We start from the raw sequence: 144,179 nt of genomic DNA on the forward strand, positions 1-144,179 counted from the left end.
AAATGTAACAGCTGCATCCTGCGAGCTGAATTGCGTTGGCTGTGCGCTGCACGGGACACACTCAGCTGAGCGTCTTATTCTGCGACCTAAACTATGTTGGTTGTGCGCTGTGCGTGACACACTCAGCTGAGCGTCGCATCGTTCGGCCTGCCGATTAGCTGTGCATTGCTTGCCTGTGCTGCAGTACTGGGCAGAAAAATGTGCGCTACGTATGATGCTTCGCAGAGAGATTAATTTTGTAGCCTGTACTAGGCAGGGGGTGGTGTGCGTTGTGCGCAAACACCGTAAAGAGAATATTGGCTCTGTGGCATTGTCTGTGTTTTTTGGTCCGTAGGATTTTGTGGGACACTGCGGTATTGCTGTCCACACATCGCTGATTGCACGTTGACGCATAGATCAATTGAATAAAAGAGACGCTAATAAGAGATGAATGCTTATTTAGTAAAAGGGTGAACGTAAAACTTGTTAAAGAGTTAATCAAAGAGGGCCTTCACGGCCCATAGGCAACATAGGATGCATGAAAGAATAGGCAAATTTACGTAAAAAGCTCCTAATTAACCCAAACCATTATTATTATGGTGACGAATGACGATGAAGGTAATGAAGATAAAGGCAATGAGCTAGTAGTAGCGAGACCTTCAGACGAATCAACGAATACGAGAATAGCCAAAGACAAGAGAGGCCGCATTAGAATCATCCTCGTGTTAAATGGTTAAATCAACTAATTTTGTGTATTAAAATGAAACACCGTGACACGCACAACTTTTCGATTTAAAAAAAATCATCGAAATCGACCACCCATTCAAAAGTTCTGGGGTAACATATATAAAAAATACAATCAAACTGAGAACCTCCTCCTTTTTAACTGACTTCGAAAAAAGGAGGAGGTTCTCAATTCGACTGTATTTTTTTTTTTTTTTTATGTATGTTACATCAGAACTTTTGACTGGGTGGGGCGATTTCGACAAATTTTCTTTTAATCGAAAGGTGGTGTGTGCCAATTGGTCCCATTTAAATTTATTTGAGATCTAAGAACTCCTTTTCGAGCTATATCTAATAATGCGTTTTTACTTGACGCTTTTTTCGTCGACCTACGTTGTATTATACCACATAACTTTCTACTGGATGTACCGATTTTGATAATTCTTTTTTTGTTGGAAAGGAGATATCCCAAGTTTAGTACCATGATAAGGAAACCAGGATCTGATGATGGGATCCCAGAAAAATTGATGGAAATTCTTGAAAATCCGCAATAACTTTTTACTGGGTGTACCGATTTTGATAATTCTTTTTTTGTTGGAAAGAAGATATCTCTAGTTTAGTACCATGATAAGGAAACCAGGATCTGATGATAGAATCCCAGAGAAATCAAGGGAACTTCTTGAAAATCCGCAATAACTTTTTACTGGGTGTACCGATTTTAATGCTGTGCTGTGTGGCTACGGCACTAAAGAATTTAGCCACCCCCTCTCTTCCCGTGGGTGTCGTAAGAGGCGACTAAGGGATAACAAGGTTCCACAACCACCTTGGGACTTAAGATCCGACCGATGGCGGGATAACCATCCAACTGCTGGCTTTGAAATACACAGGCCGAAGACGGGCAGCAGCGTCTTTGGTGCGACAAAGCCAGTACTGCGGTCACCAACCCGCCTGCCCAGCGTGGTGACTATGGGCAAAACACATGAGTTCACGTTATTTTTGACGTAAACTTGTGGAGGCCTATGTCCAGCAGTGGACTGTATAGGCTGTAATGATGATGATGACCGATTTTAATAATTTTTAATTTAATCGAAAGCTGATGTTTGTCATGTGGTCACATATAAATTTTATTGAGATCTGATAACTACTTTTTGAGTAATCTTTGATAACGCGCAGTTACTTGACTATTTTGTCGTCGATCTACGTTGTATTACTCGTCGATGTAATTGAAGTCGGTTTTTTTTTTTCGTTTGCGAGCAAACACAATTATTTTGAATTCAGTCAAAAAGTGTTGCCGATCTTACCGTCGCTGTCGACGCGGCGCTTCTCCAGAAGCTGTGGCTACCTTATTTAACACTTCTTTAAAGCAATATTATTCGGATCTGCTATATGATTGAGACACGTGTCCAGCCGGCCGGCCATTCCAGATTTGGAAAAAGATAATTTCTGCTGTATCCTATCTCATATATTTAAGTAAAACATTACAGTTGTTTAGCTATTTTTTTAATTGTTGCACTTTCCCAGATGATATGGCTAACTATAGATATGTATGTTTATATCGAGACTAATCATCGCCATGACGTTACTTGTTCAAAAGCTTTACTATAATATGACATAAAATCATAGAACCTTCAACCCTATAAAAGACTAAATTTGTCAAACGATTAGTTAACGTTTGCTTAAGTGCATAAAATGTACGCCAAGGCCAAATAACAGCCAAATTTACCTAAACAACAAAGCTGTATTATCTATGACGGCCATCCTTTTATTACAATAACTATATTGTGCATATTTCTTTTATTTTTCATAGTTTATATAGCTTTCATTTTCATAGCTTATTTTTTTCTTTTGTGCCAAGATCAAGAAGAATTAGATATTTAATATTTATAGATCTGTCATAAATATCTTTTATCTACTCCCATGCTTTATATCCTTTGTAAAAGATTCTGAAACAGCTTATTGCCAACAATAAAATACTCAATGTCCTAATAATCATAATAATATCATCCAAACGGATGGTATTATATAATGTTGTACTGAATTTCATAATAATAATATAACCCTCCTTTTGTTTACTTTTTTCGAAATCTTTGTTTTTTATACAGATTTTTTTTTTTTGAAATTCACACTGATACCACCTACCGAACAGTAAGAACGCTGTCTGTTGAGTAAACCCTTTGCGTAGAAGGGATCGGAATCCTTTCGCATGATATTAGGTTACTAGGATTGGCTGCCATAATGTTAGCAGTTTCTGTAAGTATTACTATGCTCTGTGGTTAGCAGTAGGCTAATTGTTTTAGAATTTTTTATAGAGGATTCATATTATGGGTGTAAATAGTCTTGTATGCAACTGTTGATTTAGGTATTAAAAGTATATACCTATGTATTTTATATCACTAATTTTTTCACCCTTGCACTAATGTGTCCCACGGTAATATCATTTCTCACCACCACGGGGAGACTGGAAAGATCTCTTATAGAGATAAGTTCGCCCTTGCCAACAAACTTTGTAAAAATGATTTGTAATTATGTTTTTTTTTTGAATGCAATAAAGAATATATAAAACACTCATGTGATACTATTATCAAACAAACATTCGTGTTTTAATACCCCTTATTATACAACAGTTGCATAAATACTTATATTTATTGAACTATTTATTAGCATGGGATGGGTTTTGTTCCATATTTGCTTATGGTGACGTTTTGTGACCATATTTGCTTTATCTATACAAATAAATAAAATTGGAGTGTCTGTTTGTAATATTAAAATAACCGCTTTTTACTAAATGGATATGGATGTATATACGGTACATAATCAAAATAACATTTTTTACAATTTTTGTCTGTCTGTCTGTTTGTTCCGGCTAATCTCCGAAACGGCTGGACCGATTTTTACGGGACTTTCACTGGCATATAGCTGATGTAGTAAAGAGTCACTTAGGCTACTTTTATTTTAGAAATTTATTTATTTTACTAGCGGACCCGGCAGACGTTGTCCTACCCGGAAAACAGCTACCAAATTTGATAGCTTACATACCGATAGCAACGCCACCTACCGGGTCCAATTGAGATAAAAACTACCATATCTTCCAAGTTAGACCAAATTACAGATGCTTACAAAACTTGATAAAAATTGTTTCAGTAGTTTCGGAGTTACATACTGATAGCAGCGCCACCTATTGAGTCCAATTGAGATAAAAAATAACCCTATCTCCCAAGTTGGATCAAATTATAGATGCGTACAAAATTTGATAAAAATTGGTTCAGTAGTTTCGGAGTTACATACATTTAAAATTTTCATTGTTAACGCCCACCCCCGAAATCCTTATTGGGGATGAGTTATCCTAAAATCCGCTCATTGATCATTTCTATTTCACATATATAAGAGATTCGTACCAAATTTGGAGTCGATAGGAGCTATAGTTTAAAAACAGAAATTTTACATTGTTAACGAACCCGCTAGAATAATAGCTAGTTATTACCATTTTTACTGTATGTAAATTAAATTAAAACTACGATTAAGATCAATTTAATCATTAATAACTTACGTAAAATGCGCCCTAATATATTATTTAACATGAATTTTATTGAATAGCAATAAAGTTCAAATTGACTCTACATTTTAGTTAGAAACGTTTGTATGGGAAAAAGAAAAGGGCCGTTTTTAGGGTTTTCCCAGGAAATTATTCAAATTTATCTCACCTTTTAAACCTTCCCTAGACCTGCATGAACATTTTAATACCAAGATAAGATAAATCAGTTCAGCCGTTATCAAGTTTTAGCGAGACTAACGAACAGCAATTGATTTATATATATAATAGATATATATAGATAGATAACTCTTAGAATTGAACATTAACTTTTTTATTAAATTCCACGCTGACAAAGTCGCGGGTACAGCTAGTAATAAAAACATAAGGTACTCAAATAGATAGACAGTTACTGTTATCATTATGATGACTGACTTAAATGCATAACATTGTATCTAATAAAAGTAGATATCATAAAATAAAAAACAAAGTAAATTGTATTGTACTCTTTATTGTACAAAACATATTTACCCAAGACTTAAAAGCTATGCACTAGGTATTATGTCTATTTTTATAATAAAAAATAATATTTATCGTTATCTATTCATTACTTGCGACTCGTCCTCATAACAAATCATCTTACACTTGTATGAAACATTTTCCTTTAAAGGTTTTTCTAGGACACTTGATACCACCATGTTCATATTATTTGAAGCCGATTGCGATGGATCTAAAATTGCAGGTGATTTTAGATTATTAATGCCACTATCTGTAAACTTTTTATTCGTTTTGGTATTAGGAGATTTTATTTTAATTGCATATCCCACTGAAGAATCTTCACTTATATCATCAACTGATTGTATTATTGTTTCTTCCAAACCAGAAGAAGGTAATCGTTTCGAAGTGTCCATTTTTCTATCTGGTATCGCTATGCGTGATGAAAATCTATCACTCGCTAATGGTTGCAGTTCGAAAGGTTTTAATTTTGACATGAGCTCTAACCTCTTTTGTAGTGGACTTTTTGATGGTATCGTAGTTTTAGGCAAATTGGACCGCAGAGTAGGCGGAAGCGACTTATTTATTAATTTTGAATTTGATCTTGACTTCATTATGTCTGGACGCTCTGATGTTGTAATAAAAGAGAAACCTAATTTACTTTCTTTTACTGGCTTACGCAAATACTCTTGCTTGAGTGGAGTCTTCGTTTCAAATCCACTCTTAAATTTCGTAGTTTCTCCAGCATTTCTTAAATTTCCACCTAATGTATGTGAAGTTCTCAATATACCACTTTTATTACCTAAAACTGTAGTTGTTTGCGGTATTTTTGACTTTAATCCATTGTTTTGTAAACTTTTAAGTAAAATGTTATTTTTTACGTGTGAATTTGGTTTTGAAATAAATTTTAGCTTGCTATTATTGTTTGATTTATTTTTTGTCTGAAAAATAGGACTTTCAGTAGAGGGCAAAATAGATGCATCTTGTATTCTTTGCGACATCAGGGAAAGTCTATTCATCACATCTGAATTGAATTCTTGTAATTTTTTATTTAGATTATTTGATTGTGAAGTTCGAAAAATATTCGTTTTTGTGGGAATCATTTCCAATATATTATTTTGATTTCTTATATGCGAATTATGAAAATCATCAAAAGTATCTTGTATGTTTTTTAAAGCTTCATCAGTTCGTGATTTCAGATTTTCAGAAATCGATGTCATGTGGGGATTTTGTAAATTCAATCCAGGAGTGTAATCTTTTAGAGAGTTTCTTAATTGAGAAAATTTTGGCTTTTCTAAATAATTATGTAGGCCTTTATTTGCAGACCTATTTCCTGGAATATTTTTTAATGTTTGTTGCAAGGCGCTTTCTTGTCTATTTATGAACGAAGGCACAGTTTTCATTTGTAGAAAATCTGGAGTAGCTACTTTAGCTTTGTAAGAATTTAAATTATTTATTTTATTAGGTATCGATAAATCATTTTCAGTTAGTTTGTTTGAAATGCTTTTGAACGTATCAATATTTCTTGATTCACTAAACGGTTGCTCATTGTGCCTTACTCCGTTTCTACTCATGTCTCTGTTATCACTAAAAACACCGGATAACGAAGATTTAAAATCATCCAGTAACATCCTAACATTTGGTTTTTGGTTTTCAGATTCGAAATTTGGTTGAATAATAACATTTTTATTTGAGTATGGAATACTATTAACGATGGGCCTGCTAGCTTCAGCTATCATTTCATTACTCTGATCATTTGGCAAGCTTATTTCTGTTTGATCCAAAATTTTTGACGCACCACTTTGACAAGAATTTGTTATTGGTAAGGAATCGATTATCGTCGTATCATCGTTTTTTTCTTCATTAATAGGTATATCATCCACCAAATCAATTATTTCATCATAATTTCCAATTGAATCCGATAAAACAGCTGTAGACTCTGTTGATTGAAATGAAGATGTAGTAGACATCACAATATTATTTAACTCTGATGGTGACGTGTTAAAATCTGTCTCACTTATTGTGTTTGTTAAGTCTTTGGAGTCAAGTCCTTGCATTTCTACTTCATTGTCAGATATACTTAAATTAAGTAAACGATCAGACATTTCCTGTAAGTCTTGCGTATTAATATTATCGTCCACCTCAATATCGCCAACCTTTATAATATTTGTAGGTACACTCGTCGTTGTTTCTGTATTTTTGTAAGAATCACTGTTAATGAAATCAAGCCCCAAAGGATTGTGAATATTAGATTTTAGTTTTTCATGAAGGTTTTCATTAACTTTCTTAATATCTTCGAACTTTTTGAAAATATCATTTTTGATGTTTGACAATGCATTTTTTGAATATGTTTTGTAAAGATCGTTATTAGTAATAAGTTTGTTTTTTGTTGTTGTTAAAGAATTTTCATAATTTAATAATTGGTTTTCCCTTACATTAGGCTCATTACCGCTGGTTTCGTCATTATTTTCTTGTTCTATATTAGTTTTTTGGAGGCCACCATTGCTTGCACTAGTTTCTAAGTCCTCGACGTTACACACGTTTTCCTCATTACTTTCATTTTTAACATTATCCGCTTCTATACTCGACGTAACCATTTCATCATCATTCTTTGCTGTTGTTACCTCGAAATTTTTTATTGCAGTTTCGTTAAGGAGATTTGGTTTTTGAATATTGTTAGTTATGTCTTTATTGTCAATTGTACTAATGTCATCACTAATTTCGCAGTCTTTGCTTAAATTGTTTTCTCTGTCAGTAATTTTATCGAGGGGATCTTTAACCATATTAATTTCTGAGGGGCTTGATACTGTGTCTACGTTGTCGAAGTTATAGTTATCTTTTGTCTCAGTGAAATCCGTGTTAGTTATTAAATCGTTGTTGGTTTTTAAATCCATGTTCACACGTGGTGATGGTTTAGTTAGGTCTACTAGGCCGTATTCTGTTTCAAAAGATTTATCATTTCTATAACTTTCCCTTAAATGAGTATCAGATTTTTGTTGCTCTTTTAATAAAATTGATGACTTTGCATTGTTTACTGCATTTTTTTCATTATTTTTTATGTAATAATCTCGATTATGAGTAGGTGAAAAGGTAAAATCATTTTCTTTATTTTTGTCTGTTTCTTCAAGAGTAGATGTTGATGGAGAGATTTTTTTTTGTTTAGATGCATTTATTAAATCAAAAATGGATGCTAATTTAAAATTAGGAATTTGCATAGCACGATTGTTATTGTTATTATTGTAATGAGGTCCGCTTAAATTATTTGAACTGTCAAAATCTGTATTAGATTCCTTGAAACTATTTTTAACTTTTGGAAAAAGTTTCAATTTTAAAAGATCAGATTTTGTTTTATAATCCTCTAACAAATTACTTTTTAAAGGCAGGGTCGCATGTTCTTGTACATTACTCGCGCTATTTGCCATATCAGAATATCTTTTACTATCTTTCGCAGTAGTCAAAGGAGAGTACTTTCTTAACGGTTTATTTGATAGCTTAAGTTTTTCGTAGTTGAAACTGTTAGAACTCTTTTTGTTAGGGTCAACACAGCGTGTTTCCTGTACATGTGATGATTCCGGAATTGTATCGTATGTGTCTTCTTCCTTTGGTTGTAATATAATGTTAACAATGTTCCTTGGAGTATTTACTGTACTTTCTTGGCCTAACAGATTTAGGTCCATATCTTTACGTGCGTTTCTGGTAGCGTCTCTGACTAATGCCTCTTGATATTCTTGATCAGTGACCTCGCGTAAAGTTTGTAAAACAGATGAAGCAAGTCCTACTTCTGGGTTAAGTAATGGCTTAGGTTTTTTTTCTTTGACTGACCTGAAACAACAAACATAATATTTATGTATAGTATTAATAAAGTAATTCCAAAAAAGACCTCATAAAAGTGCTTTTTAAAAAAAAGGTTGTAAATGTGTTTTAGTTTTTTAGTAATAGACCTTAGTTTAAAATAAAATTCTATTTAGAATAAAAACCAGCCCCTCCCAGCGTGGAGACTTTGGGCGAAACACATGAGCTTACTCCACTTTTGGCGTGAACTTATGGAGGCCTGTATTAGGCTGAAGTTGTTGAGTAAATTTGGTCCAGTCATTCGGAAGTTATACGCGTACATACTTAGTTACATTTCGGCGATTCATTTTTATATATAAAGAAATTGGATAATAATAATTATTATTATACCTGATAAGTGGTTCAACAGCTCTCAAGGTCGGTGTAAAGATAGATGATGCGGATTCTGAATCCGGCGCTGCCCAACAAGGACAGTTCTCAGCAGTTTCTGGCGCTGCTTTTTCCATTGTACCACCGAACACATCATGATTAGGACTTCCTGAATCGAGACAAGGACAACACTCTTCAAAATTTAACTGTCTGGGACGTCTTGTGTTTTCGTTTAGCACTGGTTGTGACAATATCTGCAATATAACATTAATTATTTTTAACCGACTTCAAAAAAGGAGAAGGTTCCTTAATTCGACCGTATATATTTTTTTGTGTGTTCGCGTACTTTGTCATTTATAAACCGTTTTTGATAATTCTTTTTTTGTTGGAAAGGAGATATCCCGCGCTTGTTAATTTTTTTCGTCAACTTACGTTGTATTTTACTTTTCGATGTAATTGAAGTTGATTTTTTTCGTTTGCTAGCAAACACAATTATCGATTATTATTATACCTTATGGTAAGGGGTCGTCTACTAATCACTTAATTTCTTTAGCAACTTTTTAACATTTGTCGTAGTGCAGTTTAACATTATCACTCCTACCCCTCCATACCCAAAAATCACGTCTATATTTTTTTTACAAATTATATTTCATAATCAAATCTTTAAATATAGGTATAACCTGATTAAATTTTGGAAAATTAAACATCATGATACAAATTTTTAGAAACACATAAAGGTTGCTGGGTGTTTGTTGGTTCTTTTTCTGGTTTAAAAATCCAACGAAAAAAATATACATGATATCTCGTTACAGGTTGGGGTCACCCTTTTTGTGATATTTCTTAATTTTTTCCGAAGAATATGTTCGCCAGCTTAACATGAGAAGTACGCTCAAAGGTATCTGTACATTTTGGATTTCAAGTTATTTCGATCTCTTATTGAAGTTACTATGTCTGCAATTTCTGAACCAAAAAAGCAAAGACTAAAATATTTATGTTATTACTTAAATTATAACCTTTCCAACAAAAAATAACAGTAAAAATGAAATTTGACTACAACTTAATTATTAATATTAATACAATTAAGTATATTTTTAATTTTCTTATTTTTCAAGGAAAACCGGTTGATCGTAGGTTTCTACTGGCCAATCTCAAGACATACTGAACAGATTTAAAAAAAAAATCTCTAACACTAGAAACCAAATTATAATTGTTTTTAAATTGGCGATATACTATGACGTTTTTTATTTTCGTAATACTAGGTTTTTAGTCTGATATATTATTACAATGTACCACAAAATGTATTTTTAGTAGATTTTTAGTAGTTTCCCAAAATAGTAACCGAAAGAAGTTTTGAACGTTATTAATATCTATTAATATTTTTATTATTTGTACCTCGTAACGCGTTGTTGTTTTCACATAAAGTTCTAAAATCTTATAACATATATATTGCATTTTTTAATCAAATAAAAAATAAACAAAAAGTTAAGTTACAAAGTAATAAAAGTAAAAACTTACAATTCTCAACGGCGCGAGCCAAAGCAACATAAACAATTTCCACATTTCTAAAATTATTTTTCTTTCACATCGAAAAACATATCAAACTGAACTTCCTCCGTCGACGATCAGTCTATATAATTTAATTACAATTGAAGATAATCTATTGATAATCTTATGATAACGATTAACACACTGAGAGCACGCAGAATGAAAATTACAAGGCTTGAACGTGACCGCAAACGCTGAGACATCAGATTAATAAACGTTATCAAAATGACTTAGATTAAGTGTCGGTCACAGCACTGGTTGTTGCGCTGGCGGTTTCGGGTTCAATCCCCGCACATGACAAACATTTGTATGGGCCATACAGATGTTTGGTGTGGTCTGCGTGTTTGTGCAGTCCTTGTGGGTCTTCCCACCGTGCCTTGGAGAGCACGTTAAGCCGTCAGTCACGGTTGTTATCATGTATATCTGACAGCGATCGTTACTCATAGTAGGGAATATATCTCCCAACCCGCATTGGAGCAGCGTGGTGGATTAAGCTCTAATCCTTCTCCTACATGGTGAAATAAGTCGAAGCAGTGGGATATTACAGGCTGAAGTGTAAGTGTCTTTTGTTACATACACTGGACTGCATAGAAGAAGGGTTGATTAGCAAATTTTCAATATCTTCAAAATTACCTTTTTTTACTTAGGGAAAATCCATCATGGGTACCCTCCAGCGCGGGGGCGCCAGAGGGTTTTGTCAGACTCCTACTTACTAAAAAACCACCACGTGTGAGCAGTCGTCCGCCTGGGTGGGGCAAGATGGGCTCGCGCTAACATTCGCCACCTCGATCTTCAAAATTACCTGACCTAGCTTTATGAAATTAAGACTAAATTAATTAATATTAGTCTTTAAACTGTTGAATCCATTTAATAAATTTAATGAAAAACTACGCATTTTATTTATTTTACATTTAATTAAAAATTTAAATTTTTTTTTCATTTTTTTTAATTTTCATTTAAGCACATGAAAATATTCTTTAATTTAGTCTTTATTTCATAAATCCAGGTCAGGTACTTTTGAAGATCTTGAGCGAGGTGGCGAATGCTAGTGCGACCGGGTGACTGCTCACGCGTAGTGGTTTTTTGGTCAGTAAAAGTCTGACATAACCTCTCCGGAGCCCCCGCGCGGAGGGGTATCCATAAGGATTTTCCCCACGTAAAAAAGGTACTTTTGAAGATATTGAAGATTTTCTAACCGAGCCTTTTTCTTTGCGATGCAGTTTATTTTCAACTACATTTTACATTCAAATTTAGTCAATAATTGAGATGACTTAATAGATTGAACTGCGGAAAAAATCGCGGAATATAATTTAATTAAATATTGCTGAGATTACAAGTGCATATATTATATCATCATGTTCTAGTTTATTTCTGAAATTTTGATTAGCAGTCAGTTTGTTTCGTAATATACACACACGTTCTTTAACTAGATGTTATGATAAAAAAGCGATATAAGAAAAGCATTCTAAATTGGAATTATCTAGAATTCACATCTGTGTAATAAGTATTGCTGTATTGTATTCAAATATTTTTTTCCTAGAATTATTTTAATAATTTTGAATCACATTTTAATTATCGTCAACCGTTGTGAAGTTCTGTCTTAAATCTCCTGATATCCAGAGCTGGGCATTAACTCGTTAATCCGTTAACAGTTAATTAACGAAGTTAACACTTCGAGTAACGGATTAACTTTTAAGCTAACTTATAAAATGGTTAACGGACCCGTTAACAGTTAACCCAATGGAAGTACGCACCGCGCGCGGCGGGAAAAACAGGTTTCAACAAGTTTGGTCGAGCGCGCCATTTGAGAATGGAGCATTGGAGAATCTTTCGGTATTGCATCAATTTTCATCAATGCAAATTTAGTTAAATCAATCAATTGATTTAATTAAATTTGCATTCTGTATTTTATTGTTTTATAAAAATAATTAATAAATAAAAAATAAAATAAAGTTTATTTCTTTAACTAGAGCTTACAATAATATTTTACATACTAGGGAGAACTTCCATTAAGCAAATAAAAAAATTTGCTTTTATACTTCTTTCGTTATCGGTATTAAATAATCAGCAATTAATATAATGCTTTTTTAGTCATATGTTAACGATTAACGATTAACTTTAACTTGCGTTAAATCTTCTAAAATGTAGCGTTTTAACGTTTAACGAAACTAATTTTTGTATTAGCGGAATAGCGATTAACGAAGCTAACCATTTGATTAACGGTGCCCAGCTCTGCTGATATCGTATAGATATTGAGACCATATTGGTGTGACAAGTGGTAATCTATAAATCTATGTAAATTCATAAAAAGGTAATAAATAATTCAAGTAGATATGTACAATTTTTGTAAATACAGCTCTTTATCTGAGATTCAGTAGTTAGATACCGATTTTTTTAAATATGGTACCATCTCGACAGAACTTGAAAAAAAAAATATTTTATAAGCAAAAGCTTTCTTCCACTAGGATCTTATAAAGTAATTTTGATCTTGAAAAGTAACCTTTCTGACTTTACATATTGAATATAATTATCTATTGAATACTATGCAAAAAAAGTGCTTGTTTAGGGCAAGGTCTCAGATGGCCTCACAAGCAGGTTCAATTTTGTGGTAACCTACAACGTAGCTAGACGAAAAAATAGTCAAATAAATACGCGTTATCAAACATTACTCAAAAAGTAGTTATCAAATCAAATTTAAATGGGGCCAAAAGACAAGCATCAAAATCAGTACACCCAGTGAAAAGTTATAGATACGGTATAATACAACGTAGGTTGACGAATAAATGGGCAAGTAAATACGCATTATAAATCATTAGATATAGCTCGAAAAGTACTTGTCCTCAAACCTTTACTCATAGGTATATACTACTAGCCCGTTGGCGCAGTTTGTAGTGACCCTGCTTTCTGCTCCGAGGGTTGTGGGTTCGATTCCCACCCCGAGTCTGGGTGTAATATACATATTTATTTATATATTTATATATGTATTATTTATAAGTATGTTTATCGAAAAAAAAAAATGTAGCTATATACCAGTCGGCTGTAACGTATAACACAAGCATTAAGTTGCTTACTTTAGTAACAGACGACCGTGTGTGTATTGTGTAAATATATAAATATAAATATCTATATCCGTCAACCCGCATTGGAGCAGCGTAGTGGATTAAGCTCTGATCCTTCTCCTATATGGGGAAAGCCGAAAGAGATTAGATATTACAGGCTGAAGCTGGATACCTGTATTTACATGAATAGAAATCAACAGATAAATGCAAAACTATGATGTTTACAAAAATCTACTACTCTAAATCAAGAAAGTTCTTTCTTTTAGATGAAAGCTAAAACTTAAGACTTTTTTGAGAACTAGTCACTTATTATTTAATAACTACATTAAAAAAATAATAATTAACAAACTTGAATGAACCATAGAAGTTATTATAGATTAGCATTAGAGAACAACCGAAAGGTAACAATTCTAATAATGGCAACGTCAATACCAAATGTCATCTGCAAAATTTAAAAAAACTTCGTTTAAAAGTCGTTAAATGCTGTAAACGTTGCTGTAGTTTGCAATAAAAAAAATAAGGTAAAATTATCCAAACCTTGCGACATCTAGACTATGCATTAAAGTTCGATAGATGTTTTATTAAACAAAAAAAGATATCCGTGCGGCCACTGACCCGCAGTGTTCTTGTAGAATCGTCATTGTGAAGATTATCAAAATTCCGCCTTACAAGATGGATGATTTTCTTAAAATAGAAAAAATAGGAGAAGGCACTTATGGAGTAGTGTATAAAGGAAAGAATAAAATAACTGGACAGTTTGTTGCTATGAAGAAAATTAGGTTGGAATCTGAAGATGAAGGAATTCCATCGACTGCTATTCGGTTAGTACAGTTTTGTTTTTAGTATTGCATTATAAAACAAACACTATCCAAAAATAGCCAGTAACTACTATGTAATATATTCCAATGTGTAATATAATTACAGAATATAAAAACCACTCATTTATAACCTTAAAATGTTTTTGTTTGATCTCCAATTCATTTCATCCATTTCAGAGAAATTTCCTTACTGAAAGAATTGAACCACCCGAATATAGTTAAGCTGGAAGATGTACTTATGGAAGCATCGCGTCTTTATCTCATATTTGAGTTTCTATCAATGGATTTGAAAAAATATATGGATACTTTAGGATCGGGTAAAGTATGTACTAAGCATATGATTTATTTATTTTTTGTTGTTGTTATTGTACATGTTGTGTGTTTCATAATCATTTATAATATATTACTATATTTGATTTCTCTGTAACTTCTAGTTCATGGATCCAGCTGTTGTAAAAAGTTATCTGTATCAGATAAACAGTGCTATCCTATACTGCCATCAACGCCGGATACTGCACAGAGACTTGAAGCCGCAGAACCTTCTCATTGACAAAACTGGTATTATTAAGGTATACTTAATATAAGTATTATTGTAATATCTATAAACCAATTTATAACTAAATTATCTAGAAGAAAAATAATTTTATACATAGGAACTTTTATTCAATAGTTATAAATATTTTATGATGAGTTATTTATTATTATTAAGTTAGAAGACAATATAAAGAAATCTCTTTGTTAAAATATTTTATTAAATGTCTTAATAAGAATATTAGAAGAAACTAGTGCTAATCCATTGCTAAATTAAATATAACACATATTTAATATATATTAGCCCCCATAACATTGTTATACCACGGAATTTGTGTAAGTAATAAATTAATGTTAATCTTAAATTTCAGGTGGCAGATTTTGGTCTCGGACGGGCATTTGGAATCCCAGTGAGAGTATACACACATGAAGTGGTGACGCTCTGGTACAGAGCTCCTGAAGTCCTATTGGGCAGCCAACGGTATCTTACTCTTCATAAATAAATTAATATAATTATCTACACAATACACACACACAGTCGTCTGTTCCTAAAGTAAGCAACTTAATGCTTGTGTTATAGGTAACAGTCGACTGGTATAGCTACATATTTTTTTTTTAGAAATTTGTTAGAAATTATTAATTATAATTTTTTTATGATTTAGTTATTAAGGGAAACTAGTATATTTTTAATGATGACTTAATACAATAAGTTATTAAATTTTACAAGAGAGGTTTTTTTAATGACAGGTGTTCTCTAACAGCCATCCAAATTGTGTAGCTATAGACTTTTGATTGTTTTCAGATTATGATTATACAATTATTATTTTTGCTGTTTCAAGGTACTCATGCCCCATTGATATGTGGTCTGTGGGATGTATTTTCTCAGAAATGTCTTCGAGGAAACCCTTGTTTCAAGGAGACTCAGAAATTGACCAGCTCTTCCGCATATTTAGGTATGAAAGATATGTTTTTAAATATTATTTTTATTAATAACTGAAGATATCTAATTTACTCAATATTTTTTTTTAATTGTATGGTAATAGAAAAACTGATAATTTTTTTAATGAGATTAGTTTATATAATTTTATTTAGAACAGAAGTTTGTGTAAATTATGTATAGATTAAAAATTAAATATATTTCAATTTATTAACTTTAAAAAATGTGGCGATGATGAATGTAGAACCAAAATCTAGTCTGTCTCAACTTTTTTTCTCATTGGGAATGCATTTATAAGTTAGACTAGATCTTACAATTCTTTGTTTTTCACTAGGATGTTGAGAACACCTACTGAAGAAATTTGGCCTGGTGTTTCATCTTTACCGGACTACAAACCCACATTTCCAAATTGGACTACTTTCAATCTCCACAACCACGTAAGTGTAAAAAATAGACTATCATAAATACTTATAAACTAATTTTAAGTTCCGCAGCTAATTAGATAAATGTCTTTTACCTTATACACATGGTTGTGCATTCTATGATTGTGTTCTCATTATATTGTTATATCATCAACTTAGCTACACTTATGAATCAGCTAAACTTATGAAATTTAGCCAGTAATGTTTTATAATGCTTACACATAAATTAATAAGAATTGCTAATAAAATACTAGGGACTTCTTGAAGCAAAAATTTTTAAAACAAATTTTAGATTAGTTGTTTTGATTTTTTAAAGTAACACCTTATTAGATAAATTTGATTATGATAATTTGTATAGGAATTATTAGTTTTTATATGTAGAAATATAATAATTTACAAATATGTTTTTGACTAATAGTAATTTAATTTAGCAATTTAAATTCTTTTTTTCAATATAGTATAATAGTAAGTGGGTTTGTCATAAAATGAAACTTAATTAACGTTTTCTTTTGTTTAATTCTGAGCATAGTGATACAATTTTTTATTTTAAAGAGGGGTAGATGTAAATTTTTTAACTTATAAAATGGTAATAACAAAAATAATAGATTCAAAACATAAAAATGAATAATCATCCATTTTGGTGATAAAGATTAATTTTAGATTATAAAATACGATGATATAAATATAAATTATTATATGCCTAAAATTACATTGTTTTACAAGCGAATTATTATTATCTTTCAGGTACAAAATCTTGACGAAACTGGTATGGATCTCCTACAAAAGATGTTAGTGTATGATCCAGTGCGTCGTATCAGTGCGAAAGATGCCCGCAGGCACCGTTACTTCAGGGACGTGAAGCTTCCACCCGGTCTCGCCACTCATACTCCCTACATACGATACACTGATGGCTCAACAGACGCCAAAAATACTGTGCAGAGTGTTTAGTGAAGTGGGCTACTTTTGTCTAGACAATGCGATTATGTGCATACAAATATCAATGTAAATGTTTTACGAATCAGCAGCTGTGTATTAAAGGCACTGTCTGAAAATTTGTCGTAAGATCTTTTCTTACTCATCTGCAGTAACTAAGCAGTTCAGATGTATTATTAATGCAGCCGATACAGCGGTAACTCAACTCAGTTATGTAAGTAGAGCTGCTATAAATCATATAACAAATACTTATATGCTATTATGTATTGAGTTTGTTTTATTGGTTTTAGGTTGTAATGCTTTTATAATGACTAAAAAATATTTTAAAAAATTCTGAAAAAAGTGATAACACTGCAGGTCAAGGAGTTATCTTTAAAATATGTTAGTAATATTGGAAACGATACTCAAACATTTTGAAAAATAGTGCAATACTTTATCTACAATGTGCAAAATCTAACTATAAACTGTATTTAAATAAAAAAAATTAATACACTTCCCCAGTGTACTCGTAGATTGTTTTTGCACTATTTATAATGTTTGCCGCATGAGTTTCCATATCAAATATATTTTTGTAAAGACTGTTCATACTCTGTGTGGTTAAAATTATGATAAATAATACATATGATTGAAATGAATCATTGTAATTTTCGCCTTTTTATGACATTAACTGTTTAATTTAAACACTGCTGAGACTAAATTAGTATTATAATTTTCTATTTCTTTATTTCAATAACTGCTCAAAGATCATCACTTTTTGTTGCTCAGCATATTTTGCTAGGAATCATTACTTTATAAATTGTCTCTTTTTTATATTAAATTAAGGACATATGAGATAATGTTACTTCATCTCAATTAACACATTAACACATTTTTAGTACTACTTAAAAAAAAATCCTTTTTATTAATAGGTATTTGAGTTTATTATTAGTATGATAAACAGGCCGAGACAAAACTGGCAATCCTGGATAAGTGAGAGAGTGAGTATATTTTCTCTTTTAGATGCTTTTTTAGTAACAAAAACTTCTAGCTTACAGAGATTAAGATAGAACGTCTTTTTTCAATAGAGGTCTATAAGAATACTGCAAATAGCAATACTTATATATCAATGTCAAAATTGTACTTAAATTTCATTTTCATTTTGACATTTTAACTATGTGTTTGAAGTTTATAAATGGAACAGACATATTTAATTCTCTCGTAGATTTGGGTAAGATGAACTCTTACTACACATTGATTATTCGTTTGAACATTATTTGAACATTACATGTAATAATGAGACATAATGACTTTTATTTATATTGCACATTTAACTTTCGCTTAAAGAGATACTGGCAAGTGGCAATCTCAGTTATAGAAGTACAAAAGTCTGTCACTGTAGAGAGCTTAGGGAGGTACAATGAAATGGAAAATATTCTCACTGATGTAATTATCTCACCCAGTTCTCACTTACTCAGGTTTTGATTTTAGTATAAAATGATTAACTCAAAATTATTATATGATACTGCCATTTTGTTTTACTGAAATAAGAAGATCAAAATTATAAAGCTTAAAATTAAGGCTAGTTTACACTTTGATTAGTGCGAGTGCAGGTGTTTGGTACTTGGGAGTGCGAGTGCTTAGTGCCAGTTGTGTCCAATACTGTTTAGCTCCTGGGCTTAGTAAAATTCAATTGTTGGACGTCAAACAGCAAGTATGGTCTGGATTATATTTAGGGTGTCTACAATTATGAAGATATTCCCCCCTTCCGCCCTTGCGTGCGAAAGCGTTGGCTGCCATCCCTCCGCGCCTCCGGCTTAAAAAAACACTAGGGGTAGAGCAGACCAAGACCACGTGGACAGTGGGGTGCTCCGATTCGGTTTTGGGTATTTTTCGAATTTCTATACCTATATTCTAGCACGCAATGTTACTATCTTTATTAGAATATTGTGTCTGACGCGTTATTTTGTTTAAAAGTGTCTATTTGTCAGTCGTTAATGGTCAATTCGTATCGTATTTTGATCTTGCAGTAAAGATCGTTTTTACGTAAATTTGTTCGAAAATTACGCGTGATAGTCGCAGAACGGAGCATGAGTATACATCCCGCAGCACCGGAATTAAGGTAGAGTCAGAAATAACAAAAATTTAACCTCCCATAAATTAATCTACCTGTGATATACATCATAGCCCACGTTTCTATTCACTTGTCTACGCTGATTACTAATATTCGCACCAGTAGCAGTTCACACGTATTTGTACTAATCATTAGGCACATACACTAAACACTTGCACTTGTACTAATCAAAGTGTAAACTCGCCTTTAATTGTACTATAATGTAATGCCAACTCTGTAGGTTCCTGGACAAGATATACACAAGTTGAGAATTCTTAATCCAGTTACATTACATATATGTCATTAAATTATGGGTAATTTTCTTTTTTTCACATTTTTTCATTAATAAATATATACTGTGATATATAAAATTGACTTAGTATTGGACTAATTCGTTGACGTTGTAATTGACAGATAACCTCTATTTTAATTATGACTATACATATAACTGATGTGTCAATTGGAGACAAAATTGTAAACACTTGGAAAAGAAAACTAACAATGCACTTATGTACCCGTATCAGATATTTGATGTTGCAGATTTTTATTAGAAGCCTTTTAATTCTTTAGACGTAGTATGTTATAAAAATATTTGTTTTTATTATATTGTACTGACCAGATTAAATTTTCCAAGCTGCCAACTTTTTGTAATGAAAATTAAATAGAATGTGCAGTTTGAAAAATACTACTTACATATCATACATTGAAACGGAAATTGACACTAAAGAAGAAACGTTTGTGCCTTTTAAAATTAATTATTTCGAACTTATATATCCTGTATGTTTGATGCAAAATGTTTTGCTTTATGTAGGTGGATTTCTTTGTTTCATTGTACCAAAATATATAGAAATATGTAAACTACTGTTTAGGTATACTGAAATAAAAATTAAATATGATTTTAATATTATAGTAATTGAAGCATATTTCTACTACTTCATGTTATTTATATTGAACTCTGTTTATAGCGCATTGAGATCTTCACCTACATAATAAAATGTGTATATTTTAAAAAAAAAATGTTAAATTTAGGATATTTTTTGTGCCACTTGTTTTTAATGTATGATATTTAAAATTTTATTTACTGGCCTGTCCACATAAGATGCATGTTATAATTGTTAGATTAACTTGACTGAGCAAAATTTACCTAATTACTAAATTGCTAGTGAACAACTAAAAAGCAATAACGTGTTAATAATAAAGTTTTGTACGCAATAAATAGTATTAACTACGGAAAATATGCTAAAATTAGGTCCTGAAAGAATTACGAAAATACTTATACGGGACTAACCCCGGCTCGATTTATTTTTTTGGATTTCTGAGACGTATACGCCATGGCACGTGGGCGAATTGGCATCGCGGTATGTCCTTTATATGTATAATGTCGTCGGACGGACGTCCATTAATTACGTGAGCTCAGAATAGGGGCGGGGAGGGGGGTCAAACGATATCTCACCAAACCTCTCTTAAACCGAGGGGGGATAATCGAAAATCTCACCTTAACTTCAGAAACTAAAAAACTATAAAAAAATATATTTTTTGAGTGTTCATTTTGCCCACTACAATAAATCTCATAGCTATTAAAATAATTTAGTTTTTGCTTTGAATTTTATTTAATTTAAATAAATTTACTATAGTATACCTCAATAGTTTATTATTTTCCCGAATAATAAAAATAAATTTAGTTTATAATACTTTTAGCGTTAATCTCACGTAAGTGGTAGTCCAGGCAAATCTCATTATATCTCACCTAAGAGAGGGACGAGTATAAACTTATCGAAAAATAGCTCACGTAATTAATGGATGTCCCCTAAGAGTTGAAAGTGACCGTGAAAATTTAAGAACTTATATAATTAGGAAGATATTTTTAATTTTGTACAAAAAAACGTACCTTGTGTGTAAAATTAATTTTTTGATACAATTAAATATGACAGCCCTTATTATATTCTTTTCTTGTATTTGATAATGGCTGCGATTTGACTAAAATACAAAACCTTTAAAAGCTAATTTGTACGAATTCGACTCATTTTAACTGTTCATTCTAGGGTAATTGTAGTATTTTTACTTTTATATTCGATAGTGTGTATTGTAAGACGATTAGATTTATTTCAGGCCAAACGGCCTTAATTTATTTTAGCTTCATTTTTATTTAAAAAATGATAATCACACATTGATTGCGTGAGTATTGCACTCGATTTTAAGATTGGTATCATGAATTGCATTTAACTATAATTTAATTTGTTTACAAAACTACATTAAAAATTTTCTTAATACATTTGTAGTTTCTTTTATTTACAGGTTTTAAATAAAATTCTTTGTGGAAAAAAGTATTTATTGCTCTCGAATATTAACAAACAAAACAACATCTAACTTAGAAATAAAAGCACTTCACAGAAAATAATTTACACTTTGTAGTGATAATATAATTATATAAAAGGTGATGCGCTATTCCTTCTATTTTAAAAGGAAACGGCACATTATACTGGATCCCAACTATATAGTTTAAAAAGGATCTACCGACACCCTGCGCTTACATGGCGGCAGCTAATTTCTCGTAGCTAGTTCGTTGCAGAAACAATAAGTTGTCGAATGCCATACAAAACACGTCTATTCAGTGCTATGAGCTGCTGCAAAGTTAGTGTTGTATAGTACTTCCAAAGTGTAGTACTACCAACTTTAAATAAGTCTATCGAATAATATAAAATTGTTTGAGACGCAAGAATAAAAAAAAAAAACTAAAAATGTTAGAACCTTTAGAACAGCAAAGGTGACCTTTAATTGAAATATTTTTAATTTACTATTGTTTGATTTATTTTGTAACAAAATGACTACAGCCCGGTTCGTATACCTATATATATATATATATATATTTTTTTTTTTTGATAAAGAAATTGGCTTAATGAAAAAATGTAAAACGTTAATATTGTACAAAGACCAACCTTTAGAATTAACAAATCTAAAATGCTAAAATGTTGTAGTTTTTTAAACACTATATATCTAAATACCTAAGTTTTTCATTCATTTTTATGAGCTATAAACTAAATGAATAATATCGACTGCATACAAAATGTAAAAAAAAAACAAACTAATGATAATGGTTACTAAAATCAATATAAGATATTGTAGAAGTATATTTTATTATGTCCTATTATTGCTACAAGTTTATTGAGTAAATAATATTAACAGGCACTGTTTTCATTAACAGAATTATATCTAAAGTACACCAGAAACTAATATTTTCTTTTATCTATACAGACAAAATAGATTAGATACAATTAATTATGTACGATGTACAGGCACAAGTGGTAAGCATCGTTATTATTTTAAATATTTTAAAATCTTGTTTTGAAGGATTTATAAGTAAAATGCGTGAATTTTAAAGTGGAGAAATATAATGGCAGGTTATACACTCTGTCCCAATATTTTTTTTGACGTGACAATGTCTAATAACTCGATGAACGTTGGCTGCATGCACGAAAAAGGATGTTTCATTATAGCTTTACGCTACGGTCTTATTACACAGATCAGAACACAGCCCAATTTCAATGGTTAGAGATTATAATGTCTAACTTTTTGTTTGCTTCAATGCCGCTGTACGCTTACGTTACGTCACTACTATCGCTTAGTGCGGTAACGTGGTGCGATGGTGACCTTCATTTTAATTGGATATATTGAGTGACGTTTTATTGTAATTGGTTATATTTTAAAACCTAAATGCATGACGTGTGATAAAAAAGAGACAAAATGCTATTTTGCCCATAGATAAAACACTAATATATGGGTAGTCATGCCACTCATACCTCTGGGGGCTTTTAACCATTAGGCCAACATACCCCCACCAGTTTGCCGACCTGTGTAACAAGAATGTGTGTTACGCTCATTGTACGCTTGCGCCGTATCTATCTCTCTTCCACTCGATTGGCCTATGCGTCCGAGGAGATGTTTTTTAGGACGTTGTCACGTCAAATTATCATACGTAAACAAACTTTACAGACAAACAATTTTTTTTTTGAACTTTGTTTCCATTTCATGTTCATGAATTCGCTTAAAGTATAGATCATACCTAGTGATGTGATGATCTGGGTTGAGTGTGGTTATTAATATAGAATGTGGTCAGTAGCAGACGAGGGTAACGCTATCTGTGGTCAGCGCAGACGAGGGTAACGTTATCTGTGGTCGGCGCAGACGAGGGTGACGTTATCTGTGGTGAGTGCGGACGAGGGTGACGGTGTCTGTGGTCAGTGGTGGATGGTGTAGAGCGCGGGGTGCGCGTGCGGCGGCTGCAGGATGATGCGGTGCACGCCGCCGAGCTCCTGCGCCAGGCCGGACGCCAGGCCCGATACCACGGCGCCCGGCTGCAGCTGTGCATATAAGAATATACTTTGTTATTTTATTTTAAAACACAACTTTAAAACATAATATTTGTTAAAAGATAGCTTAGAAAAATCACAAATATTTGCAATATAATTATGCTAAATATGGTATTAGCGACAGAGGGACGGGTCGGGGTGGTGGCGTCGATCGAGCCTCGTTTTCGCGCCTTTTTTAACCGACTTCCAAAAAAGGAGGAGGTTCTCAATTCGACTGTATTTATTTTTTATGTATGTTACATCAGAACTTTTGATCGGGTTGACCGATTTCGACAAATTTTGTTTCAATTGAAAGGTGGTGTGTCAATTGGTCCCATTTAAATTTCTTTGAGATCTAACAACTACTTTTCGAGTTATATTTTTTTTCGTTTGCGAGCAAACACAATTATTGTTTAGCGATAACTGTTACAATTTTATTTTAAGTACAAAGTCTCTTGTGACAAGTGATATAAGTCGAATTATACTCTTTTTGTGACGTGATCGTGGGCATTATGAGAAAAATAATTGTGTTTGCATACAAACGAAAAAAAACCGACTTCAATTACATCGACAAGTAATACAACGTAGATCGACGAAAAATTAGTTCAGTAACTACGCGTTATCAAAGATTACTCAAAAAGTAGTTATCAGATCTCAATAAAATTTATATGTGACCACATGACAAACATCAGCTTTCGATAAAATTATTAAAATCGGTACACCCAGTTAAAAGTTATTGCGGATTTTCAAGAGTTTCCCTCGATTTCTCTGGGATCCCATCATCAGATCCTGGTTTCCGTATCATGGTACGAAACTAGGGAACCGACTTCCAAAAAAGGAGGAGGTTCTCAATTCGACTGTATTTTTTTTAATGTATGTTACATCAGAACTTTTGACCGGGTAGACCGATTTCGACAAATTTTGTTTTAATCGAAAGGCAGTGTGTGCCAATTGGTCCCATTTAAATTTATTTGAGATCTAACAACTACTTTTCGAGTTATATCTAATAATGCGTTTTTACTTAACGCTTTTTTCGTCGACCTACGTTGCATTATACCGCATAACTTTCTACTGGATGTACCGATTTTCATAATTCTTTTTTTGTTGGAAAGGAGATATCCCTAGTTTGGTACCGTGATAAGAAAACCAGGATCTGATGATGGGATCCCAGAGAAATCGAAGGGAAACTCTCGAAAATCCGTAATAACTTTTTACTGGGTGTACCGATTTTGATAATTTTTAATTTAATCGAAAGCTGATGTTTATTATGTGGTCACATATAAATTTTATCGAGATCTGATAAGTATTTTTTGAGTAATCTTTGATAACGCGTAGTTGCTTGACTATTTTTTCGTCGATCTACGTTGTATTACTTGTCGATGTAATTGAAGTCAGTTTTTTCTTTTCGTTTGCGAGCACACACAATTATTGCACTTAATAGTTCTGAAAAAAGGTACCTACAACTTAACATTTTTTTTCGTAAATAACCTTCAAAATAAAATATTTACCAAATAAAAAGTATTACATTTGATATTATACCTATCTTTAAAATATACCTACATAGATATATATAAGCCATCGTGGACTTTTTGGAGATGAATAAAAGAAAAAAATTTCACCACACATTTTAGTATATTAAATACCTCAGAGATTTCGGAATTACACATTTTCGAACGTACCGAGAAACTAGATTTACATTTGATATGCTCACGGTACGTAAGACTAATGACTCAAGTGCATTTATGGTCGTCCATATATTCAGAAAATGATACGTTTTTCTCACGATCTTCACGTTAAATACAAGAACCAGGCTAAATTGTTCGTATGCTGCAGGTACTTCTTACTTTTGCATTGATTTGTACATAAACGGTTACTGTGTTCGGGTTTTACGAGAAGCAGTCGAGTACGTTTTCTTACGTTGATTTTTCAGATTGTTTAAGACCATGGAAACTATTATTTTTGGCACAAATACAAACTCGCATACATAGATATGCGCAACGGAATAAATTATAGGGCAAAGTTGAACGAGGCGATCCCCTCATTAAGTAAGGAAAGCGAAACTTTTTCCGCTATTAGCAGTAAAAGTTTCGCTGCATTGAAATGGATCATCTTGCCAAGAATGAAACTAGCACACAGTGACAATATCGAACAAACGACACTAAGAGTAAATGTCTATTCCGTTAAATCATTTAATATGAGCAATGACCTTGAACACGAGCCTCACATCAGCCAGGTAGAATGTTCAAATTTCCTGCTCAAAATATGGAGCAGCCCGACTGGAGTAGTAACCTCGACCTTACAGAAGACCACAGCTAAATAATACTGTTTTCAAGCAGTATTGTTCCCCTATTGGTGAGTAAGGTGACCAGAGCTTTTGGGGGGATTGGGGATTGGGTCGGTAACGCGCTTATGATGCTTCTGGTGTTGCAGGCGTCTATAAGCTACGGTAATCGCTTACCGTCAGGTGAGCCGTACGCTTGTTTGTCGACCTAGTGATATAAAAAAAAAAAAAAAAATGTTCACAATACCTGCAGAATGTTGGGCAGCATGGTCTGGCAGGACGAGGTGGCGACGTGCAGCTGCTCCTGCTGCACTTGCTGCACGCCCACCGCCTGCCGCAGCGAGCGGTCGTTCAAACGTCCGTGTGGATCATAGTTATACCAACTGAGGTCGGGATAATGCCGAATATTCGGCACAAAATCTAGAGCAGCCCGACTGGGGAACTACCTCGACCGTAGATAGTATAGGAGATCGTCGCTAAATAATACTTTTTTCAAGAAGTGTTGTGTGGCTGTGATAAGTAAGGTGACCAGAGCTCCTGGAGGGCAATGGGCCCCGCCCATCGGACTAGGATCGGCAGACGCGTTTGCGATGATTCTGGTGTTGCAAGCGTCTATAGACTACGGCAATCGCTTTCCATCTGGTGAGTCGTACGCTTGTTTGCCGATCTAGTTGTATAAAAGATTAATGGACAAATCTTTAAGTTCCAGTTACACGATATTCAATCATCAAAGTCACTAAAAAACTAATACTTGCTATAACTGGAGAAAAATAATGGCAGCTTGATTTATTTTAAACAATAACTTTTTATTATATACAACAGAATACAGATTTATACTACTAAGAAGGACTAAGGAGTATAATCAAAAATTTTAACTACGGATTACAATTTTTCACCAAGAATTATATACTAAAACAAATATTTCGATTGAATATTATGAATATGGCCTTACATGTATTTGTATGGGCTGGTGTTGGGGATGTATTTGAATCGTCTGCACCTGTAGCTGCGGCTGCTGTTAACACATACAATTATTAAAAAATTAATACATATAAAAATAGTTATGTGCCCCTAGTATTTTTTTATGTAATTTGATCACAGTAGATATATGAAAGTTTAAACGTCTAACGTTTTTTTAACGTTTTGTTAGTTTAAGTTTTACGTGTATCCCTTGTATCCCTTGATGTATCCAACATTGTTTGTATTAGGCATGGTTGGATACAACAGGTTGGAGACTAGGAGAGAGCTGGCTCTGGTAACTTATATTTTAAAATTATTCCACGGTGTTGTCAATAATCCAGGTAATGCAGTGGATATGTTTGAGCGTACCCGATAGGTATCTACAACGGCCACGGCAGAACCGAGCTAGTGCGCAACGGCCCCCTTGCTCGTTCAGTCAGAACGCTGAACTTGGTGGCTGACACACTAGACCTTTTTTCTTGTTCGTGGAATGAATTCTCAAAAGTTACTTTGTATATAATATGTTATGAGAAATGAATTTAATGTTTTTATATTTATTAATGCTACATTGTTTTTTTTTAGTATTACTGTTTAACGCCGAGTTGCACGAAAATAAATTAAAATTTAAGTAGTGATTAAACGAATTTAATCGCAAGAATTGTATGACATTCTTGTGATTAAATTAGTTTAATCTCTACTTAAATTTTAATTTTGTTTCGTGCAACTCGGCGTAAGTCAGCTAATTCTTTTAATTGTAGTTGAACATTTTTTTTCTTTGGCTTTTTGTCTCCGTTACTATGTCTAATGAATTGGGTTGTGCCTGTAATATTAGATGTAAGAAAATAAATGAATAAGTAAATAAATAAATAAATAAAATAAAGGACAAAAATATCTGACCTATTTAATATAAAATATGTTTGTTTCATAATTATATACATATGGAAGTAGCATGTTACTGTACCGTGTTAATTTGTTGATGTGTTTGTTGTAATTGCAACGATTGGACTGACGATATAACTGGATATTGTTGCCCGGTCTAAAAAATAAAAAAAAATGTATTACTTATGACCTATACAGTAAATAGGTTAGTGTAGATCATTTAAACAACTGTCAGGCAACCGTTGGATGTTTGTCAAACAATCAAAACGAATAAAAACAATTTGACTAATAAGATTTATCTACACTTGTCCATATAAGCTGACATTGTGCATTTTTTTTTCAGGGCTAAATAATCATGTATTACCCCAGAAACGGCAATTCCTTGCTGTACGTGAGGTGTGTGTATCGGCAATGTCAGTTGTTGCACGCTTCCCACTTGCAGCACTTGTTGCTGTAGCTGCTGCACTTGCTGTTGCTGCGCCTGCTGATGCACTTGTTGTTGTAGCTGCTGCTGCTGTTGTTGTTGCTGCTGTTGTTGTTGTTGTTGTTGTTGTTGTTGTTGCTGTTGTTGTTGTTGCTGCTGCTGCTGTTGGAGCTCTTGCTGTTGCTGTCAAGTATAACAATCACACTTAATGTATTTACTGATAGAAATGATGTTTATTCCAATGTTACAGTGGATTTAGATACATTTCCCATTTTCTTGCTAATCTCTGCTCTTCTAAATGGAGTATTTGAATTTTGTTAGATAACGGATCAATCTGTAAACACGATCTGTAATGCGTTTAGGTATTTTTTACAAACATGAAATAACGATGCCATTAGAATAATGTAAATTTTACTTTAAACTCGAAAGGACTAAATTATCATCATAACGTACTATACATACATACATATTATACTATATGATTAATATAGACTATTCTTTATTAAAATAATTAAATGTTACCTTAAATGCATACATCTTTTCTGAGCTATCGGGACTAAGCACACACATCTGAACGTGATTCAACATGTGTTTCTTCAAACTGCGTAAGTACATATAACTTTTAACACACAGTCCGCATTTAAACCTCTTTTGCGTCCCATTCTCTTCTTGAATTTCTATTTGCGCTATTTGTCCTTCGATTTGCGTTTGTGTTTCTTCAGCCTCAATATTCTCTTCCTTGTCATTGCTTTTCAATTCGGGTTCTTTATCCGTTTGCGTTACTGTTTCAAAGTTCGTGTCGACATTGTCTGTTGTTGCTTCATTTTCTTTCTTATCTAGCTTGTGTGTTTTAATATGTTTTTTGTAGGAACTGCACTCTATGAAACCTGTGAAAATTTAGCTGATATAAATTTGTGATAAGCGGTACGATTTCGTATTGCAGGTACTACATTTCCAAACTTTATGGTAGTATTTAATCTCATATAACTTTGAAAAAAAAAATATAATAAATTATGTAGTTACTGTGGTCGCGATAGACTAGTTAAATGCGTCTCGTTGTTCACCCTCGATTTATAGCTCTCAATCGTGATTTTGTATGTGTTGCGTGTTCCCGCACACGCCGCACTTGTACTTTTTCTCAGGTGTGTGTGTGTGGGTCTTCCTGACAGGCCCGAGGGTCTGTCTGGGTACGGGCTTCGAGGTTGCCCTCTTTACCCGGGCTTTCTTTTTTCTCAGGGGTTCGTTTGTATGTGCGTCTGTGTTGTGTGCGGTCGCTCACCCTTGCCGCACACGTCGCACTGGTACTTCTTCTCGCCGGTGTGCAGGCGGCGGTGCACGGCCAGGTACGAGGCGGAGCTGAACCGCTGCGAGCACAGCGCGCAGCCGAACAGCTTCTCGCCCGTGTGCTTGCTGGAGTGCACGCGCAGCTCCGAGCGCGAGCTGCAGCCCTTGAAGCACACCGGGCACACGAACCTGCCGGCGACGGCGGCTGCTTAGTACTAGTGCGCGCTCATGGTCGAGGTCGATTCGACCATAATCCATTTTAATTATAACTTTGCACATTATTAAGGTTCTATTGTAAAAGACTATAACTTCTATAATAATAAACAAAAGTATATATATGCGTGTGTGTCAAATACATGGTGTGTAATATACTTTTAAATGGTTTAATGTATTTTTATGCATTATTTCAAGAAAATATTAGCATTTTGCATTCTATTTATACTCCAACGTCCGCGCAATTTACGTAAAAATGGGTACAAAGTTTTTCTTTCACGTATTAATATATAGATTAGTAAAAAATTCAGAGATCCATTTATTCTAAATGTAATTAATTAATGATACGTTGACCAGACAGGTTGACCGGTCTATGTTAATAAAATGGAATCTAAATAAGTAGTAGCTAACTTTTACCCAAACACTTCTCGTAGCCTCGAGAATGTCAAGACGGTGTTTGTCTCAAGTAAAACATACGAGCATGAGTCGGCTCACTTCTTGTTCCCGGTGTGCGTGAAGACGTGGTTGTTCCGCGCGGAGGAGGTGGTGAAGCGCGCCGGGCAGGACTTGCAGGCGTACGGCTTCTCGCCCGTGTGCGTGCGCCGGTGGTAGATCAGCGCCGACTGCTGCGCGAACTTGCGCTCGCAGAACTGGCACTCGAACGGACGCTCGCCTGCGGGACCGGAATTGAGGACGTTGGACGACGACGGGACTCCATGACGAGGTATCGTGTCCACAGCTTTATTACCAACTAGCGACCCGCGACCCGGGGGTGTCGTAAGAGGCGACTAAGGGATAACAAGGTTCCACAACCACCTTGGAACTTAAGAAGCCGACCGATGGCGCGATAACCATCCAACTGCTGGCTTTGAAATACACAGGCCGAAGACGGGCAGCAGCGTCTTCGGTGCGACAAAGCCAGTACTGCGGTCACCAACCCGCCTGCCCAGCGTGGTGACTATGGGCAAAACACATGAGTTCACGTTATTTTTGGCGTAAACTTGTGGAGGCCTATGTCCATCAGTGGACTGTATAGGCTGTAATGATGATGATGATAACCCGCCCCGGCTTCGCACGGGTGCAATAATACTAAATATACTACAGAATGTCTCTATTTATAGTGTGAAGCTAGCTTTATAGCATGGTTATTAACATGGTTATTAACATAATAACAACGTTCAAATATGCGTCATTAGATTACACATTGTTACAGAATGCGTTGAAGAAATAAAGGTTCACTGCTCGTTCCCCGTAGGTGATAGCGTGATAATTTGTAGCCTATATGTTGACCCGACTTCTTAATAATATTCGTGCCAAATTTGAAGTAAATCCATGCGGTACCTTTTGAGTTTATCCCGGACATACATACATACAAACAGACAAAAATTCTAAAAACTATATTTTTAGCGGTATCGATTGTAGATCACACCCCAAGTATTCTTTTAAAAAAATATTCAATGTACAGTTTTGACTTTCCTACCATTTTATTATATGTAATAGATATTTTAAGTCGAGTTCATAAGCAAGAAAAATTCTGTAGGTGTAGCAGATCACGATCCACGTGAAAAAAAAGTGCGTGCGTACAAAGTACACATGTCAGAAGTGAAACTTCTTTGGCAAACTAATTTTTAAGTCTCGTTTATATTTATACAAATATAAAGCTTTAGATTTCCGTTTTAGCGCCATCGACAAAAACGTTGCCGTTTCATCAAAACGTTGACGTTTCCTTCGTAAAAATTTTGACCTAATGCGCCTAGTGAAGTTTCACTTCAAAAAACATTCCTAGGCCATTTTTAAATTTGACTTTGTCTAAATAGACGAGCCGATTTCCCAGTCAGCATCCAAATCATAAAGATTTCAGTATGAAATCTTTTAAAATACCTCATTAGCTCAGTAGCTCATTTTTATGAGCCCAGAATTTAGTTCATAATGAACTCATAAACAGGAAATAAATTTTTTACATCTAAACGAATATCTTCTTATTAAAGAGCTCTTTTTGATTTGATCTGAAAGTCTACGTTAGGTGGCATTTAACTTCTTGAGGAGGTCTTAAAAACATCATTCAGATGTAGGGTCTGAAGTCCAAATCATAAATTTGAGCTGATACGGACTGACCTATAATGTCATTTTGCTATCTGGGTTGATAAGACTCATTCCGCGTTATCCCTTCCGTGAGCACGTAAACACGCCTCTAAAGTATAATGAATAACATTCTACTTCAAAAAGAATTCTTTCCAATAAGCAGGTTTTAAGTTGTATTCATTAGTTAGTAATTATTTTGCACTTTATACATTTTTTAGGGCTATTTAAGATAGTATTAACTTTACTAAGTAAAGAATAACGCGCATAGTTGACAATGCCTTTTAAATATCTAACTCATACAAAAAAAATCGATAAACGATAAAAACACAAGCGGCCGCCGCCTGGCCCGCGCCCTGACCTACGACAATAATTCACTAACTCGCATAAGTACCTACGCAAGTATTCTCCATCTCATCATAACGTTTAATTAAAAGACAAACTTTCGTTCTAATGTCATCATCTACCCATTACCCTATACCCTATACTCGTATATATATGGCTGGATACGGCTGCTATGTTTCTTATTTTTTGTACTATTTCTGTTTTGTTCTGTTTTTTGATGATCTTTCAACAACTTAAGAGCCATTTCACAATTTTACGCTCTGCAAGTTTAGGTAAATTTGGTCGCATCGCGCGAGTCGTACGAGCCGCGCGATCTTTGTGCTAGTAAGTATAGTGTGACAACCAAAAGACCATCTTGATCATTTTCTGATGTATAATAAAAATTATAACTATGGTATAAAATGTTTTTTACATAATTAATTTGTTAAAAATTTCAAGTATGTTATATAACAACAGTCAATAAATTTAAAATAAAAATAAAAAAACAATTTTATGAAACAAATTTTTTAAAATTGATTTAGTTTTTTCAGTTTACGAATGAATCTAATATTTACGATATGAATAAAATAGCGTTTTATGACATCGACACCGACAAACATATTAATTAACAAATAACAAGACAAACAGATTGAAATGCCTATTTGTATTGATAATGTGAGAAAAGAAAATTAAATGATACATTTGTTTACAGAAATTATCATTATATTAATTTACAGTCTTTTTTGTAATATGTTTATTTTATTTATATTTTATTATAAAAGTATCAAATGCGGTTTATCCGCTATAACAACAGGCGCTTGCCGCGTGTGAGCGAAAGAGACGGCTGCGCAGAATTTGGCGTGGACCTTACCTCTTAGAGCGCTAGCGCTCGACTGATTTACTGGGCTTGATGCGTGGTAATATATACTATCTTTTTATTATTTAATATAAAATGTATTAAAAATGATTACATCTTTTAGTTATTTTTTTTTTGTATTCCTTAATGATGTAAGTTTACTTTGATGAAGATAGTTCGTTAAAATTTCTTAGTTTTCTAAGAAAAATATCGCTTTTAAAATTGTACTTATTTGGAAAATATTCGTAACTTTAAATTTTTTTATCGTTTAATAGAGATACAAATGGAATAAAAATCTGCGACAGTGCGCAACAAAATTATATTCCACATATTATGATATTTTTTAAAAATGGTTTCAACATAGAGGCTATTGAAAAGTAGGACTTCAAAGTATACATTGCGACCGTTTACCCAGGGAGGAGGCTGATGAAAAGGTTAATAATTTTATACACATAATATAAATCAAAATTCTGATCCGACTATGGACTACAACAAAGGTTGCATTATTATATTTTAAGAATATAAATTACATTATTGCATCCAACACTGAGATTAACGACGTCAAAATATTACAATTTCGCGGATTGTTACCGATTTTTGTGAAATGGCTCTTAATATTATATTTTCTACTACATCAGTATGAACGATGTTGGTGGAATATTTTCACTTAAAAAAATGTGAAACATAACGTTTGAAATGACTCGATAAGTTTTGATATTTCTGCGTATAAAATAATGTTAAGGAGCGTACCTGTATGCACTCTCATATGTGCATTTAGTTTGGATACTTCATAGAAAGCCTTGTTGCACACGTTACAAACGTGATTCCTGATACCTCGGTGTTTCTTCATATGTTGACACAGGGTTGAGTGCCGTCGGAACGTTTTGTTGCATTCTGAACATTTTAGAGGTTTCTCGCCGGTGTGCAAGCGGAAATGAACCTACAAATATGTCTTTACAATGTGAACAGATGTCTGTAATAAATAGTAAGTAAAACTTTTAAGGAGTTATGTATTTTAATTAAATGTTTTCGGTAACTGATAGTGTTAAACTAAAATAGATACATAAAACACAAGTCCTAAGGAGAAAGATATAATACCTTTTTAATAAATGAGATTTGATATAACAAGCTGGTTTAAAAAAAATGTAATATATTATAATGAATTAGTGACAAAATTATTGTCAGTTTGGTTGACATTTCTAAAACTTATTCAGAATTTCGTTAATATGGGCTTTGATTATTACAATATTTTGGGCGTAAAACGTTCTTGTGATCAAAATGAAATTAAAAAGGCTTATCGACGACTGGCACTCAAATATAATCCTGAAAAATACGAAAACGATGAAAATGTGAAAAGAATATTTGCACTCATCGGAGAAGCCTACGAGGTTTTAGTAGACCATAAATACAGAGCGATCTACGACCAGTACGGCGAGGAAGGGCTCAAGAGAGGCGTCCCCGGCCCTAAAGAATACATCCAACCTTACGTTTACCATGGAGACCCTTTACAGACATATCAAGACTTTTTCGGAACAAAGAATCCCTATGCTGATATCTTAGACTACTACGAAAACCCACCACCGATGTTCGAGTCACCTCTTGGAAAGGGTTATAAAGAAAAAGACCAAACCATAGTGCGACCACTCTCTCTCACTCTAGAGGAAGTCTACAAGGGATGTTTGAAGAAAATGAAGATACAGCGCTTAGTGTTCACGGATGAAACGTGTTCAGAGTTGAAACTACGAGAGAAGGTCCTGTCTATACCTATAAAGCCAGGCATTTATCCTAACACGGAGATCATATTTAAGGAAGAAGGAGATCAAGGCCCAACGAGGATACCAGCGGATGTGATGTTCATAACTGAAGATCGACCGCACGAAAATTTCTTAAGATCTGGACTAAGCGATCTCCTTATTATAAGGACGGTTACATTACACGAAGCCTTATGCGGTGTGACACTCACGCTTACAACGTTAGACGATAGGACATTAAGAATTAAAATAACTGACGTTATAACGCCGGAGTACGAAAAGGTAATTGAAGATGAAGGGCTCCCTATACCCGCGTGCCCCAACAAAGCCAAAGGTAATCTTAAGATACGATTTCACATAAATTTCCCGATATATTTAACGACGCGTAGTAAAAGAGCTTTCGATGAAGCGTTTAAAGTTCTAAATAAGGAAGACGAGAAATTCGACAAGTTACCCTGTGGAACATTGGAAATGCCTACCGATTATGAATAGAGATTATTATTATAATGTTTATATATACAATAAATATGGTTCAAAATATTTCATATATTCGTTTTAACTCACTTTCAAATCAGTCGGATTATAAAAACTCTTGCAACATATAGCACAAATGTAAGGCCTCTCTCCTCTGTGTCGAGCCATGTGCGACCTCAGTGCGTATCCACTGAAGAAACGTTTTTCGCAGACGGTACACTGGTGTGTCTTCTGTTCGAAATGTGTTTGTCTGTGTCGGTATAACAAAGTTTTGGTCGGGAATGTGCGTTGACAAACGGAACACGTTGGCTGTTTGGGAGGACGTTGTTCGTGTGTTCGCATATGCATTTTTAACATCCCAGGACCCTAAAAAAAAATAGTGATGCTGTCGTAGTAAAGTTCCAACAGGCACGAATATTATTATTATATATTTCGGCAGTTGAACCTGCAAAATAAAAGTATCAACTAAAACTTATTTAGATATGGGTACCTTGAAAGTTCTTTCACATATCGGACATTTGGGAGGTTTCTTGCAATTTGCTTTGATCCAATTCGAGTGAGATCGCATGTGCATCTTCAACCATCTCGCATGCTTGAACTCTTTGTGGCATAAATTACAAACGTGGCGTCCCGGGGCCACTGACGACGTCGCTTGGAAGACTACCATTTGAAGGTAGTTTTCTTCGTCAGAGTTCAGTCCTTCATCTGTTTTCGGTTGGACCGTTTTTTCAGGCTCCAGCTAAATAAGTTTATATTATGCTTTTATTACTTAAGTATATTAACTCATTAACGAGCGTTATCTATACTTCTATACTAATATTATAATGGTAAAGTTTCTGACTTTGTTTGTTTGTTTGTAGGGGATAATCTTCGCAAATACTTATCCGATCATGAAAATTCTTTTACTTACAGAAAGCTACACTATTCAGAAGTGATACAGGCTATATTTTAATGTTATTGAACAAAAAAAAAAATCAATGAAAAATAATAGTATATGTAAATCAAGTCGAAGAAATGCGAGGGAGATGAAAACTTTACTATTTACATCACAAAAATAATAATCAAAGTCGGAAGGGTCGGTCAGTATAAAATACAGTGCAACCTCGATATATCGAAGGTAAAACCAATTAGAAGATATTCTTTTTCCTAATTTTTAGAAACTTATTTAGGTATTATGAATCTTAGTATTACCTAAGTATTCATATGTACCTTGTACGTTACGTAAACATCTACAAAATTTATCAGATTATAATCAGTAGCTAATATTTGCGTATTGTTAGAGTCCAGTCGGCAAATATGACTCATTTCAAAACTGTATTGCAATTGACTTTTTCATACTAGACAGAAGGTAAATATCGGTAGTAAATCAACATGTTGGGGAAAAAAGTTCTGGTACATGTATGAGAAGCAATGTGGTAAACTAAAATTTAACGCTTTTCTTTTAATTATCGGAATACAATTAGCAGTACAGCTTGCAGCGGTTAGTTGAAACGTTCGACTCAGTTACTTAATGACCATATTATTTAAAAATAAAAAATAATAAAATAATAACTAGGTTAATCTTAAGCAAAATTTAGTTTAAATGTTGCCTATAGATCAGAAATGTAGAAATTTATAGACTAACACTTACTTTATCAATATCGAATTCTTCTTTTTGTAAAATTTCTTGAGTAATATTTGCTTGGGTGTCTGTATTGTCTGCAAAGAATCCTTCGAGCATTTGATTTGCATTGGTACTGAGATTCGTCATTTCCATGAACTGTATATTTCTGTATACCGATTGCGCTTCCTTCTCTTTCTGTAAAAAATTAAACATATAAATATAACATACGTGGCTATAAACATCGGGTCATTAGCTTCCCACGTCAATAATAATATTAAGAAGTTTTTAGATAACTAGGGGGCAAACAAGTGTACCTACGGCCCGCCAAATACTCCAGCAACACCATACGCATCGCAATCCCGTTGCCAACACTACTGTCGACCTTGTGAGGTTGTGGGTATTTCCACAGTCGGGCTTCTGCAGATTTTGAACAGGCCTATATTTTTCCTGCCGTGTCCTACCTACCTTACCCTTACTTTGTTAATATTATTAATCAAATTAACAATCAATAATATTAAAAAGTACAACCGGTATAGGTATATTTTCAGGTGTAAATATAGAATTATATTATGAGAGGAAAGTAAAGACTTATGTCGATATTCCTCTGTGATCGAGAGATAAAATATCAAAGCAAGCTGCATATTAGTTACTTTTATGGGTGAAGATGATATCGTGCAAAAAATTAGAGAATTTTCCCACCTCAAGGTTTTCCTTTAAAGCCTCTTCCGCCAACGCCTTCGCTTGCTCGCGGAGTATGATATCATTTCTCTCCACGAGATCCTTAAAAGCGTGAGATCGGGATATCTGATGTACACACTGTAAGCACAGCTGTGATGGTAGTCCATCACCAACAGCGACCTAAAGATGGTATGTATAAAATTTAAATTGTTTTATTGAAAATTAATCAACAATTTTTTTATACATATTATATGTACGTAAGTAGGTAATTCAAATATCAAGAAGCTCAAGCTCATAAAAACTTCTAGAGAAGTCTTTTGCTTCTTAAGTGCTTTGCAAATGAAACATTTTAAGAGAAATTAAAGTCATTATAATACAAAACTAAGAAGCGGTACCACCTGTTACTGATAAAGTTAAATATAATAAGTATCTAATGAGTTTTATTAGCAAGAGATAAAACAGACCCTTAAGGCTTGTTATACCTTAACTAATAAACTATAACTTTTGAATTAACAAGTTGCGAATAGAAATTTCCGACGGATAAAGTGAAGCTTATTACAATGTACTCTGTGGTGTAGCTTCATGGTGAATAAAAAAATAATATTTTTAAACTATTGTCGGTTGGTACCGGTGAAACTGTAGTTTATTATTTGAGCTAAAAGAGGTAAGGATTTTGCTCATACTGATAACTTAATTTTTAGCGTCTTTCCTTCTTTCAAGACCGTGTCTTAATTTATCTTCATTACTACCTTATTATAATGGTGATTTGTGTAAAAACCCTAAATACGATAGTCTTTAAAATATTTTATCGATATACAATTTTATTAATTGAAAAAGAAAAAATATGTCCACTTATGTAAGAAAAGCAATAGTGACAAGATGTAAATTAGACAAATTTCATTTAAGCTAAGGTGATAAAAATGCGCAATAAAATCATAATAATTGTGTTTGCTCGCAAACGAAAAAAAAAATCGACTTCAATTACATCGACAAGTAATACAACGTAGTTAGACGAATAAATAGTCAAGTAAATACGCGTGTAATCGGATCTCAATGAAATTTAAATGTGAACCACATGATAAATATCAGTTTTCAATTAAATTAAAAAATCATCAAAATCCATTAAAAAGTTATGCGGTATAATACAACGTAGGTAGGTTAAGTATTAGATATAATTCGTAAATTAAAATGGAACCAAATGACACGCAACACCTTTCGATTAAACCTGAGAGAAAAATCTACTAGAGTAGATCGACTGGTTAAATGTTTCCTATAAAATAATATATTATAGGTACTACCATTCTGTTTATTTTTAAATAAGAAAAAATATGTTCATTATTTATCAACTCATTATTAATCATTCAAAATTTTTACTAAAATTTTATAGAAAATTAGGTTCTTTTACAGAAATTCAGCTTTTGAATCACGATTATTAGAAATTCGTTTGAATACATTTTCACACTTTTTATTACAGAAATATACTAAATAAAAAACTATATTTAAGATATGAATATGCAAGTAATTATATTACTACGTAACTATTTAATTCTTTTAATGTTAATCAAAACGTAATGGTGGTTAAAATCTATATTTATAACTTAAAGTAACTCCAAAAAGTACTTATAAAAATGTAAAGTAGTAGTATAGCGGTTTTGAGTTATACTATTAATGAATACTTTAATAGTTCAACCATCTCATTCACTCATTCCAATAACACGTTCAAAATCAGAAGAGGATAGCTAGCTATTACTCAATGAAAATTCCTAGAATATTCAAGCACGAAAATCTTAAATGATCTGTTATCACATGACTTCGAAACAAAGATGACTCGATGCGACAACCACTGTCATCGCAACTAGCTTACATATAAAATAATGAGTGCGAACGAGACAACAGCAATTTCCAAAAATAAATGTATCAATCTGTTATCTCACCTGCACTTTTGATATGCCCATTAACATTGTAGCTGTAAGTTGCTCAAATAATGGTCGCATGTCCTTTTTTATTTGCAAGCAAGCGCGACATATTTTCTCAAAATTATATTTTTGCGTTTTATTAATGGCCGCCATTTTGAATGGCAGCTATCGAGCTGTTTTTGTCCTTGTTCTACGAGTTACACTTTAAAAATATTTCTTGCGATACACATTTGTTTTTAATTAATACACTTACATATTTATATACAAATTTTCACTTATAAAAGTAAAACACTCGTGAAACGGTACAATTTGTAAATTCAATTTCAAGAATCGTAAACGCACGTACACAAGAAAGACAGACATAGCTTTATAGTTATGAAGTCATCGTTTTGCCAACTAGCTTACGAGGAGGGGGCGAGTGTCAATGTCGTATGCAGCGATTCTCCATGAGTAAGAGCAAGATAGATATAGTTACGCAACATTGTCATGGTAACAGAAGAAAATGTGAAAGTTATTTCTCTATATTTTGTAAACTACAACAGAATTTTGCACTACAGTTTATATATTGTTAGAAACTTTCCCATGACCCGGCTCAGTGACGTCGTGCAACGGAGCGCGGAGAGCGGGGCAATAACGCCGCGTGCGCCACGTCGCATCATGCGGTAGCATCGCTCTCTTTGCTTCGAGCTCGCGGCAGCGACGGACGTACTCTCTAGTGCTAATAAGACGCGTACTTGTACTTGTGTTGTTAAACATTTATTTAGTTGATGTAAATGAATAAATCTTGTAAGGTTACTCCGTGTCTTATTCGTTTCTTTAAAATAAAATTCTCTTTCACTTCTGATTTCTAAGATCAGAAGTGGGATAGATACACGCGCGTTTCGACCGTTCGCCATTGTTATAAATCAACAATAGTGATTGTGTAATATTTCTTTTCTTCTTTCATAAGAAAAAAATAACCTCATGTAACTTGTTATATGTGTGTCGAGTGTAGTATTTTGTTTAAAATCAACAATAGTAATTGCGTAATATTTTTTGTTTTATTTAAAAAAAAGCTTTGTGTTGTTCGTTACGTTATTTGTATCAAGTGTGGTATTCAGCTATTTAGTTAGAAATGTCTGATCGTGAGTCTGGGTGTACGGGTTGACACACTCCGTCTGAAGAACGATATAAAACGCAGAATTCTTGTAGACGTCGTGGTAATTCACGCAGTAGTAATAACGACCGTTTGGATAGACAAACTCGTTCCTGTCACAATCGTAGTAAATCTCCCTGTGAAAGTACGAGGGATAGGCGCCGCGATAGTTCGTATGGCCGTCGTGATAGTGTACGACGTGATGATCCTTTTAATCGAATACTCGAGTGGTTAAATGCACTAGAGAGTAGGCTGTCTACTACGGCGCCATTGACGTCAAGTCCGATACCGCATCCCAGCGCCGGGGCGTGCATCCCAACTTTCGCAGCAGGAAACAACGAGGTCTCTGTGGACGATGCGGAGTCGCACGCGACAGGTCAAGCGTCCGAGGCGCTTCGCGATGACAGCGCAGGGACAGCGGACAGGATTGTTGACGCGTTTTTCATTCAAGTAAGATCTAAGCATTACTATATATCGAACTTCGACCCCAGTGTTCATGATTCTGACCTGTGGTGCGCAGAACTAGATCGCGCTCGGAAATTAAATAACTGGGACTATCGAGAATGTCTGGGACACATAGGCGGTTGCTTACGTGGTGATGCTAAATGCTAATGCATGGCTGGATGGCTGGACTGCACGTATACGAATTTTAAAACTGAATTTCGGTTGTTGTGGCCATGTGAGGTGAATTAAAAACTGCTTCAGTGATCGGAGGCATTTCTGATCTTCAGATTAAAGCCGTGTCAACGAACGCTTGGTTACAGTTAAATAATATGGTCGAATTTCTGTCGGTATATGTAAAACCTAAGAGCGCGCCTTCAGCGAATAATCCCGTTCGTTCGTCAAGCGATAAGTAGTACGTTAAATTCACGTCAACGTGATGCTATTAGGTACGATTGATTGTCATGCTACAGACGTGAAAAAAATAAGTGTAACGCCGTAACGATTTCCGAATCGGTGGTAGCTTTACTTTTAAAAATAATAATCACTCTAAAATTTTAATTGGTAAAATGACGATTCGATAGTGCTTTTGAAGGCTATTTGAATAAAGTTTTTTTGATAGACAGTGGTTTGGTAACTAATCCGAGTTTCAATATCAATCATTAGGAATGCTTTTTTTTTAATCAACTGAGATAGTATTGAACGTAACATAAGTCAAGGTCAGGTGTGACCGAGCGAACAAAAGACGAAGCTTTTGTTGAGATTCCTCTTGAGTTAATACTTTCGTAATAAAAGTATTGCACTCATTTTGAAAAGAAAAATTAACTCAGACGCGCTATATCTTAATCTAATAAAACTGTAACTGATGCTTTTATTTAAAAATGTGAGTTCTCTGAATGGTTACTACCATACGAATTGTAGTAAACATCGACACTTGTTTTAGAGTCCAGAATTTTGAGAATAAGTTTTATGTTGTGCATCACATTGCAACACGTAATATCTGATATTGGACAAAAAAAAAAGTTAGCGATACTACCGGATAATATTAAACAGTTCTGCATACTGTTACCACTAACACGAGATGTGGTTTGGAGCTTAGCCTAAACATGACTACGTACGATTAGATGTCTGTTGCCTATTTTTAAATGTTACAGCTGTGACTACTAGCGACCAACTTCGCATGTAACATAGCGTGGCCAGAGGTGCGAAGAGTGTGTGCTGCCTGCCTGAGCTACGTTGAGTACTGCTGCGCGTGACATACTCAGCTGAGCATCGCACCGTACAGCCTGCTGATAAGCGGTGAATTGCTTGGCCTGTGCTGCATTGATGGGCCTGTGCTGCAGTGCTGGGCAGAGAAGAGTGAGCTGCGTGTGACGCTTCGCAGAGGGATTAATATTGTAGCCCCGACATTGTGGCTATAGTTTGCCCCGACATTGTGGCAATTGTTCGCCCCGACATTGTGGCGTTTGTAAGCCCCGACATTGTGGCTGTAGTTTGCCCCGACATTGTGGCAATTGTTCGCCCCGACATTGTGGCGTTTGTTAGCCCCGACATTGTGCCTGTAGTTTGCCCCAACATTGTGGCAATTGTTCGCCCCGACATTGTGGCGTTTGTTAGCCCCGACATTGTGGCTATAGTTTGTGAATACGAGTTGTAGCTACCTATTTTAATCTGATCACTTGAAATGCACACTTGTGATCATTTTTCAATGGGATGTTGTCAACGACAACAAAGTATGAAACAACAACCAAAAGATTTCTTTTGCTTTAGATGACGGTGATTTGACTGGGGTTAAAGGAAGATCAAGCCCGAGGAACTCCTGATGAAGAGGAGCAGAGCCAAGCCGAGGGGAGTTAAGCTGACGAGGACGTTCAGCTGTCAGGAGAGGCCGTGTTAGAAACTTTCCCATGACCCGGCTCAGTGACGTCGTGCAACGGAGCGCGGAGAGCGGGGCAATAACGCCGCGTGCGCCACGTCGCATCATGCGGTAGCATCGCTCTCTTTGCTTCGAGCTCGCGGCAGCGACGGACGTACTCTCTAGTGCTAATAAGACGCGTACTTGTACTTGTGTTGTTAAACATTTAGTTGATGTAAATGAATAAATCTTGTAAGGTTACTCCGTGTCTTATTCGTTTCTTTAAAATAAAATTCTCTTTCACTTCTGATTTCTAAGAATATATATATATATATATATATATATATATATATATATATATGTAGAATTTATTTATTAATTATTAGTGGAAGCTTAGTATTTGTTTTTATGTCAGAAGCCGTTAAACGACGAAAATATATTGTTAGAGTCAATTTAGGAACTTGTTAAAAAGAGACAAATATCTGTATTGATAAGGTGACAACTTTAAAAATATATGTATGCAATAGTCGTCTCCAATTTTAGACTATGCAAAATATGCTCATACTTTGTCTATCAAAAACATAATATTAGTTTCTAAATTATATAAAACAAAAGAAAAATATCAAGAATAAACCGACCCTACCCTGTTGATTCTACTTGCTTTGAACTCATCAGTCTGTCTCTTTTTGTTAATACTAGATCAGTGTGTGTAAACAGAGATGGCTGATAGTTTTTATTTTTTTAGATTATAAAGTTATTTTCAAAGGTACGATTTCTAATTGATTTAAAAATCATATCCAAAAATAAAAAATATTGCTACAACGGTTTAGGCAAAAGACATAATTATTATGTCAAGATATTTTCAATTTTCTCAATCTGGAATTCGGGATATTTTAAATATACTAATCTATTTCCTGTAGTCTGTATTTGGTCTGTATCATGTCTGTATTGTCAACGAAATGTCAAATTCAATTCAATAAAAATCAAAAACTAGGCTGTAAATCAAATATTGTATTCATGGGATCATGGGTTTTTTCAACCCCAATGACTAAATTAAAGTATGACGTTGTAGTTAAACAGTGGTATACAATTAAAAGAATGAAATATACTCTGTAATATTACAGTTTCTAGCCCGCCTAGTATCTTACAAAAAAGGAAGACAATATTGTACAATATGTAATTGTTTATAATAAATTTAATGGATAATGTTACTTTTTTTATTTAATTTTTTAAATCTCGGTTGTTTTTTTCAGATATTATAAGATGCCGGAGCATCTGGAATTGCAACACCTCGTAGATCTATCGGTCGGAAGTGGCGACGAATCCGTACCTAATCTACTTGAGAACAAGAGGCCACTAATCAAACGATGCCCTTACCTTGGTTTGATACTTGCAACGCTTTCGTCTTTATTCTTTTCACTATGCTCTGTTATTGTGAAGAGCTTGGTAAACATAGATCCCATGCAACTTGCAATGTTTCGATTTATTGGTGTTTTGCTACCGACAATACCTATCGTAATTTATACAGAACAACCGGTGTTTCCGCAAGGTAAACGTGTGTTATTAATTTTACGTTCAATTGTAGGCACTGTAGGTCTTATGTTAAGTTTTTATGCATTTAGGAATATGCCCTTGGCAGATGCATCTGTTATTGTATTTTCTGTGCCGGTTTTTGTGGCTCTTTTCGCTAGAGTTTTCTTAAAGGAACCCTGTGGTATATGGAACACGATTTCCATCATTTTAACTCTAATTGGTGTTATATTAATTACGCATCCACCATTTATATTTGGTAACACTCAGTTGGAAACAAATCAGAATTATAACAGCTTAAGAGGTGCTATTGCAGCATTTGTGTCGACGATTTTTGGGGCAAATGCCTATGTTTTGCTTAGAGTTTTAAAAGGCTTGCATTTTTCCGTAATTATGACCAATTTTGGTGCTATTGCTATAATGCAAACTCTGTTCTACTCTTTTGTATTTGGCGCTTTATGTATGCCAAATTGTGGGACAGAGAGGTTTCTAGTTGTATGCTTAGCTTTGTTTAGCTATTTGGGACAGATTTTGTTGACAATGTCCTTGCAAATGGAGCAAGCAGGACCTGTTGCCATAGCGCGCTCCGCAGATATAGTTTTTGCCTTCTTATGGCAGGTTATGTTTTTCAATGAAATACCAAGCAAGTTTTCTATATTTGGAGCTATATTAGTTCTAAGTTCAGTAATGCTTGTGGGTTTACGTAAATGGGCATTAGCCTTGCCAGCAGACTCACAGTTGAGAAGTAAATTAGGAGCACTGGCACAGTAATAAAAAGAGTCAGCAAAGATGAAAACGAGTAGAACAGATCATAATTTTGTAAGATCTCTGTAAAACTAAAATTACACATTTGTGTATCTTTATCCTGTTCCCTACTTGAACACAAACGTTTGGCTCTTGACAAAATTCTGTGATGTTTTCCATTTGTCCAATTGTGTGTTTGGCACCTATTGTGTATGGGAATGATATTTAAATATCTTGCCAGTATTTCACATCACATTTGTGTATATTTCGTGTTAACATCAATTTATATTGTCTTGTGCTTATACACATTACATACATTTCACTTCTTTTACTGAAGTACAGAACCAAGAAGTTTATAGGAAGGAATAACGTATCCCTAAGACTGTTATGTAAGTCTTGTGTTGTGTAAGTTTGTCTCTACATCTCTTGAGTTGTGCTCCTTATAAGCTTTAAATTTTAATTTATTATATAAATAAAATTTATCACATGTAATTTATTGACGGTGTTACTTGCATAACTAGGTATTTATATTCTTCTCAGTATAATAACAGAGTCTAGTCTAAAAGTATTACTAATAATAAGTAACAATTTTAAGCTATTTGTATATTCTAATAAGAATGACATTTTAAGGAATTAAAGCATCATTTTATCATATCATCTTGTATTTAGTTTTTTTTTTTTTTAATAAACTTTGTTTCTAATATTCTAAGTTTGTTGAAATATTCGTTTCTTGAAATTTGTGAGATTTCTAGTTATAAGCTATATAAGTAATTAATCTTAGTAATATTATTTAAAGTTGTTATTGCATGTGTCATAGACAATTGATATTTTATACTTTTAATGCAAACATAGTGAAAAGTTTTTTTTTTGCAATATTAAAATTTATACAAAGCACTATCCATTACATCTAACTGTACATTTTAAATAACCTGTACAAACTATAAACTATTATCAATCTTATTAACCTCTGGTGCAACAAGAGGGGTGTTATAAGTTTAACGTGTCTGTGTATCTGTCTGTGAGTCTCAAACGGATGAACTGATTTTCGTTTAGTTTTTTTTTTTGTGTCATACCTCGTCATGTATTTTACCCCGAGTGTTCTTAGCCATGTTTCATGAAAATCTATTCTGCCGTTTGAAGATGATCAGCTCTTATCTAGTTGATTAGGGTATTTGACTAACTTCCTTATGTCCGATCGATTTGAAATTTGGTACTGTCTTAGTTCAATTATATTGAAAGTATATGGTAAGGTAACCCTGACCTGGTCAGTTTCTTAATTTTTAGAGTTTATGTTTGTGTCTGGGAGGTTTTTAAATTTTTTTATTTTACTTTTATTTCAGAATATTCTAGTCAAAATACTTGTCAAATTATTATTTGTATGAATTCTTAAAAATATGAATCCTGTGATACTATGTTAATAATTTGAATGTCCATTTAATTGCTTCTTATCATAAAAGAAAATAATTTGAGATTATATTTGAAGTTACTATATTAAATAATTTTCTTTTTAACATATAGACAAGACTATTGTTGTGATAACTTTCGCAATAAAAATATTTATGTATTCAAGCTTATTTCAATAAAATTGACGCAAGTACACATCTTTTTATTTCTTACACTAATTATTCAGTAATCGTAAGTTTAGTTTCAAAAGGTATGCATACATTCAACCTCTAAGAGCTTAATCCACCACACTGCTCCACTGCGGGTTGTCAAAAGATATTATAAATCAAATATTTGACATGAGTCTGGATGAAACTATAAATCTTATGAACCGAATTAAAAAAAGAAGGTTACTCAATTCAACCGTATTATAATTATGTATAGTGTATATTATGTATGTTCGGGGATAACTTCGTTGTTTATGAACCGATTTTGATAATTCTTTTTTTGTTGGAAAGGACATATCCTAGGTGTGGGACCATGATGAGGAAATCAGGATCTGATGATGGAATCCCAGAGAAATCGAGGGAAACCCTCGAAAATCGTAGGGACGACTAGTGCGTTTGTTAATTTTGTTCGGCTACTTAAGTTGTATTACTTGTCGATGTAATTGAAGTCGGTTTTTTTTCGGTGTATCGATTGATGATTTTTAATTTAATCTAAAGCCGATGTTTATCATGTATATATACATTTAAATTTCATCGAGATTTGATTACAACTTTTGGAGTAATCTTTGATAATGCGTATTTACTTGACAATTTTTTCGTCTACCTACGTTGTATTACTAGCCAATATAATTTAAGCCGGTTTTTCTTCGTTTGCCTGCAAACACAATTATAATGTGAATTATATAGAATAGGTTGAATGATAAGTAAAAAAGGCGATTTATCTATTTTTTAGATGTATACACGGTACATATACCAATATAACATTTTTTACAATTTTTGTCTGTCTGTCTGTCTGTTTGTTCCGGCTAATCTCTGAAACGGCTGAACTAATTTTGACGGGACTTTTACTGGCTGATAGCTCATGTAATAAGGAGTAACTTAGGCTACTTTTGTTTTAGAAATTTATTTATTTTGTAACTCTGCGAACTGAATGAAAAAATTTCGAACGAAGTTCCTTACGGCAGGCTTGACATTTGGCTGGGCGACCGAACTGAAAAATATGTGATACTAAAACCGTAAGAAAAATATATAACGGAAGTGACGTAATATCAGTCACACGACTGTGTAATATGACGCTTGTAAACCTAAAATATTACTAGTAAACTTTTTTTTTTAAATTATTTATGTAATTTTATACTGCGACAAAAATAAATAGACACATTTTTTTTTATTTCGTTTGAATTATTATTATTATTCCACTGAATGTCACTCCGCCCGCCCAATACATAATAGATACATATATTATAATAACTACTTATATAAATAATATAGTAAATTTACTTATATTTACATAATTATATAAATATAAGCGGGTGGAGGAATACGCCCCGGCAGGGAGATCAAACGGCCGGGGGTTAGGGCTGTAGGCTGAGAAACCGGCGGACAATCCTAGCCGAGTCAAGTAACACCGCCTTCTGCATCCTGGCTGCGAGTGTATTATTATTATTATTTTACTGAATGTCACTCCGCCCGCCCAATACATAATAGATACATATATTATAATAACTACTTATATAAATAATATAGTAAATTTACTTATACTTACATATATAAATATAAGCGGGTGGAGGAATACGCCCCGGCAGGGAGATCAAACGGCCGGGGGTTAGGGCTGTAGGCTGAGAAACCGGCGGACAATCCTAGCCGAGTCAAGTAACACCGTCTTCTGCATCCTGGCTGCGAGCGAACCGTCCCGGATCCCCAGTTACCTCAGATGGTGAGCGAGGCTAACCGGGATCAAACCGTTGGCAGATATTACGATAGGGATTATTTCAGCTGACCCCACACCCCACATGTCGACAATCTCGTGCGCCAGATCCAGATATTTACGTTTTTTCTCAGTCTCGGCTTTCACGAGGTTCTCGTCATGCGGGACGGTGATGTCCACTAAAAATACCCTCGACCGTGCCCTGTCCATCACCACGATATCAGGCTTGTTCGCCAGTATCGTCCTGTCTGTGGCGATAGGCAGGTCCCAGTAGAGCCGGACTCCGTCGCGTTCGAGGACTGGCACCGGTGAGTATTGGTAATACGGCATCCTCTGTTCCAGGAGACCGTACATAAGAGCAAGCTCTTGGTGGAGAATCTTGGCCACTTGGTTGTGTCTGTGCAAGTACTCAGTATTAGCAAGCGCGGAACAACCCGAAAGCACATGCCTGAGTGACTCACCGGGATGACGACAGGCTCGACAGAAGTCGGGAGTGCCATCCTTCAGGACGTGCTTTCGGTAGTTGTTCGTCTTGACCACCTGATCTTGTATTGCACAGACAAAACCTTCAGTTTCCCCAAAGAGGTCGCCGAATCGCAGCCACTGCACGGAGGCCTTACTGTCCACGTGTGGTGCGTGAAGCGCCTTGTAGAACCGTCCATGCAGTTCCTTCTCCATCCATACGGTCTCCCGGTCAGAGGTGCTCAGTACGACCGGTTTCTGCCAGTTCTCTTTGGCCAAGGCTAGGGGGGTTAGTCCTTTGTCACACATTGAAACGTCACCATGCAAAGCGCTGTCCCGTCTCGTTTCAAAGTAGGCCCTGAGGCTGCACACCTCGCGGTTATGCATAGTCTTAGCGCTTAACATGCCTCGACCACCACACTTCCGCGGGATGTACAGTCTCATGACCGACGACTTAGGGTGGTGCATGCGATGGTGCGTCATAGTTGTGCGGACTCTTCTGTCCAGGGCGTCAAGTTCGGTCTGAGTCCATCTGAGTATGCCAAAGGTGTACAAGAGAGTGGGCATGACCCAAGCGTTATAGGCTCGGACCTTGTTGGCTCCAGACAAGTAGCTCCGAAGAACTTTTGTCAGCCGTCCAAAAAAGATTTCACAAACTGCCTGTTTCATGTCCACTTCCTTCACCCCTATGCATTGTGACATACCCAGATACCGGTAAGATTCAGCTTCGGAAAGGGTCTTGAATGATGTTAATTCGAGACTAAGCTGCGACGATTGAGTCACCTGACCCCTGTCCACATGCACGACCGCATACTTATCCACTCCAAGCTGCATCCTGATGGAACTGCTGAACTCCGTAGTGATTTTCAGCAGTTCCTGCAGGCGTGCAGCGTTAGGTGCCAGCAATTTGAGGTCGTCCATGTAGAGAAGGTGGGAGACTTTAGTACCTCCTCTCCGAAACTGAAAGCCTGTCCCCGAACGCTCCAGCAGGGTGCTTAGAGGGTTCAAGGACAAGCAGAACCATAGTGGACTCAGGCAATCACCCTGGAAAATACCCCTCCGTATCCTGATTGGGTCATCCGCACCCGTCAGTCGCTCGCCCTGGAGACATAGGATCGTGCTCCATTGCCCCATACATACTCCGAGGAAGTCTCGAACTGCCTGGTCAACCTTGTACAGCTCGAGGACCCTCAGGAGCCATGAATGAGGTACCGAGTCGAAAGCCTTTTTGTAGTCGATCCAGGCGGCCGAAAAGTTCCGACGGTTGCGTCTGACAAGCTGGCCCGCCACAGAGTCGATGAGAAGGAGCTCCTTTGTACCGCGACCGCCTCCACGACATCCGTTCTGAGCTGCAGACAAGATATTAAACTCACCAATATGTCGTGAGATCTTACAGCTCAGAACGGACGTCAGTGTCTTGTAGATGGAGGTCAGACACGTTATGGGGCGGTAGTTGGTGGGATCTGCGGTGTTGGTGGACTTAGGAGCTAAGTGAGTGATCCCGGTAGTGAAAAGGTTCGGGAGTGTCTTCCGATCTATTGCCTCTTGGTATTGTCGAGCCAAGGTCGCATGGCAGACCGAGAGCCCTTTCAGCCAGTAGTGATGCAGACCGTCGGCCCCCGGACTTTTCCAGTTCAGAGCCCGCCGGACCGCACCACTGACGTCCTCCGTAGAGATGGCGATTGGGTTCATCGGTTCGATTTTAGCACATGCGTCCTGAACCGCCGCAATCCAAGGGCCCTCCTCGTGCTCCACCTCCCCTGACCATATGTTGCGCCAGAAGGCGACGAGGTCAACCGTACTCGGTTTTAGGGAAGCAGAGCTCGATATCGGGTTCTCCAGCTTTCTATAGAACCTTTTCTGATCACTCACGAAGAGGCGATTTTGTCGAAAGCGCTCAACTCTCTCAGAGTACCTGCGAATGCGCTTTCCCCATGCCGCGATTCTCTGCTTCAGGCCGTCGATGCGCTCCGTTAGTTTATCGGCTATGTCAGGCTGATCGAGGCTGATGCCTAGCCCGTTGAAGGCCATTCTAACAGAGCGCACAATCCTTGGCCTTGTGTTGCCCGACCTGAAAGCTAGCAGCCTACCAATGAGGGCCCTGGCCAGGTTGATACGGCGTTCTATTCTCCTCTTCCAGGCTGGTACGTCGCTATTCTTATGAGTAGCGCGTCCAGACTCCTGGGTCTTGGCTCCGACAAGGCGGTGCACCGCTAGAGCGGCGCCGAAGAGAATAGAACCCGTATCCTCCAAGCTGAGGCTGCCTTCCAAATAGGGCGGCAACAGTCTGTTGGCTGCCTCAATGGCATTCCGAGTCGCGGCATTGAGGAGGAGGCGAGAGAGTCGCGGTCTCATTTCCAGAGGAGCGCCTCGAGTCTCGGAAATCGCCTCTTGCAAGATCCCTCTCATCTGTTCTACTTTTTGGGCGACTGCTCCCTCAGTGATCATCTCCACAGGCGCTTCGCTACGAACGCCTTCTTGTTGCGTTGACACTTCGTTGCGCACCGTGGACACGGGTTCGACTTCAGGAGCAGCCTCACGTCGAAATCGTTCGAGCTCGGCGGCGTCAAATATGCGGCGGCCCTTTCGTTGGATGTACCGAGCTCGATCTGCCAGGTTCTGTTCCGTAACAGTTAGCGTAGGCTCAAGCAGTAGGAACTCGCGGTGCATTACTGCCCGGTAGCCAGTCCGCCCGGTTTCACGTCCTACAGCCCTATAGTACGCACGCATGACACTCTCGTTCATTTTCGGTGTCCATCTCATGCGACGTACTCCACCAGCGGCGGGCAACGAATGCTGAGTCCCTTGGGACTCTGTCGTCGCCAAGCCAACTGGTGGGGATGGTGGATAACCCGACCGGTCAGGTGGTGGTGCCGGTCGGCGGGGTTGGCTGGCGGCCCGCATGCTGCCACGTCCAGCGCCAGCTCCAGACGCGCCCTGGCGTCCCCCAGGCAGCGGCCCTATGCGCCTTTCCAAATTGTCCTCCATCATTTTAGTTTTTTGAGTGCTAATATACTCACTTGGAGAGGCACTCACGCTCTCCGAGGAGGCTGCGTAGGTGTTATGCAGCTTTTGTTGCCCTTAGTCGCCTTTTACGACAGCCTAGGCGTAGGAAGGGGTGGTCCTATTCTACTCTGCCGGGAACCACACGGCTTTATTATTATTATACTGAATGTCACTCCGCCCGCCCAATACATAATAGATACATATATTATAATAACTACTTATATAAATAATATAGTAAATTTACTTATACTTACATATATAAATATAAGCGGGTGGAGGAATACGCCCCGGCAGGGAGATCAAACGGCCGGGGGTTAGGGCTGTAGGCTGAGAAACCGGCGGACAATCCTAGCCGAGTCAAGTAACACCGCCTTCTGCATCCTGGCTGCGAGCGAACCGTCCCGGATCCCCAGTTGCCTCAGATGGTGAGCGAGGCTAACCGGGATCAAACCGTTGGCAGATATTACGATAGGGATTATTTCAGCAGACCCCACACCCCACATGTCGACAATCTCGTGCGCCAGATCCAGATATTTACGTTTTTTCCCAGTCTCGGCTTTCACGAGGTTCTCGTCATGCGGGACGGTGATGTCCACTAAAAATACCCTCGACCGTGCCCTGTCCATCACCACGATATCAGGCTTGTTCGCCAGTATCGTCCTGTCTGTGGCGATAGGCAGGTCCCAGTAGAGCCGGACTCCGTCGCGTTCGAGTACTGGCACCGGTGAGTATTGGTAATACGGCATCCTCTGTTCCAGGAGACCGTACATAAGAGCAAGCTCTTGGTGGAGAATCTTGGCCACTTGGTTGTGTCTGTGCAAGTACTCAGTATTAGCAAGCACGGAACAACCCGAAAGCACATGCCTGAGTGACTCACCGGGATGACGACAGGCTCGACAGAAGTCGGGAGTGCCATCCTTCAGGACGTGCTTTCGGTAGTTGTTCGTCTTGACCACCTGATCTTGTATTGCACAGACAAAACCTTCGGTTTCCCCAAAGAGGTCGCCGAATCGCAGCCACTGCACGGAGGCCTTACTGTCCACGTGTGGTGCGTGAAGCGCCTTGTAGAACCGTCCATGCAGTTCCTTCTCCATCCATACGGTCTCCCGGTCAGAGGTGCTCAGTACGACCGGTTTCTGCCAGTTCTCTTTGGCCAAGGCTAGGGGGGTTAGTCCTTTGTCACACATTGAAACGTCACCATGCAAAGCGCTGTCCCGTCTCGTTTCAAAGTAGGCCCTGAGGCTGCACACCTCGCGGTTATGCATAGTCTTAGCGCTTAACATGCCTCGACCACCACACTTCCGCGGGATGTACAGTCTCATGACCGACGACTTAGGGTGGTGCATGCGATGGTGCGTCATAGTTGTGCGGACTCTTCTGTCCAGGGCGTCAAGTTCGGTCTGAGTCCATCTGAGTATGCCAAAGGTGTACAAGAGAGTGGGCATGACCCAAGCGTTATAAGCTCGGACCTTGTTGGCTCCAGACAAGTAGCTCCGAAGAACTTTTGTCAGCCGTCCAAAAAAGATTTCACAAACTGCCTGTTTCATGTCCACTTCCTTCACCCCTATGCATTGTGACATACCCAGATACCGGTAAGATTCAGCTTCGGAAAGGGTCTTGAATGATGTTAATTCGAGACTAAGCTGCGACGATTGAGTCACCTGACCCCTGTCCACATGCACGACCGCACACTTATCTACTCCAAGCTGCATCCTGATGGAACTGCTGAACTCCGTAGTGATTTTCAGCAGTTCCTGCAGGCGTGCAGCGTTAGGTGCCAGCAATTTGAGGTCGTCCATGTAGAGAAGGTGGGAGACTTTAGTACCTTAGTTATTATTATTATTATTATTATTATTATTATATGACACTTCAAAATCTTTTTTTCTAAGGCAGATAGGGACGTAGTCACTATATTTTTAGAGATGAATGAGTATAAATTAATCAACAAAATGAGTGATAAAATAGGTCGTGTTCTTTACCTATATTTTAAATTTTTACGAAATATTTGTTAATAAGTTAAAAAACAATGTTACCGTAAAGCGATTTGTTATAAAGTTGTTATAATTACGTTTTTTTATTGTTGAGCGAAAAAAAAATTGTTACAAAATATTACAACTGTTAATCTTTTATATTAAATTGTTTATTGTCAAGGTTATATATTATAAATATTTCTGAATATCAATTACAATAATTAATTTTCGTAATTTTATACCTTTACTAATTATTAACAAAATTATTTAATATATTATTAGTTTTTGAAATAATTTCAGCAATATGGTATCATTAAATATTTCGATGTAAAATTAATTTTACTTTGTCTATGGCTTATTGATATTGTTCATTCGTTTGCTCTTTGTGTCACTTCACTAAGCTACACTATACTCTAATTGTCTGTGGTCATAAGTACGCCATATTTGTTTACCAATTAGGACAATTCCAAAAAAACAGACCTTACATAACTACACAACCTTAACAAAATAATGTTTAAAGTGAGTTTCTTCTCGTGTGATACACAGTTCGGTACATTTACGGATATAATTTGATTTAACACGAATGAGTCACTTTTAAGTATTCTGCATTTGTTTATTGACAAGCCATACCTAATTATTAATGACAGGTTACATTCATACACGACATTATACGCGTAAGATCGATTGCTAGGCACGCGCGCGGGAAGATTGATGTACTCCAACGTACAAATCTTACGGCGGTGCTCGTCCTACTGACCTAGTGACTTACTAATCGAATTTAGCGAGAATTAGAATTGGCAGTGGTTGCGGGGGCTGCGGCGGGCGGAGGCAAGAGGCAAAGTACAAGGCCAAGGCCACACGCGCCGCCGCCGGGTATGGTTGGAAATTAATGTGCCTACATTTCATTTATATAAATTGAATTGTATGGGAATTTGGTAAAAAATTAAGTACCTATTTTTTTAACTTAATTTGAATGAGAATCATGTACCGAGTATCCTCCTTAAATATTGATAGTAATTCACCAGTCATCCTGTATAGGTATCTACCAAAGACGTAATATGTATGGTACCTCTTGGTACCTACCTACCAATTTTTTCTTTTTGGACTTTTTCTTGTCAGTTGTTAACTTGTATATTTGTTATAACAAGTCAACATGCAACAAGCGTACAAGCACTATTTTTCCCAAGACGCCCTTGGTTTTCTCTTCATAGACATGCTAGTCGCTGGGTCACATCCAGCATATGTCGCTTACGTCTTGGCCATGCGTGTACACCTGTCCATCTTGCCAAAATCAAAGTTCGTGACCACTCATTGTGTGAATGTGGCCTTGACGAAGGCACGGTTTCCCACATCCTTTTTACCTGTCCCAAACTACTCCGTCCTATATATGACATCCTTCCCTGTGATATTCCCCGCCCTATAAATGTTCAATGTTTGTTAATGTTGGTGTTTAGTCCCTACTGTACATTTTTGTGTAAATATTTTGAAATAAATAAAATTAAGTTGTAAATAAATCATGTGTCTGTCCTAGTGTAATTGGTTTGTAATAGTTTAGTTACTAACAGCGGTAGTCTTAATTTAACATTAAATGTTTGTGTTGTTTTAGCTTAAGGTATAACAATGAAAGTCTGACTATTTTGCCTGTTTTCAAAATTAAATTGAGACTGTTATCTCAACTGCACCGATCAATCAATCTCCTACGTGTGTTTTCCACTCTACGTGACATTGGCGGAATCAACCGTGCTTCTCTGGCACAACTGAAAGCCATTAAACCAATCAATCAATCACTATTTTGGTTTGGCTAATAAACCGCGATACAATTTAAAAAAATGTTTTATTATAATGATAAAAATTCGTTTAAACATTAGAAAATAGTATAAAAATATAAAATAAAGACAAATTGACCTTTTGTACCATTTTATACAATACTGAAGTTTTAGTTAAATTCCTGATCAAAATTTTAATTAAATCCACTTTAGATTACATAATCAAATCGATCAAATACTTATACAAACTTGAATCGATTTATCGTGTGTATCGAGTAGCGAGTCGTATGGCTACTTCACTATTTACATCACGATGACAAATGTCAAAACGGGCCTATTATTATTATTAAGCAAAGAACTGAACTGAGTATAAAACTATATTTACTACATTTATACAAACGTTTTATTTTGCTATTGTTGCACTTTATGTGTTTCTTTAATTAAAACATTGTATTCTACACCTTTCCAAGCAAATTCAACACCATTCTTAATTATAACACAATGGCGGATCGATTAACTCAATTACAGGATACTATCAATCAGGTAAATTACAAACAATTACTTAAACAGAACAAAACTATTTGTATAATGTCAATATTAAATTTTTAAAACACTGTTTTCAGCAAGCAGAATACTTTTGCAATAGTATAGGTATACTGCAACAGTTTTCGACTCCAAGTAAATTTCCTGGTTTCGATCGTAGTGGTTCTCAAACCCCGCAGCAACAGCAAAATCAGGAAGATTATGCTATGTTATTTGCTACGTTAATATCACGGTGTGCTAAAGACATTGATACGCTTATCGAGTCCTTGCCGAGTGAAGACAGTTCCACTGACATGCAAGTTCAAAGTTTGAGGCGCTTAGAAGCTGAAAATAAGGAAGCTGCTGAACAGTTGGAAGAAGTGAGTAGTCCTTTTTGTATTTATGTACTAAAACAAGGTTATAGTGAATATTGTGTAAACAATTTTACTTACAAAAAATTATAGTATTATACAATACTACCTGACCAGGTAAACTTTGTGCCTTTTTTGTGTGCCTTTTTTTCTAATAAATAATGCTTTCAAAATACACCTTTTTTTAAAACCAAAATTATTATCATAGTTCGTAATTCCAATAGAATCCAAATGTGTTCAGAAATGATATCAAATGTTGTGTGCAATACCTTACAATCACATTTTTGCTATGAATTGTTCTAACTAGTTGATGATATGGCATTTAATTTGTTATACTTAGAAAATACTCCTTATATGTCAATTATATAAAAATAATAATATACAAATTTAAAATAGAAAACATATGATTAAAAATTCCAGGTTGTACGGCAAGGAGAAATTCTTCTTGAAAAGATCCAAGGCGCTCTTAGTGATATAGCACAGTCACAACTGGACATGCAAAACCCAGCGCTCATATTAAACAAAGATGTCAAACCACAGTTATAGAATTTGAGAAAGTCCATCATTGGTGATGCTTAGTTATGATAATGAATATCTCAACTGTGTAAATACAATGTAAAAAAGGGATTACCCTCTTAGGCATCTTTTTTAAGAAAATAAAATAGTCAAATAAAAATCCTTTGATTAAAAAAAAATTATGGTAGAATATAAAAACAATAAAATAAAAATGCTCTAATGATTTTAAGCTTTTGTAAACATCAATATTGACCTATAGTTAGTTGCCCAATAATTATAACATCTTATTTCGATTTTGTTTTGGGATTTATGATTGATTATAATGATTGTAAATAATAAAATCATATGACTTTTTTATAACTATGAGCAATCTCAAATAAATGTTTAGATATCTTTTTGTTAAATAATACTGGTATGATACAATAACCTTAACTATTATAATAAATGTAAATAAATGATGTATTTTAACAAGGTTCAGTATTAAATTTTCTTTACCAAACAGTAGTGTCTTATTTATTTCTTCATAACTTTTTATACAGTTAGGTCTGTGTGTCCATTTAGTTTTATTCTGTCCAACGACTGATGCGAGGGTTGGATTATTCTCGCAAAACTTATGATTATGATACAGTTTCAGATCCTTAATGACGTAACTGTTTAGAATGTTAAACACTTATAAATTTAAATTATAAGAAAGAAAACTGGCGATTTCTTGAAGTTCTTCAAAAAGGTTATCCTGAATGATAATTTTCAATCTAGTTTTATTTTTCATTTGTATAAGTATGTATAGGTAGGTACATTATTTACCCTTTATGTTATAAAAGTGTTTGTGGTATTACATTTATAGGTGATGATACTATGTTGACGTTTAAAGATTATACACAAAGAAAGGTAAGTACGATAAAGTAGTAGTGATGTTCCAGATATCCGTCCGTATCTGTATCCGTATCCATCACTTCTCACGGATCTTTTATTAATTTTAAAATTCGATTGACAGGATAAAATGCTGCATAATAATTTAGATTATGTGATGAAGTAGTATAATTAAAAAATATTTGGCACCTTTCACTGCAAACATATATTCTAGTAAGTTACCATACTAGTAGTATGTAACTCAAAGATATTTTTTTTTCGCGGGGAAATGCTTTTACGCACCCCGCCGACGATGCCGGCAGTTGTGGAACTCCTGGCCAACCCAGACTACCCACTAAAACCCTGCGGTGCTCTCATCGCCATAGTGGGGCGCCACGGGATCGCTTTCGCATGCTACCGCGATGCCCTGAAGGTTGGCCCGCCATGTGCGGGCCGCCTTCGTCTATAGAGCGTCCACGGGCACTGCGAGCGCTCTATTACCCCGGCGGCGAGTGGGAGGAATAGTGGTGCCGTACTCCCACTACTGCGGAGCGGGTTGGCGTGATCGTCAGCCTCGCGCAGTCGCTCCGCAGTCTCCTTTAACGCCATGACCTCCTCGCAGAAGGAGGTTACGGCCGACCAGCACCTCTCGCAGCCGAGCATGCTGCGGACCACGCTCGGCAGCGACAGATCTTCGTCTATTACGGCCACTAGGGCGCAGCGCTGGGGCCCCCAAGCGACACAGTCCTCGAGAGGGTTACGCGCCGTATCACTTGGCTCACCACTCGCGTGACTTATTAGTTGAAAATTCAAAAATTCGGTAGATAGCACTGCTAAATCGGTATATCGGTAGACAAGGACCAAAATCGGTAGATCTACCGATAAATCGGTAGCTTTTGCAACGCTGCCTACTAATCGAATTTAGTGAGAATTAGAATTGGCAGGGGTTGCGGGGGCTGCGGCGGGCGGAGGCAAGAGGCAAAGTACAAGGCCAAGGCCACACGCGCCGCCGCCGGGTATGGTTGGAAATTAATGTGCCTACATTTCATTTATATAAATTGAATTGTATGGGAATTTGATAAAAAATTAAGTACCTATTTTTTTTAACTTAATTTGAATGAGAATCATGTACCGAGTATCTTCCTTAAATATTGATAGTAATTCACCAGTCATCCTGTATAGGTATCTACCAAAGACGTAATATTTATGGTACCTCTTGGTACCTACCTACCAATTTTCTCTCTTTGGACTTTTTCTTGTCAGTTGTTAACTTGTATATTTGTTATAACAAGTCAACATGCAACAAGCGTACAAGCACTATTTTTCCCAAGACGCCCTTGGTTTTCTCTTCATAGACATGCTAGTCGCTGGGTCACATCCAGCATATGTCGCTTACGTCTTGGCCATGCGTGTACACCTGTCCATCTTGCCAAAATCAAAGTTCGTGACCACTCATTGTGTGAATGTGGCCTTGACGAAGGCACGGTTTCCAACATCCTTTTTATCTGTCCCAAACTACTCCGTCCTATATATGACATACTTCCCTGTGATATTCCCCGCCCTATAAATGTTCAATGTTTGTTAATGTTGGTGTTTAGTCCCTACTGTACATTTTTGTGTAAATATTTTGAAATAAATAAAATTAAGTTGTAAATAAATCATGTGTCTGTCCTAGTGTAATTGGTTTGTAATAGTTTAGTTACTAACAGCGGTAGTCTTAGTTTAACATTAAATGTTTGTGTTGTTTTAGCTTAAGATATAACAATGAAAGTCTGACTATTTTGCCTGTTTTCAAAATTAAATTGAGACTGTTATCTCAACTGCACCGATCAATCAATCTCCTACGTGTGTTTTCCACTCTACGTGACATTGGCGGAATCAACCGTGCTTCTCTGGCACAACTGAAAGCCATTAAACCAATCAATCAATCACTATTTTGGTTTGGCTAATAAACCGCGATACAATTTAAAAAAATGTTTTATTATAATGATAAAAATTCGTTTAAACATTAGAAAATAGTATAAAAATATAAAATAAAGACAAATTGACCTTTTGTACCATTGTATACAATACTGAAGTTTAAGTTAAATTCCTGATCAAAATTTTAATTAAATCCACTTTAGATTACATAATCAAATCGATCAAATACTTATACAAACTTGAATCGATTTATCGTGTGTATCGAGTAGCGAGTCGTATGGCTACTTCACTATTTACATCACGATGACAAATGTCAAAACGGGCCTATTATTTTGTGACGAGTATACAACTATACATTTATACAAGCGTTTTATTTTGCTATTGTTGCACTTTATGTGTTTCTTTAATTAAAACATTGTATTCTACACCTTTCCAAGCAAATTCAACACCATTCTTAATTATAACACAATGGCGGATCGATTAACTCAATTACAGGATACTATCAATCAGGTAAATTACAAACAATTACTTAAACAAAAGAAAACTATTTGTATAATGTCAATATTAAATTTTTAAAACACTGTTTTCAGCAAGCAGAATACTTTTGCAATAGTATAGGTATACTGCAACAGTTTTCGACTCCAAGTAAATTTCCTGGTTTCGATCGTAGTGGCTCTCAAACCCCGCAGCAACAGCAAAATCAGGAAGATTATGCTATGTTATTTGCTACGTTAATATCACGGTGTGCTAAAGACATTGATACGCTTATCGAGTCCTTGCCGAGTGAAGACAGTTCCACTGATTTGCAAGTTCAAAGTTTGAGGCGCTTAGAGGCTGAAAATAAGGAAGCTGCTGAACAGTTGGAAGAAGTGAGTAGTCCTTTTTGTATTTATGTACTAAAACAAGGTTATAGTGAATATTGTGTAAACAATTTTACTTACAAAAAATTATAGTATTATACAATACTACCTGACCCGGTAAACTTTGTGCCTTTTTTGTGTGCCTTTTTTTCTAATAAATAATGTTTTCAAAATACACCTTTTTTTAAAACCAAAATTATTATCATAGTTCGTAATTCCAATAGAATCCAAATGTGTTCAGAAATGATATCAAATGTTGTGTGCAATACCTTACAATCACATTTTTGCTATGAATTGTTCTAACTAGTTGATGATATGGCATTTAATTTGTTATACTTAGAAAATACTCCTTATATGTCAATTATATAAATATAATAATATACAAATTTAAAATAGAAAACATATGATTTAAAATTCCAGGTTGTACGGCAAGGAGAAATTCTTCTTGAAAAGATCCAAGGCGCTCTTAGTGATATAGCACAGTCACAACTGGACATGCAAAACCCAGCGCTCATATTAAACAAAGATGTCAAACCACAGTTATAGAATTTGAGAAAGTCCATCATTGGTGATGCTTAGTTATGATAATGAATATCTCAACTGTGTAAATACAATGTAAAAAAGGGATTACCCTATTAGGCATCTTTTTTAAGAAAATAAAATAGTCAAATAACAATCCTTTGATTTAAAAAAAAAATTATGGTAGAATATAAAAACAATAAAATTAAAATGCTGTAATGATTTTAAGCCTTTGTAAACATCAATATTGACCAAGTTAGTTGCCCAATAATTAAAACATCTTATTTCGAGTTTGTTTTGGGATTTATGATTGATTATAATGATTGTAAATAATAAAATCATATGACTTTTTTATAACTTCTGACCATATATGAGCAATCTCAAATAAATGTTTAGATATGTTTTTGTTAAATAATACTGGTATGATACAATAACCTTAACTATTATAATAAATGTAAATAAATAATGTATTTTAACAAGGTTCAGTATTAAATTTTCTTTACCAAATAGTAGTGTCTTATTTATTTCTTCATAACTTTTTATACAGTTAGGTCTGTGTGTCCATTTAGTACAGTACAGATAATTAATATTTTTGAATACGACATTTCAATAACTAAAAAATTTGTTATGCTTTTGTTTAAAAAAAAATGTGATTTTGTAAAGTGATAATTATTGTACTTATTTAGTCCGAATTATTCGCTCTTGTATTTCTAGTATTTTTTAATGTACCTACCAATAACCATTATACGAAGCCGCGAGTGAAAGCCTAATTAAAAAATAAAACAGTAGTACTTGTGCGCGAGTATACCTATGCGCAAACGCACCCCCTCCAGTTTCTTTCAGCGTTCTTTTTACATGACGCGAACTATACATTATTTACCCTTTAAATGTTATAAAAATGTTTGTGGTATTACATTTATAGGTGATGATACTATGTTGACGTTTAAAGATTATACACAAAGAAAGGTAAGTACGATAAAGTAGTAGTGATGTTCCAGATATCCGTATCCACGGATCTCCGCAGGAGAAATGAGGTCCGTATCTGTATCCGTATCCATCACTTCTCACGGATCTTTTATTAATTTTAAAATTCGATTGACAGGATAAAATGCTGCATAATAATTTAGATTATGTGATGAAGTAGTATAATTAAAAATATTTGGCACCTTTCATTGCAAACATATATTTTAGTAAGTTACCATACTAGTAGTATGTAACTCAAAGATATTTTTTTTTCGCGAGGAAATGCTTTTACGCACCCCGCCGACGATGCCGGCAGTTGTGGAACTCCTGGCCAACCCAGACTACCCACTAAAACCCTGCGGTGCTCTCATCGCCATAGCGGGGCGCCACGGGATCGCTTTCGCATGCTACCGCGATGCCCTGATGGTATAGACGAAGGCGGCCCGCCATGTGCGGGCCGCCTTCGTCTATAGAGCGTCCACGGGCACTGCGAGCGCTCTATCACCCCGGCGGCGAGTGGGAGGAATAGTGGTGCCGTTCTCCCACTACTGCGGAGCGGGTTGGCGTGATCGTCAGCCTCGCGCAGTCGCTCCGCAGTCTCCTTTAACGCCATGACCTCCTCGCAGAAGGAGGTTACGGCCGACCAGCAATTCTCGCAGCCGAGCATGCTGCGGACTACGCTTGGCAGCGACAGATCTTCGTCTATTACGGCCACTAGGGCGCAGCGCTGGGGCCCCAAGCGACACAGTCCTCGAGAGGGTTACACGCCGTATCACTTGGCTCACCACTCGCGTGACAGGCAGGGTGGCCTCCCTACCCGCGCTCCGATGCAGGTACTTATCGAAGCATCCGTGCCCGGTAAGTTCCTGTGTCAGTCTAAAGGATAGCACCTCGTGCCGTCTTTTGACCCAGCAACGTAGGTGAGGACATAACTCAAAGATTCTAAATCAACTATCTTATGAGATCTCTTATAAATATAAGAAAATGAAAAACAAATAACTTTTTTATTCCAACAACTTTTTCAAACAAAAAATTGAATATTTCTAATAACATCAATAATGATGAATTGTATAATGATGATTGTTCTTTAAAAGAAACATTTGATTTAAATCACCCCCTAGAAGGAAAAATTAATATGTCCAATGACAAAATATTGGCCTATTTTATTAGTAGGTGCAATGAATCGGTGTCGGTATTTTGTGTTACTTTTCACAGATTTTACCATTTTCTGTACTTTTTCACTATTTGACTTGTAATTCAAACAATTTACCTTGTACCAAAGTTGAGTGAAATTGTTACTTCTGCTTTTATCATCATCATCAGTTCAGCTTCATCCTCCAACTCCAGCAATCCTCTGTTGGAAATATATCTCCTCAAGTTCGCGCCAGACATCCTGGTTCTCCGCAATCCTCATCCAGTTCTCAGTCTGGGCTATCTGGATTCCAGATAGATCTATGTGGGCTATCTGGATCCAGATAAAAACAGATAAAAATTGTATGAAATTTTTTGAATCCCTGTTTCAAACACACAATAGTGTACAATAACTTCACATAAAAATCATTGTTTTTTATTTGGAATCTTCAGCAGAACGTAACTTTAAATTCTACAAATTTGAAAAAAAAAAATGTTGAGAATACCTAGGAAAAATGGATATATATAAACGACAACAATAAAACTTCAGCAACTCGGTTATTGACACGACACTAATGTATACACGACGGCAATTGTATAAATAATAATAATTAAATATTTAATTTTATTACTTTTACTAGCTGTGCCCGGGGCTTCGCCCGCGTTGAATTTTAGTGTGTCACAATGTTTTCCCGGAAAACTTCCAGTAAACTCTCATCAAAATCGGCTTAGCCGTTCCGTAAACCTTTCTCTTGAAGCCCTCTCTCCATTGGTGAAAGATCACAAATGCTTTTGGGAACTTTGTTTTATACACTAACTGTTGCCCGCGACTACGTCCGCGTGGTTATGAAGATATGTATTACTATTAAGATGCTTAACGCAAATTATTTTTTTATTTCTGTCACTTGAAATGCTTATCAGACTGAGTAACTTTTTAAAAGACACAATTTAGTATAATTTAATAGTTATTTTATAATACCTCTCTATACACCACATTTTTAGTTTTATTTTCAGGCTGCAGTATAAATAACCTATCAGGCGAACTTATAGCTGCTGTATATGTTTCATGCAAACTATCAACCCCAATTAAACCACTTTAGCGGTGGAATATCGCAGTCCGTTCTTAGCGGACGTCGACTAACTATAATCTACCTCCCTGCCAAATTTCATCTTTGTACATCCTGGATGGATGGACCGTCCAGCGGTTTTTGAGTTCTCGTGATGAGTGAGTCAGTGACCTTTCTCTTTTATATATGTAGATTACAATGCATTATTTGGACACCTCCTCACCATTTATAGAGCACACATTTTAAATTTCAAGTCTCTTACTTCAAAAACATAGGACTTTCATACAAAGTTCCAACCCCCGTTTTACCCCTTTAAGGGTCGAGTTACGTTAAATCAGTTCTTAGCATATGACTACGCTTTATATGGAACCTACCTGCCAAATGTCAAATTTGTAGCTGTTATAGTTTCGGAGATTTCGTGATGAGTGGGTCAACGTAACATCCCCCGTTTTAACCCCAAAGGGAGTTGATTTCTAAGAAACATTATTTGGGCACCTACATTTTAAATTTCAAGTCTCTTACTTCTAAAACATGGGACTCTCACACAAACTTCCAACCCCCATTTTACCCCCTTAGGGGTTGAGTTTCGTAAAATCCGTTCTTAGCGGATGTCTACTTCCTATAAGGAGCCTACCTGCCAAATTTCAAGTTTGTAGGTGTTATAGTTTCGGAGATTTCGTGATGAATGACCTTTCGCGTTTATATATATTATAGATTAAAGCGTTAGGGCGAGTAAGATGTATATTTAGGTAATACCATCGATTCTGATATGGATGTCAGTTAAATAACACGTTGTTTAGGCAATGCATAAGAAGATCATGTACATTTTTTTAAATAATATGCATTCTGTTAGCACTATTTAATAAACAAATAAAGTATGAGAAAGTACGTACTTATAAACATATATATATATATATATATAACTTCAAAATGACGGTTCTTAATCTAAAGCCTAGCTCAATATTATAAATAATAACTTCCCATCAATCATCGTTTTTATTTGGATTTTTTCTGGAACTTTCAGCAGAGAACCATCCCAAAGACGTTTGAAAACTCTAAAATCTGTCTTTTTTCTGTTATCAAAGTGTAAACTTTTTTCATGGGAACTTAAAAAATACTTATAACGAAAGACATATCCTATTATAAGAAGATTTATCTTAAAATTATTCATTTTTAATAGATTAAATAATATTATTAATTAATAACTACTATTTTCTAGCAATTGACAATACGACCTACCTGCATCGCGTACAATTCCGGGTCATCCGGAAAACCGGCTACTTTGACATTAACGTCGCATCATACGCTGCCTCTCCTTCAGGTTTAGAACTTAGTTCAGACCTTAAAATAATGAACGTAAAGGTTGTAATAGTAGTGAGCAACGTACATTCATGCGCCCTCACACAAATGTGGTCGCGGTCTGCGCGATTCTGTAAATTTTCTTTTTTTTTTGAATGAAGTTCCTTACGGCAGGCTTGATATTTGGCTGAGCGACCGAACTGAAAAAAATGTGATACTAAAACCGTAAGAAAAATATATAACGGAAGTGACGTAATATCAGTCATACGACTGTATGATATGACGTTTGTATAACTAAAATATTACTAGTAAACTTTTTTTTAAAATTATTTATGTAATTTTATACTATCGACAAAAATAAATAAAGACATGTTTTTTTATTTCACTTAATAGTTTGAATTATTATTATTATTTTGTTTGATTTATTTTATTTTACGGTATTTGTTATTTTCTAAAATACTAAATTTTCTAAATACTTTTATGTATTTTATAAATTAAAAACTTAAGTACTTTATAAATTTCGTAATTAAGAACCAACCAACAAAATAAAAAAAAATCATGAACTAGAAAATATATAAAAAAATTCAACATTTTTTTTCAAATTGTGTTGCATCTATACTATTCGAAGGAACTTCGTTCCTACCTGGTGTCCCATGACACCACATAATTTTTTATTTTTATTTTTTCTGACTAAATATTATAGTTACCTACTATTAAAATCAAGGTTAAGTCAAATCGTTGCCTGTTATTTTATTTTTCTATTTTAGCAAGTTTTTTTAGTGTTTTATAATTTTTTTTTTTTAAATTATAAATCAATGTTACAAGTAATAAGTTTGGCTAATAGCTTCTTCGTAAATACCTACATATAAAGGCATAATTGAGATGGAAAAAAAACGAGAGTGCGTTAGACCACACGACTAAAGTGAAACTAACAAAACGTAACTGTCTTTCTTTCTATCTTCACTAACTTGTTCGCCGCGCCCGATCACATTTTTCGTAACGTTCTCGTCAGGTATTCATCAGTTTACTCTCCGAGTTAAGCGTGCGTAATGATGTTTTACGTCAAAAATATATTGTCAATGATTTAAAAACATCTAAACTAAAATTTTGTTTATTACTAATCTTTATTTACACGTTAACGCGTCGCGCAGACCATGTTATACTTCGGTGCAACACACCCAGCCTCTCGCCGGCTCGCCGCGCCTTCCACCTGTAGTTGATAACCAACCTCTTTAACATAAACACGTCGATTTAATCGCGAGTTTTTACCTTCGACTTTGACTTCATAAAAATAAAAAATAAGAAACAAACTTATTTTTTATTAAATTGTGTTGTGTTTTATTTGTACTGGTTATTGATAGAGACAAAATTATGTTTATTTTTTTTATTATTAAGTAATTCGTTAATTTTTGAGTGTTATTTGTATTTGTTGTTGTGACTAAAATTTTCAATGTTTACACTATATTTGTGTACTTAATTAACTTCGCTGAAGAAGGAGTGAATGTGAAAACTTGAAAACGTCCGGAAGGACGGGTCGACTCTCCCTTCGCATTTCCGCAACAGGTATTTTATTGACCAGTTTAGAAATCGTAATAAGTAGGTTTAATTTTGTAAGGCATTTTTTTTAATAAAATGGATTTAAATTTCGAATGTCAATTTAAAATTAGCTAATTTCGTATAAATTAAAAAGTTTTTTGTTTAATTAGATTTTTAATCAAATTTTACTTTTTCTTATTTAAGATTAAATACATAATTACGCACTAATTAACGCTAATTCGACTCACAATTTGTATGCATATAAGCAAGTAAAAGTAAGAAGAGACATAATTAGCGCATAATCATGCTAGTTGTAATGAAATTATTAATTTTTTCTCTATACATAGAAAATGAGGTAAAAAGTGAATTGCTTTTAATTAAAATTTTTATTTGTTAAAGATTTTACTTGTCGCTTAAGTAAAAAAAATTATATTCAAATATAAAATAAATTAATACTTTTTCTCGTATAATGCTTTAATAACATAAATTTAAAGACATAAAATTAAAGAAAAAGTATCAGACCTCGTTTATAAGTAACTTGGATATAGCGTTATTTCTTGTGGGGTGACTTTAAAATTTGTCCAACAATTCGTTTAGCGTAGAAAAATAATCCCTAACACTGTATCAAAGATACATAGAGAGTTAGTTTAAGCTCTACTTTACTATCTTGTAAGATAATCTTCCAAGAGGTCAATAGTAAGGCATCTATCATTAGTTTTCATACAGAAATGCACTTAACTGCTGTAATTACAGGCTAATTGCGTCTTAAAAATACCAACGTTTTGATTGTAAATCTACAATAGCACGATTCATTCGTCGCACCTACATGCGATTGCCTACATGTAGGGAGAGTGCGTTTATATGTGACATGCGAATACGATTATTAAGAAGAAACAATCAAAATTACACATTTTTTAAAGTATCTTTATTATTTTTTATTACATTAGATTTAGAAACGTGGTATGATATTTTAGTATTTATCTATATAAATAAAATGAATCAAAGAAATGTCAAGTACGCGCATAATTTCTCAACGACTGCACCTACTCAGGTAATTCTTTATGTTCGTCATAAACAAGACAATATTTGTATAACAGATGACTTAAAATAAAATAATCGATATAATGACTCTAAAATACACGTAGGAATGAAGTTTGTCAGGTCGGTTAGTAATTAAATAAACCACCATACTTTTTTATTAATTAAACACAAGAATGATGATAAGACTGTTTAAATTTTGACAATTAAAACGAAAAAATAAAAATTATAAAACAAAAAATTAAGATTGTGCCTCATTAAACTGTGGCTACCATAGTCGACCTTCGACTCTATTTCATATTTTTGCTAATTTCAAATTAGGGTTATATTAAAAAAAATATATATTAGGTACATTACATTATTGCAACTTTATTGACTGACTATATTAATATTTTTTAAAATATAACTAGTAACGCAATCTATTTTGTATACTTACAATTTAGGCACTAATGATTTGGTGATCTAAGAGAGCAGAGATAGAGTCGGCAACGCGCTTGCGATGCTTCTGGTGTTGCAGACGTCTAAGCTACGTTAATCGCTTACCATCAGGTGAGCCGTACGCTTGTTTGACGACCTAGAAATTATATATTAAAAAAAATCTATTTGTCTGAAATAATTAATATATAATAAACTTATTAATCATTCAATCTTCTTTACAGAAAAGGGTTTTTTCATTGATAGACTAGATAGGGTAAGTATGTATGACAAATATAAATATTTTCAGTTGAAATTAAAACCGTGACAATGGATACTAGTATCTCTTTGAATAAATATTTAATAAAAAAATTAAGTATTTGCAAAAGTAGCTGACCCAACCAACCAATTTTTCTTTGTAATTTTGTTGTAATGACGTGTAACATAATGGTATGGTATATATGATATGTAGTTATTTGTGTTAGATAAAATCGTTTAAATAAAAAAAAAATAGATCAAAATTGTATTGTATCGTAAAAAAAAAAAAAACATTAATAAACGTTTGCAAAATTAAAATACACTTTCGATAAGCTACGGTGCAGTAACTGTGTGGTAATACACAAACAAAAATTGATATCTAGCGGCTGTTACTTACTTAACCTTTTCAAGAAAATATTACGACATCGATATTCTAAGGAAGTGATTATTTATTTGCAATATTATTGTTTCTATCGACAGGTTTTGCTTTTGAGAATAAAGTGTTAATTGTAATTTAATAAGTAATTAACGATGTTTACGTATTTAAAAACCTATAAAATAATATGACAGTTTAAAAGAGGGAATTTAGTTCTGCATGTCCGCACATGCGCAAATATAAACTTATAAATTCATTTTTATATTTTAAATTTAAATTTATTAATTAATTTTTTTAATATAAAAAAGATTTTTGATCATCTTTCAAAGTTATGACGAAACTTACAATAATACTAATGCTTAAAATTTGAAGAATATTATTCTTAACAATTTTGTAAAATTTTCAATGTCATAAACTTATACAAATCTACCATGTAAAAAACCTTTCGCCGCGAGAAAGTGTTGACACGACAGAACCGGCTCTGCCTCATTCAATACACTTGATTTTCGCTTAAATTTTATGTGTATTGATATTATGAGGAGAAAACATTTTGTCTATTTGTTGTTTATTTCATTTGAAACAGTACCAATTGTATTTTTTTTACAATTATATAGCTACGTCAACCAGAACTGAGGCAGGCAATATAACATAACGATGTGAGTTTATATAGTGAAACACTAGCTACCAATATTGGATTTTTTTTTTATTATAAAATAATTTTTAATGGAAAATCTATGTCTTGTACTAATACAAGAAATCCTTTGCGAAATTCGAAAATAATGAATGAATTTTCTGTTAGTGTGGTTCTAAAGCTATCTAATAAGTTTTAAATAGATCCGTTAAGGCTTCGGACGTCATTGGGCTACGAATATCCGTCCTAACTTTCGCATTTATAATCTTAATAAGTACTAATTAACTATTAGTACCTTAATAGGTACCTATAAAAGATCGCCGGGTATGTATCATTACAGGTATAATATTATTATATTAATTTGTATATATATGGTCTCGGTTTATTATGTCCTTACCACTCCTTGGAGATCACGTAAAGTTATTGGTACTGGTTGTTATCATAGACATATGATAGCAATGTCAGTCAGAGTAGCTGGAAATTATCTGACAACCCGTAAATGAGCTGTACCACGCTAGTGGATTAATTTCAAACCCTTCTTTAGTTTAAATAAGTTCGGAACTTTACGAGTATTTTGTATTCTGTTATATATATAGTTTAAGATTTCTTTCTGTATGAGGAAAAGTTAATAGAAACTAGCTGCCCGAACAGACGTCGTTCAGTTAATAGTTAATTTTTAATATGTACGATTTTATTTTTGTGTACCCACACATTAGGAATTCTAAACATTTTTGAATATCATATCAAAAATTGACCGCTCCAGCGGGATTCGAACCCGCGTCTCCGACTGACCGTGTCGGCGCTCTAGCCAATTAAGCTATGGAACGATGTACCCGCTAGAGCGAAATTTTTGATATGATGATTTTTATTTTCGGTTTAAGCGAACCGTGGCGCCGTCTATAGTGAGTTCTTTACAGAGACCCGTAACTATTCAAAGTTTCATATTACAATGAAAATCTTTGACAGGAGACGACACCATGCTATTTTTAATATGTACGATTTTATTTTTGTGTACCCACACATTAGGAATTCTAAACATTTTTGAATATCATATCAAAAATTGACCGCTCCAGCGGGATTCGAACCCGCGTCTCCGACTGACCGTGTCGGCGCTCTAGCCAATTAAGCTATGGAACGATGTACCCGCTAGAGCGAAATTTTTGATATGATGATTTTTATTTTCGGTTTAAGCGAACCGTGGCGCCGTCTATAGTGAGTTTTTTACAGAGACCCGTAACTATTCAAAGTTTCATATTACAATGAAAATCTTTGACAGGAGACGACACCATGCTATTTTTAATATGTACGATTTTATTTTTGTGTACCCACACATTAGGAATTCTAAACATTTTTGAATATCATATCAAAAATTGACCGCTCCAGCGGGATTCGAACCCGCGTCTCCGACTGACCGTGTCGGCGCTCTAGCCAATTAAGCTATGGAACGATGTACCCGCTAGAGCGAAATTTTTGATATGATATTCAAAAATGTTTAGAATTCCTAATGTGTGGGTACACAAAAATAAAATCGTACATATTAAAAATAGCATGGTGTCGTCTCCTGTCAAAGATTTTCATTGTAATATGAAACTTTGAATAGTTACGGGTCTCTGTAAAAAACTCACTATAGACGGCGCCACGGTTCGCTTAAACCGAAAATAAAAATCATCATATCAAAAATTTCGCTCTAGCGGGTACATCGTTCCATAGCTTAATTGGCTAGAGCGCCGACACGGTCAGTCGGAGACGCGGGTTCGAATCCCGCTGGAGCGGTCAATTTTTGATATGATATTCAAAAATGTTTAGAATTCCTAATGTGTGGGTACACAAAAATAAAATCGTACATATTAAAAATAGCATGGTGTCGTCTCCTGTCAAAGATTTTCATTGTAATATGAAACTTTGAATAGTTACGGGTCTCTGTAAAGAACTCACTATAGACGGCGCCACGGTTCGCTTAAACCGAAAATAAAAATCATCATATCAAAAATTTCGCTCTAGCGGGTACATCGTTCCATAGCTTAATTGGCTAGAGCGCCGACACGGTCAGTCGGAGACGCGGGTTCGAATCCCGCTGGAGCGGTCAATTTTTGATATGATATTCAAAAATGTTTAGAATTCCTAATGTGTGGGTACACAAAAATAAAATCGTACATATTAAAAATGGCATGGTGTCGTCTCCTGTCAAAGATTTTCATTGTAATATGAAACTTTGAATAGTTACGGGTCTCTGTAAAGAACTCACTATAGACGGCGCCACGGTTCGCTTAAACCGAAAATAAAAATCATCATATCAAAAATTTCGCTCTAGCGGGTACATCGTTCCATAGCTTAATTGGCTAGAGCGCCGACACGGTCAGACGGAGACGCGGGTTCGAATCCCGCTGGAGCGGCCAATTTTTGATATGATATTCAAAAATGTTTAGAATTCCTAATGTGTGGGTACACAAAAATAAAATCGTACATATTAAAAATAGCATGGTGTCGTCTCCTGTCAAAGATTTTCATTGTAATATGAAACTTTGAATAGTTACGGGTCTCTATAAAGAACTCACTATAGACGGCGCCACGGTTCGCTTAAACCGAAAATAAAAATAATCATATCAAAAATTTCGCTCTAGCGGGTACATCGTTCCATAGCTTAATTGGCTAGAGCGCCGACACGGTCAGTCGGAGACGCGGGTTCGAATCCCGCTGGAGCGGTCAATTTTTGATATGATATTCAAAAATGTTTAGTTAATTTTTGTTCACTTTTTTTTTTTAGTATTAAAACCTTCCGTGGGCCTTAAAAGGAACATACAAAAAAATATTAGCCGAATTGGTTGAGCCATTCTCGAGTTATGCGCTTAGCAACATTCATTTTTATTTAAATAGACATGATTGTCTTCAACGCACAGAGAACGTACATCTAAAATCTCTCATCTAAATCATCTGTTGCAAAATGTGTAATATATTATAGATAGCAAGTCTTGGTCAAGTGATTCTCCGTAGTTTTTAAGTGTTTAAATACCCAAAGCTTAACTCTACTATTAGCTTTAAACAAAAGCTTAGCTCTGCTGTCGGTTGCAATGAAACGTCTCTAAATATTATAGTAATAGTGAATATTAATATGAAAAAAAAGAAGCTTAGTTTCAACGTCATCGAATACTCTAAAACTTGTTTAATATGAAAAAGTCATTTGTATGCGAATTCAAATACGAAAAGACGTATGTTTCTTTTATAACGTCAATCATAAAAATTTTAGATAACCATCAGTAACCATCAAAATAATTTAGAATGTACCAATTCTTTTCAAATACCAATGACAATAGTTTTTTTATTTATTTATTAATTTTTTATTAAATATCAGAACGAGTCATTTTGAAAGACTAAAATTTTCGCAACTTATATTTTATCCTTCATTTTGACTTTTAAAGATGGCGATTAGTAATAACATGTTTAGATAAATCATTAGCATATTTTTGTGTCATTGGCATTGTGAGATATTCTTATATATAAAATGTTCGTGTCAGAATGTTAGTTAAAATACTCCTATAAAATGGGTGGACCGATTTTTATGAAATTTTGTGTGCATATCGGGTAGGTCTGAGAATCGGCCAACATCTATTTTAGATATCAATGAGTGAGGCAAAACAACGTTTCCGAGGTCGGCTAGTTTCCATATACCTATATTTTCAGGCTGATTGATATATTAAAAATAATGCTTAAACTAAACCCAAGTAAAATAAAATAAAAGTTTTAAAGTTATTTTTTATTAAAAATCATAGTAAATTGTAAATTAATCTTAATTAATTTACGCGATATTCATGCATTCTCATTCTACAGTGTACTTGGAAAAATTGTTTTAATTATACCTACTTTCTTTTTCATACTTATTTCATTATCCATTAAAAAGTACAACACTGTAATTTTACTTAATATTACAAAATTATGGATACTGATATTATACTTACTTTATTTTAGCCTCATATATATATATAGTTTCGAAGGATGTTGCGTCAACTATAAGCGATTTGATTAAAGTCAGTTAAATTTATTGGTAAAAACAAGTTGGTGTCTACATAGAGGTAATTTGCCCACTTAGCGCCCTATCTCGTTTTGGACGAAGGTAAACACATAAGGCTACATACTGTAGCATTATTTTTATCTGTGTATCATTGACGTTATTAAGTATTCGTGACGTGACGTGCCGTGACGCCGATGAAGTTGTCACAGTTTACACACTTATACTTAAAAATGTACCCGTGACCATGACGCTTGCTATATCGAAATATCGTGAACTCAAAATTATAACAGACAAAAATTGTAAACATCCCTCCATTATTTAATATTCATTATTATAAGTTTTTTAGGAAAGATTTTTTTTCGTTTGTTTGTAATTTAAAAATGGGTAAATACAAAAATTACTGGACCGATTTTAATTTTATTTTCTTTGTGACATTATTACTATATAACACATGCTATATTTTAATGGTAAAAAGGGAACAGACAAAATAGTGTAATCCACGCAGGCGAAGTCGCGAGCGGGAAGCTAGTTTAAATAAATAAATATAGAGCTAGTAATGATAACTTTTATAATACAAAAATAATTGAGGAATCTTATAGATTACTAGCTGACCCGACAAACGTTTTCTTGCCGCTAAACGCTATTTTAAAATAGGGGTTGATGGTAGAAGGGTGAAAATTTAGGCTTGTATGTATTTTTTAATGTTGTATCATAAAAAAATAGAAATTAAAAATTTTGTCTAAAAAATAAAAAAAAAATTTAGGGGTGGACTACCCCTAACATTTAGGGGGATGAAAAATAGATGTTGGCCGATTCTCATAGATACCGGATAAGCACAAAAAATTTCATCAAAATCGGTCTAGCCGTTTCGGAGGAGTATGGCAACGAAAACTGTGACACGAGAATTTTATATATTAGATAAAGTAACACTTTATACGTAAGTATATAAAAGCGGATTAGTAACAGAAAATTAATGTACGTCACTTAAATAAAGCTTACAAACAAATATTTGCTAGCATAATTTACAAAGTATTGTATTTAGAAAAATAGCACTATCAAGTCTGTAACCACGTACTCAGCAATAATGACGTATTAATAATGTTTTCACAGCTGTTAAAATATACTTAACAACATTGTTTTATTGAACTCTCGAATAACAACATGTAAGTAATGTGATATTTAGCTAAAATAATAATATAATGTCGTTGTGATAAAGGCTGCATAACGTTCATAAAAGAAAACATAACCAATTTATTCACAATACAATTGTGAACAAAAATAAATGTTTCAGTTTTACAATAACTAATGAAATATAGCTTTGGTATTACCAACTAGTTGCGTACAGAAATATTGAATAAATAAACTGCAGTTTGATGGCGAGGAACCGTAAAGTTTGGTTAGTTGGATAAAATTAGACATTGTTTTACCAGTAATTGATGAGAGGTACAAATTGCATTGGTTTGTTTCACCTGGTTAATGAAAACTCGGTAGGTATAGTCAGGTATAGGAGCACTTTATTCATGAGTTCGCTCTAAATACGTAGTTAGATGACAAGAATGTTTTGTGCACGGGTGTCAAAAAATATTATTAGATAGTAAAGTTTGATTTTGTTTTTCAGTATATTGACATATTTTTTTCTCTAGTTATTTTAAAATTCTTTAACTATAATACTTTTTAAATTATTTTAAAAGCTCAATCACGCCAATCGTTCGATTAACGCCTTCGGAGTTAACATATCTTTAAGACGTTTGTATGATAATCATTCTTATACTTAATAATTTGGTATTTTCGACAGAAGGACGTTTTATGATGTCATATTGTAGGTACGTACTATGAAACTACTAGTTTTTTTTATTTATTTATGCAAAATAAGAATTATTTTTTAATATTTAAAGCGTCAATACATTGAATAAGTAAATATTAATATTGACTGATTGGTTAAATTTTTTAGAACTTAACGTATTTGGAAATTTACTTGTGTTTTTTTCCACATTAAAGCCAATTGAAAGTACTGATTGAAGATACAAGGTTAATATTATGTATAGATAAAAAAATTAATTAAAAACAAAGTTCAAACTACATTCGTTTTAATATTAATTATGTTTAAAAACTACGTTATAGAACACTTACTTCGCGAATTTCATTTCGCGGTTAAACGTTATTTTTAATAACGCCATCTTGCGGTTCACCTTGACATTTGGCAGATGTATATCTTCTTTTATGCTTTGGAATTCGTAACTATTGCTTTATGCGCCTTTTTAACCGACTATATTGTAATCGAGATATAATGAGTACTTTTTGAGTATAATGTATAAGTTTTGTGTCTTTATGTTTAATGCATTGTATTAAACAATAAACAGTTGTTGGTTCGCTATATTTGTATACTTACGGTTAAATTATTAATATTTTAAATTACATAACGTGTATAAAGTTCTAATTGCTTGTACAGCATTCTATTAAGGTTATTGATTGTATGTCAGATCCTAGACACACTATTCCTGTTTTCCAGTCTAGGTCAATAAGAGTCTAGGTGCCATTAACTTAAATGTACCTACATATTAAAAAAAAAACATTTGTAAAAATTTCTTTGGAAACGTAATATTAAAATAATACTATATTGTGACAACGTTCAACAATATATGGTCACGATAACGTTCAAGAATAAACTGCATAGTTTTAATATAGAATGTATGATTTCTTTTAAAAGACACAAAGAAATACTATTTCTGAAACGATAATATTCCACAATAACCTTGTGGAGATGGTACGAAATTCAATATTAAATTTCTTTCGAATGATAAACTTAAAGTTGCGTTCGCATGTTAGCTAAATCGAGCAATAAAAAATAATAATTCGCGTAAATGTTTCATCGTGGTTTCATCACATGTTCGATATCGCTGATAGGGTTGGTTCGTGTGAAACGGAGGGTATTACGATATCACTCGCAGTTTTATATAAAATTGAAGTAGTAGGAAGTAAAATGGAAGTAGTAGTTTCTTCAAATTAAAGAAAAAATGTTTCTATTAAAAAAAAAAAAAAAAAAATAATATCCATTAAAAATTGTTATGTTTACTTGGTAGAAATCGTTATCAGGCCATCTAGGTTTCTTTTTAAAGTGATGTTTTGTTTGTAGGTACATGTTTTTGATAACTTCGAATATTATTTTTTTTTGCAATACACTTAAAGATTTATAAATTACTAAGTATTAATAACTTGTATCCATCACACATTATCTATGTTTACACAATATCTACATTTTGCAATAACTGAACACTTTTAATGTACTCTATTAAAGATTTAATGAAAAGTTTAAAAAATTGCAGGATAGTTACCCTTTCGTGTTTAAAACGATTTCGTGTTCGAACGGTGAGCGGTAGGTAGTTTGCTAAAGTGTTATCCGTGCTTTCGAACTTTACTTAATACCGTCAAGGGAATCGGTGCCAAATAGCTGTCGTTAAAACAAATTGAAATGGAAATAGCAACGTTTAAGTTTTATTGTTACGGTGTGTGTTACGACGAAAAACTTTATTATTAGACATAGAAAATATGAGTTTTTAAACTTTCATTATCACTATGGACACTTTATACTACGGGACTTATCGCGATTATTATTTTGAAACTCTATATATATCCCATGGTACCATGGTACGTCAGGTTCCGTAGTATCCAACGTGTTTAGAGAAAAAAAAAACTCAAATAACAAACGAGAGAGTAATTTGGTATCTTAACTTTTTAATGTATTTTTTACGAACTTACGAAGGAGGTTAATAGTCGTTTTTAGCAATGTCTAAAAATGAATAACCATATTTTATTTTCATTTTTATATACTTAATTTTTTAACGTTTATTATCGTTAGATTTTCGTTCCAGATTCAGTCTTAGACTATGGCGTTGTAACAAAAACAATGCTCATTAAAAAATACTAGAAACAGGATTTGTAAAAAGGCTATTTTGAAAATAGACGTCACTTGCGGCTGTACTTATTTTGTTTTTAACCGACTTCCAAAAAAGGACGAGGTTCTCAATTCGACTGTATTTTTTTAAAATGTATATTACTTCAGAACTTTTGACTGGGTGGAGCGATTTCGGCAAATTTTCTTTTGATTGAAAGGTGGTATGTGTCATTTGGTCCCATTTAAATTTATTTGAGATCTAACAACTACTTTTCGAGTTATATCTAATAATGCGTTTTTACTTGACGCTTTTTTCGTCGACCTACGTTGTATTATACCGCATAACTTTCTACTGGATGTACCGATTTTGATAATTCTTTTTTTGTTGGAAAAGGAATATCCCTAGTTTAGTACCATGATAAGGAAACCAGGATCTGGTGATGGAATCCTAGAGAAATCGAGTGAAACTCTCGAAAATCCGCAATAACTTTTAACTGGGTGTACCGATTTTGATAATTTTTAATTTAATCGATAGCTGATGTTTATCATGTGGCACATATAAATTTTATCGAGATCTGATAACTACTTTTTGAGTAATCTTTGAAAACGCGTAGTTATTTGACTATTTTTTCGTCGATCTACGTTGTATTACTCGTCGATGTAATTGAAGTGGGTTTTTTTTTCGTTTGCGAGCAAACACAATTATAATAAACATGTGTTAGATTGGTTGACATTTTAGTACAGCTCCTTCCTCATCTAACTGGTTTTAATTTTTATAATTAATATTTTTTAATTAAACCGTTTTTTGTTTAAAAAAAATAGCATGCATACTTTCGATAATTAATATAGACGTCTTTTAAATTGGTACAACGGTGTCATTGTTAAGGAATAACACAAAGGAAGCTACTTTTCAGTTAGAATTATATTATTTTATTTATTATTAGCATCCCGTCCCGGCTTCGCACGGCTATTTAACAAAAATTTAAAAATAATTTTTTTACCTATTTTATTTTACTTATTTTTTGAAAATAAAATATATAATCATGTAGCCTATCTATGATAGTGTAGCTTCTCAACGGTGAAAGAATTTTTCAAACCGGTTCAGTAGTTTCGGAGCATATTCAATGAAAACAAACAAACGATCAAATCTTTCCTTTTTCTAATATTAGTATAGATAAAATGTTTCTTATTTTATACTTTTATGTTTTAAATCGATATTTAGGCGGTATTTCACCGATTGCAAATAAACCTACCGGACTTATGCCGGTTTATAACAGGCCCCTAAAGTATATGTAAAATATATCACCATGTTGGACAACTAAGTTGCACTTTTAAGTAAAATAGGAAATACTTTGAGTTCTTGAAGCCTAGTTAAGACTAATTTCCGTCTCAGTTCCATGATTCCAAATTAAAGAACTGGTTATTTAAGCAAATAATAAGCACGTACTAATAAACAAATATGTATAATTATCAACTATTTTAAAGGATATACAACCTTTTCGAAATAATAAATTTAAAGAACTGTACAAAATAGTAGATATTTAAATTTTTATTCTGTTTCATCGCTATAAATAGAATATCATAGAATACAATTTATGATATGAGTATTTAAATTTAATTTTTATTAAGTATCGACTATTGGCGTAAACAATAATATTACGTTGTTTCCTGGTTGAGTATGTTAACGCTTACGAAATATTTAATGTAACTAATTACCATTCTCAATTTAAATTTTCATACATATTAACAGCGATAACAATTATTTTTAAGCAATTGTCTAACTACGATAGCGGAAAATTTAAATCACTAACAGACGGAAGATTTTTTATCGACAAGTAGCTAAGAAGTAAATTAATCATTTATGAGCAAAAATACTTACATAATGTTTTGTAACTTTAATTTATAGATACAGCGCGAATAACTTAATAATTTAATAATTTAAATTCTTGAGATAGAAAGTAATTATTTTTATAAGAAAAATTTAATCAAAATCAAAAATTTGTCAATTGTAAGTTGTCAAAACACTTTTGAATCAGTATTTCGCAAATTGAATAAATATACCTTCTTAATAAATCAATTAAAGTTAACTTGAAGCTACCGGTGACTCGGAATAGGGATTCTACAGAAAAGATTAAGCGAAAAACTCCGCTGTCAAATACTCTTTAAGTAAACTGTCAATTTTAAAATTATTACTATACGCCACAACTAAATACACATAACTAATTATCATTGTCTTGAGCCGATTGCTGATAATGTTCGATTTATATATAAGCAAAAAGTTAATGAAATTAGACTTTTGAAAATGTTCTCAGTACGGCGTGTTAATGATACTGGTGCCACTACGAGTATAATAACTATGCCTTGATTGCAACTGTCAGTAAGTTGTCGATACACTGCCAATCTTAAGCTGAAGCTATTTCATCGCGCGATGATTTTAATGTTGCGAATAAAACTCGAATAAATTGTTTTGCACGTATATTTAAAAAAATACGACTTCGGTTAAGTAATACAACGAAGGTAGACGAAAAAATGGTCAAGTAAATACGCATTATTAGATATAACTCAAAAAGTACTATCTAGTACTATCTAGTATCTCAATTAAATTTAAATGGGACCACGTCACAAGCACCACCTTTTGATTAGAAAAAGAATTATCGAAACCGGTCCACTTCAGTAAAAAGTTCTAAGGTACAATACGGTTGTGCTTAATTATAAAAAAATCTAAAATATTAAAAATATGGATTTTTAAAGATACAAAAAAAAAACTCAGCTTTACTATAGGAAAAGCAATTATTGCACTCTATCAATAAAGTGCATATTAAACGTAACTGGGCATTAGTCACTTAAATAATTTCAACAGAACTGCTAAGAGCTAATTGGGTATGTAGACATGTTATGCGGTAGATCCTAAATTCTACATGATTGCTAAACGTGAATTGACGCATACGTCGTCCGAATAAGTAAACAGTTTAGGTAACTAGACGACATTTTAAATTGATGTCAGATTTCTTGAGTAATTGCGAAATAAGGTCATAGGTTAGATTTGCTTCATTGATTTACTTCAGCCTATCGCAGTCCACTGCTGGACATAGGCCTCCCCAAGTTTGCGTCAAGCATTATGGCGCGAACTCATATTTTTTGCCCATAGTCACCACGCTAGGCTGATGGATTGGTGACCGCAGGGCTGGCTTTGTCGCACCGAAGACGCTGCTGGCCGTCTTCAGCCTGTGTATTTGAAAGCCAGCAGTTGGATGTTTATCCCGCCATCGGTCGGCTTTATAAGTTCCGAGGTGGTAGTGGAACTGTGTTATCCCTTAGTCACTTCTTACGACTTGGGAAGAGAGGGGTTGGCTATATTCTTTACTTGTTTTATAACGAAATTTAATATAGTAGTAAAGACAAAGTATAATAGGTGTAAAAGATACAACATACGAAGCTGAGGTATTGAAATCGTGACCGTAGTCTAACATTATTTGAATAAAGGAATAAATAATAAAGTATAATATAAAGTTAGTCTCTGGCTTCATATCCTTAGCTTCAAGCATACAATCGTCGAGGGGCTAAGTGTCAGCAAACGCTTTATCGTGAACGTGCAGTCGAAAACATATTAATCTATTAAATAGTTTTTAACAAAAAATATTTATTTAATATCTCGGCGCATTAACAGTAAGTAGTTCGTCAATTGAACTGACTCAGTTTAATTGTTTCAATTTTTTATAATTTGTTCAAAAGCTGTGGATTGATCATTACTTTGTAAAAGTTGTTAATTTAATTTAAAATAGTAAATTATAATTCACGTTTGATTTATTGAAATACTTAACATGTACATGTACGTGTAATGTATAAATACGGCCGTCCTGTGTTAAACACTTAGAATCATTAGGGCTTCAGTCACTGAACAGTGCAGACCTGTTTAATAAACGAAGCTTTGGAAACCATTTTTAACCGACTTCACAAAAGGAGGAGGTTAATTATTCGACCGTATTTTTTTAACTTTTATTTCTGAGATGAGCAGCAACCAAGAAATAAATTGTTTGCCAACTAACCCAGTAATGTGTTACTGAATGTATGTCAATATAATAAAATACATTCTTTCAATAAAAACTTTGTATGCATTTCTAGAGAAAAAAATATTAAAATAACATTATTATATATTAAAATATATGTAAAAAATATTGAACGTGAATCATTAACATGTTTAGCTAGTTTATAATTTTTGATTTTATTTCAATAAAATAAGTCCAAGGCGTAATGGCAGTTTTAGGATTTTTAAAATTAATACACGAGTAAAAGCAAGGCCTCATTTCACTTTCGCCGTGACCATTACTAAGGTATAAAACGTCGAAAAAGATTTTTCAAGACCATTCTCTTAATAAACAGACCTTAATTCGTCCATAATTGTCAAGGACATTGCCGTAATCGAGATCGAAATTACATAATAATACATATACCTATGTGGTAAGAGACGGAGTTAATTTTGTGATTTCTTGTCAGGGATATCCTATTCTTGTTGTCGTTCCATTATTCAAATATTTTTTTAATAACGACTTCCAACTCGCAGTTTTTCAGTTTCCCGTCACCATGGCGCGCGATGTTAGACGACGCGTTAGCGCAGCGGTCACAGCACTGGCTGTTGTGCTAACGGTTGCGGGTTCGATCCCCGCACATGACAAACATTGGCCATATAGATGTTTGTCGTGGTCTAGACGTTAATTTGTGTTTGTGTATTGTGTGTGTGGGGGGCGTTGAGTGTGAAGCGTTTATTTTATTAATTTTGCGAAAATATCGGGAGTTTTAAAAAGACAATTACGGTAAGTCTTGGTAAAAGGAGGTTTTAATTCCGGGTTCGGAGGCTATATTATACGAAGAACTAGCAAGAATCTCTAAATTTGATAAAATATTCAACGTATGTATTGATTTGACTGTTTTAATGGAGCAACTAATTTCAATCAGTGTTATTTGTATTAATTTATAAAAATATATTTGTATATTTTTTTGATACGTTTGATTGAAAGCTTTCCGAATTAACTTCAAGGTATATAAATAATCAGAATTACTGATAAAAAAAACATACAAAAACCGAAAGATATTTCTAAACATTTTACAATCGATTTAGAACGAAGAAATTATCAATAAAACAATAAAATTGTTTACTATACGGTTCCTCGTACTGCATCATTTTAGTTGAAAACTTTTAACGGAATTGACTTTAATATCTATCAATTATATTCGAAGAATTTTGGGTCAGAAGCATTTCATTCATAATTGAATATTTATCAGACGATTAATATGCTTATTTTTTGCTAAATTTATGTTATAGGAAGCTAACATTATGTACAATAAAAATATATCCTAAAAAAATAACAATATTAAATAGGATACTCTAAAACTGTGATTATAATTTATTTATACCTACTAAGAAATAGAAATAAAGGTTAAACAAAGTACGTGTTTATAATCGGGTTTTTTTTTATGTCCAATATTAATAAATAAATAAATTATAATTAATATATTTATTTACGAATGTAATTTTACATACAGATAAAACTTGTACAAATTGATATAGGTACAACAAAAAAATCTTTAAATTAGTCGCCATTAATACGCTTACCATTGCCAAATTGCCATAAACGACGACGCGTTGTCGCAGCGGTCACAGTACTTGGTATTGAGCTGGCAATCGCGGGTTCGATCCCCGATCATGACAAAAATTTTATTGGTCATATAGATGTTTGTCGTAGTGTGGCCGTTTGTGCTTGTGTATTGTGCGTGTTTCCGGACCCCCGACACAGGAGAAATTCCTACTGGGGGGCTGTTGAGTGTGAAGCGTTCATGTTTTAAACAAAATATATTTTTGTACTCTTTTAAAAACGAAACAAATTATTTTACCAAAACATACGTTAATAAATATTAATATTTGTTAACGTATTTTTTTGTCATAGTATTTATCTAAAAATATTATTTGGTATATTTGTCTATAACATGAAATGGCGTAACAAACGTAAATATAGGTTGGCCTCGTGTATTGAATTTGAATAATAAAGAAATATTAAGAACTAAGCGTGTCCTCAGAATTTATGAGTGTCATACTTCTATATTTGTCAAATGGGTTGATATTAGAATTACTGATCAGTACCGCGACCAAGACACCTTAAAACCTCTATAAAAATGGTTTTAATTATTTTTCAAATAGACAAATCGAAATTTTTGAAATTTATAAAATTAGCTGAGGCAACTAAATTTTTATATTTTTTTACTTGAACGTACGTATTTTATTATTAATGTTAGCGATATGGATGCAATGGTTTGAAATAAACGATTTTTCCAATTCACTTTTTCAAATATTTATTATTAATATTTATATCATTTAATTAATGTTCGGGGATAGCTTCGTTTTTTTTTGTTGGAAAGGAGATATCGTAAGTGTGGTACCACGAAAAGGAAACCAGGATCTGATGATGGGATCCCAGAGAAAACGACCAAAACCCTCGAAAATCCGCATAACTTTTTACTGGGTGTACCGATTTTGATAATTTTAATTTAATCGAAAGCCGATGTTTATAATGTGGTCATATTTAAATTTCATCGAGATCTGATTACAACTTTTGGAGTAATCTTTGATAATGCGTATTTACTTGATTATTTTTTCGTCTACCTACGTTGTATTACTTGTCGATGTAATTGAAGTCAGTTTTTTTTCGTTTGCCAGCAAACACAATTATTTACTATAATTTAGAAGTACATTCGAGTATTAAAAAAAATATATATTGAAATCGACCGTCAACCTATTTCGTTTGCACGTTAGCTATCAAACAGCAAACCGGCTTACAATTGATATGCTACAAGTGAAAGTAATAACACGCAGATATAAACGGTTATTTTCTATATATAGTTATCTAGTCACACGTTTATTACATCTTTTATAGTGATTTTATCGAAAAATGTTCTATAAATATTTTAAAGTCTACATATTGAGGTTTCTTTATGTTGGTAGACACGGAATCTTCGACAAGGATCTTAGAATCTTAAGAAGATGTTCTTTCTTGTTGGAATCTTTGTAATTCAATCAATAGGATATAAAAATATAATTCTTAGAATTGATAATTATTTGAAATACGTCGATGATGATGTCGTCGAAAAAGAAACAAAATTTTGATAGAAAATAGTTTTGAAAATTTAAATTTGTTTTGATTTGTGTGTTGCCTTTATTTCTACAACAAATTATACGAAATAATTAACACATATTTTTCTTACATTACTCTATATTATAAACTCTTTAAGTGTAAACAGATCACTAACTATTCATATTGCACATTGTTCGAAATCATACCTAATCTTTCAATAAATATAAAAGATGTTTGTTATATGTTTAGTGAGTATGAAGGTTATGGCGTCACAAGCATCAGCTGATCGCGGCCGTGAAATTTAGGGCGAAATATTAGGTTCTTCTTAATTTTAACCATGCGTGCGTTACCGTTAGTTACCCTACAATGGCTGGATTAGCTATGCTTGTTAAAATGATACGCAGTGAGATAATGGGAATCTCGATTATTGTTTTATCGCTCGATGACGATGTATTTCATTAAAACATTGCTGTTTTCTCCATAAGTTTTTATTTATTTATTAGGGTTATGATAGTTTTTTTTTGCAATTCGACGCGGTGATTCCAGGACCTGACTGATGTTGTAGATATGAAAAATATTTGTATACGCCACACAAAAGTTTTTCGTGGTCTTGGCATTTAGACTTGTCTGAGATACAACAAGCACCAAGCAAATGTGTATCTAAACCTTTAAAATCCACAAAAAAATACAGAATACACATCCTTAGGATGATGTCAGGGGAAAAATCATCATATTAATTCATTCGTCCCATTACTGGATGAAGAGGGTAGTACTCATATAGGAGCAGCTGAACAGAGAAGACAGGTGAACTTATATCACATATATTACGGCGCTATCATCATATCGACACCAAAATCTCTGCATACATCGTAACAACGAGGAAAATTACGCAATAAACATGTAAAGTTATACGAAGACCATTATTTAATCACGTACAATTTCGTTACCTCATCGTAAGCCTGTCATCTCCTAAATGTTTGTGATGAAATGATTATATTCAGTTAATTTAAAATTCAATTTGATAACGATAATTCTACGAATTTTTGACTACGTTAATTTTGTCCCTAATCTTTTGTTTAGTATTACCTAACTGGCTTCTTACAATTGATTGATAAGATAAGGGATGCTGGAGGGAGATGATAGATATTACATAAACACGGAGTACATAAAGAACTGAGCAAACAGTTGATTAATAAGAAAAAAATAATAACTAAATTTTATTAAGTCAAGGAACGGTTTATTGATTGAACTCATTAAAAATAGAATTTTAGTTCTATGTACCGCGAGGCAGCCTCGATCATATTTTATATTAGACACTTTGTATCGTATGTGCAACTCTGTCAGAAATTGGATTAGAAAGAAAGAAAGAAAAAGAAAACGTTTACTTAGTTAGAAGTATTGCAAAAAGAAAGCAACAGAATAATTAAAGACTTAGATTTAAAATACCTTCTCCAAAAAGGCCTTTACTCGGCTTGTTCTGCATCTGATTGAATACAGCGCTGTTCTTCCGTGAAGCCATTTGGTTAATTTTAAACTATGACAGTGCAAACAGGTTTTTTTACCATTAAATGGAAAATATATAAATAAACAACTCAAATAAAATACTATAACTACCATATTTATGTTTAAAGGAGAGCTTTGAATATAGACAATGAAAAATATGCCGAATATTGTTGTCTTTTTCCATTTTTTTATAATAGTAATTATCCTAATAAGGACTCCTTAATAAGGACTGAATGATTCCTAATGAAAGTTTTCCCAAATAAGGACTTAGACTTGGTTATGTCCCGAAACGGTGGAGGCAAGTCTCTTCCGAAAATGTTGAGTTCTCTCCTGTATTTCTCATTGACTTAATTATTTGAGTTAATGTATTGAGTAACGTGCGATCTGGGTGGAATATGAAAGAAAACCGTGCGCAGGAATTTTGGGTACGCTGGAACATTCGTGGAGTTCGTTGAGAAGTGTTGGTCCATAGAGGACATCAGCGTAGTTTAACTTAGAGATAATAAGGGCCACACAAACTTTTATTCGCACGTTGATAGTTAAATATTTACAAACAAGGTACGATGTTATAAATTACTTGAAATCTTAATGCTAATAGTAATAAAATATTAAAAGGTTAATTCGTGAATTGTTGTACCGTTATCCTAAACGGAGAAAGGCAATCAAGCAAAATCCAGTATTAAGATGTTACTGGCTGAATCAATAGAAAAAATTAATAAATGCATTTTTAAATCAAAACTAAGGGTTATTATTATGTGATCAGAAACACGTTACGTCAAATAGGTACATTAGAACAATAACGTATTCTATCAAAAAAGCCTTTTAAATCCTTCTAGTAACAGCTGTAAAATATATTTTCTTAATTTGTATGATATTGATATAGAATAGGTATAAACGTTAAAGAAAACACGTTTACGTAACTCTATCTAATAGTGAACTCGATAATAATTATATTTGTTCTAACTGTGTTAGTTTAAGAATTAGAACGTCTTGTTAAATAATTCATTCGCCTCCATTTGACCTTACATAGTGCTCGCAATGTGACTGACTTCGTTCGGAATGCGCAGACAAAATATAACACAGCTCTCTGCACAGCGTCAACATTGCTATTGGAAATATATTGAATATATTCCATTATATATAATTGATAGTACTATAAGTACATACATTTTTTCTATAAGTTAACCCCGAACGAGCTGACGGAACCATATGACGCTAAATGGCTACCTTTGCCCATGGACATCTAAAACATTAGATTTGCGGCTGCGTTGCTGGCCTTTTTGGAGTATCTGTACACTCGACGCTTGAAATCTCCCAAACTGTAACACACAGGAAACCTTAGAAGGAAGGTCATTCCAAAGTTTCCACGTACGCGGAAAAACGAGCGTGAAGCGTTATTTTATGTGTATTATTTATACGATTTTATATCTCAAATCAAAATAAAAAAAATCATATTGGTAATAGCTGAAACTTTATTTATATTTTTTATTATTTTCTTAGTATAAAATTATAATGCAATAAAAGAGAGGATATTCATCTACATAGGTACTTAACAAGATTACTTTTTTACACTTTTTCTGTGGATTTATAAAAGATAAACTAAACTATGCTAAAGTGCTGCTTATTTTCTATCCCAGCAGCATCATAATGCACGTTACCAACCTCGCGTTATCAGTTTATAAACTAGCGAATTCTTAAAATTCGTTCACAGTGGGATCCATTTAGTTCGAAAAGTTATAAATACGTACAAAAAAATATCAACTAGATTAGTCTTTCAGCAGGACGATAACATAATTACATTACACACACAATTACAATACAATTACACATATAGAAAATTTGTAATATATAAAACTATATAGATTTATATCATTATTCTGTGGAACGCAATAAAAGAAATAGTATGATGATTGGGTGTGACAATTTAAATCAGTGTCGTATAGGATACAAGGACACCCAGACCGTAACATATTAAAAATGAACAAGCCGTAATAGAACTCACGTAGGTCGATATATTGTTGGTTTTAAGTAATTTTTATTGAATAGAACGCTTTTTATTGAACTTGCTCGGTCAACCGGAATGTATTGTGCAATTTATTATGGGAACTGGAAGACACGCCCTTGAATTTCGACATTTCGCTGTGCTTCAGGCATGATCATCATATAGGTATGACAAAATAGGCTGAGGTTTTACTAAAGAGGTGAACTTTGAACTTTTTGTCAGAGAAATACAAAGTATATGCATTTTCTTACACCTGTATTATTATATTATATTTTATTCCTTATATTGAATTTGTCGTGTTTGAAATTGAACGAGTCGTAAACAAATTTTTTTTTTGAAAGTAGAAACCGCAATTTATCTCAATGATGTAAACAACGTGGCCAATATGATGTATATAATTATATCCCAATAAAATACTAGCTAGCTATATGTATTCGCTATACTCGCTAGCGCCTCATATAGTTACTGCGACTATTTCGCCAACTCGTTGCAAAATAATATATGGTAATAAGATTATCATTTCTTTCATGTTTTCGATTTTGAAAGCGGAAAAATACAAGTGGAACATTTGAAAAAGTTGATTGAAATTTTGTGAAAAGTGAACGCTCTTATTTAAATTTCTAATAATTAAAAGAATGATCTTATTTAAGTCTCTACAATTCCTAATTATCATAAACATGTAATAAACATTTTAATCATTTTCGTTTTCTCGTGGCTACTAGTGAATCGCGTGGTTGCGTGTGCGTTTATTTATATGTGTGCAAATTTATGCATGTTTATGTGTTTTCCATTTTACGAGACTTTTGTTTTTGTTTATGAATAAATAATATTTTTATATGACCATTGTTTTATAATGGGATAGTCCGAGATGTTCTACGTCGCTGCACACAAACGCACCGACGTTCTTTTACGTAATAACATCGCGTAAGAGGGACGGCGAAAGTCTTATAAAAAGTCGTATAAGTAGCTAATAAACGCACACATCGATAAACGAATGCACGTAGTACACATATTATTTGTATGCGAATCTTAATAATCATGATAAAATATCTATAAAGAATTCTCGTATTAATTCAAACATACGCATAATTTTTTATGTAAATATAGCAACACCTCCGCGTTGGTGCAACGGTCAATGCAGTTTGTGGCTATTGCGCTGGCGGTTGCGGGTTTGATCTCCGCACATGAGAAACATTTCTATTGATCATACAGATGTTTGCCGTGGTCTGGGTGCTTGTGCAGTCCTTGTGGGTCTCCCCACCGTGCCGCGGAGAGCACGTTAAGACGTCGGTCCCGGTTGTTAACATGTATACCTGATAGCGATCGTTATTCATAGTAGAGAATATATCCGCCAACCCGCATTGAGCAGTTGTTTAATGCAAAATTTAAACATTAATAGTTTAGACTATAGGTTTGCATCGACATTATTACTTTTTCAGGCATTATCTTATCTACCTTAGGAACAAACGAATCATGTGTGTACGTCAGAACATATTTATTGTTAGATTGTAGTAAACTAATTGTAAATAAATTAACTGCTTTATAACTTAACGATCGTCAACAATATATCGTAAAAATCTATTTATATATGACGTTGGTTAAATAGAAAAGTGACATTAATAAAAAATAGCAAATTTTGCAATACACGCCCTTAAAGTTTTGACTTTTATTAAAATAAATTTTTTCTAAAATTTTTATATGTACATGTAAGTGTTATATATAATTTAAAGGTATTTACATAAAGATTACGATATCGTTGTTATTTTAATTTTAATTAAATTAAAATAAAAAATGGCAGAGCGACGTTTTTTTTACAATCAATATGGCGATGACCGCAGTGTACCGAAATTACACTGGTGTCATCTAGTGATCCATATAAAAATAGTGTTGTTAACACTCATTCCAGTAATAACCTTACTTTTAGAAAAATTTGAGAAATGTCATTTTTCCATATAACCGACGATGAGATACCGGAAAGAAAGTCTATTTTGACCGGTTATTACATATTATGTACAGATTCTTCGATATGTCGATATGTAGTAGTTCTGACCGTATGTCCAAATTTGTACTAGTCTCGAGAACGTTTCGAAGATATTTTATTTTAGAAATATAGAGAATAAAATCTGGAAATTATTGTATCGATAATGTCTAAATATTAACCTAAAAAATTGTTGAAAACTCTTGTATCAAATTCATTTATATATTTTTTCTAGTGTTCTTGAAAAAAATCGCTCGATTCAGCCTGTAATATCCCACTGCTGGGCATAGGCCTCTCTCCCCATATAGAAGAAACATCAGAGCTTAATCCATCACGCTGCTCTAATGCGGGTTGACGGATATATTCTTTAATATGAGTAACGATTGCTATCAGGTGTACATGATAACATCCGAGAACGACAACTTAGCGTGCTCCCCGAGGCACGGAGGGGAGACCCACAGGGACTAAACAAACGCCCAGAACACGGCGTTGTTATCATCTGCGTGGTCAATACAAATGTTTGTCATGTGCGGGGATTAAACCAGCAACCGCCAGCACAACAGCCACAAACCAGTGCTGTGACTGTTGCGCCAACGCGTAGTAAAAAAATGTTGACTTTATTTATTCCTAAATGTCCGGGGTATTAAGTTTGTCTGACTTCGGAAGTTTTTGACGTGTCCCATTTGGCAGCCAATTACTTACGTTAATTTACTTACGAATATCTCTATGTTTACCATAGACAACACAGTGGATAAACAGTGAATTGTAGACGTCTCTCATAAGTTCAAAATAATTTAGTAATTTCTTTCGGATTCTGTAGATTGAGGGTCTGTTTCATCAGTTCTGAATAACGCTATTTGACGGATGACGATACAAATAAACTTTGACAGCGGGAATTAGAATAGGCTAGCAGGACCCATTTCCCCCCAGTTAATACTCCAACCTTAATATTAATATATGCAAATATATTATGTCATAAATATAGTAAAAATCAATAGTAAAAAGAATAATGAATCAAAAACTTTTTATTGTCGGATACTGTCATCTTATAAGTAGCGTTATCCGCAGCCGGCGAAATAGGCCCTGAGTGTATCAATCTGAGTGTAAGATAAACTTTAATAAGTTACTATTGTTTTAATCAATTGGTAACAACGATCATCAAGTCACGACTCAATAATCTACATAATGCCAAAGAAATTCTTTAGACTTTTAAATTAGGAACAAAAACACAACGTTCCTGCAATGAAATATATCTATGTGGCGCCATTGTTATTACACGTAACTTTTTGTGACTGGCCTGTCGATGCAACGGTTTCAATAAAAAACTTATTATTCCATGCCTATGCAAATGTTTGAATTATTCTTTGCTTAAGCACGTATCCCGAAGGAGTATAGGAAGCTCTAGATGTAGTACTACAATACTACAGTTCAACCAAAAATAAGTCTTAACTAAGGGGATTGTAGTCGATATTCCCTTGACCGTCTTTATATCTTATATAATTGCTTTGCAAAAGAAAATCATGGGAATATTATAGGAGTTCCTCATTCGAATTCTCATCCGCCATTATCGCAAGTTAATGTATATTCGTGATTAATTAACTAGAAATAAATATTCGACAATTATTCGAAACAATCAATCGTTTTCTCAATGCATTGTTTAACGACACGGTGGTTGGAAGAATTTTGTTGTTGTAAGCGGTGTTTATTTTTGTTTTAATTTAACCTTTCCATTTTGTATCTATTATTGTTGAAATAGCACCTGCTTTTAATTGTGTCGAAATGAAAAGTAAAGAGTTTTTTAATTTAGAACTTTTGCAAAGAGAGTTCGAAACTGATCTATTCCATTATAAGTAGTGTAGCTTTTTAATGAATTCTTATAATGATATCATTAGTTTAAAAGGTAATTAAAAAAATATTTTATATATGTATATATAATTTAAATATATATTTTTTAAAAGTTACTATTTAAAAGGATAGAAGTTGTACAAGCAGAATAGAAAACGATATTACTAATTTGTGAAAATGTTAGTCAACCTCTTTTCTAGCACTAAGATAAATACGTATAAGTCAATCAAGGACACCTAGGAAAGCAGTGACACGAGGTAATCTTCATCCGTCTGTATAAAGCATGGCTTACATACGAGCGTTTACGGAGCTTGTAACGCTCGTGAGGTTGATACAATAAGGGCCTGTTTAACCGGTAATGGACGAAGTATATCTTGCCCTGGTAAGAAAGACTATTAAGGCCTAATTCACCACAATTAATAAAATATAATTTTAAGATTTACAGTTATCAAATAAAAATATGTCATAATTAAAGTGAAATTCAATGATGAAAGACAATAATATACTATACGTTTTATGCGGTGGATATCGTCATGCGTCAGATAGATTTATCGCCAACCGGTTAAATCGGCCCTAAGAATTCTTTATTGATTGAGTTCTATTACTATTAAACAACTTATATCATTGACGTTACGATTTCTAAATCCTTTAGGATTAGGAAGTGGAGAAATAGATTAGGAAATTAAGAATAAAATTTATAATTATCATAAGATCTTTATATTTTATCAGACACCGATGTTTAAGAGCTAATTTTAAGTGCTCGTTACTCGTTGAGTAATTCGCCGAATAGTAATTCGCGCGTAATCTGTCCGAAATCCCTCGTACATTGTAAGCCCCACTTAATGCGCTACTCATTGAGACATACATACTAGCTCAAGCTAGAACAACGCGACGTACATTTCAATTGATGTAATTAGTATAACTATGTCAAATTATCGCTTAACACCATCTACAGTCGCTTTACTACCATATAAGTTAAATTTTTATGATTCATCACGATATCGCTTTTACAAATGACAAGTCACAGTATAAGTGTATTGTGGAAAGGATATAATCATAAAATGATCATTATAAAATATTGGTTTCAAATAATTGCTTTTAATTGCTGATTTTTTGTTATTGAGTGTAAGCGGTTGGTAGTATGATGAATTGTATAGAGAAGTGTGTTCTAGAAATGTAACAGTTTATTTTAAGACTTGGTTAAAGTAAATAGCATTAAAAATTACTATTAAATTAGGTTTATGATTTAGTTTGATGCGAGCAGAGTGGAGAGCAATGACTAGTTCAATAAAACGTAAGAAAAGCGAACACTATAATATTTAAATTTGTCTAACAGTCTTATAAGCGAAATACAACAACAACAACAACAACAATACCCTTTATTGTACACCAAAAACAGAAATAATACTTAGCAAAGAAAGAAAAATATTAACAATATATTCATTAGGTACAAATCGCTTTATCGCTAAAAAGCTATCTCTTCCAGGCAACCTTAGGGCAAAGGAAATGGTCTAACGTCAGCATAGGTGTACGAGTTACAATAAATTTATAATAAATATTCAAATAATTAAACATATATATGTATACCTAATCAATGTGACTGCAGACATCAATCAGAATGTGGTTTGAGATGTAATAATTTTTTTTAAAATAAAAAATGTAATAAAAAACGGTCGCATAGAATACATAATTTAAAATATTTCTACCTCAAGAAAGACTTAGGTTTTAAAACAAAACTTAGATCACTTACATGAATAATAAAAGTTTCTGACTGCAACACAATACATAACAAATTATTGTTCAGCGAGATAAGCGAATACTTCAAAAGTAGGTAAACGATGTTTTGTTTCACGTTATTGGTTACTGAAGTCGAACAAACACACATAAAGTGTTTCGGTTCGTTTATTTTATTAGTATTAGCTTGAAAAACTATAAAACCAACTGGACATTGGCACACGGTTTCTTTGAGTACTTCTATTAAATTTTATTGTACTTTCTTGGTTTCATATCTGGAATATAGCTTTAGTCTTAAATAATGCTACTGAACTAAAATAACCTTATTTCATTGTTACACAATACTTACTTCACGATAGAGGAGAAGTGTTGACGCTTGCTCCATCACGCTGTCATATTAAATAGTTATTCGGTTTTAGGTTTTTTCTGAGGCATTGTGTGAAATTCCAGAAGATCATAAATATAGAGCTGACACAAATGATATTATAAACACAAAGTATGAGCAGAGTGGGAATCTAACCCTCAACTGTTGTCGTATTTAATGGAGGATGGAGCTTGTACTACTGCAGCAGAAAGCTTATGTATAAGAACACTATAAAAGATAAATTTCTGTTAGTAAAGTAACCAATATATCGAAACCATATACACCTGCAGATGTTTCATAATAGTTATCGAGGTCACTAATTACAGTTAAATAATGTATAACTTATACAAATATAAAAAATAACTAATCAAGCAGTTAGAATTGATGAATATACAAACATACATAATATTAAACGTATACAAGAGTTTTTGCTATGAGATAATCGTGTTATCGACATCGTGAAAATTGTGAAAGATCACTAATTCGTCTCAAATCATTAATACTAGGTTTTAAGATTGTTTATATAATATTTACGTAAGTTTAGCATATTTTTCAACTATTAATTGTTTCTTGCATATCTTCTTTTATTTCCTGCAATAAATTAGCTAATGCTGTAGCATATTATATAAGAACTAAACGATTTAAGATTGCAACCTCAAATTTCCAGCACTTGTGAATCGAAGACGCATCCACGGTCTTGTTTTCTTTCACAAGTTGGTGAATGTTGTCATTGAAAGCTCTTACTTATTAAAACAAAATTTAATGCCCCTTCAAGGGCAGCAAGACCATCTTTACTCCATTTGTGGAAAAATTTACACGTACTCGTCACGGACGCCATTCACCAATTAATAGGCTGATGAGTTTTAATTCGTATTACAAATTGAAGTGCTGAAAAACAATGAAAAAAATGTAAATCAACTCGATAGTAATATTACTATAGACATTTTTTCGAGAAATTATTAATATTTAAATATATGTGTTTTTTACCGTCTAATTATTTTTTATAATTATATAAATAGGTTTTTATTGATTATTAATTTTAGATTTTACTATTTAATTTCAAAAGAACAGCGACTAATCCATTATTATTAATTTAATTTTGTGATGTAATAACGTCATTAATTGTTTTCCATTCAACTGTATGGTGATCGAGACTCTTTTATACCATTTTGGAATTGCTTTTAAAAACGTTTAAATCACTATTGTTTGGTACTGTAATCTTTATGTAGACGTGCTTAATTAAGGTATAGTTTTTAAGATATTTTGTGCATGATTGTAACTGTATAATGTCGTATAAACAAAGTTAGTCTATTTAAAAATAATTCTTATATGCTTATTTACTAGGTCATTTATCAAATACATACTCCAGATACATGTTATCTGTCCTTTTCTGCTATAATGATTTCCAATAGACTTTATGTTGTTGTTTTGTCTTGCCTATGTTACTTTTCTGTGACGTAATTTTCTAATTCTGAAGAATTACAACTGAAACAGTTTAAGTCATTTACATTTTATGAATTATAAACAAATTTGTTTCTTAATAAAACAAACAAAGCGCTCTTTTGTTGGCGTTGGAAGCAATTATATTCAATAACTTAATATCTATATATAATTAAAATGTAGATTTAATCATCGTTTTGATCGGCAGTAATGCATCTGTCTTAATATATAATGCGTAAAGTAAGTAACAATCTTGCACATGAAACATATAATTTAGGTAAGCTATGTACGCAAGAGCTAGTAGTACGTAGTTCTTAATTAATACAGGAGGTATAATGCATCGCAGCTCAGCGACTGTTTACACCAGTTGACCGCATTCCTCGCGAGTGTCCACGAGTTCGTTCAACGCTCCCTTTTACCCTCAACTGGAGACTTAAGACTGCTTAATTTTGATCACACGTGCGATAAAATATAAAGGAAGTATTTCTAACTTGCCAGGGTTTACTTTTATGTTGTTGTTAAAATTGATAAATTATAAATGTGAAAGTCACACTGTCTATTTGTATTTAAATGTTTTACAATATTAGGTACTACTTATGTATTGCGCTGATTGTGCTTTAGATATTGGGAAAGGATATTGTATGATCTCGTGCCATGTCTTAGGCTTACTTTAACTGGTTAATTTTGACAATACCTTCTAATAAAACACAATTTAATTGTTAAACAAGTGGATTAACAACGATGAGTATATTTTTTATTAATATGAATAAACTATAACGATGCGAATACGCCTCGGTAACTTTGTGTAGTAAAGAGAATATAAAGTGATAGTTACCCCGTCTTTTCCCGTGGGTGTTGTAAGAGGTGACTAAGGGATAACACAGTAACACTACCACCTTGGAACTTAAAAAGCCGACCGATGGCAGGAGAACCATCCAACTGCTGGTTTTGGAATACCGAGGCCGAGGCAGGCACAGGCCGAAGATGGGCAGTAGCGTCTTCGGTGCGACAAAGCCAGCCCTGCGCTCACCAACCCACCTGCCCAGCGTAGTGACTATGGGCAAATACATGACTTCACTCCAGACGTTTCAGTTTGGCGTGAACTTGTGGAGGCCTATGTCCAGCAGTGGACTGTGATAGGCAGAAATGATGATGATGATGATGACGATAAACTTTTTTATTCATTTGCAATGCTGCCAACTGGGGCAATAGATTTTATCCATTTTAATCCTACTGACCCAGAAGTAGGGACGTGTTTCTTGAGTTTTGCCTTTTATGTATGTTTGTGGCATCCGTTCCAAATGAAAGGGATGGATCACAACAATAGTTAACATTATTTGAAAAAGATTCAGTCTTGTGCCAATTGATTTTTAATAGTCAATGATAATAATAATACTTGTGTATGTATGTTACATTAATTAAGAAATTAAATCCATTCCTTCATTCAATTCAATCACTTTCAGTAGTGCGTAAAGAGCACAGATGATTTTTCTAATGTCACATAGATGGACTAGAACGTTAGCGCAGTTTGGGTGCGGTGCGGTTAAGCGCGGTGGTTTTCGGTTCGTTTTCGATTCGTTCATAAACGTATTGATTGACCGATGCGGTCAAGATTGTAAAACCGTCATTAAATTTTAGTGATATAGTAGCATTAATTCAGCTAATGCCCCTAAAACAACACAAAAATTTATTATAAATAAAAAAATCATTCACTACTTTATAAAGTCTAGTCAATTAAAAAAAAAAACACTTATTTAAAGTTTCCACTTTTTATTTCAATTTCGCATAGATTATGGCTCTGAAGAAATATTGTTAAGACCATTTCTAGTTAGTTCTCTAAGGTAATTAGCGAATGATGCTCAAACGTCAGATTTCAGTACATTGTATGTTGTTCTCACGGAGAAAGCTGCATTCATAGTGTTGTCTCACGGACAATGTGTACTTAATGGGTGATTGTTTTTAATGATTATAATAAAAAGAAAAAAAAGAGGAAAACAGTGTGTGTTATTAATATATTTAAAAAAAATACAAAGCAACATAAAAATATTTCTGTCCCTGTTGTTTGCGACCCCGTGCTGTCTCCTTTAAGTTTTGGTATCGATTGATTATGACTGGTTTTTAATCTGTGGTTTTTACTACCACCATAGATAAAGTAAAAAATATAGATAACGCACCTAGAACAGAAAAGTGAAGCCACTTTTTTAAAGATGTGTGAGTAAGTGAAGTGTTGACACTTTTTAAAAAAAGTCCCTAAAATTTTTATTAAACAATTAATTTAATATAGGTAAAATGGGTATGTGGAAATAAAAACCTGTTTATAGTTTTAAATCCTTTTTACTCCTTTTTTCGATTCAAATTGTTACATAAATCTATTGTAGCCGTGTTTTGATTTATTTAATTATATAAATCTGTGTCAATGAAAACTTGCGTTTTTAAGTAATTGATGATTCCTCTGAGGGGCAAGTTCCTGCTTTAAAGACGTCTAACTCTTTGCTGTAATAAATTGATTTTATTTTTACATTTTTTTTTAAATTAAGTTCCTGTTTTTTTATCTTTTCTCTTAGTTTATGTTTTCTAGGTGTATCAAAGATTGAAACTTGGTTAAGGACTGATTTAGACTCATCCGATAGGTCCTAGAACAAAAAATATAACATTAAAATACGTAGTAGTCAGTAGCAGCATGTACTTGATGGTACTCTGCGAAGTCCACGTTTTGTACTGTACATGTCAGCTTTATCAAAATGGTTTGAACAAACCAACTAGATGAGGATGGCTGTCGTTGTAGTTCATTTCGGCTCAGTCGTAAAGCAGCTACCCATTCATCTCCTATTAAAATATTCGTTGGAAACCTAAAACCATGATATTTAGTAGTAAAATATAAGTAGTTAATTCACAAATTTAAACAAAAACAAACGAGTTAAAAATTCATATTTAACTTGACTTCAATTTAGGAAAAACATAAAAATCACACAATAAAAAAAAAAAACAATAATGTTGTCCACTTTCTACTTAATTATTTTTCTATGATTGCCTACAATTTACTTACCCGCATTTTGGGCTAATGGAAATAAAAATTACTGGTAACACTCCCTCGGTACGTCATTTCGGGACATCGAAATTATAAGTTACGAATAACCTCAATATTATTTTGGAATAACAAGAAATATAAAGTTTTGTATGTACTTACGTGTGAAACGATATTTCTTCAGACTTTTTATTCACTTTGGTTTTGTTTTTGCACCATTTAATTACATTAGAACGGCATTTTGAAGGCAAAGTTACTGTACGAGGCCCCGTGAGATACTAACGAAAATGAGCGTAGTTTGATGCATATGTGTGCGTGAGCGCGTGTGTTTACTTGAAGGAGCCGAGTTTTGTGGCTTCAGTAACAACAAAGGCCGCGCATTATCTACCTTTTTTTACTTGATCTATGACTACCACATAAAATAAATAATATGTCAATTAACTAATTGTGTCATTATTATCATCACACCAGCTTATCACAGTCCACTGCTGGACGTAGGCCTCCCCAATTTCGCGCCAAGCATCCCGTTGTTCCGCAATGGATAAGAATCCAGCCTCCACCGGCAATCTTATTACGTACGTATCTATGTAAGATTGCCGGTCCAGAGGGCTGGACGGAATCTCACACTGCGTATGTACTTACATGGTGACCAGCCCACTGCCGCAACTTGCCAAATCTATGGAATATGTCGGTTACTTTCGTTATCTTGCGGATAGAATTATTTCTAATCCTATCTTTAAGAGAGACAACGTGCAATGAAACGAGCTATGCTTGGTGTCTCTCCCAAAGATAGGAATTAGGAAATAATTGTATTGTGAAAAGTCAATCTAATAAAATACTAGATTTAATCCGCGGCTTCGCTCACATATAATTTTTTTTTTAATTAAAAAGTATCCTATGTTACTTCTAATACCTCCAAGAATATGTGTACATTTGTACAAAGTTTCATGATGATCGGTTAAATAGTTTTCGCGTGATAGCGCAAATTTATAATATTATTAAGGATTTATTAACGCGTTTTAAAAGATGATTTTTTATTCATGAATACATTTGTTTGTTTACAGGTAATAAATATTCTGAATCAACAAAGCTTGGTGTACACGAGGTGAGGAAAATGCTTCAGGACTTTCATTACTGGAGTAAAAAATGCTTGTTATTGAACAGGTTTCAACAAGATTGAAGTAACTTTCGCTAGTTTTATATAAAATTAAGTGTTATAATTCTGCGCCTCCTGTGATAAGTGATATAAGTCGAGTATCGTGATTTAAACGTGGACATTATTAGAAAACAAAATTTCAGAAAAAAAAATATTTGGTATAATTCACATTCTTGTACCTGTTATAGTTATGGAAATAATTTTTTTGCAAAATGATATAACTTTTAAAAAGTCTGTGAACGTAGATATATTTCAAGTGGTACCTATTTGTTAGTAACAAATCATTGGAAGTATTTAACACTATTTTTTGTGTCTTGTGATTTAAATGCAATTATATATATTCACAATTAATTTTCAGTATCACTTCAGCCTATCACAGTCCTCTGCCGGACATAGGCCTTCACAAGTTCGCGCCAAAAAATGGCGTGAACTCATGTGTGTTGCCCATAGTCACCACGCTAGGCAAGGCTGGGTGGGTTAGTGACCGCAGGGCTGGCTTTATATCGCACCGAAGACGCTACTGCCCGTCTTCGGCCTGTGTATTTCAAAGCCAGTAGTTGCATGGTTATCCCGCCATTGGTCGGCTTTATAAGTTCCAAGGTAGTAGTGGAAATGTGTTATCCTTTAGTCGCCTCTTACGATAGGGACGAGAGGGACTATATTCTTTACTGCCGTAGCCACACAGCTTTATTCAGTATATTTTTAGTATTTTTTAGTATAGCAATTTTCAGTATATTTTTCATGAATACTGATGAGTTTAGAGTTGTTCCCTCTTGAACCTGGTAAACTGATAAAATTCAGGTAGTTTATGTGGATTATTCTAGAGTTTGTACAAAAATAAGTTAGAGGTGTAAAGTAATTTGACTATACAAGTATTATTTATCATATAATTTTAGTACGGTATAAATGTGAAATATATATATATATATATATATATATATATATATATATATATATATATGTTCCATAAAAACCTATTTTTTTTGGGTTAAGAATTGAAAGAGAGTGTTTTACTCTACAAAAAAGAATTTTTTTTGAACCAAGCCCACTTAATGCCTATTATGTAGAACCTTTTTTGAGTATGATGTCATATTTCTATTACTAAAACTAATCTGTCACACAACTCCACGATGGGTTGCTGTGTTAAGACAAATAAGATACAAATTCCAAGAATATTTTATATTACACACATAAAAAATACGATCTTAAAATATGTTATTTTAGTTTTTTAACAATATTTAATACATTAAAAATTAAACGCATATAAAGAACTATAATCATGTGGTAAAATGCTTGTCATGTTTCCATCAAATGAATCAGCATTTCTCTTTCATAAACGAAAATTGTACATTTGTTTATTTATAGGCCGGTGTTACAACGATACATGTTTATTAAACGTATAACTTGTATAGATTATTATGTGTGTAAGATCGTGGAGTGTACCTTAAAAAGGTAGATTGGTCAATTTGATATGAACTTATGATTTTTATTAATCGTAAAAGAATTAAGCTACACTATTCAGGAGTGATATAGGCTATATTTTATAGTTATTGAACAAAAAATTCAGTGAAAAACAATAATATATATGTGAATCAATTCGGCGAAATACGCAAACGATATGAAAACGCTCAACTAATTTGAGTTCAAATGTAAAAAAAGCATATTAACTTTTCTCTTACATGATTTCCCAGAATTTCTAAAATATCAATATCTGCTTTCTCTTTTAAACTGAATTATACAACTTTATTATTCTATTTAAGTACGTATTGATGCCTTAATTGGTTCTAGCACATCTGCTCGAAAACGTTTGTTTTGATCTGGAAGTCCTCATAGGTTTTCTAGGGTTTGCCAGTTTTAATCTTCGGACCAAATCAGGACAGTCAATATCTCTTCTAATAATTTTATTTAAAAAGCTAAGATCCAAAACATCTTTTCGTGTAGACAATGACAATACTTTATTGTGTTTTAGCATTTTATTGTTATATTCTAGATTGTCTTTATAAGATAATGCACGTAATTACTTAAAGTACTTTATTATATATGATAAATAACTTATCCTATAGCATATCTATTGGTTTTTCTTCACTTACATGTTAAACAAAAATTACGTTTTTTTAAATTAATTTTATAAACATCAATTTTTTTAAATGTATTTTTAAAATGGTTGGGCGCAATCCTCGAGTTTCGGCAGAAACAATTTTCGGCAGAATCAAAAAGTAAATATGTTCAAAAGTGTATGTGAAATGATTTAAACTGGTCACTGATATTTTATATTACAACTAGCATTACCGGTGACTTCGTCCACGTGGAATTTTAAAGAAATAGTTATTATTCAGTCTTAGAGTTATAAAATTAAAAAAAATCTAAAATAAAAGTTGCCTAAGTTACTCCTAATTACATCAGCTGACTGCCAGTGACTGTCTCGTCAAAATCCGTCCAGCCGTTTCAAAGATTAGCCGGAACAAATAGCCAGACAGACAAATAAAATTATGAAAAATGTCATTTTGGTATATACCAAATAATTTGGTAAATACCGTGTATACATCCATATACATTTAGTGAAAAGTGGTTATTTTAATATTACAAACAGACACTCAAATTTTATTTATTTGTATATATGTATAGATGTGTAGATTACTTTGACTGCCAAATAGGTAATAGTCACACTATCCTAAAACGGGCAACTTAAAATATTTATTTATATAATTTAATAATTAACAGACATACATAGTTATTTATTTTTTTGCTGTGTGGCTACGGCAGTAAATAATATAGCCACCACCCACTCTTCCCGTGGTTGTCGTAAGAGGCGACTAAGGGATAATACGTTTCCACTACCACCTTGGAACTTCTAAGGCCGGCCGATGGAGGGATAACCATGCAACTGCCGGCTTTGAAATACACAGGCCGAAGACGCATCTTCGATGGGACAAAGCCAGCCCTGCGGTCACCAACCCGTCTGCCCAGCGTGGTGACTATGGGCAAAACATATGGCATAATGTTTGGCGCGAACTTGGGGAGTCCTATGTCCAGCAGTGGACTGCGATAGGCTGAAGTGATACATATTTATGTATTTGTTATTAAAAAAGCTATAGTGTAAACTTTTACATAAAAAATACACCCAGATTTGGGGCAAAAGCAGGTTTTATTGTTTTCTGCGTCAACAGGCCAATCAGAAAACATCTTATGAAAAGCACATAAATTTATTTTAGTTTGATAAAAAAATATAAAAATTAATTATAAATTATTACTAACTCGAATGAACATCAAAGAAATATTCCGTACCCCGTACCTACATTATTATATATTCACACACAAGCAAAAAAAATGTTTAACAATATACAGCAATAAAAACGCCCAGTATTTTGTAGTTTGGAGATAAAATATGTTGCTAGGAATTTGCAGAGCGTGTAAATTGAGAATTCTTCGTAACATTTTATTTAGAGAAAAATTTACTAAATTAAATTACGAGTATTATAGCATTTACTTTTTGTAATGCAGCAATTAAATTTTAAGACTTTATATGAGTAACTTTAGTACATCAATTTTTTTTTGTGTTTGTTATTGTTAGAACGAGGTTTGAACAAAAGCAAATTTAAGAAAAAATCGATGTATTCACATATAACTAATAGCACGAAGTTCGCGGGTCAGCTAGTTATTATTATTTATATTTTGATATCTTGTGAAGTATTTCGAAAGTACACGTCGTTTCACGTTCTTCGGTCCGATCTATAGAAATCATCTTTCTCAAGACATTAGACACAGGACAATTTCACATGCCGCCCTACTAAGTTGACTCACATATGACTTGTATGATTTAAAAACAAAATTACAATATAATTTTTTTTTGATATAATATTATAATGAGCTTTTATTTCCGAAGTAAATTATGGATGTAAAAAAAACGAACATTAAAAAATCACAACCAACTGTAACATAAAAAACATCTTTCAAAAGTTAATTCCCACTTAGATCAATTTCATCCACATAAAATAACACGTAGTATTTAACTTTAATATCGTTGCTATTATTGTATAAGTTATTGTTGTATATTAATACAATGTACATAACACAGTGTAGTTAAATTTATCGATACAAAGACAAATAGTTTTTTGAAAACTCCTATCAATTTAAATAAGACAAATGCTAATAAAACCAAGTACTAAAATCAAAATCAAATTCTTTATATTATTATATAAGTAGGTAGCTGACCCCGCAAACGTTGTTTTTCAATATACGTTATTAACTTCCTTGAACCTTCCTTCCTAATAACTTGGGGGTATGAAAAATAGATGTTAGCCGATTCTCAGATCTACCCAATATGCACACAAAATTTCATAAAAATCTGTCCAGCCGTTTCGGAGGAGTATGGTAAATTGTGACACGAGAATTTTACGGGTACATATAAGATAAAGATAACAAACTGAAACGAGAATATACATTCGACATAAAAGCAAAGATTTTTGAAAGAGGTACTTAATCACGGAACAAATATCTTTTTAGATAAACAAATAAAAAGTAAAAATATACAGCTTTCTCTACACGCGGAAACCTGTTTGAAACAGACACGGAAACATCGATAGATCTTAACATCTATATGATAAGAACCATGGTTTATTGAACACAATTTATTCATTATATTACGTTCGAGCTTTTAGACTCCAAATCAGTGAAACCTGACTGGAAGTTGGAATGAGGGTAGACGTTATGAATGGTGACTAACTAATTAATTAGAAAGAACTTTAATATATTTTAGGCACTTTTGCCGTAAGAGTGATCGTTCTAGTTCAGTATTGAAAGTCGCCTTAATGTCGGTCCTGGGTTCTATAACCACTTGGGATAATTATTTGTATGTGTAAAAATAAATATTTATCTCTGATCTGGGTGTCCTTATGGGTCTTGCCACTGTGCTTTGGACTGTTAAAAACCTACCACACTTCTTAACCGCCAATAACTTGACGACGCGTTAGCGCTGCGGTCGCGTGTTTGATCCCCGCTCTCGATAGACATTTGTATTAGCCGTATAGATGTTTGTCGCGGTCTGGGTGTTTGTGCTTGTGTATTGTGTGTGTTTCCGGACCCCCGACACAGGAGAAAATCCTAATGGAGGTCGTTGAGTGTGAAGCGTTTATTTATTTATTTATTTAAAAGTCGGAAGTCGATCTATTAAAGCGTGAAAGCAATGCATTTATTCAGATATTGCTAATGTTCACGACAAATAACGATTTATTTTTAGGCGGAACAGCTTATCATTTTGTAGTTATTTCCATAAAAATATAAAAGTAAAAATAAATAAATAAATTTAAATGGTTTTGTAAAACTTATCTATAATAAAATCTACTATCGCTACAAAAGGCGGTTTGTTCGTGAACTTACAAATGAGAATGTGGTATAGTGACGTAACATCCTGCGACAAAACGGTTCGCGATAGAAGCAGATAAACAGAAAATTAGTTATTTTGTTCGTTTATTTCCATGTAATTTGTAGATAACATCGATTAAATACTACTTTCTGACAGCATGAACTTTCTTAAGCTCTCATCTCTCACACTAACACAATACTTACAATAAGATTTTATAATGCTAGATTTGTTTCTAGATTTTGATAAAGCTTATAGTGTAGTACGCTGTGTGGTTACGGCAGTAAGAATATAGCCACCCCTTCTCTTATGATATCGTAAGAAGCGACTAAGGGATAACACAGTTCCACTACCACCTTGGTACTTAAAAAGCCGATCGATGGTGGGATAACCATCCAACTGCTGGCTTTGAAGAACACAGGCCGAAGACGGGCAGCAGCGTCTTCGGTGCGACAAAGCCAGCCCTGCGGTCACCAACCCGCCTGCCCAGCGTGGTGACTATGGGCGAAAAACATAAGTTCACGCCGTTTTAGGCGCCAACTTGTGGAGGCCTATGTCCAGCAATGGACCGTGTTAGGCTGAAATGATGTAGTGTACTTAAATAACTAATAGGTTTTAAACGTAGGAGGTATAATTGTGTTTGCTCACAAACGAAAATATTGTATTTGCTAGCAAACGAAATAACCGACCGCAATTACATTGACAAGTAATACAACGAGGGTAGACGAAAAACTAGTCAATTAATAAGCATTATCAAAGATTTTTCAAAAAGTAGTTATGAGATCTCAATCAAACTTAATTTCGATTTCAATCGGATTAAAAAAAAACAACAAAATCGGTAACGCCCAGTAAAAAGTTATGCGGTATAATATTATAAATACGACGTAGGTCTATATAACTCAAAAATTAATTGTCAGATCTTAATTAAATTTCAATGGGCCCACGTAACTAGTACCACCTTTCGATCAAAAAATTAATCATCCATACATAAATAATTGTGTTTGCGCGCAAACGAAAAAAAAACCGACTTCAATTACATCGACAAGTAATACAACTCAGATCGACGAAAAAATAGTCAAGCAACTACGCGTTATCAAAGATTACTCAAAAAGTAGTTATCAGATCTCGATAAAATTTATATGTGACCACATGATAAACATCAGCTTTCGATTAAATTAAAAATTATCAAAATCGGTACACCCAGTTAAAAGTTATTGCGGATTTTCGAGAGTTTCCCTCGATTTCTCTGGGATCCCATCATCAGATCCTGGTTTCCTTATCACGGTACTAAACTAGGGATATCCTCTTTCCAACAAAAAAAGAATTATTAAAATCGGTACATCCAGTAGAAAGTTATGTGGTATAATACAACGTAGGTCGACGAAAAAAGCGGCAAGTAAAAACGCATTATTGGATATAACTCGAAAAGTAGTTGTTAGATCTCAAATAAATTTAAATGGGACCAATTGGCACACACCACCTTTCGATTAAAACAAAATTTGTCGAAATCCGTCTACCCGGTCAAAAGTTCTGATGTAACATACATAAAAAAAAAAAAATACAGTCGAATTGAGAACCTCCTCCTTTTTTGGAAGTCGGTTAAAAATACAATCGAATTGAGAACCTCCTCCTATTTTGGAAGTCAGTTAAAAATAGGTCATTAGGGCCTGTTTCACCTCAATAAACTACAACTTTAGATTTACAATTGCGAATAGCTATATCCTATTAAGAAATTGGAATTTGATGGAGAAAAGCAAAGTGTGACTTAAAATTTTATTTATTTGATACCGTCATACGTTAGATGGTTTTACTGGCTACCGGCGAAACGGACCTTAAATAAAATTTAAACCTTGTTACTTGGGCATTTTTTTTTCAAACCTACCTTTGAAAATTACTTACTGATATTTTTTTAAATATTTTAGTTAATTCTTGGTTTAATCCGGTTATAAATTTAATAAAGTTAACTAGAAATGTATTTTTTATTATATAATACTTATTTTAAACAATATATATAAAAAGAAATAGTTACTTAGATAGGTTTTGATCATGACCGTTACCAGAGAATAAACTGGTCCTGAAAGAAAACATATGATGTTTTTTGGTGTGTATGGGTCAATTAATTTTGCTGTATATCAATGTAATACAGAAACTCATTTGCGTGGGAAATATTGCCTTAGTAATTTGTAAAAAATTGTCATGATCGTTACTTGTTACTTATACCTGGTATCTGCCTAAGTAACCATGAGTTAAACTTCATATTTGCCCATTGCATCTATTGGTATTGGGAGCATGCACTGAGAAACTTTCAGCTTTTATGAAATGACGAAGGTCTGGTCCTCTGGGCTCTCGGTCTATTATTATTATAGGAAACTAATAATTTTAAAAACGAGAGAATTTCTTATAACGTTATGGAATGATGAATAATTGTGTTTGCAGACAAACAAAAAAAAACCGACTTCAATTACATCGACAAGTAATACAACGTAGATCGACGAAAAAATAGTCAAGTAACTACGCGTTATTAAAGATTACTCAAAAAGTAGTCATCAGATCTCGATAAAATTTATATGTGACCACATAACACACATCAGCTTTCGATTAAATTAAAAATTATTAAAATCGGTACACCCAGTAAAAAGTTATTGCGGATTTTCAAGAAGTTCCCTCGATTTCTCTGAGATTCCATCATCAGATCCTGGTTTCCTTATCATGGTACCAAACTAGGGATATCCCCTTTCTAACAAAAAAAGAATTATCAAAATCGGTATATCCAGTAGAAAGTTATGCGGTATAATACAACGTAGGTCGACGAAAAAAGCGTCAAGTAAAAACGCATTATTGGATATAACTCGAAAAGTAGTTGTTAGATCTCAAATAAATTTAAATGGGACCAATTGGCACACACCACCTTTCGATTAAAAGAAAATTTGTCGAAATCGCTCCACCCAGTCAAAAGTTCTGATGTAACAAACATAAAAAAAAAAAAAAAATACAGTCGAATTGAGAACCTCCTCCTTTTTTGGAAGTCGGTTAAAAAGTGTGTATATTTAAGTTTTTTTTGGAAACGATAAGAACATAACGAAAGTATTTATGTTTATATAGATGAGAAACCGTAAAGGTCCAACTCGAGTAAAATAACTGAAGAAATTAAGTATTAGAAAAGAAGTTAGATACTTTACTCAGTCAGGTTTTTAAATAAGTAAATATTAATCTAACCGAGGACCACAGCGGTAATTTCATTTAATAGATATAATATGATACAAAAGTTACGCAAATCACATACCTCTCCACTATCGTGAAAGGCATTTCGTCTTTTTACTTTCAATACATAATTAGATTTGACGGCACGTAACTGGTCCCGATTGTTGATGTACAATCGTAATAGCTCAGTGGGAAACTATTAAATCATTGGTTTATTACATTCTCGTTCGTTGGCGCAACGGTCACGCAGATGCCAGAGGCCATGCAGATGTTTGCCGTGGTATGAGTATTTGTGCAGTCCTTGTGGGTCTCCCCGCCGTGCCTCGGAGAGCACGTTAAGCGTCGGTCCCGCTTGTTACCATGTATACCTGATAGCGATCGCTACTCATAGTAAGGACTATGCCTATGGGGTGTTACGGGCTAAATCGGGACGATATAACATTGTCAATACGAGTAGATGACAGGTGAGCTACTAAATTATCTTCACATTTTGCATTTATTTAATCTATTTAGTGTCGCTTACTCTGAAATGTCCTCATTAAAATTTCCTCTCACTGTGGCAGACTTACTTACGTTACATGTTTTTTAAATATCCTTTATAACTGCCTCAAAAAGAAATGCAGTAAAGGGCAGTACTATCAAATATAATAAAATACAGTCGAACAGAGAAAGATTGATGAGATTTGATTTTATCTAATAGCATTAAGCAGTAATCGAGTATTTTTAGAATGTTTAACACAAAAGTTTTTAAAATATCGTAGTAACAATTTGAGATTCGGTTTATATGTCTACGTATAACGTCATTTCAAGGTTCGATCCTCGCCTCGCTAATTTGTTATGCATACACGAGCGTAGTGACAGCGTTTTGTCACAACAAATTTTATTTTTGGCGCTCGAGGTAAAAAGGTACGTCATATTCACTACTTATAAGAGTTTTGAAATATTGAGTATTACTTTCGGGGCGACAAAGCCAGCCCCTCGGTCACCAACCCGCCTGCCCAGTGTGGTGACTATGGGCAACACAAATGAGTTCATGCCATTTTTGTCGCGAACTTGTGGAGGCCTATGTTCAGAAGTGGACTGCAATAGACTACCAATGAAATGATGATATATAGTCGTATTTATTCTCGATCCATGCACATGTTTATCTAAAATCAATAATGGTATTAATTTTTGATATGAACCAACTAAAAATTAAGTACATAATTGTTCCATTGATATTAACAAATTATAAACTATATCAATGGTAAATATTTTTAGCTTAGTTTAATATATATTTGATCTCATTAATTTTATCAGATTAAACGAAATTGACAAGAGAATAGAATATGTTGAGATTATAAATATAAGTAAAGTTTTTCAGTGATATCCACAACTACAATACTAAATATATTTTAGTTTAATATGAGCAGTTACCTTGGTAAATACAAGATTAGTCGATGAAACTGGGCACTGTGCAGATTATTTGATATTTTAGTACAAAAATACACGTTAGGTTCCTTCAGATTGTTATTAATATTATAAAAAAAACATTATATGTAAAAACATTATATTAGGATTATGACCAATCCATTTAATAAATTAATCAATTTTTTATCATGGAATTATCGCATCGTAAGAACTTCACTTATAGTTTTATATAGAAGTATTTAAGTAGTCATATTATGACCATAATACTGCACTGCGGTAAAGTAATAAATAACGATCACAAAATATTACAAAATTCGCGACTTTATAATTATTGCATTCGCAACATTCGCGTTTGAAGTCCATTTAACCGGCACACGTAAGTTGATGGCCTAATAAAATGTAAATTTGTATACAATTCTTTGCTTTATTGAATAAAGATTAAGCAACACTGACTCAAGTTTATAATTTGATGGGTAACCATTTTTGTTTATGGACAAAATACGTTTCACAAAGTAAATGTGTTGAAATAATTATAACTGGTCACTGATATTACATATTACAATAGTATTAAAAAGTGTACTTTTTGGTGAGCCAAATTTAATTTAAAGTAAAACACTGTACAAGAATTTTTATTTAAGTTTAGTCTTTTAGTTAAGTTGAATAATTGAATATTATCAAGATAAGACGACGCGTTGGCACAACGGTCATAGCACTGGTTTATGGCTGTTGCGCTGGCGGATGCAGGTTCGATTCAAACACGATAAACATTTGTATTGGCCATGCAGATGTTTGCCGTGGTCTCGGTGCAGTCCTTGTGGGTCTCCACACCATGCCTCGGAGAGCACGTTGAGCCGTCAGTCCCTGTTGTTATCATGTACACCTGATAGCGATCGTTACTCATAGTTGGGAATATATCCGCCAACCCGCATTGGAGCAGGCCTATGCCCAGCAGTGGCATATTACAGGCTGAAGCGAGCGACAAGATTAAAGTATTTTATGTTAATTTTACTAATTCGATTTTAAGGCTCTAAAGCAATGGGATAAGCAATCTCTAAGAGTTGGTCGTAATGACGTAATGGATAAGAGGATAAAGATTGTTATTTCGGTGTTCAATTACAGATACAATAAATGGTAAACGTAAGTCTTAGAAAGTCGACTATTACTATAAGAACAACCCTGTAAGGCAATTATAATGTATAAGGAAACTGACCAAGAAACCTAATTGCAGGATATTTTACACCTTACGTAATCTTATTGAGTGATTTTAAGATAGATTGTCATAAGATTTATTAATATTAGTAAGGTCTTCTTATTAAAATATCAGAATCAAAAATAACTAAATATAACAACTTCCTTTTGAATTGCATCATTTTAATGCAGTTTACGGACCTTACATTTTAACTTAGATTAAAAAAGATTAGATTTTGCTTAGATTTTTTAAAATATTACTTTATATTAAATACATGCTGCGATAGAGTAATGGTTTATGAAGATACGTGAGAAGGCAAACGATCGATTGAGATTCTTAGTCCTTTCACTTTCATTGCGCGTTTCCATTGCATATGCCGTAAATTTTTACATATATATATATTTTTTATTTTAACAGTGGGGATCTCTTGCGGACCCACGTCGGTTATATTTTTTTGTATATGTCAGATTAGTTTACATCTTTAGCTATTGACTTAATGTCCTACAGTGACTGTGCGTCCACAGTGACACACATCTTTAGTAACCATTTCAATAGTAATGACAAATTTGCACTAGAACTACAAACTTTCTTAAAAACTGAACTCTTAAGAACTTTTAAACAAAAAATATTAATCTGATTTTATATTGTAATTTTACTTAAATCTTTACATACATATTATATAAAAAAATATAGATTATTTATTTGAAGTAAACACTGAGAGACCCCTTTTTTGAATCAACAGTTGTCTTTTTTATATATTTTTTTATTATTATATTGAAATTTCTGGGGTGATACTTCACTTGATATTATCACATTTTATTAATAGACGTAGGACAATCCAACTTCACACCAAATGTTCTAGATGTCTGCACTGGTCATTAAACTTTCACCGCGGACTGCATATGCATAAAAAGCTATTTTATTACTAATATAAAAATACGTGTTAATTCCAGTATCGATTACAATATTTAATTAAACTGTATTCATAAAACGTAACTGTTCCTTTTCATTTACAATGTTGCAACTAAAATAGGTTACATATATTATATTAGTTCTTGTTATGTTAGATAACGGAGACGGGCCCGACCTGCTACGACCTGCGCGCGCGTTCCGAGAGTTTTTATCTGCGGTGCGGTCGACTGGAATGAAATTGAGCTCGCCTCACTAACAGACTAACATCCTACGCTTTTTACAGTTTTCTAGTTCACGTAAAGGAGATATGCTACACTACTTTGTATTAACATTGAACGTAAAAGTTTCCGTGGATAAGATATATTTCGTGCTAATATTACTAATCCAGTGGATAAAGGGACGGATTAATGGATATATTTCGTGCTAATATTACTAATCCATGAAAATAAATATAAAGTTAGTAGAATGCGCATACTCTCTTAGAATTATTCCTTTCAATCGATTAGCTTTTTATATGTATCTAGTCATTTTAGGGAGAAGAAGGGAAAAGGGTCGGTTAGAAAATCTCGAAAAAATAGAAATAAAGGCTAAATTCACCGAGAATTTCTTCTTTTTTCATTTATGTTTACAGTAATATAATAAATAATAGCTCTTAAAAACTAATTTAGTGGCCGGTAAAATTGTAAAATTAATATTTCCGTTGAAATTTTTGTACCCATTTTTTGTCCCAACAACACGCTTCCTATTTCTATTACCTACTTCGTATAACTAGAACACAAGAACAGACAAACGATATATCTGATTTTTTTTATATTAATGTTAATTCGGGTGTATATAAATACAACGAACTTGTTAATAGGTACATAGATTTGTTAGTAGACTAGACATGTTTTTCTATTTTGTCCGCATTTTATTTCGAAAGCTGGTACATTAGGTAACGTTCTTATGGATTATCCAGCTACTTCAAATAGATGGCTTTATCCGTCCTCCATGTTGAATGCGGACCAACATGTGCACAGACATCAATGGGTTGAATTATTTTAATACTGCAAGTATTGAGAAGAGCATCACAAAGAATCATGTGCTAGGATGACGCTTAAATATCCGGCGTGGTGAAAGCTTTAGAACGTAGCTTTAAAAATACATGTAGTTACGGACTTTTGAATTTTACCCTTTAATGGGGTAAAGAAAGGCTCATTAACCTTACATAGTAAATCTGCTATTCTTATTATTTAACTTATGTATTACACTCTAAAAAATGCACTGCGCACTATGGGATAGCATAACATATGGGACAATATCAAATGTTCCGTGCGGAAGAAGTTATGAGCCACGACAAGTAATGAACGAGGACTCAACGGAGCCGTTTGTTAATGCTATGTGTCACGAAAACAAAAATATATTATGCTCACAGTCTGATTAACTTATTATATTAATTTACTTATTTACATAACTTTAGTTTTTTGGTGACAATTCAATTGTCAGTATAATTAATACAGTTAAATCATTATGATGTCGTATAACTATTATAACACTAATGAAATTGTAGTATATCAAATCTAAAGCTGATGATTGACTACTGATTTGTCATTACAACACGATTAAAGCGGTTGAATTGCGCCTCTGTAGTATATATGTGTGTAGATCCTGCGCACACTTATATACTATAAATGTAGTTCATGAAGGGGCGTCAAAATACGTAAATTGCAAATTACAAAGCAAAATAATTTTCACCTATGATTGCTTGTTTAATTTGAAATAAAAATACTTTTCATTTTTAAATCACGAGTGAACCTGTTTATTGGATTAAGATTTCCGTGTTTGCTTTGATCCATCGTTGTTGAGCATTAACCGTAGATGCAAATAAAACCGCGGCTCTAATGTTGTGTTGCCTTTTGATTTCTATACGAGATACACTCATCAATGTTACACAACATTCAGTTTACATAACGTTAATTATAAAGAAATAGTTTGTCACTTTTGTGTCATCGTCAAGCATTTACACGTTAAGCTTCGTGCTTTAATCACTATTTACACAATCAAAAATATTTACTCGTGTTACGTATATCTATGTGCGAATGTTATTGTAATTTTATAAAAGTTCACACGCAGGCATACTCTCTATCTCTTACACACATATACACTACATTCACTTTTATTAAATTTTTTGTGTTTTGTGATATACTTACTATTAAATGTTTCATGAAACAATACAACAATATCTAATCAAAAATACCAAATACTAAGACTGTGTTAATTTTAAGAAACGCTATGTTTTTTTCAAGGAAAAGCACTTTCTTTACGAAAGTATTGTATTATATTATATTTATTCGTGGCCGTGTGCTGCCGGCAGAGTAGAATAGCACCACCCCCTTTCTTCCCGTGGGGGTCGTAAAAGGCGACCGAGGGATTAACCTGGCTCAAAATTATCAGGGTCCTGGAGAAGGAAAACTTCACTTGAAACCCGGAACGGGGTCTCCGTCAGGCATTCGTGGCATAGCTCTAAATGCGAAAGACCCCTGCAGCCAAACTGGCTCCACACGTATCGACTCGTCGTTCCTGTGGGCCTCGCCAGTGAGGTCGAGAGGGTGGCGCAGAGCTTAGGCAACTCTGCGTTTTCCTTAAGAATGTCCTAGGCGACACAGTGTCTGTCTGTGGAGAGGATACTCCACCCACGTCAGCTCGGCTTCGTGGAAAATAACACGGGGAGTGGCAGTTACCAGTTTTAAGTCCGCGCGTATGGACGTAAGCGCGGGCGCTAGGGGTCGCTCTCGTCAGTGGGAGGGTCCATCGAAGGCCCACTGATTGGTTACCGCCCGCTTCAAGCTGGGCAGCCCCCGGCCAGTAGGGTACCGATCCGTCTCGGTGCTGGTTTGTTCCTTTAGGGTGTAGGGAGCACCAGACTATATCTGGATAATTGGCGCCGTTATCTAGCACACCTGCGGATAAAGGTCAAAATAATAATAAAAAAACAAAGAACCAACATAACACTGCCATGCGCATTTCGACATGGAATGTCCGTACTATGAGGACAGGTCTCCCGAACACCTGCGGAGATTTACAGAACGTACAAGATCCGCGTAAAACCGCAGTGATTGATATGGAGCTCTGTCGGCTGGGTGTATCATTATGTGCCTTGCAAGAAACGAGACTGCCTGGTGAGGGATCCATTCGTGAAAAAAATTATACATTTTTCTGGAAAGGTAAAGACACTGAAGCCGTTCGCGAGCATGGTGTTGGCTTTGCGGTAAGAAACGACCTCCTGTCATCCATAGAAACACCACACGGTGTGTCGGAGCGTGTTATGGTGTTGCGTCTAAATACCAAGTGCGGTTTTATTACAATCATCTCCGCCTACGCTCCAACGTTGATGGCAACCGATGAAGCCAAAAGTCAGTTCTACGACCAACTTGAATCTGTGATACAGAAAGTAAAACCCCGAGACCGCCTTTACATTTTGGGTGATTTAAATGCTCGCGTCGGCCAAAATCACAGTGCGTGGCCAGAATGTATTGGCACCCATGGCGTTGGTAAGATCAACGAGAACGGGCAACGCTGGCTCGAATTCTCTTCAAGACACTCACTTTGCGTTACCAATACCTACTTCAAGGGAAAGCCATCAAGTAAGGTTTCCTGGAGACATCCACGCTCTGGTCATTGGCATCAACTTGACCTAATACTCACTAGAAAGAGCGACCTGGGCGAAACACTTCACACACGTACCTTTCACAGCGCCGAATGCGAAACAGACCACTCCCTCGTCGTGGCGTGTATTGCCGTCGTAAAAAAAAAGATCCACTCATCCAGGCCGTTCGGTAGAAGACGAATTGCTCTTCAAAATACCAGAGACGATGAGATGGTCCAAAAATATGAGACTTCGGTTCGCAGCGAAACCGCTTCCTGGGATGCTTCTATGTCTGTAGATGAAGAGTGGAGTAAAGTCAAACGACTCCTAACAACAACAGCTTGTGAAGTGTTTGGCCACCAGGATACTAAATCACAGGACTGGTTTATTGACAACATCCAGCAACTTCAACCTCTGCTGGATTCCAAACGTAAGGCAGCTCTAAACTACCGAAAAAACCCCTGTCCGAAATCATCCGATGAGCTTAGAATTGCTAAAGCAAATTTGCAACGTAGTACGCGGCACTTTGTTAACGCTTACTGGAACGACCTCTGTATGAGCATTCAATCTTGCGCAGACACGGGTAATTTTGGCGGCGTTTACTCAGGAATCAGAACCGCTTTAGGGCCAGTTATTAAGAAGACAGCTCCACTAAAAGAAGCTGATGGCACTATTATATCAGATAGCCTGAGGCAAATGTCGAGATGGGTGGAATATTACACCGGTCTATATTCACAACCAGTGGACGTTCAGCGGGAGGCTGTGCATAACATGCCGAAACTGGCCACCTGGGAGGAGCTAGACGATCCGCCTACTGTAGAGGAATTGCTCAAAGCTGTCAAGCAGCTAAAATGCGGCAAAAGCCCCGGCAGCGATGGCACCCACGCCGAAATAATCAGACTCAAGTGTATATTACCTGTTCTGCACAATCTATTGTGGAAATGCTGGGAAAAAGGATACATACCGCAAGATATGCGCGACGCTAACATCATAACTTTATATAAGGGTAAAGGCGACCGCGGCGATTGTAACTGCTACCGTGGGATATCCTTACTAAGCATAGTAGGCAAGCTTTTTGGACGAGTGGTTCTTGGGCGAATCCAGAAACTAGCTAATCGTGTGTATCCGGAATCACAGTGCGGGTTTCGTGCACAGCGTTCCGCAATCGATATGGTGTTTACGCTCCGACAACTACAGGAGAAGAGTAGGGAGCAGAACATACCTCTGTTTGTGGCGTTCGTTGACCTGAATAAGGCTTTCGATACGGTTAGCAGAGATGGACTATATAACGGACTTGAAAGCATTGGGTGTCCATCAAAACTTCTGAGCCTGACGAAATGCTTCCATAAAGATATGAAAGGTTCTGTCATATTCAACGGAAACACATCCGGTCCGTTCGAGATGCGTAGAGGTGTGCGACAGGGCTGCGTATTGGCCCCTACCCTGTTTGGTATATTCTTTTCATTACTCTTAAGAGAAGCGTTCGGCAATGACCAACAGGGTATCCATTTTTATACGAGGACGGATGGGAAGCTCTATAACATCACAAAACTTCTCAAATCCAAGCGTAATCGCGAGGACATTTTTGTAGACAGCCTCTTATTTGCCGATGACGCAGCTTTTGTCGCTGACTCCGCTCTCGAGCTTCAGACCATATTGGACAGGTTCGCCCGGGCGTGTGCACTGTTCTCAATGACGATAAATGCCAAAAAAACCGTTGTGATGGTGCAGGGAAGCACGAAAATACCGAAAATTACGTTGGATGGCGTGCCCCTGGCTGTCGTAAACAAGTTTACGTATCTAGGGTCTACCGTGTCGAACAATCTCTCGCTTGATGCGGAGATCGATATTCGTATCGGCAAAGCGGCGACCACCTTCGGGCAGCTTAATACGAGAGTATGGAAAAACAAACATCTTACCACGCGTACCAAGATGATCGTCTATCAGGCATGCATCTTGAGTATTCTCTCTTACGGAGCTGAAACCTGGACGACGTACGCGAAACAAGAACGTCGACTAAACGCCTTCCATATGCGCTGTCTTCGTAACATCTTGGGCATATCCTGGGAGGACAGAGTTACCAACGAGCGGGTTCTTAATATTGCACAGCTGCCTAGCTTCACAGCGTTACTCAAGCAGAAGCGGTTGCGTTGGCTAGGGCATGTGCATCGAATGGAGCCCTCGCGCCTGCCTCGGCGGATCTTGCTTGGTGCTGTAGCAAACGCAAAACGTAACTTGGGGAGGCCCATGCTACGGTTTAAGGATTGCGCTAAACGAGATATGCACGCCTTTGGTATCGACCACCAAAACTGGGAAGCAGTTGCCGAGAGTCGTGACGGATGGCGTAAAGTTGTTGTGGACGGACGCAAGATACACGATCAAGCTTGGTTTGAGACTTTAGCGGCAAGAAGAACGCGACAACAACAAGCTTCTTCCGTCGCTGACACCGCCCGGTTTACCTGCAGGGCGTGTGGCAAAGGTTGTCGCTCACGTATCGGCTTATTTAGTCACGAAAAGAGCTGTGTAATTAACTCAAGCTGACACTGTTTAAATAGTCTGCAACAGACGGATTGAGGCCAATGATGATATTTATTCGATAGCTTTTTTATTTCACTCACAGTAAAAAGTCCAATTCTAAAATGTATGTCAAATAAATCGTAACAATTTTTATAAGTAGGCATTATTCATACAATTAGAAAGAGGAAACACTTATTGTCTTTTTTTTTGTTGATAAATTTTGAATATATTAAGCCGATTCTAAAATTATTTAGTTATTAGAAAGATTTTATCCACAACCATTCTGATATAGTGCCGCATGGCGATTACGAATTCTAAATTTGTGTCAATATTTGTTTCTGCTCTGAACGTACGCTGTTATGGGACTCCTAACAGTGAAACGATGAGCATCAAAGCGGTCTGTCTCATTTGTTGTCATAGCAACCAGTTAGTGATTATTACTTGTAAGGAAATTATCCACTAAACCATAGTGGAGTAATGTGATAATTTAAGCTGCAACCTTGCTCCTTATATTATTACGTTACTCCACTACGGTTGAAATGAATAATAATAATTGAAATGAATACTGTCCAAAATTTTGCGACTTCATATTTCAAAATATAATATATCTAATTGTTAGTTAAATGAAAATACCAATAATGTTGAAACTGATGTTTTTAATGTAATCATAAGAACATGTCATACTGGGTAGAGGGGCCTTACGTATAGTGGTTTTTTTATGTTTAAATATGTAATCAGCTGTGTGGTTATAGTAGTAAGGAATATCGCCACCCCCTCTCTTCCCGTGGGTGCCGTAAGAGGCGAATAAGGTATAACAACGTTCTACTACCACCTCGGAACTTATAAAACCGACCGATGGTGGGATAGCCATCCAACTGCTGGCTTTGAAATACACAGGCCGAAAACTGGCAGCAACGCCATAATGTCTGGCGCAAACTTGTGGAGGCCTATGTCTAGCAGTGGACTGTGATAAGCTGAAGTGATGATAATGATGATGAGTATAAATATGTACCAACTTATTACTTTTTGTATAAATTAGATAATCCTTTTGATTTGCGTTCATTATTGTCAGGAATGGTTTTTATAGATAGAAAATTTATTCAATTTGTATAAAATCTGTACTTATTACCTATTTGTACGTGTATATTTTATACATACAAAAACATGCCCGGATGTAGCTTTCGATGAGAAAGTAATTGATTATAAGTTAATTGATGTTACATAAATGTCTCGAGCGACTCGACCGACCTCCCGTGAGCCTCGCCAGAGTGCAATGTCAAAGAACTCTAATTCATTAATAATTTAAGCACGCTTTGTAAATCCCGAGAGCACATTAAATATATTTAATAAAGCAAGAATTGATTGACGACACAGTCTAAGGATGGATTTAGAAGTTTGAATTTTGACACCTACTTGTAGCGTTTTGTACTTAAAACACTACATACAAATATTTAGTATATATAATACTATGGATACGTGAAAACTTGTAACCATACTTTTTATACTTTTCTACTATACTAAAATTTATTTTCCTCATAAGTTTTTAAAACTAAAATCTTATGACTGGAGTTATAATTTCAAGAAATTGATGTGATTGATCTACGCATTTAACTTCAGATGAAAAAGAGATAAATAAAATGTACTACTTTGTAATAGCAGATTACAGATGAAATATTTTCAGTTGGTCTTGTTCAGTAAGAATTTTCTTTTGGTAAAATTATTTTAAAATTCCTAGAATTCGGTTTGTATTATATTAAAAATGAAACCGATCAGCCTGCCGTACCGTTTTTTATTTTATTTTAATTTCTATCATAATATATTTGCATTTTCAGTACAAACGAAGGGTCTGTCTTTGTAAGTTTATAAGTATATATAAACTTTGTGTACCTATGTAATTTTAATATGTAATATTATTACAAATTCATAATTATACATAAAGTAAGTAGGTACAGACGGTATAAGGTTACGTGTGAAACGAAATATCAGGTGAATAGCCTCTGTCAGCTATGTGTGACACGATAGAATCGTCTTAAAAATATACATTAAATAAAAGAACGCCATCACATTTTTACGAAACCATAGTATTACCTGTCTATATTACTATACTTATCCGTACCGGAGATGACAGAGACGGTAATGTAGCCTCTGTAACAGTACTGTTACACAAACATCCATTACTTCTATTACCACTCATACAAAGCCTTACACAGATATCTAACGTATTGTGATTGTAAAAGGAATATCTTAATAGATTTATATTAAAACTAGCCGACCCGTGCCCACTTCGTTGTTGTTGTTGTTGTCACAAAAGTTTTCATCTCGCGCGTATTTCTCCGACTTGATTTACATATACTATTATTTTTCTCTGATTTTTTTTATTCGACAACAATATAATATAGCCTATGTAACTCCTGAATAGTGTAGATTTCTCTTAGTGAAAGAATTTTCATAATCGGATTAGTATTTGCGAAGATTACCCCCTACAAACAAACCAAGTTAGAAACTTTACCTTTTCATAATATTGGTATAGATTATTCTTAGAAGGTGACTCTCACTTTATTCCTTATTGATTTCCCAATGCAATATTTTATTAGAAACATAACTGCTATACTCAAATAACGCGGCTTTAGTTTATTGATAATTAAAAAAATAAATAAATGAATACTTGTACTGGTTCATTTTTGACCTGTGTAGACATTGAGTTGTCTCTTTTTATTTTTTAAATCTAGTTTTAAACAGATTCTACATATATTTAGGTAATTGTAAATAAATACAAACTTAAATAGTTTCCTCGCGACACAAACGTAGACAAAAATGATTTGACTTCTATATAGTAAACATCCTAACAATATGCTACAGTAAACGGTCCGTTACTCGTACAGTATAGCCACTTCTGGAGTAATTAGTATAATTTTATATCCGTTATATTATCAATTAAAAAAAACCGTGTCATCATTTTGTACTACTCGCTGTGTCTGAATGGTCTTTTTAACCCACATTCGTAGCATATAGCACATAAAGAACATAATATTTTTAAAATTTTCTGTATATTTCACAAACGACTCATCAGCTGCGTGTTTGAATAAATATATGCGTTTTTTTTAAATTATTACTTTGCAGTTTAATATTTTATTATACAGTTATATAATATAATAATTTTAGTTGGTAGAGCCTTTCCCTGTTGTTTTTTTTTAATGTCACTAGGTCAGCAAACAAGCGTACGGCTCACCTGATGGTAAGCGATTACCGTAGCTTATAGACACCCGCAACACCAGAAGCATCGCAAGCGTGTTGCCGACCCAATCCCCCCAGGAGCTCTGGTCACCTACTCACCAACAGGAACACAATACTGCTTGAAAACAGTATTATTTAGCTGTGGCCTTCTGTAAGGTCGAGGTACTACCCTAGTCGGGCTGCTCTATATTTTGAGCAGGAAATTCCTGCTGTGCCCTACTTCAGTTCTTATATGATTTGTTTTTTAATTGTATAAATATAATTTTACCTGCATTGCAATCAATAGAAGAATACCAATAATTCTACCTATACTTCTCTAACTCCAATAATACTGATTCTACCTCTACTATTGTCTCCAATATTTAAAACCAAATTATATAATAATATAAGCTATAACTGTAGCTACACACAGACTGTGTTTTGGTGCCTGTATATTTTTAAACAGATATGGTCGCGGGTTCGATCCCAATTATTATTATGATATTTGTATTAATATTTGGTTTCGGTCAGGGTGACTGTCCTTGTGAGTCTCCCCACCGTGCCTTGGAGAGCATATTAAGCTTACGATCCCGGTTGATATCATAGAAGTCTTATAGCGATCGTTGCTTATATAGTGGAAAACACATATATTTGCCAATCCGCAGTGCAAGCAGCTTGGTGGATAAAGGTCCGATCTTTTCCTACACGTAGAAAATGGCCTATGCCCAGCAGTGGAAAGTTACAGGCTGAACCAATAAACCATCACATAAATTTAAATAAGTGACAATTCGATATGTTTTGGGCGATCACAGTTCCGTATTGTTAGCATAGATTAAGGCGATTCGTTTTAGAATACGTTTCACTTGTCAAGTGTCACGGTTGACCATTTGTAATTTTAGTGTCAATAATGTCATAACATTCGAAGTTTACTTTAGATTCGGAGTAGGCTATCTAAGTATTTGAATAAATTTCGATTTGACGTTTTTTTTTTGCGTTTTAAAAAGAGAAACTGTAACAGATACACTATTTTGAACACACTTCCAATTTCTAATAAATTGTATATTCATAACGCTAATGATATTCATACACTGTTCTGTTGGATTTCAGATGAATTAAACTAATTATATGAATTTATAACGTTTTGATAACTATCCAAATTTTTATTTCTATTATGGAAAAGGATTTTTTGCAATTTTTATTTTTATACCCCATTTCTTATTTCTAGATGAAGTTTTATTTTATTTTATTGACCGTTAGTATCATGCTGGTTTCGTGTTTGATTTTTAAAATGCTTTTTGTAGTTTATTACAGTGCTTGTTTATTATGAATATTAAAGGCTGTAATACTTCTTGTTGTGACTGTGTTCAATGAAGTAGGGTACAGCAGGAAATATCCTGCTCAAAATCTGGAGCAGCCAGACTGGGGAAGTATTCACAAGCTTACAGAAGATCACAACTTAATAATACTGCTTTCAAGCAGTATTGTGTTTCTGTGGTAAGTAAGGTCACCGGAGCTCTTGGCCCCCCAAGAGCTCCGGTGACCTTACTTACCACAGAATTGGGGATAGGTACTATAATGTTTTTTTCTTTATCGTTTTATATATTATGTGTATGTTTGTTTGTAGTTTTTTTAACTCTTGTATTTTCTTTGAATGTAAAAATACTTTTTTATTCTTCCTATATCGTGTTATAACAGCCTGTAAACATTCTTATTTTAGACAAATGCCTATTCTCTCACTAAATTTACATGATTTTACGTTTTTTTTTTTTAATTTTCTTTTATGTAACTTTGTTTTTGTTTTCACGAATTATATTTCAACTAACGTAAAATATAATTTGTGTTTCATGCAATTTTTTTCTATATAACAAGAGCCTATAACGTTTTGTGCGTGATTTTTCTAATATCTTCGTATCATCACGTTCCAGTATTGTGAAGCAATACAATTACAATCGCTACAATTTTTTTTTTCATTTCAAAATACATATTCTACAATCGAATTTTAGTTTGTAACTTTGCTTATGATGTGATGTTTATAGCGAGAGATGTGTTGTTAAAAAAAGTTTATGTGCCTTCTTTAATGTGAATATTACACGATGTGTTGTGTTCAACTGTGGAAAATGTTTCTAAAAAGTTTGTGGAAATTGCTGTGAGTTTTATCTTATACTCAGTACCTATATTAATGTTATGAATCAAATATATAGACAGGCTTCTTGAAAATTCAATCAGTGATAATTCGAACATCTGATTTATTTTTATTATAAAAAATTTTGGCGTTTATATGTAGTGAAAGATTTTGTAAATTAAAACCAACGATGCAAAGATGTTCGTTTTCGTAAAATTTATTTGGAATAGATAATAACAATAATAATAAAGTTTTATTGCTAAACAGAATAGATAGGTTAATTAAAAACATACTTAAATAATATTCCCTAATAATATAATAATTAATAATTAAAAACATAATTTTCCCTAAGCAGTCGTATGATATATTTATAATTTTTCTTTCAAGATCTACATAATCTCTTCTAAGAACTCTCTCTCTTAACGAAACAATATTTTTTGTAATGTTGTGTAAATGTTGTATGTAGGTATATAAATTATGTAACTTGATAAAAAATGATAATTAGAATAACTTACTATTAAAAGATTTATTCATTTTTAAATAATTTTATTATTAAAATATTAATAAATCGTATAATAATGTTTTTAGTTCCTCTGTTTCTTTCATTTACCAGGACTTACGAGTAAATACGACTGCACCTGTGATAATGAAATTATCACAATGAATCTTCATTATATCATAGAAGGTCATATTTTAATGTCAAAGTGTTTGAACATCAGCCATTTTTCAATGAAAAAAAAGATACATTATTCAATTTATACTGATGGACCGTGATTGACGTAAATTTAATATATATGTATTGCTTTTATACGTTTTAATTTGTAATAATGTATAAATTAATTTTGAACTGTTAAAACTATGTGCTAACGGTAATATACTGAACGGGTGTCAGTAGGTATACCTATACGTATTTAATTTATTAAAAAGCTATGGCGCGGTATACCTTAAAGTACATTATATTTATACATATTACATTATATTATATCCGGACATCAAAATAACTAGTTGGTAAGCATATTATGTTTAACCGGCATTTTTAAATCAGTCAGCAAATTTTGTGATACTGGATTTCTAAATGCAATGTATTTATTTTATAGTATATTTCTTTATGTTAGAATTTCATCCTGTCGTCATTTAAAGTTAAAAATATGTGAAAATTTGAGACAAGTGCTTGCAGCTGAATATGTATTTATTGCAAGAAAAATAAAAATACGTGTTAATTACTGTATAAAATGAGGCAAAATGTATTATTGCTTCAATGTGACAGAGAACATTCTCTCCTCGTGCTCCACTGGCATTATTTAACTTGTCATATTTTCCTGATATTACGAATTAAGATGAAAAAAATTACAAAACAATAGAATATTTTATTAATTTCTTTAGTAAAGGTCGCAAGTGCAGACGATGCAAACGTTTTTAAAACAATAAAACTCTCACGCTTCGAAAATGTTTAACATGATTGTTAAGATTGATATCTATATTTTTTTTTTCTTTTCAAAACGTGTACCTACATTAAGTAAGTGTTTGTGACAACTGTAATCTAATTACAAGTAAATATTTCCCACCTTTGTTTGTTCTTCTATTTTTTAATGCGTATCAGATTATATTTTCAAATTTTTTTATCTAAAAATAATGATCTATTTTTTTTGATAACATTAAATGGACAAGATTTTTAATTTTTTGTTTAAAAAACATAATAATGGTCTTTTGTATGGGATAAAAAATGAATTTTAAAATGTTCCTTAGAATTTTACCTATAGTAGATCTAACAATTAGGACATTCAAATAACGTAACGAACGATTATTACTTCTAAAGCATTCTTTATCTTAATATAATATTACGTTCGTGATAATTAATAAATAAACAAAAAGAAGACTATTATTATTACTGCAAGTATAGTATCAATTAAAAATGAGTTGTAACTTGAATTCATATTCCACAAGTAAAAACATTAAATACAAACAACGCCAACGTAGAAGGATTCAAATCAAGTGATGACTTATGTGTGAAGATGGATGTCATTTCGACCTTGGAGGTAGCCACTTGTAACAAGCATCACAGTATGAGATAAGGCTAAATTGAAACACCATTGTTTTTTATGGCTTTCGCTTTATAGGATACAATAACAATTGAGCTAATCGTAAATTATAATTAATATTTCAATTATTTATGCGTCAATGACTTTTATATCTATTGTATAGTTTATTTTACGCATATATTTCTGTAATAAATAAATGAAGCTAATGAGATGATAAATCTTGTGACGCGCATCTGGAAACACACACAAAACAAGCACAAGCGCACAGGCGATGACAAATATCCTCTATATGTATTACCTTACCTGTACAAAGATAAGTCATGAGGAAGGACTGATTGCTGTTACATTTGCGCGTACAAAGCTCTACCTCTCCATTTATCTAATTTCTCGCTTTTAATAAATTATTTGAGTTTAATTCTTAAGAAAAAATATAAGGTGCTTGATATGAAATAATGTGGGGAGTAAATAGTTTGAAACAGCGCTGAATAGTAACGCTAAGAGTGACGCTATAAAGTGACGATGAGCACTTTTTGCTGTATTTGCGAAATACAGGCATATAATAAACCAGCATATATTTACGATATGAATAGGAAGCGTCAATTTATGTTATGATTTTAGAGTTTTATTGTTTCAATTTATGATTTGATCCATTTAATATCAGAATTACCTAATTTTTAAATATCGCCGTAATCGTTCTTAAGGAGTAAGCGCCAGTGGCGTGTCGGAGCTGACACACACACAACAAGCACACACACAAGCACACACACACACACACACATACACACAACAAGCACACACACAAGCACACACACACACACACACACACACAAGCACAAACACTTATAGTTAATATAGTGCCCGTGACGTCGCATCCACTTGTTTCATTTTAATGTTTTATATTGTTATGTAAGCATTGCAAATTTACACCTACAAATACGAGGCAGTTGCACTGCTATAATCGTTATCATTGCAACAAAAAATCCAAAGATTAAACACATCTATTGTGTTAAAAATTAAAGCGACACAATAATGTCGAAATATAAATTTAAAAACAAAAATATCGAACAAATTATGTATAAAAACACAGTGTACGGGAAAAATTCAAAGTGTCGTTTTATTTTTCCATATTTGGCCATTGGTGTAATTCAGTTTTATATTTATAAATATAATTGGAATTAAATTTTGGAAAAGAGAAACATGGTCATATTTTCCCTTACTTATAAGTAGATTTCTTCTCAAAATCAAAACAATGAGTGTTTAGCTTCTTGATGTTAAATGACTTGTTTTATTATTTTTTTATTGAAATGTCAACGCTATGACATCGAACAAAATGAAAGTAAAGCAAAAACTTATCGAACTTTCATTTTTATCTTATTGTTGCTTATTGAAAATTGCTAAGTACATAGTGGCTGTGAATGATAAACGTTGTGCTCGTTTTAAATAAAAAAAAAAAAAAACTATTTTCTGAAATATTTTGAAGTCAGTCATATTTCCATAAATTTGTACACTAATCCGTTTATCATGACAAATTTTGGCATTTAGTATGTTATCAGTTGGATCAATTTGTTAATAATTGTGTTTAACGAAAAAAAAATGAAAAAAAAACGACTTCAATTAGATCGACAAGTAATACAACATAAGTAGACAAAAAAAATAGTCAAGTAAATACAAAGATCAATACAAAAATCAAGAAATATTAAAGATTACTCAAAAAGTTGTCATCAGATCTAGATCAAATTTAAATGAAACTACATGACAATTATTAGCTATCAATTAAAGTAAAGAATTATCAAAATCGGTAAACCCAATGAAAAGTTGTGCGGCTTAATACAGCGTTGATCGACGAAAAAATTGTCAAGTAAAAACACATTATTAGATATAACTCTAATACTTGTCAGATCTCTATTTAATTTAAATGGTACCAAATGACGAGTACAACAAAATTCATCGAAATTGACCCAGTCAAAAGTTCTGATGTAACATATATTAAAAAAATTATTGAATTGAAAACCTCCTCCTTTTTTGGAAGTTGGTTAATGAAGTACTCGTTATCTGTCAATCCTCAGCGGCGGTAATAGTGTGGTGTATTATTAGGCTTAAATCCTTAAAAAAATTGGTAATTAGAAAAAACCGTTGCCAAGCAATGGGAAATTTACAGTTCATTCTATTTCTAAAATATTCTTTGCTAATTTTTGCAATAATAAGAATGACAGAGGGGAAAAAGGACAACCAATCAGTTTAAGGAAGGAAATCCAAAAAAGGTTTTCATAAGTCATACATACTCATCAGTACCTTGACCAACTTCGGTGTAGCAATCGATAAGTTTATTTATAAACAATAACCTTTTTGCGTTACTACGTCCATTGTTCGCAGACGAATCACGACATAGTTGGTTCTAGCCCGCGAAAGGTGGAACTTTGTAATAATTTTATTACATCAAATTTTAATCACAACCCATTTTTTGGTTTATGTTAGATTCTCGAATGTTACCTTAAATTTTTTTTTTCTATAAGTTCGAAATGTTACCAGTAAAAAAGAGATAGAAAAAAGGGAGCGAGATAACGCCTAACGGCTGACAAAAGAATATTGCTGATTAGGATAATGGTTATGATTTGGATCATTATGACACAACAGAAGCTAATAAAAATGAATAATAATGATGTATATTAATAATATATGATATAGTGATTTTTATTAAATATCTTTTTTATGCTAGTTTTAGATTTAATAAGTAAGAATAAACTTTCGAGAAGTTCTTTCTAATATATCTAGAATTTGTTATTCCTGTAGAATCACGTAATTAACACAAAAAAAATATCTAAATAAATATGAAAGACACAATACACACTTTAATTTTGCTGGAATTATATTATATTACATCACACTAATTCAGAAAAAAACTAGAGTCAGCGTTTATTGTTTATAAAAAAATAATTAAAAAAGTATATTTATTCTATAACAAAACATAGAACCTAATACCTATAACAGAATATGAAAACACATCTCCTTTTGGAAATGAAGGAATAATTAAAGTTTTAACCAATAAAAATTGCTGCTTTTTCGGTTAGCTGATTTTTGGTTAATTCATAGTTATCTGACATTATAATTAAAACATTAGTTTTGATTTGGGTACATTTTATAATAATGAGACAAGAGAAATAAAAAAATAAATATTTACGTATATTATTTTATTATTTATTTAATAAAATAAATTAAAGCAAAATTAAATGCTTTAATTGCATTTGTTTTCTTTTAAAAATTATACGACTAATCTGCATGTAACAATCTTAAGCACTTTATGTAAACACTTAAACAGTTACAAAAACAAATTCCAAATAAGAATAGTTTTTGAGTTTCGATATCAGGCGCAATGTGAAAAATATGAGGAGTGAAAATAGTGTCAAAAAACGAAGCAAGAGTTTTTTGCACACGTTTTTTTCTTTTCTTCCTCGATAAAAAAAGAAAACAGTTAAGGAAAATCTTCTTACAAATCTATATAGTTATATAGCATACTAATGAAACTTCAAGTGGTCAAGTACAGCAATTCATACAATTTGAAATAATGCACATAGCTCAAGTGAATGGAAATATGAAATATGTTTTAAATTGCCGATAGTTCACCTTCCTCTCGTCAGTCTTCCGACGCATTACGTGTGAAAAGTTACGTAATATTATCCTTAAGATACAAAAACGCATTATTGCATGTACGGTGGGAAGACCACACAAGTGTCACAAGCATGCGTCAATTTGTATGCACATTTCCTGTATTCGTACTGTTTCAACGGTGTTTACTGTTACGTAGTTCTTGGAAGCGATTTAGGATGGACACTAGTAACGTATTCTTTACCACGGGATGCTGGGGTCTGTTTATGAATCAAAGTTTTTTAAATACAGCAGAAGGTTGTTAAAATTTCAATCGTAATAATCAATTTTAATTGTTTTCTTATTTTTAGTTTCTACAAAGAGCAGGTAAAACTCGCATTCAATTAATCTATATATTAATACGTGAATCAAAAATTTTGTACCCTTTTTTAGGAAAATTACGCGAACGGAGGAGTATGAAATTTCGTACATTTATACTTTAGGAGTGCATTTTGAGTGCAGAATGCAAATATTCTTTTTTAAACTATCCATAAAAAATACATCAAATCAATAAAAAAACATTACACACCCTACCATGTATTTGACACACACACACGCATATTACTCCCTTATGGTCGAATTTCGACCACTGGGCGGCCACTAGTACTAATAAATAATAATTGGTGTCACTTTGAATTTATTTTTAACAATTTGTCTGCTACTGTTTTAAAGTGATAGCGAGGCGTATAAAAATATACTGTTTTATGCATTTGTTTTATCTTCATGTACTTTGTAAATAGAATTTATTGAGTCTAATTTCGAATTTCGAACGTATTCTATTTCTATTGTTAAATCGTATCGAGTTCCCTCGTAAAGCTGCATCAAAGGAGAACTCTCACGGTGCTTATGTTATCCTGGTAGCTATACTGATTAAATGGTGTAAGTATGTAGTATTTATGTGTACTTAAATAAAATTCTTATGACTATGTGTTATCAAATAAAATTAAATCGAAAACCTCAAAATTTAAAGTAAAGAAAGAATCGAAAGAAATTCAGTAGTTGCTGTCTTCAAAAAACTATTAATGTTGCTATTTCATTAATATGTTAGCTGTATTTTTTTCCGCTTGCATTATTCGTAAAATATTATCATATTTACTTAAAAATCAATCAATCATCAATTTACTTAAAATTGTAATAACAGTGATTTTAGTTCTTCATAAATCTTACTTCCTATTAATTTAACAAATTATTTCTAAATTATTTGCAACACGAGAAATTTAATTACCTTATTATTATTCGTATTCGATATACATATATGTATTTTTTTCCTATGAAATAAAAACGATGTTTTTTTAGAACAAAACAGTAAAGAAAACGTTTTGTTAGTCATCCTACATTTTTAATTAATTTCTCAGAGCAACAAAATTTAAATATTAAAGTTTCTATCTTTTTAAAAATTACAAAAAATCAATCCGTTGCAAAACCAGTTTTATTCAGAACATCGTCTTTAATGTGACATTCACATATTTACCTTTTCTTTAGTTTCTATCTCATATATAAACAATATATTAGGCTTTAGGTGCTCTCAAAGGCACTGCATTGAGACTAACAAGAAAAAATACGCAGACGAAAGTTTCATCAAAGCTATAATTCCGCTCGGAAAGCCAACTCGCAGTGCAGTAACCGGCGGTGGAACTCCAATCAACACTCATATGCAAAACGGTTCATTCTAGAAGTAATTCAGTTCAGTCTATTTTCAACCGACTTCAAAAAAGTAGGAGTTTCATAATTCGACTAAATTTATTATGTGTTACCTCAACACTTTTTTTTAATCGAAAAGAGGTGCTGGTTATGTAATTATAATTAAATTTGATCGAGATTCGACAAGAGCTTTTTTAATGATGCGACCCGCCTCGGCTTCGCACGGATACAATGCTAATATAAAATATTATAAATATAAAATATAAAATAAATATTTGCAATGTAAGCGCAAAAAATGTGTTTATTTACAACATCACATTAGAAAACTCTAAAACTATCAGTATTCCTCGACTATATTATGCATGTATTATGCATATAAACCTTCTGGGATCACTCATTTTACTTAAGAAAACCGCATCAAAATCCGTTGCCTAGTTTTAAAGATCTTTGCATACAGACAGCGTGAAGCGACTTTGTTTTATACTATGTAGTGATAATGCGCACCTATTTAATTGATTATTTTTTCGACTACCCCACGTTGTATTACTTGTCTATGTAAATTTAAGTCGTCACACATAATCTCGCATCCTTTGTCCCGCAAATAAAGCATTAGGTTATTAAAAGCGTGCAGGTTACTACTTTTAAGCTTATTATTTATTTGTCACATATGAAAAGAATTGTTAATAAAAACTACACGGTAGCGTTGTTGCAGTGGTCACAGTAAGTGGCCGATGTATAGTGGGAGCCATGGAGCGTGAGGCATTTGTTCATTTAACATTATTTATAATAAAAAAATACAATCTAAAAGTATCTAATTTAAATATATTAATTACTTTGTTTACTTTGAAAACTGATATTGGAATTGCTATAACATAGAATATTATAAAAGACAGGAAAATAATATAAAATTCCAAAGCAAATCTTGTTCTATCTTGTCACACATTGGTGCCTCCGAAATCTGGTTAGCACTTGCTTGTGCGACCGTTTGTCACACCGACCGGAAAAAAAATATCTTCATATCAATTTTATTTTTCTACATAGAAATTTTATACTAAATTAATTTTGTGGTATCACAATAATATATATATATAAATAAAAATGAACGTTGCTAAGTGCATAACTTGAGAATGGCTCGACCAATTCAGCTAATTTATTTTTTATGTTCCTTACGGCTCACGGATGGTTTTAATACAAAAAAAAAAAAAAATACTATTAACTTTTGACAGAACGAAGTCTGTCCGGGCAGCTAGTCAATATAAATAAAAATGAATGTTGCTAAGCGCATAACTCGAGAATGGCTCGACCAATTCGGATAATTTATTTTTTTGTATGTTCGTTAAGGCCCATATATTACATATATTACAATAAAGGTTATTATGATTTACATCAAGTGTAACGTTAGTAATAAGTTATTTTTGAAAAAAAAAAAAATTAATAAATTAATTTATATCCAGCATAAAATGCCTGTTATTACACCGTGTAACACTCGGCCTAGCAGCAGACACACGATTCGTGAAAGTAACAGTGAGTGATGAATGTCTGCGCTTGCGCATCTAGCGATCATTCTAAGTGGACGACGTTAGAAATGATATATTGATATAAATGTGGATGTCCTTTTTAAATTTACACATCGTGTGAAAACAGACCTTTCTTAGAATAACGATTCTATATAAGTAACATGAAATGTACAATAAAACGGAGTAGAATTTATTCAATTTAAAATGTATGTATTTGTTTGTTCATGACCTCGTTAAAATGTTTATTTTTAGAGCAAAACGTGGCAAGCCGCAAATGAACTTGAAAGTAATATGGATTACATAACTTTATCATCTCCTGCTCGTAAAGTTTTTAAGTCTGTCAGTAACCTGTGTCCGAATGTGTTGTGAACACAAATATTTGACAGATGAAGTAGAGTTTGATTTAGTGAAAAATAAACAATAAAAACCTACTTCTACTTGGAAAAAAAGGTAACTATGCAAAGCAGTGGGACGTTACAGCCTCAATCAATTTAATTCAACAGGTTGGATATTTTTTATATAAGGTACCTGACATTTTATTAACAACAGGATATACCAGTATTTACAGGTCCGATTTGAACAACATGCGTGAATTTGTGTTTTGATTTTAGAGTTTTATTATTTTAGTTAGGAGTCCATAAAAAAAACATTCCTAGACTATGGCATATACCTGGGCTACACAAATGTCATGATCAGGGTTCGAATCAGAGACTGCCAGCGCAACAGCCATTACTCTCTGTGCCATTGACGGTACTAATGACAAACTTTTATAATAAATATAACTAAAACAGAATATTGTCGTGGGTAAAATAAAGCTAGTTGTACTAAAAAAGTGCTAAAAACGATTGAAACCTGTGCGCAATTAGATATTCGAATATCAAATATTTTTATCTTCAATCACGCTCTGAGTGCGATAATACAGCTAAATGTTTTAAGATAAAAATGTTTCCAATTATTATCCGGCAGCAATTTATCCGACTCTCCAAGTAGAAGCGTAATGTTTTTTTAAGAAGTATAAGTAGTATTTTATATATAATTTGCCAACATAAATAATAGCGGAAATAAAATTAAATATTAAATATATTTACGATTGTGAAAGTATGTTATAAATGCAAATGTGCATCCTATTTCTTTTTTAAAATCTAGATCTACTCGTGACATCGCACGTGTATTATACAAATTATGATAACTTTATTTCTGTTTATCTATATTAAGCATTAATTTTAATGAAAAATATATAAATGGATAAAAATTTCAAAACCTAAATATATTTGATATGGCTCGTAATGTCCAGTAGTTATAATCAACGTCTAAAGAGTACTCGAATACAAGATAGAGCACATCACTGAGCTCGACACCAACTCTGAGAAAATATACATGCATATGTTACAACTATTAATAAATAAATAGTTATTTTAAAACAAATATTATTTTTTCAACTTTCTTTTATTTCTGTTTTATCTGTGGACAATGGGAACTCTTTTATTTCAATCATTTTAATTTTTACCCTTGGTCTTTAAAAAATAAAAAGAACCGCCAACATTTAACAATGCCAATAATTTAAGACCAATCAGTACACAGAACAATAAGAATCATATTATGATACATGATGTATAAAGAAATTAAAGTATAAAATAATTTTCGCTTTAAAACATAACAAATCATTTTTTATTAATTGTAATTTGCATCGAATTGACCTTGATCTTCCGTACAAACAGTTTTTAAAGCTTGAAAATCATTAGTAAATGCGAGATCAGTCGCTTAGCAGTTAGTTTTAATCATAAGTTATCGACGATTCCATTCAGCCTGTACCATCTTACTGCTGGGCAGAGGCCTTTTTCTCCATGTAGGAGAAGGATTGGAACCTAATCCACCACGCTCCTCAACTACGGGTTAGCGGATATCTGAAGTTATAATTAAAACAAATAAACGCTTTTAACTTAACGGCCACAAGTAAGATGTATATTTGCGGAAGGTGGTATTACGCAATTTTTATATACAAGTTTATATTAATACACAATTATCATGTTCGTTAATGTATATTAACGTACGCAACAAACATACTCATTCTATATTAATTAACGCATACTGCTAAACTTACATTCGCATATACAGCAACTAAATATGCACACTTAAGAAAACCTTGAGAATTTAAGGTTTTATAATTTTTAAGCAATCAAGTAGTTTTGACTTTATTACACTAATAGATGACAATCGGAATAGGCAAGAAATCATCACTTCACTCATCATCACTTCAGCCTAATAGGCATCGCTGTATTGCTGGACATACGCCTCCACAAGTTAGCGCCAAAAATGGCGTGAACTCATGTTTTTTACCCATAGTCACCACGCTGGGCAGGCAGGTTGGTGACCGCAGGGCTGGCTTTGTGCCACCAAAGACACTGCTGACCCTTCGGTCTGTGTATTTCAAAACCAGCAGTCAGATGGTTATCCCGCCGCGTCGGATTTTATGTTCCAAGGTGCTAATGGAATTATATTATTTTAGTCGCATTAATCGCCTCTTACGACACCCACGGGAAGAGAGGGGGTGGCTATATTCTTTACTGCCGTAACCATACAGCACAATGATTATGTAACAGATGATTTACAATAAAACATGTGAATCGATCGTGACCACGGCGTCTGAAACACCGTCTGAAACGTCGCCGAAATATTGAGTTTCAAAATGACAATATCGTTAAATCCCGTATAAGTCCCATATAAGCGTTGACTGTGAAGGTGAAAGCTTAAATATTTATAGTAACAAATGATATTTATCTATCACTTTTTACTCCAGTAAAAAATAAAATAAATCACATTAAAATTTCACAGGAGTGAAATATAAACATCTTGAACTATACTGTCCTAATTTTAGAACATAACTTTGTCTCGAGAAATGTGTTTTAGCACGAGAAGTTAGTATAGTTAGCGCTCAATTTGTATTGTATGTACATTGTAACAATAAAACTCCCAGAGATAGTCGAGAAAGTTCCGTCAGATCTTCATCATTATTTTGTATAGACATGTATGACATATATTCATACATAGGGTTAGGTTTAATTTTGTATCTTTGTGATTTATAACCTACATTACAAGAAGTAGTATAGTAGAAAAATTCACATTTTACGGCATTGAAATATTTGTTTTATAAAAACGTTTTCAAATTAGTTTAATAGATTTTGCAAATGTCATCAATTGAAGTAATAAATCAGAATTTAACAAACGCCCCAAATCTAATTCACTGTCTTGCTTATGTGCTAACGCTGAACATTGACGTTTTTTATGATATTTTCAGAAGAAGCAATGTAGTTTGATCCGCACGGCACTATGTGGAAGAATAGAAATTGATAGAAGAATCAGAATATTTGTACATAGCTTACATTTATATAACAGAAATATTAAATACAATTTGTATAAAATACATATATTTTTTTTAAGAGATCAAGGTTGGTTGACATATGTTTTTACCGTATATGTCGCACTGAAGCCAAGGCGAGACAAGGCCTGTATTAATAAACTCGGAAGAGCTTTGAAAAAGGCTGAGGTGACCATTTCCATTTATGCTATTGACCTAGTACTGACCGGTCATTCAAGTATATAAGACCAAATTCTCTTTTATTAATATCATAGTTAATTCGTAGTTTGAATCATTGATTTTACATTTTATAGCATTTAGCAGCTAAAATTCTAAGATGTTTGCTTCATTTACCTAGTTGTGTTATGTTATATGCTAATAAGTATTTTCTATATTGACAGTCGTTTTCTAATGCTTGCGCTAATTTCACTCATTATAAGGAAACAACTTTTTCGGATTTTATCGCGGTTTATTAAGTTTTTAGATGCCCGACGAGGACTAATCTTCCTGTGACCATGGTTTCTGTAAAGTATCCGAAACGTCAGGTACATTATAATTGACAGGGGTTGTCTGTAAGAGGTCACTATTTGTCATAAGAACGCCTGTGCATTTTAATAACTTTGAATGTTAATGAATCATTAGTTTTTTTATGTAAGTCTAAATTTGTTAAACAAATAAATACATGAATGAATAAATAAATATATAAAAAAGTCATATAGATCAGTCTGATGTAATTGATACTTATTTTTTTTATTTAACTGTCCAATAATACAAAAACAATTTATTCATAAACGGGATGTTCAGTCTCGTGAACAAGACGTACGCAGTTAATGTCGAAATATCGAGCTCCGCAAAATGAAAATAAAAAACATGGTAAATATCCCGTTTATGAATAGTTTTAGTAATAGAAGTAACCATATTCATCTTAAATCTTAAATACAAAAACACATGCTTAACACTTATTCATAAGCCACCGCGTCGCATACCATATTATCATACATTAACACCGTACCGTACCATATTATACCAATAACTAAGGTAATTACCAATGCTTTGTGATTATTAAACAATCCATACTGTTCGATGACATTATAAATCAAGATACTGATTGTAGTAAATCTTGAACAACATAAAATCATGTATAATATATATACATACTTACTTCTTTCTGTAGTAGGCATCGATACTATAATAATAATGATGATGTAGTTATAACTTCACGATTTACCGACCTAACTGAAAAACAAACTTTTAAATTTAGAATTTCGTTTGAGGCAGTAAAACAAAAGGCTGTAAGAAAGCACGCACAACGTCACAACAAATCCAGCAGTGAAGTAAATTGAAAGCACTTACACATGCGATGGACGTCTATTAAGTAATAGAAACAGTTAAAAATCATCAAATACATCGCGTATTTAACAAAAAGTACAAAAGAATTGTGAATCTCACTCGCGAAGACAGTTAAAATGTATGTTATCATCTCGTGTGCAGTCAAATTATAATTATCCAGAATTGTCACGTAATTATCGTAGTTTCGTCTCCAGCTTTCTATTTAAAGGTTTAAGAGAACACAAAGAAAGGTATAATCGTGTGAGAAATGTTTGTATGGCGAAAACTGAATGTCTCTGAGAACTGGATTGTTGATATGGGAGACAATTGTTTTCATTTCGTATTAGAAAGATGCGGGTTGGAACTTGGAAAGCACACTTGTTTACGTTTCATAGTGGTACAATGATGTGCAAGAAATTTATATTTTAGGATGGACCAATCACTTTCGTAAACATATTTTTGTTAATACTTGTTTCTTTTAAATTTCATTCGATATAATTTTTAGGTATTTCGTTCACAAACACACACTAAGGCATATTTATTATACTTATTTGAGTTATCACTTAATAGTTGTAGATTTATTTTGATGTATCTTTATAGTTAATTTAAGGTTATTCATTTAAAACTAAATACGTTACGTATCACAATATGTTGGTGAACGTTTTCCTCTTATTCCGAGTTAATCGATCTTCCCTTACAACGTGCAGGTTTTAAACTTGAACAAAAAAAGTTCTTAAGTAAATTAAAATAGTAAGTATGACGTAAAACTATTAATGGTACAGAATATGTTTTCTAACATATATATTATTTCCATATTCTGTATATTTAATCTATTTAGTGACATTAGTAATCTATTATATTTTCCTTACTAACATATTTTAATTATAAACACAAAAAAAAATTTATGCAACTATTTAAAAGAAATTAAAACATTAGAACAATTTCTCTACAAAGTGTTATTAATTAATATCAAATTTACGAATATCTACAGTAAAGTACTAACGTAAATGTATAATTCAAAATAATTTACGGAACTTTCTATTCAAAATCTTTAGTCTTAAATGAAATTGTAAGATCTAACATACGCTAAATGTGAAGTCAAAGCGATTATAGCACGTTTCAGACGATCATATCAACACGTAACCTCACCCAGTTAACATATCGACTCGGAAATGGACTAGATATTATGCTAGCGTTTTTATCAATAGCAAAATCATATCCGGAAATACGGTGCAATTGTAAAGCGGAAAGCGGAAACAATTAACTATTTATTATGGATTTACGTTAGAAAATAGATGATGTAGGGAATTAATTTCTAACAAAATCGAAAATAATTTATAAATTTAAAATTTTTATTAATACATTTATAGTTGTCCAAGAAAAAAATCAATAAAATAAGTAAGTACGTAACTAATGAAATGTAAAGTTTAAAAATAACTAATTCTATAACATTAGCACTTGACAACGTACAAACGAATGTTTTTAATGACGAACGAAAATCAAACAACTTAACTACTTAGCTTTAGATTCTTTTGAAATATGACGCGATTTTTCATAAGGTTCAGTGAGTTAGTTGTTGCGTCATTTTATTTTATTAGTTACTTCTTACTACACTTTTATTGCTTACTAGTTAGTGTCTCGTTGTACACCGGCACTTTATAACAACACTAGCTGACCCCGCAAACGTTGTTTTGCCGTAGTTATAAATCCCTTAATCCTCCCCCCCCCGGTCAAGCCGTTTCGGAGGAGTTTAACTACAAACACCGCGACACGAGAATTTTATATATTAGATATTTATTAATAATTAACTGTGAAATTTGTTATAAAAGTTATTATACTAATATTAAAATAAAAATCAAAATGTAGGTCCAATTTCCAAAGTAATAAATTATGCGTGATTATTTTTATGTACATCATAAACAATTAACTACAATAGTCTTAGTAACATTTTTGATATAGCTTAGTTTCTAATGGATGAACGACTCTATCTGGCTGCACTTAAATGAGGGTCAATCGTAGTTATGAAACTCTTAGACTAGGTTTTCAAACAATTTTACGGCCCATCTGATGGTAAGTGGTTACCGTAACATAGAGGCTTGCAACACCAGAATTATCACAAACGCGTAACCCGACCCTCTCCAGCAGCTCTCGCAAACTTACTTACCATGGAACACAATACTACTTGAGAGCAGCATTATTTAGTTGTGATCTTCTGTAAGGATGAGGTACTACACCAGACAGGATGTTCCAGATTTTGAGCAGAATAGCTGTGCCCTACCTCAATGAGTTTTTTTTTTCATTTTTAATTTCAGCGATCGTTGTCGCTTAGCACTTGTACCGTTCAGCAACATAGATGACAATTATCTGCCACTGGGAAGTGTTTTATTTCCCAGAGTGTCACAAGGCATCTATTATTAAAAAAAAACCCTTGTATCGTACTTATCACGCTTTCTCTTGATAACTTGCATGAATATTTATATTTTTTAATGAAAAATTTGTGAACTACGACTGCATTTTTTTTTTCAAAATATATTACATATTTTTAAGTTATTATACTTTTAATTATGTTTCACTTTAGAGTTTAGTATTTTTTAACAATGAGTGAAATTTGAGTGTCAATATATATTTATCAGTACATTTATGTTCAAACTTTTGCATTTTTTATTTTCTGTTACTGTACTGTGTGAGTTATATAAGAGTTATTGATTACACTTTTAATCATTTTTAAAGGTTCAACAGAATATTGACTAGATTTCATTTTAGTTTTGACTAGAATTTAGAAATTATATCATAACGTGTGCAAATAAATACTTTTTAAAGTAAACTTTGTAAAGTGAGCATAATTTTTTTTTGTCCACAGATCCATAATGACTGTGAAGAAAGGTAGCCGATGTGGTGGATTAGCAGCTGTCGTGACTCGTCAGAAACTGCATATTACCAATCAACAGATAGACATCACAGCTGTTAGTAAATCAAATCTTAGGTTCAACACAATCGTTGGTTTTAACGAAAAAGATCAGTTACAGTTAATCACAAAGGATGAAAGCAATGAAGATGATAAACAAAAGGTGATCAAAGATTACGATATCAAGGCCAGCAACCAAGAGAACATTTGTATAGACGACATTGCGAATTGTGTCAACGTTGATAGTTATCCGAATTGTGAAAACACGCTAGTTTTTTACGTTACAAAGAATTCTAATAAAGAGGCAATAGCACTTAGATTTGAAAACGAACAGGATTTCAAAAGAATATATTTCACTTATAAATATTTCAAAATGCGAAACAGATTAACGAGAAACAGTTACACTAGTAGCGAAAATTTGCTTTCGAAGAAGAAAAATGATTCGTACATCAATCGGAGCAACGATGATTATAGTTTATTTGACAAAAAGCGATCAGAGTTCGATTTGATGCAAACTGTCGATAACGATGGAATAACACATTTATCTGTGCAGCAGAAGAGCTTTACCACCCGCTTTGATCAGCCTTTGAGCCTAATCGGATTAAAACATGAGAGAGATCACGGTGAAATAGATAGTATTATTTATACAGATATAGATATCCCTAGTAAACCGGAAAAGAAGAGGTTATTTCACAAAAAGGCTAAAGCACCTCCCCCTCCATTGCCTGTCAACAAAGAGTCTTCAAAGATACTAAAGGGCGAATTTGTAAGAGTGAACGTCGAGAGATCACCAGACTTGATTCCCAAAGATAATAAGCAGAATAAAATACCTGATATTCTAATGTTTCGAAATAATAAAACGAAAAAGAATAGCCAGAGCAATTTATGGACGGTTAGCAATAAAGGTTGGTAAATAAAATTTATTATTTAGTAAATATTTGTATTAGCTTTATAGAAGCTTGCCTAACTCTTTAAAGTATGATTTTCGTAATAAGGAAATGGGTGCTCGTAGGTTACGACTGAAGTGTTAATTGTGATGCGTAATTTGTATTAGCACCGTTCGGAATAAATTGCTTTTTACGTTCAGTATTTTGCTTTATCTTAACTAATATACTCCCGTGCGATGGCTGCAAGCCTTTCTTTATCCTTCAAACTTGCGTTTGCAAAAATCTCTTATCTGTTTTAGGGTAGTGTCAACTGTATTCTTACGTTCGTATATTAAAGTAAATGTAGTAATGATTGAGTTGCTTTTTATACAAACAAATAGCTTTTTAAGGTCATTTAACTTTGCCCGCCATTCTGGTTTAGTGGTGTAAAACATTCATTAACGCAGATAGTCTCGAATCGACTCCTGCTCGAAACAAAAATTGTGTTGGTAAAAGTATTATTTCTAGCTGGGTATTGGGATTACAATCCCACACCTTATTCAATCCCGATGGATAGAAAAGCGAAAATGATCGATACCGCGCGTGCGTCCCACATTGTTAAAAAATATAATAAAATCTAATTGAAACTACAGGTTTTTGTTTCCCATACCATATTGTAACATCACAAATTTTTATTTGATACGTCGTATTTAATTTAACAAACATTTTTTTCCTAACAAAATAATAATTAAATCATAATCACGTACAGGTAATCTGAGTTTTTAAAGTATTTGGGTGTATTTTCTGTCAATCGGAAATGTTTAAGATTAGCTAAGCTATGGGGAAATCTAATATATGTATGTCTAGAGTATGACTAAATTTTAATATTTTTTTTTGGCATAAAAAATATATTAGACACAATTATTTTTATCTTTTGCTTGTAGCTTGTATGTGCTCTTTTTTGTAGATTGGACCGTCATTGTACAGCCTCAGAGGCCATTTCTTTTTTCAAAATTAATTAGTAGTATAGTCCTATCGGTTGTTGTGTGTCTCTTTTTATATTTCTTTTTCTTGTTGGAGCTTTTTTTAATTCTTCCTTGTACAAGAAAAGAGTATCTGTGTCAGTTTCATATGAAAACGACGTCACACTCTTAGTTTTCTTTAACTATAGTGAATTATACTATATACCTACTAGCCGGCATTATTTTTTCCTTGAATATAATAATTATAATAACGAAATAAAGTATAGCCTATCTATCAACTTGGATAAATCTGCACACAGTGTGCAAATTTGATTAAAACCAGTTAAGTATGTAGTTTAGAAGTCCATCGCGGAAAACAACGTGACGCGTAATTTATTTATACTAAAAATATAATAATTTTTTTTGGCGTATTATCCGAGATATCACTAAATTTAAAACTTGCGGGATTTGCGGATCCGCGTTTTGAAGGTGCGGGATCCCGTGGGATTGTGGGATATGTATGGATTGTCGGCAACGCGCTTGAGATGTTTCTTTTGTTGCAGACGTCTATATAAGCTTCGGTAATCGCTTACCATCAGGTGGCATAAAAAAAAACTTTTATTTGGCAGTGGTCGCCTACAGCCTGTCTGGGTTTAGTTCCGTATATTACATAATCTTGAATTAAAATTCACAAAGTCGCGGTCAAAGCAAAATTACTTTAATGTTAGAACAAATAGACCTTGAAGTGGCAGAAAAATATAGGAAGATTCAAAAACTGTAGTCTAGGAACAGCAAAAACCGGTCTCAGAATCAATTCATGTTAATAGAATTATTATTTTCTTTTATAAAAAAATTACAATGAACATGTAATTTATAGGCACGTTTACTTTGTTAATTATGAGAGGCATGCGAAAATCGTTTAATATTTGTACACCAGTTATGTGAGAGCAAAGTTTAATTTTATTAGTATTTAATTTTTCTGTAAGTATGCACAATTAACAATAATTTCAACATAAAACGCTTTTCTTTTACTTACGTTTTCTTATTTGTTTTTATCATTGTTTAATTTTTTACCAAGAAAGTTCTTAGTTATATTTGCTTTTTAAAAAAAAATGCTTAAATATAAGACCACTCACACGGCTACACTTATTATATGGATACTGCTTCATTGTGTCGTATTATATAAGTTTGTCACTATGAATAGTTTTGATTCCACGTCTCCGAAATATCAGAGTTTCAAAATGTTCAAAGTTTCAAAATGACAATCGCAGCAAATGCTGTATATATATATATAATTGAAGTATCTGTCTGTAATTTAAAAATAACTATTTCTTTCAATTGCACATAGCTATTTTAAAAGATACTAAAACAAAACAAATGGTTAAAAAAATTTGTCTGTTTGTCTATCTGTCTTCTTTGTTTCTGTATCCGGGCTAATTTTTGGAATTGGAATTTTTGGTTTCCAGTACATGATAGAGGAGATTGTGTTGGACTTTTATCCCAGAAAAAACCGTGTTTACCGCGCCCGAATACCTACCACCCAAATAAACATGAAATAACCAAACGTTTATATTATTAAATACAACATGCGAGAATAATATTATAAAGCTGAAATTTTATTTGTTTGTTTGTTTAAACGCACAAATCTCACAAAATACTGGTTCGAGTTGAAAAATTCTTGATTGTGTTTGATAGCCCATTAACCGAGAAAGGCTATAGGTTTTTTTTTCTTTAAATAAACGCTAGTGAAACTGTGCCACAGCTAGTAAATAATATTGTTTACGTTTGAATTCGTTTAACAATTTAGCCTCTAAACACGAGGAATTAGTTTTTATAGACTTCTTAATTTAAAAACATTGAGTTGCATTCGCAATTATATCCGTATCGATGTTAAATAGGTATAAAAAATACGAATTGGCAAAATTATCTGGAATCAAGTTTGAATTCCGTGTTGTAGTGTAGCGTTCCAAATCATCGCATCGTAATCAGCTTGTAACATCCCACTGTCAGATACAGGGCTCTCCATGTAGGTGAAGAATCATGACTCCCTTAAAATCTAAATATTCTCGATTTTACGTTCGATACTTATTTTGATTTTCGAAATGTCATACAAGCTTAAAATCCAGCGTGTAAAATCTTTATGTTGTACATAAAAACAAAACTAATTTAAAAGCAATTGCATTCGAGTCAAGGCCGCATGTTTCACAATGGGTTGTTCACCTGTGTAATGACATCGCTTCTCCTTTCGTTATGCCTGTCAGCAGTCAGCATTTCTGACTAAATACGGACTTTTTACATAACTACCTAATAATTCTATATCTCCTACACTTCATACATACACGTGAATTTTTTTTCTTACTACTATATTTCCTCGTCAATAAAACTGTTTGTTCGAGTAAAACTACTTTACGTACGGTTGACCTAGGGAGTAAGCTGTTGGATGCGTGACGATAGCGTTACGAAAAGTGTGATTGGGTGAGGCGAACGGAATATGAAAGGGTAAGTTAGTGAAGATAGAAA

At 33.7% G+C, this 144,179-nt stretch overlaps 8 protein-coding genes and 3 long non-coding RNA genes across 13 annotated transcripts in view; 7 read left to right on the plus strand and 4 right to left on the minus strand.

Moving 5' to 3' along the window:
• Nucleotides 1–4,827: 4,827 nt before the first annotated feature.
• On the minus strand, nucleotides 4,828–10,447 carry LOC123663687. Its single transcript, XM_045598355.1, has 6 exons — nucleotides 10,403–10,447; nucleotides 8,909–9,141; nucleotides 8,097–8,548; nucleotides 7,162–7,664; nucleotides 6,053–7,026; nucleotides 4,828–5,581 (listed from the first exon to the last, which is right to left on the minus strand). The coding sequence occupies exons 1-6, from the start codon at nucleotides 10,445–10,447 to the stop codon at nucleotides 4,828–4,830; spliced, it is 2,961 nt and encodes a 986-aa protein (XP_045454311.1).
• Nucleotides 10,448–13,998: 3,551 nt separating this feature from the next.
• Nucleotides 13,999–17,767, plus strand: LOC123663448 (cyclin-dependent kinase 1). The gene is made up of 8 exons (XM_045598131.1): nucleotides 13,999–14,012; nucleotides 14,124–14,312; nucleotides 14,487–14,631; nucleotides 14,744–14,878; nucleotides 15,212–15,321; nucleotides 15,680–15,793; nucleotides 16,112–16,214; nucleotides 16,944–17,767. Exons 2-8 carry the CDS (start codon nucleotides 14,164–14,166, stop codon nucleotides 17,145–17,147), a joined length of 960 nt encoding a protein of 319 aa, XP_045454087.1. The 5' UTR covers nucleotides 13,999–14,012; nucleotides 14,124–14,163; the 3' UTR covers nucleotides 17,148–17,767.
• Nucleotides 17,768–23,280: 5,513 nt separating this feature from the next.
• On the minus strand, nucleotides 23,281–27,007 carry LOC123663375. Its single transcript, XR_006744643.1, has 3 exons — nucleotides 26,801–27,007; nucleotides 26,096–26,179; nucleotides 23,281–23,579 (listed from the first exon to the last, which is right to left on the minus strand). It is a non-coding gene; the product is annotated as an uncharacterized LOC123663375 (long non-coding RNA).
• A 1,348-nt stretch (nucleotides 27,008–28,355) lies between these two features.
• LOC123663688 (zinc finger protein 3 homolog) lies at nucleotides 28,356–39,689 on the minus strand. The gene is made up of 11 exons (XM_045598356.1): nucleotides 39,308–39,689; nucleotides 37,395–37,553; nucleotides 36,723–36,890; nucleotides 35,583–35,831; nucleotides 35,183–35,458; nucleotides 33,618–33,807; nucleotides 30,104–30,281; nucleotides 29,391–29,584; nucleotides 28,758–28,998; nucleotides 28,634–28,712; nucleotides 28,356–28,445 (listed from the first exon to the last, which is right to left on the minus strand). Exons 1-11 carry the CDS (start codon nucleotides 39,440–39,442, stop codon nucleotides 28,356–28,358), a joined length of 1,959 nt encoding a protein of 652 aa, XP_045454312.1. The 5' UTR covers nucleotides 39,443–39,689.
• Nucleotides 39,690–43,201: 3,512 nt separating this feature from the next.
• LOC123663463 lies at nucleotides 43,202–55,426 on the plus strand. Of its 2 annotated transcripts, none has more exons than XR_006744662.1 (2): nucleotides 43,202–43,215; nucleotides 55,357–55,426. It is a non-coding gene; the product is annotated as an uncharacterized LOC123663463 (long non-coding RNA). The 2 variants fall into 2 exon arrangements; XR_006744661.1 differs by lacking the exon at nucleotides 43,202–43,215 and adding an exon at nucleotides 55,052–55,282.
• Nucleotides 43,645–45,021, plus strand: LOC123663462 (solute carrier family 35 member G1). The gene has a single exon (XM_045598142.1). It carries the CDS (start codon nucleotides 43,984–43,986, stop codon nucleotides 45,019–45,021), a length of 1,038 nt encoding a protein of 345 aa, XP_045454098.1. The 5' UTR covers nucleotides 43,645–43,983.
• A 394-nt stretch (nucleotides 55,427–55,820) lies between the features above and the next one.
• On the plus strand, nucleotides 55,821–57,285 carry LOC123663340 (mediator of RNA polymerase II transcription subunit 21-like). The gene is made up of 3 exons (XM_045598029.1): nucleotides 55,821–56,059; nucleotides 56,140–56,418; nucleotides 56,830–57,285. Exons 1-3 carry the CDS (start codon nucleotides 56,018–56,020, stop codon nucleotides 56,953–56,955), a joined length of 447 nt encoding a protein of 148 aa, XP_045453985.1. The 5' UTR covers nucleotides 55,821–56,017; the 3' UTR covers nucleotides 56,956–57,285.
• Nucleotides 57,286–60,023: 2,738 nt separating this feature from the next.
• LOC123663234 (mediator of RNA polymerase II transcription subunit 21-like) lies at nucleotides 60,024–61,507 on the plus strand. Its single transcript, XM_045597925.1, has 3 exons — nucleotides 60,024–60,204; nucleotides 60,285–60,563; nucleotides 60,975–61,507. The coding sequence occupies exons 1-3, from the start codon at nucleotides 60,163–60,165 to the stop codon at nucleotides 61,098–61,100; spliced, it is 447 nt and encodes a 148-aa protein (XP_045453881.1). The 5' UTR covers nucleotides 60,024–60,162; the 3' UTR covers nucleotides 61,101–61,507.
• A 36,719-nt stretch (nucleotides 61,508–98,226) lies between these two features.
• Nucleotides 98,227–98,893, minus strand: LOC123663425. 2 transcript variants are annotated; one of them, XR_006744656.1, is made up of 2 exons: nucleotides 98,862–98,893; nucleotides 98,227–98,307 (listed from the first exon to the last, which is right to left on the minus strand). It is a non-coding gene; the product is annotated as an uncharacterized LOC123663425 (long non-coding RNA). The 2 variants fall into 2 exon arrangements; XR_006744655.1 differs by lacking the exon at nucleotides 98,862–98,893 and adding an exon at nucleotides 98,399–98,435.
• A 16,058-nt stretch (nucleotides 98,894–114,951) lies between these two features.
• Nucleotides 114,952–118,092, plus strand: LOC123663689. The gene has a single exon (XM_045598357.1). The coding sequence runs from the start codon at nucleotides 114,952–114,954 to the stop codon at nucleotides 118,090–118,092; it is 3,141 nt and encodes a 1,046-aa protein (XP_045454313.1).
• Nucleotides 118,093–139,793: 21,701 nt separating this feature from the next.
• LOC123663491 overlaps nucleotides 139,794–144,179 on the plus strand; it is an 18,984-nt gene continuing 14,598 nt past the window's right edge. Inside the window, exon 1 of the mRNA XM_045598166.1 lies at nucleotides 139,794–140,736. Within this exon, the coding sequence (XP_045454122.1) occupies nucleotides 139,794–140,736 (943 nt within the window). The remainder of the gene's footprint in view (nucleotides 140,737–144,179) is intronic.

This window comes from Melitaea cinxia, chromosome 20, assembly GCF_905220565.1.
Source record: "Melitaea cinxia chromosome 20, ilMelCinx1.1, whole genome shotgun sequence".
In the NCBI taxonomy this organism is placed as follows: domain Eukaryota; kingdom Metazoa; phylum Arthropoda; class Insecta; order Lepidoptera; family Nymphalidae; genus Melitaea; species Melitaea cinxia.

What these genes read in the sequence shown, in the direction of transcription:
- LOC123663448 (XM_045598131.1), top strand. Translation starts at nt 14,164, where the DNA reads ATGGATGATTTTCTTAAAATAGAAAAAATAGGAGAAGGCACTTATGGA. An exon ending in ATACTTTAGGATCGGGTAAA is followed by an intron (nt 14,632 to 14,743) that starts GTATGTACTAAG and finishes TGTAACTTCTAG; the next exon opens with TTCATGGATCCAGCTGTTGT. An exon ending in ACAAAACTGGTATTATTAAG is followed by an intron (nt 14,879 to 15,211) that starts GTATACTTAATA and finishes CTTAAATTTCAG; the next exon opens with GTGGCAGATTTTGGTCTCGG.
- LOC123663234 (XM_045597925.1), top strand. Translation starts at nt 60,163, where the DNA reads ATGGCGGATCGATTAACTCAATTACAGGATACTATCAATCAG. An exon ending in TACAGGATACTATCAATCAG is followed by an intron (nt 60,205 to 60,284) that starts GTAAATTACAAA and finishes CACTGTTTTCAG; the next exon opens with CAAGCAGAATACTTTTGCAA. An exon ending in CTGCTGAACAGTTGGAAGAA is followed by an intron (nt 60,564 to 60,974) that starts GTGAGTAGTCCT and finishes TTAAAATTCCAG; the next exon opens with GTTGTACGGCAAGGAGAAAT.
- LOC123663687 (XM_045598355.1), bottom strand. Translation starts at nt 10,447, where the DNA reads ATGTGGAAATTGTTTATGTTGCTTTGGCTCGCGCCGTTGAGAATT. An exon ending in GCTGTTGAACCACTTATCAG is followed by an intron (nt 8,549 to 8,908) that starts GTATAATAATAA and finishes TTGTTGTTTCAG; the next exon opens with GTCAGTCAAAGAAAAAAAAC. An exon ending in AAAAATATTCCAGGAAATAG is followed by an intron (nt 5,582 to 6,052) that starts GTCTGCAAATAA and finishes TTTACTTAAAAG; the next exon opens with TTTACAAAACAATGGATTAA.
- LOC123663688 (XM_045598356.1), bottom strand. Translation starts at nt 39,442, where the DNA reads ATGGCGGCCATTAATAAAACGCAAAAATATAATTTTGAGAAAATATGT. An exon ending in ACGCACACCGGGAACAAGAA is followed by an intron (nt 29,585 to 30,103) that starts GTGAGCCGACTC and finishes CGTCGCCGGCAG; the next exon opens with GTTCGTGTGCCCGGTGTGCT. An exon ending in GTGCGACGTGTGCGGCAAGG is followed by an intron (nt 28,999 to 29,390) that starts GTGAGCGACCGC and finishes AAATTTTCACAG; the next exon opens with GTTTCATAGAGTGCAGTTCC.
- LOC123663340 (XM_045598029.1), top strand. Translation starts at nt 56,018, where the DNA reads ATGGCGGATCGATTAACTCAATTACAGGATACTATCAATCAG. An exon ending in TACAGGATACTATCAATCAG is followed by an intron (nt 56,060 to 56,139) that starts GTAAATTACAAA and finishes CACTGTTTTCAG; the next exon opens with CAAGCAGAATACTTTTGCAA. An exon ending in CTGCTGAACAGTTGGAAGAA is followed by an intron (nt 56,419 to 56,829) that starts GTGAGTAGTCCT and finishes TAAAAATTCCAG; the next exon opens with GTTGTACGGCAAGGAGAAAT.
- LOC123663689 (XM_045598357.1), top strand. Translation starts at nt 114,952, where the DNA reads ATGAGGACAGGTCTCCCGAACACCTGCGGAGATTTACAGAACGTACAA.
- LOC123663462 (XM_045598142.1), top strand. Translation starts at nt 43,984, where the DNA reads ATGCCGGAGCATCTGGAATTGCAACACCTCGTAGATCTATCGGTCGGA.